At 41.2% G+C, this 144,179-nt stretch overlaps 4 protein-coding genes across 6 annotated transcripts; 2 read left to right on the forward strand and 2 right to left on the reverse strand.

Moving 5' to 3' along the window:
• Positions 1-4,269: 4,269 nt before the first annotated feature.
• Positions 4,270-36,728, forward strand: shroom1 (shroom family member 1). 3 transcript variants are annotated; one of them, XM_070843714.1, is made up of 9 exons: positions 4,270-4,339; positions 26,024-28,967; positions 29,079-29,265; positions 29,577-29,629; positions 30,079-30,732; positions 30,954-31,553; positions 32,290-32,398; positions 33,054-33,326; positions 35,087-36,728. In XM_070843714.1, exons 2-9 carry the CDS (start codon positions 26,245-26,247, stop codon positions 35,339-35,341), a joined length of 4,854 nt encoding a protein of 1,617 aa, XP_070699815.1. In that variant the 5' UTR covers positions 4,270-4,339; positions 26,024-26,244; the 3' UTR covers positions 35,342-36,728. The 3 variants fall into 3 exon arrangements, with proteins under 3 accessions (XP_070699815.1, XP_070699818.1, XP_070699816.1); XM_070843717.1 differs by having other exon boundaries at positions 30,957-31,553; XM_070843715.1 differs by lacking the exon at positions 4,270-4,339 and adding an exon at positions 16,528-16,569.
• Positions 36,729-42,633: 5,905 nt separating this feature from the next.
• On the reverse strand, positions 42,634-44,089 carry LOC139213272 (ankyrin repeat domain-containing protein SOWAHA). Its single transcript, XM_070843931.1, has one exon. It carries the CDS (start codon positions 44,077-44,079, stop codon positions 42,646-42,648), a length of 1,434 nt encoding a protein of 477 aa, XP_070700032.1. The 5' UTR covers positions 44,080-44,089; the 3' UTR covers positions 42,634-42,645.
• Positions 44,090-45,780: 1,691 nt separating this feature from the next.
• septin8a (septin 8a) lies at positions 45,781-78,449 on the forward strand. The gene is made up of 10 exons (XM_070843089.1): positions 45,781-45,942; positions 56,615-56,729; positions 57,048-57,243; positions 60,879-61,065; positions 66,416-66,577; positions 68,080-68,176; positions 74,371-74,539; positions 74,713-74,845; positions 75,176-75,345; positions 77,215-78,449. Exons 1-10 carry the CDS (start codon positions 45,913-45,915, stop codon positions 77,216-77,218), a joined length of 1,263 nt encoding a protein of 420 aa, XP_070699190.1. The 5' UTR covers positions 45,781-45,912; the 3' UTR covers positions 77,219-78,449.
• Positions 78,450-81,924: 3,475 nt separating this feature from the next.
• ccni2 (cyclin I family, member 2) lies at positions 81,925-89,270 on the reverse strand. Its single transcript, XM_070843090.1, has 7 exons — positions 89,054-89,270; positions 88,151-88,307; positions 87,500-87,634; positions 87,046-87,120; positions 86,761-86,901; positions 83,292-83,591; positions 81,925-82,761 (listed from the first exon to the last, which is right to left on the reverse strand). The coding sequence occupies exons 2-7, from the start codon at positions 88,262-88,264 to the stop codon at positions 82,429-82,431; spliced, it is 1,098 nt and encodes a 365-aa protein (XP_070699191.1). The 5' UTR covers positions 88,265-88,307; positions 89,054-89,270; the 3' UTR covers positions 81,925-82,428.
• Positions 89,271-144,179: the final 54,909 nt, after the last annotated feature.

The raw sequence follows: 144,179 nt of genomic DNA on the forward strand, positions 1-144,179 counted from the left end.
AATTTTGAAATCTTAATCATACCTGTATTACAAGACAGTAGGCAAGAACTGTGTCAGCTAGTTGTTGTTAAGCAGGCGGGGTAAAGACGGCTGCGTATGCCAGACAACGTTTCTGTTATTTAAAATTAGTGGTTGTCATCAAGGTAAATGTGGATGGCTTTAACATCACACCCAATGGTTTCAGTTGACATTTGGGTGTTTGGTAATGGTCAATGACATGAAGGACTGTCCTTTTTTTTTTTTTTGAGTTTTTTCTTTCTTTTTTTTCCCTTTTTTATTTTTTTTAAGCCCACTTCCTACTAAAACATGCTGGAAACATAAAAGCCTGGGCCAAATAGCACTCATGGAAACTAGTGTTGGTTGGTTTTTGTTTTAACCAAGTTCGGAGGAGAGGAAAGTGCCAGAAAGTTTCCGACTTGTGATGCTGTCTGTAACTTTATGGAACTTTCTCCGGTTCAGAAATCTGTTGTGTGTTTTCTCAGCTGACATACCATCTTACACCTTCTTCATCACAAGATAAAGCAAATCTTAGGAACTGGCCCAGGTTTGACCTCTTTTATTGTTCGTATTTTCGTTCGTTCACTGGCTCCCTGGCCTTTACTGTAGGAGGGTATACTGTTATTTCCTCTTGCACTTGAAAAAGAGAAAGTCAGAGGAGGTATTATTTTAATCTATGCAGGGTTTTTACAATAAAGGATCTGTTTCTGTGGGAAAAAAAATGTTTATTTTTAGGCTTGGGATTTTTTTCCCCACTTCTTTTTTTCCGCCTCAGTGAGAAACCTGTTTAACTCAAGTGTCCAATGCCTTTAGCTTTTGCAATTTTGTGTACTGGTTTAGTATATATGTGTATAGAGATCTGTTTTTATAACCAAATACAGATGGCTTGAGCCATTTTGTACTTAAAGCTGGAGGCCACTTTTCTCATAGGAGTTCCTCTGTGGGTTTTGCCAGCCCAGTCAATGTCTTCATACACTGGTACACTTTGTAAGTACAGGTCCGCGCCTTGTGTTCCCTACACTATCTTGTAGTCAAATGTACAAAATTTAGCATTAGAATAATTTTTAACAGTTTGCTACTCACTATTATTTATTTTTCTGCCCCTTTGCTTAATGTTTTTTTCTATTTTGCCATTTTAAGGAGTACCGTTTTATGAAATAGGAAGATGTAAATGTATTGGGGTTGTTCATGATGAGATTTCATTGTAAGTAGTAATTAATATTAATTCTAACTTGAAAGAATCCAGGTTAAGATGAGTTTTTTTTTTTTTGACATTCAGTAGGAAGATGTTAACACTTGCATGTTTCTATTTAAATACAAAATGTATAAATTGTAAATATAACATTTCTTTAAGGGTGAATTTCTACTACAGGTTGACATTTTTATTGAAATTTAAAAATGCTGTAAATACATTTGTGAGATACTTTATGCACATTTTCTTTTTCCTGCTCTGTGGGCTTTTGTGTTCTCTTCCTCTTCCAAGCTGTTACAGATGACCTCCCAGTCTCTTTAACACTGTATATCAAATTTCTCAGTCCTTTTCTTACCGTGCTCGTATACTACTTTTGTCTTCTGCTTCACTGTCTCTCAGTATCATGGTCGCCACATAATCATTAATGTCTCTAGATCCAAGTGCGAATATTTTGTCTTCTCTGTATTTGATATGGAGGCGTGTACTTTTCATGAAATGTATATTGTTGATCTCATGGAATGGATGGATGGTGTGTACAGTCTGTCGTGTAAAACCACGTCTGTTTTGTCCTCATGAGAGAGATGTATTTACTATTTGTCCCTTTTGAACAATTGGTCCAACATGTCTTTTGAAACAGAGGTATTTCTCTACAGGTCAAAACAGTTGTAGCAGTTTATACAGTATGTTGTATAACACCTTTTTTCTAAAAGTCGTCTCTAAAGTGAGACCAGCAGCATACACTATGTACAATAGTCTAAATTGGATTAGTTTTAAGAGAACTGATGATAGAGATACTATATATGATGGATGCAATATGATTAAAGGTACTCATTGAGTTTGATCTTCAAACTTAGGTTATGTAATTTAAAAGCATTCTTGTGAAGTGAGTATTAATTGTGACTAATGAGAGTCTGTCCTGAATATTCTTTGTATTTTGCCGTATTGAGAATAAAATATATATGGATATGTTTAATGGAGTGTTACTCATTTTATTTGGGGAGGAAAAGATCAAAGTGAAAAATGTAAAGCGGCAAGTAAGTAAAAAGTTCACGACTGCCTAATGAAGACAATAAATCTGACTGCACTGAACAATAAAACTTAAAAATGCTTTTAAACAAGCAAATGTTTAAATTCAGTGTTTATGACCAACACACACAGTGTATATTGAAGTCTAACAGCATGTGTGTCCTCGTCTGCATGCACAGGACAAAACCGTGTCAAGAGGTCAAACCTTTCTCTTTTTTTCTCTCCCTGAAACTGATTTTGAGAGCTCAACTGGAAGTAAAGTAACTAATAAATGCTATGTGTAATACACATACATGGCATAGGCAACATCATTTTGAAGCAACAGCTACAAAGAGTCCAAATCTACAGGAACATTCATAAAAAAAACGCCAAATAATAATAAAGATTAACTTGAGCTATACGATTCATATCATTTACTTGTGAAAAAGTAGCAACATCACAATGTATAAATACTCAATATTGTCTATAAAACATACTCAGAAGTACCAATAGTAAAAGTGGTTGTGCAGAAAAAATGGCGCCTATATTGGATATTGGATTATATCATAAACAGTACATTATGCTGGGTAGATTAACCTACTGAAAAGCACTGTACAATATCATAAACTCACTATGTTTTGTTTGTAATAACTCCACCTGCAAAGTAACTAGTCACTACTGTTGTTCAATAAAAGGACAATTTGGACGTAGAAGTTCTACCAAGTAGAAAATGAAAATACTTCAGTACAAGTACCTCAAAACTGTATTTAAGTAAATGTACTTAGTTACATTCCATCGCTGAAAGCTGCTGACTGAAGTGACCCACCTTCCCTTTTCACGGAGTGTTTAAATGATTTCCCATGTAGTGACTGTGCACAACACAGACATCTGCTGACAATAAACCTCCCCTGTGCTTCAGTTCAAAGTGGGATAAATTGCCACCAAGTGGTCGGGAGTGGATATGGTCACTGCTGTCATCCCATCACTTTTGGCCTTGTCACCACTGGATTTCCATTACGTCCACTATGATTGTTGTTGTTGATTGCAATGGTGTCACTTAGTACATTGAAATGATAACAATATGAACAGGGAGCACTTGAAAGATAAAATAAGTGCTTCACAGTCCTCATTGTGGTGTTTGAAAGGGTTCCTGGAGGAAGGAAGGAAGCAAAAGAGCTGTTTTGTTCAGGAGCAATAAGATATAATAACTTATATAAATGACCAATATTTATATATGTTAATTTGTAAGCGACATGTATGCAAATAGACATATTGTGACCCTGTCCTAAATATAATATTTGCACATGATTTGTACATTAAAAGCACCTGTTTTAATCTGTCTGACTCTGAATAATGATGGAATGAATTATTTGAGTAACAAACATTAATCAAATTAAAAAATATTGGTGGTGGTCTAGAAGAAGATTTTTTTATTTTATTTTTTTTTTTTTTTATGCTGAAATGTCCAGGCAGTGTAGCCTGTAGCTGTTTGTGTGTGTCATTAAGAAATAGATGGTGCCTGGGTAATCTTTTTTGTCCATGAAACAAAAGTATTCAAAGTAGTTTATATAGATTTGCATTGCAGAGCCTCTTAGAAATGATTAGCTCCTTTCAATCCACATTGCTTTGCCCAGAGAATATTAACTCTTATGTAGACTGATTTTAGAGATTTTCAGGGTTTTTTTTTTTTTCTTTGACAGTGTGAATATTTTATTTGTTTAGCTTTAACCCAGCACGTCTGTCAGTGAAAATACGACCGCTCAGTTTCTGCTTCTGCCTCTTTTCAGTGAACTTAAGAGCATCAAAACAAGAAAAAGACAAATTCCCGTTTTCACTGTTCCGCCATTAACTCGGACTGACCAATCGGATGTCGTGTATTCCCAAAGTGCCCGCCCCCCGCGGCTCCTGATTGGTCAGCTCCCTCCTCTATTACCTTTCATCCGCTTCTCTCTCTCCGGGGAGTAAGGTAAGCTAACTGCGAGCGTAGGAAAAGGAAAAGCTCATTACCGGCTGCTGCGAGCCAGTGAATTTTTTTTCCCCCCGGTCAGTTCATGTCTTTTTGACTGTTATCTTAGCGCAGGAAGCACAGCCGAGAGAAACAAGGACTACAGGTTGAAAACCAGCGAAGTGTCCGGGAATCAGCAGGTACGTGAAGGGGACTTTGGTAGCAGCAGGTGCATTCAGTATCGCTGCGTCTGCTCAGTTTCGGTTGTCAACTGTCAACCTGTTGGTCTCTTTTTCTTGTCAAAATGGGTTTTGTGACTACAAAATGTTTTTGTTTTGCACCTCTTCTTATAGATTTAGTTTTTAAAAGTTAGAATATGCGTCAGGAGTAAAATAAACGCCGCACTTTCCAAAACAGGCAGAAAATAAATGGTCCTTGCTGGTGGCCATGGTGACTGTTTTATCAATGCAACGTTTTGTAATATATTCAAATTTAGTAGCTATATTTTGTAATTGTTTTATATCCTGAAATGTTTAGGGCTCGCCTTTGTCGTCTGTGTGAGTTTTTAATATTTTAATCATCAAGTACACATTTTCAGTTCTTCCTATTGGTTTATAATGGATTAGAGCTTAAATGTTTTGTGTATTCATTGATTGGGAAATCCACAGGAAATGAATAATCAACAGTTTGGATAATCAATTAATTGTTTTATCTTTGAGTTTTTTGGTCTATTACAAGCAGTTCAAAATCACTTTGAAAACAATCCACAGATACTTGATGATGATGATGATGATGATGAAAATGATTGTTAGTTGCAGCTCTGTAATGGAAAGTTTGGGCTGGAGACAAACAACAACCCAAACTACTGTTATCACCACATTTATTTTCCATTACCATACTTGTGTGTGTTGTAGACTGCTTATGCAGTGTCCGTTGTTTGACGATATTGTGAGAACAACATAGCATTGTCCTTCTTTAACCATATCACCTCGCCCCAAATTGATACCTGGCCCTGAATTATGCACAGGAGGGCCTTTCTGCCTAATGACTGGCCTATGTTTTATTTAAAGTGGGAACAAAAGGCCCCACGGCTGTGGCAGGGTTGCTTAGGCGGAAACCAGACACTGGTGTTTTGTGCTGCGGCTGAAGCTGAGGCGCTCATGCAGAGCGTTGGTCAGATGGTGGGAGCAGGAAGAGCACACTGGCCTCTCTGTGCGCTGCCGCTGGATGCCCTGCTCAGGCCGCTGACCCGGCTCGACTCCACTGCACCCACGGAGTCTGACCTGGAGGCTGCAGAGAGACCCTCACAGAGACGTTAGTGCAGAGCAGACGTGCATGTAGGTGTAATGCACTCACAGACAAAAGGCAACACATGCACACAGGAACTATGCGCACAGAGGGATGCAGAGGCAAGAGAACCAAAAAGAAACACCTGTTGATCCTCAGCTCATCTAATGTTGCACTGCGTGGATACTCGTGCACCCATGGATGCTTGACACACACACACACACACACACACACACACACACACACACACACACACACACACACACATTGCGTCATAACTTGCAGCAATGCCAAAACATGCAAACATGTGGCGATACACTCGTTTGGTAATTGCGCATACTGGTGATTGAACGTGTGATACTGTAGCTTGAGTAGGTGGTGTGTGTGTTTGCAGGAAGATTAAAGAAGAAAGGAAGCCAGGAACAAAAGACGGAAGCAAATAGAGGGGCAAGCCTATAAAATAAGAGTAGGGTCACAAAGCCGTTGGCCGTGCACGTAAACTTAGACTGGGTATTGAAACATGATCCCTCTCTCTGGCTCTCTCTTCTCCTCTCCCTCTAACGTTAAAAAAAAACTGCACAGTATTGATTAGTGCTATTAAATTAATCGCTGTCTGTTTTGGGAAGCTGGTTTGGTTTTGAGTGATGTAAAAAAAAAACAAAAAAACATTTAGCTTCTTAAATGTGAATATTTTCTTTACGCCTCTATAACATCAAACTGAATGTCTTTGGCTTATGGAGAAATCATCTTGGGCTCTGGGAAACCAAACAATTAATCGATTAATCAAGAAAATAAATGCCAGATTAACCAACAGTGAAGATAGTCAGTAGTTTTAGCCCAAATATCGATGCTGTGGAGTCACGCTTCTGCAACGATACCCACAGTATGTAGACATGGGATCACATTGATTCTGCAGCAACAAGGAACCTTATGGAGGCATTTGCCAAAAATAATTACATGCTGAAATAGTAGTTTGTGGAAATGAAAGTTATCCAAATAAAGTGGCAAAAGTACATGGAACTGATACTTTATTTCAGATAAAGAAATGTAATGAACTAGCTAAACGGTAGAGAAACCTTAATCATTACCTAACACTGCTGTAATTAAATCATTATCTGCGTGTATGGTGTCAGTGTGAACTCCAGTGAAGGTGTCGGAGAAGGACAAGGATGTAGCAGGAAGGCGTCGGGGTTAGAAATCCGTTGACAGTTTGTTGGTTTCTGTTATTCTTACCTGTATTGTTTTCCCATAATGGAAGTGTGATCCTGTTATTCCACCTCTTCCTTTGTGCCCGCACAATGCGACACTTTCACTGGCATTGTTAGTTTCAGGAAAATGCGTTCTTCAAGGAAATATCTGATGTGGTGGATGGCTCATTTTAAGGGACAAGGGATTCAGTGGTGTTCAGAGGTGATTGACTCGGATTGGCTGTAATCAGATAGGAGAGAGGATTAATAAGATACCTGTTGACCACAAACATGGGAGTTAGCATGATGTAACTACAAATCATCCCTTTGTGTTTGTGTTTGTGAGGTACTGCTACAAACTTTTGTGACCAAAGTCCTTCAGACCTGTTATCATCAAGGGTTAGATGGGAAATAAAGTCAGACTATTCAGGGTATTATGTCATGCAAGTGCCTGCATATTTTAGAAATGGTATCATAGTGATGCTATAAAATAATTAACTGCAGTTTGCTTGGAGGCTAGTTAGCATAAGGTGAAAGCTTAAGATAACTTTGCCAACGCTGATAAGATGATGGTCGGGTCAGGGTAAATGATTTGATTATGTAGAGTACGAGCATCGAAGAGGAAGAAAGAACGCTGCCAAAGATGCCATATTCAAGTTAAAAATTCCCCACTGGATTAATAAGTAATACATAAACTGCGGTTGTTGTAACTAGCAGGCATGTTGTGAATGGAAACATTAATAGGGAAGTTTTACTGTAACATTACATCATTATGGTAGAACTTGAGCTAATCGATGAGTGTTCATGTGTGTGTAGATTTTTCTTTTTTTGAGGTAGCTGCATATGTGAAGGTGATGGAGTTCAGTACAAGGAGAACTGTTGGCATCGCCATCATGTCCATCATCACAGTAAAGACTTTCCTCTTGCATATAATGGCTCTTGTATAGAGATTACAAGCATTGCATTTGCGTTTTCAGCGTATTGTTTTAGAAAAAGCAACCCACTGTATGGCCAGTGAATTATTGTAGTGAAGCATTCAGGAGCCAAAGAGTCAGATATTTCCCCCCAGGTTTTTGTGAAGAGCGAAACAGAACTGTAAGGAGAGTGAATATTGGATTTATTTTCATTAGGCGGCCAGAAACACGACTTCATTTGAATGCTAATGTTGCTCTATGTCAGCTGGATGTGTAAACATGCCTCTGTTTGCTAAAAGGTTTGTCATATTAGCTTACAAGGGGATAATTTGTCAGTGTTGTATCTACAGGTTATTTCATTCCAAGCGGCCCCAAACATCCGTTTCTGCAACTTTTTGCAACTGATTGAAGTTTTGTACTGATTTATTGTTAAAGCACGACAGAGGGCTCCAGTGAATTATTTCCAGGATGTGGACATATTCCCCCTCTTGTTCTTCATTTTCGCCACCGCCAGGACTCCTTTCCTCCTCCCCTGACTGACATTCCAAACATTGCGGGTGTCCCCCTCAGAGCGAACGCCAAGCCAGGAAGCACATGGGTTCATTTCAGAACGCTTCATGTTTGTGTAACATTGGCAAAACTATTCCCACCACAATCCGGTCCCTTTCCCAGCCTTCTGTCTCAGTTGTTGCTAGACCCTGGGGCCTTTTTTTTTTACCTGGGTTTGACCACTCACTGGTCTGCAGCGATGACTTATTGTCAGATCCTTTGTCTTTTGTCAGAGGGACAGAGAGGCCTCCTCAGGTCCGATGGATGAGAAGGAGACAAATGGCAGACAGAGGTTATCACTGGCTAATACGAGACCCCCTGAGGGCAGGCTGGAAAGTGTGTACGGTTATGTGTGTCTGTCTGCCTATTCAGGTTATCTGACAGGACCACACCTACACTATTGTATCGCCCTATAGGACCCTCACTGGGATTCGGCAGTGTCAAATGTCATGTGGGTATGTGTGTGTCACGTATTTGTATTGACGGCTTTTTTAAATATAGCTACCTTTCCCTACTTTTTTGGGAAATATAGATGGATAGGAAGTACTATTGTAGCAGCAACACACTGCAAAGACAATAAACAAGACTCTTAAATGTCGGCAGTATTTTTAAAAAATCTGAGTACATTCATAGATTAGTTAACGTTGCGCTGTGGAGTTAATCAAAGTTATGTGTAAATTCAGTGTTACCTTCCCTAACCATGTATCATTGAGGTCTACTAAACATTGATTGTATTTCTTAGCAACCATTTGCAAACCCGTACCTGAACCCTGCATTGTCTACATCCATGTCTAACAGTCTTTTCTGGCCTTTTCTGCTGCATATTTTGGCGTGTTACGACGACTGGAGGTCTAAAACTCCACAGGGTGCCTTTTTCAGTGATTGTAAGAGACACACACACTTTTTATTTCAGGATTATAAAAAATAATAGTAAATACAGTTTTACTTAGTCAGCCATTATTCAGTCATCATTAAATTTGAACAAATGATGTTCTAAAGTCATTGGTTTGTCACAATGGCAGAATGACAGTAATGCCAACTGCAGAAACTCCATCAGGAAAAAACAATTCAAATCCAAATCAAAGCCACACTGCTTGGCTTAAGTGCAAAAACATCTCTGCACTGATCACAGATTATGGCTTTAAAGATTTAATATGCTGTTGAAAAAGGGGGTCTATAAAGAGCGTCAGAGAGGAAGAATAAGAGTTTTTTCTTTTTTACAGAGCAGCCCTGCGTCCTTTTGTTTGTGTGGTTTGAGAGAGTAAAGAAAGGCAAACAGACTACGGTGTGGTTGTACTGTACCTCCATAATACACCGTGGTAACAGGCCTGCTGGAGGGCCTTCTCATATTTCATAGCCCCTGATGAAAAGGTGTGGGTGAGGGGCTGTCACTGAGACTTGAGCCGCCCACAGACGCAGTAATACGGCTGTGATATTGACTAATAAAAGAGGTATTTACAGCTGTCTGACATGGCTGGAAGTAGAGGCTTGATGTCTTTGTGCGTGTGTGTCCAGTCAGGTCTGGGATGGCCTCGACACCTGGGCTGTGACTTGGTTATAGGGGGATATTTTTTCCAGTTTCTGAAGTAAAACAACTTAATAAATAAATATTAGTTGAAAAGCAGCAGTTATTTAGATAAAATGACACAGTTTTAAGTCATTTAGGGTTGCAATGATCAATAGATTTGTTGATCATCTGCAATTGATTTGATAATTGATATAAAGATTTTTTAGAAAGTCTTACCACCTCTAGTTCCAGCCTTTCAAATGAGAAGGTTTGTTGCTTTTCTTTGTTTTATATGATTTTGAACTGAATATCTGTAACATCTTAACCCTTTAACGTTCTGCTCAACCATATGGTAGAGCACATTTTGACTCACTATATCTTATTGAAAACATGTTTTACTTACGACATCTCAACCGTTTGGTAGAGGCCAATATTTAAAAAAATGTGGGATCTGCTCATAAAAAAACATTGATTTTTGTAATTAGTGCCCCAAGGAAATAAAATATATAAAGAATACATTTTTTCATTGCTTTTTTTCTTGGTGAGGACGTTAAAGGGTTAAAATGTCACTGCAGTCTCTGAGGAGTTCTTATGGACATTTTCTCACTATTTTCTGATATTTAATAGACGATTAATTGAAAAAATAATCAGCTAATCCCAAATGAAAATACAGTTATTTTCAACACAGTTGTTTTAAATATTGTCTGCCAATTCTGATGCTATTTAGCATCCAGCCTGACTGACTCCCTTTGGACCTTTTGAGGCTGATAATCTACCAACTGCATAGAACGAGCCACAAAATCAGGAGAAAAATGTAAAACAAATGTAAAACTTGCATTCAGCAAAAACATACAGTTATATATGAAACGGCCAAATAGCAGTGGAAGTGAAAATACTGAATTGAGTGCAGGGATATGTTTTTCATGTTAAATGGCTTGGCGTCATAGGAAAGAGTAATGTTCCCCCCGGTAGTCACACCAATGCTTCCTCAGGCAGCACCACACCTGACCACAGCACTCCATTTTTCTCTGCCAGGTTACAAAGTCCAGAGTGTGTTGCACTGTTTTCTGCTGAAGTGTAATCTCTGTGTGATTTATTTTACAGCCTCCACCCCCTCTTACTCGCCCCCCCCCATCCTCCCCCCCTCCTCTGAGGTAGGAAACCTGCGCTGCCAGCAGTAAAAAGAGCCCATTGTGATCAGCTCCCCAAAATTAACCACGGTGGCAGCCTCGGTGCTGGGAAACACAATGGAGATTAGAGATCACTTGACTCCTGAGCGTGATGATCAGTACTATTAGGTTTCTGTATGTGTTTCAAAAGCAGGGCAATTAAATGTTAAATTGTTTCATCTCGGCATAGGATCTCGCCATACAATGGGAGATCCTCTACAGAGTACAGTCTATAGCTGGAGGTGGAGGTGGGACTCTGCAATTATCAGCACATTAGAAACACATTAGTTTTTTCAATGTGTTCTGTGGTCAAATGTACTGAGATGGAGGTGGGATGACCACAAAATCACGATTCACGTGGTAACAGTGCTGCGAGCTAACAAAGAACTTCTGTATTCTGGACTGAATAATAGTTTTCTTTTTCATTGTTTCATTATTTCTTTATTATATAGCTCTCTGCAGCATAAAGCAAACTTCCCAGAGGAAATGGGCTTACTCGGGATTACTCAGTTTGAGAGACTTATCAGCCTGTTCAGGGAGAAATTGTTGGCTGTGTTACATTGATCATCTGCTTTATAATGGCCTGAGGAATGACAAAACTAGCTAAATGCTAACTCAGCGTCCACATGGAGCAGATTAATTAAATCTCAAAAGCTGTACGTGCTTTAATGCAAGAAATATTTTTCCTGTCAATGATGAGGGTGAAGGAAGTACTTATTATTATAACTGCAGTGTGATTTTGAGAATGTAGGCTAGCTGCAGTTTATACGGGACGTGTGCATGGAAAACTCATTAAGACACATGTTGAAAGCTAAGATCCTTACACTTTAAAATTTAAACCTGCAGTTTTGCTCTCCGAGCACAAGCTGTCCACTAAATCAAATTTATTCTAGGCTCATTTTACAGAGAAATCCCCCTGTAGACTTGATATGGAGATTGAGAGACTGAGAAGCTGGAGGGAGAAAATACATTTCTTGTTAGTCAGAGGTTTGGCTCAAAGAGAGCCAACTCACTTATACTCTCCCTTTTGTGTTTATGGTGCCAAAATGAAGACTTTTTATAGTTATGATGGATACAAAGGCTCTGTTGAAATACATGTTCATTTAATGATATTGTCTGGTCAGGGGTCATCCTGAATAATTGATTTTCTAATCTTAATGCTGAGTGAGTTCTTATTCGCATTGGTTTTGGATAACATTTAGATCCTTCTAATACTTGTTGTTAGTTTATATATATATATATAGTATATATATATATATATATATTATAGTCCACTCCAGTGAGGATATTTCAGCAGTTCTGCACATAAATTTAAAAGCTCGGGCCATCAGAAAAAGCTGGTTTGGCTAAATCTGATACATGGAGAGATGTGAGCAAGCCATCTGTTATTTTGTTCTCCATGGGTTTTTTCTCCATATCAAATTGTGCCTCACAACGTAGGAGGCAAAATGTTTGCTGTGGTCTGCTCTGGACCAATCAGTTAAAATTTTGTAGGCGTCTAAATCAGCATCTGCCTTCAGGTTAAATTTCCCTGATGGCTGGATACCCAAAGTATGTTTTGACAAAAGCACTTATTAAGACAAATGGAGACCCAAAGTCTGGCGTGAAGTGATCTCTGAACAGTAACTGTGAAAGCAGCAGGTTGCTTTGACCCAGTTTGTTTTTTTTTAAATGTGTTTCACAGTGATGTTTCACAACTCAACCACATAAATAAAAGCAAAGTAAATATTTATCTTTCATTCAGACTGCCAATTAGCAAAGTAGATATGAAACTCCAATCGCAAATGCTGGAATTCGTCCTTCCCTGTTGGAAAGCTACTCCTCTCACGTGCTTTAACTCTTGTCCATGTCTGAGAAATGAGTGGGAAACAGAAGTGTAAATAGAGGAGAAAGAGACAGTGAGATTTGATCCCAGGCTGTAGAGGCCAAAGAGTTTAGAAGAACAGTAATAAGAGTGTCTCTGCATGTAAGCACACCTGTTGCCCACAAGACATCCTTATCTTGATCTGCGTTAATTATCGATCATCACTTCCACTTAGTTTAATCTGCTCGGTCTGTCAGGGTGGATGCTCCTCATAATTTGCACGCTCGCTGTGTGAAAGCAGAAATTTGGAGAATGTTGGCCACTGTTTGATTTCACCTGATATTTGGAGTCTGACCTGGCAGATCACAGTCGGTGAGCACACGCTCTTCAAGTAGATTAAAAATCTTCTTTCTTAAGAATATGCCTCGGTCAGATCTGTTGTTGACTTCGGCAGCAGCCATGTTTGGGCCATGTTGGTGGGGGGGGGGGGGGGGGGAGTGAATGTCAACCGTTCGCCCTCACACAGTTTCTCTGTCTGCCTGGCGGGCTCTTTTGCAATTCAAATCCCTGTTGCAACACTGAGCAAATGTTTCCTTGTCCTGCCGCCGCTGCTCTACAGGGCAGCGTATCGTGTATCTGGACTGTCCTTTTCATGCTCCTTAAAGCATCTTGGCTGGTATGAAAGGAGCGATCAGAGGCATGTCTGTTCACTTTCATCATGCCATATTAGATGGGCGGACAGTGTCCCAGTTTCTCACACCTCATCCTATTTATCCTCACATTTCTTTGGTTTCTCCTTCCTCACCGCACATGATGTCATATCAGACTTTGTGTTTATGCTGCTCCTCGTTGAGCAAGAGGCATGTTATTCAACTGGTCACCCATTGAAATGACCCCAAGGATTCATGACTGAAATTTGCTCTGCCTATTGTGTTTTTTTCTGTGTGAATAGAAGAAGAATTAACATAAAATGGGTTCTGCTGTTTGTTAGTGTATGTTAGGGTTAGTATACTAAGGCGGTTTGTATACTGTTTTTTTTATGGTGGTTTTTTTAGTCATTTTGGTTGATTAGAGCACTTTAGGTCCGAGATCAACAAACTTGATGTATCAGCCATAATGAAATAGATGCAACAGAAAAGGATGTGTAAACTTTGGACAAAGACAATGCACCTCCAACAGCCTTTTTCACAGAGTTCGCCTGATTAGGACTCTTTACTAAGGGTAATTATAATTGTAACATGTTAATTATAACGCGTCGTAATAGCGGTATATACGGAGCAGTAGCTTCGTATTAGCATACAGACACGAGATTGGTATCAACTCTTACTTAACTCTCAGCAAGAGGGCAAATAACTGTTTGTTCCAAAATGTCTAACTGTCTAACTATTCCTTTAAAGGCCCTGCACACCCTTGGTATATACGCCCCCCACAGGTGGTTTTACGTGGACTGATTTTATCGCTTCTCAGAACTGTGTCAGTGTGTACAGGGTGTGTTTGACTGACGTCTCCCTGACTCATGCGATTGTTTTTTTTTTTGCACCACTTAGGCTCGGAAACATCACACCTTCATCATTTTTCTGTTGCAGTCAGACCACATTTCACCTTTCAGGCAGACGCTTTGACGTGTCAAAGCAGGAAAAGCACAGGCGTAAATAGTAGCATTAACGATGGCTCCATTCCAGTTTGACCTTTTCAGGGAATGGATAACATTTGTTGTATTTCCCATCCTGGTTGGCTCCAATTGACGGCATATTTTGTAGACCGTCTTAATCTGAACTTTATCGCTTTTGAGATATCACTTTGTTGTTGTTATTTAAAATTGTTATTAACATACATTTAATCACAATCCTTTGTTATGATGGTTTATCGCCCTACCCTAGTATGAACAATCTTTTTTTTTTTTTTGGATTTGAACCATCCCACTCCTTCCCAACCTCAAGAGCCTTTTGATTTTGCATGTCAAAGACAAATCAGTTTCCATCATTGACCCATAGACCTTGTCCTGGAATGCAGGGCCCTTAACAAATGCAATGTATGGTAGCTGGCCAGCTGGACTGCCACTTTGCTTAATGCCTTAGTCTTGCTGTGTATGTTTGGTAGCAGTGGGAGAATGTATTAACTGGAATGTTTTTTTTTTTCCTTCAAAACTAGTCCCTGTATAGCTTCCATTACATTCTGTGGTCAAAAAAATGTCAATTCATTGGCTGTAATTGCCTCACATTAGATGGATCTAGGGGAGCAATAAGGCCAGACGAGGAATGCTGTTGTCTTGGAGCTCAGCAGGTCATTTAGTACTGTAACCTGACTTTGGCCACTCCAGGAGGTTGAACGATTACAGGCGGGGGAAACACCCAGTTCTAATTATGTAGTCTCACTGTCTCAAAGTGAACAGGATAGTGTGTTGATGTATAGTCTTAGGATTTGTGTGGCTGCAGAAGGATAGGGATAAAGTGTAGCCTGTTTTCCCATGAAAGACGTTGGTGTGCAATATCTGAATAACCCGAGGCTATCGTTGAGTGCTTCCATCTGTACCAGCTATAAATTGATGAAATGATGTCTGAAGAAGGCCCTAGTGGAGTTAGATGAATTGAACTACTAAATCTAAGGTCTACTCTGTCACTTTGCTATTGCTAAACACTTATTGACAATTCATGCGTTCATGATTGGTGCTTAGGCGTCTGCAGAAATCGCCCTTGGCACGCTGTTAATTTGGCACTTCTTCCCTTGTATATCCCTGAGGATTAAATATCTAATGTCGTTATGTAATGGGTATTGAGACTAAAACTTGTGTTATAATAAAGCCTCATGATCAGGATGTCTTAATGAAAAGGACATCCAGGACAGTTTTTTTTTTTCTCCCCAGGTTAATGGATAATGAAAATTATATTAGTGGATGATGTTATTTGCAGCTCTACTTCTAGGAAATCTTAACTTTCTTTTTACACTAATACCCCCCTGCAACAAGGCACCACGTTGCTCTTTTGAATGTAGCCCCACAGGTTTTTATTCCTGTGATCTTCCTGAGTCCTACCAGGAAGTGTCCTGCTGACTATCCTCTTATCAGGTATACGCACCTGCTGTCTGCGCAGGGTAATAGGAGGCTGGTGAGATCATTGCACAGATCTATATCAGTTATATAAGTGATATTTGAATACAGCAGTGTGCTCATTAACCTTTTTAGCACAAATGACACTATTTAGAAGACATACCATAGAATTTAAAAGCGTTATGCATTTCGTGAACAAACCTTGCTATATGTCCAACTTGGAACCAGAGGACAAATGATGCCAGTGGAAGTAACGACTGATTTAACTGATAATTTAATGCTGTACCTGTACCTGCCCTACCTCCTTATCACACACATTCCTTGTCATGTGCCTTTATCAAACAACCAAACCAGCCAGCCAGTGATAGGCATCAAGGGTCAGATTGCCATGCTGCCATAAAGTGTCAGGGGTTTGGTCTTCTAGATATGGTCTCCATACTTACCCAGTGCAGATAGTAGATTGTTTTATTGTTTGATTTTTATATTGTGTGAAATTGCCTGGCTCACTGTCACTTTCTCTTTTTTTCATGGGAACCAGAGATTGCATAACAAAAGCATAAACACTGTCACTGTCTGCTGTTTTTCACCACACTTTTTAACTAGACTTAAGAGCCAGCAATAATGCAGTAAACCATTCTGTAAAGCTGTACTTAGGCACAGTGGTGCTTTGAGCTAAATGCTAAGGTTAGCATGCTAGCATGCTCACAGTGACACTGCTAATGTGCTGATGTTTAGCAAGTCACATGTTTCCTTTGTTTACTATATTAGTTTAGCATGTTAACCTGCTAATATCTACTAATTAGTGCTAAACACAAAGCATGTCAGCTAAGACTGATTTTTATGTGTCATTAGTCTTACAGGTGTCAGAGGAAAAGTCAGGGCACCACCAAAGTCTTTAGGATCTATCGCCTGGGAACCATGAATGTCTGTCCTGTATTTTGCCCCAATACATCTCATCTATGTTGCGGTATTTCACTGCATAAGTACAAACTTTGACCTGCTGTTGGCATGATCAAAATAAATAATTAAAAATTCACCTATGCATCATTTCCTCTGCGTAGCTGTAGACAGTAAAGACAAAATGAATTTTGTGACGGTTCCCATCATCTCAGTATCAGTATAGAAATAGAAGAGTTGCTCAGGCTGAAGTAAAATGAATATACCATAGAATTAACTGACAACTCTTCATTACTAAGTTACAACTAGCACAAGTTGAAAATCAAAGGTTGATACAGCGATAGATCCAATGAGATCCTCAGAGGGAGCAGACCAGCTCTTTGCATGGTCACTTTATGCAAATTGTGAGAAACACAAGAAAGAACCAGGTCATCGTATGGCCTTTATGCCACACCGCTCTGTATGAGGTGTGATAAGTCCATTAACAGCTTTTGCTACGGATTTTAGCAGCATTACTGCGTTCCATGAGTACCAATAAATACTTGGAAGGGGCAAATGTATACCGGCTTGCACAAAGATTTCATTGTTCTCTGCTCTGTTTGCAGTAAGACTTTGCTGCTCTCATTGGTGCTAAATCACTTTGTTTATTAATGGCATTTGCCCACTTGTGGTGGACAACCTGTCATATTTGCGGTACGTGATCCGATATGAGCATCTGCGGGAAAGTTTTGTTTATATACAGGCTCTTGACATAGAAGTCACTGTGAGATGAATGAATGATTGGTTACATTACAAGAACAATGCATGTACTGTAAAGGCAGTGTCTCCCTGGGAAGTCTCGTTCTCTGTGCTGAATCTCATGTGCTCCTGGTGAAGTCATGCAGTGTCATGGGTGACGCATTTCTAGCTCAGGGGCCACCGTGGATGAGTTCCTGTGTCTGTGGTCAGCTGGTTGGACTGCAGCTCATTATGTAACAGGACAGAGATGGTTACTGCAGCCTGGCAGGGCAGAAACAGCTATAGGCAAGAAGTGACATGGGCTGAGTGCAAACTGGTTGATGCACGTTTGCATCATTTCTAGTTTATTAGACACTACTGTAGGTATTTCATACTCTATCTAAAGCCTAAACCAGATTTACTCATACACCATGCTTAATTCCAATTGGAAAAAAGCTGTTTCATCTCAGCAGGTCTACCTTTCTCTCGCTTAACCAAACACATTTTATTTAACCTGATGCACCAGATGGTTTGTTATACAGAACCATGAACGAACAGTCGCTTCTTGCTGTCATCACACCTAAACCATCTCTGTCGCCAAACCACTGTAGTTCAGGCACAAACACATAACTTGGAGCCTGGCAAGATGGATATTCGTATGATCTTGTGAATGTAGCTGCCTCACAAGGTTACATTTTGGCTACTCTATGTGCATAATAATGCTAACTCTGGCTCAGCCGATCTGGAATGTTTTGTACTGTTGGTCAGACCAAACAATTAATAAGTTGCAAATACCATATGCAACTACTACTGATGACCGATGCCGTCCCAAAGAAAAATCAGGGATGAATTTTGGGTGAAAGCCATATTATCTGTCCCGCTTAGACTGCTGACAGTGTGTCCTAAGAGACTGCTCAGAGATGAGGGCTGAGCTATAGGAGACTCCAGGGACTGAAGAACAATAGAAGTGTTTTTTTTAAGGATAACATTTTTCCATGATGATGGAGTCATTGAGACTTTTCCCACCTTTGAACAGGAAGTGGGTCATTTGTTATTGTGTGTTTTTTTCGTGTGGTGTTTGTCCTGAGCTTCCTGCCGGTCTATCTCCTTTCTCACTTTCTGTGTTTTTTCTCCTTTCATACATTCTTCGCCCTGGCCCTCTTTTGTCACTGTGGCTCCCTTGTTGTCAGTGGTATCACACATTTGCTCTGAATAAGGTAATCTCCTGCTTTGTTGAGATGTTGTAAGATGCTGTTGAGCCAGTGAAACATGTGATCCTCGAGCCTAGAGGTAGCGCGCGCCTTGAGCCTGGGTCATCTCTCCACGGACTTCAGAAGTTGCCACCTATTTCCTCCGAAAGGCGCCAACAAAGTGCAAGACACATTGCTGCATAACTATTTGATGTTTAAAAAAAGTGTGTCAGGCACTCTGACAGCATTCAGTGTGCGAATGTGTGTGTGTGTTCCCAGCAGTCCAATTGCTTCCATAATTCTCCTTTTATAATCTTTTCATATCTGACTTTGACCCAGATCGGTATGTTCCCAGATTTTAATACACATACCAGAGACTGAAAACGATATGCTGCAATAGTGATGAATTTGCACGGCCCATTTTTAGCCCAAAAGCTCACATGCAAACACATACATACATACATACATACACACCAACAAATCTCCCGTCGCCCGCAGCCTTGTACTATTCTAGTGCGGAGGAATTCCTACAGTATCCAGTTAAACTCACCATGACTAGATCATATTGCAGCACCCTGGGGGGTCCTTAATACAAAAGTAATTGTCTTCTCAGAAGCCACTTGAGAGTAAGAAGAAGTTTATCATTCACTGAGGCCTGTGTTCACTTCGTAAGCCAGATGCTGCCAGGCACGATGCAGCTCCTGGTTAATGGTTGATCAGGGAGAATACAGAGTGCTTTACTCTGTGCTTTTTTAATAATGTAAAATGCTACTAATGTATTCTTACTGCATTTTGTGTGTGTGTATGTGCCATTATCAAAGCATTCATTGTTTAACTTAAAGCCATCTACAGAAGAAGCGGTGTTGTAGTCAGACATGTACATGCACACGTTTGGTATCCATGTCAGTTTCTTTAGGTGTACACAGCTTTGTGAAAACATCAGCATTAAATCAAGCAGACTTAATGTTAATATTGTCAAGAAAGTATTTAGGCCACATCAGGGCAGGAATGCAGATCTTATTAGTGTGTCAGCTATAGATTTTGGACACTGGTTTGAGCACTGCCCAGCAACACACAGGCATGGTTACTCTTCCCTGCACACATAAACACACAGAATCTCTGCCTGTTTCTGCATTTGACGCCCACACAGGAGGAATAGCACCACAGGTGGTGGTGATAACACCACGCCGCTTTCCCTTTTCCGCAACTGGATGCTTTGCCCTGTCAATGCCAGCACCACTTCCACCTTTTCAAAAACGGCTTCCTCATTGTTTCTGTTTGATCGGAGACAATAGGAATGATGTCTTTCAGGTCTTGTGGGAGTTTTGAGTCCAGAGGTAGAAGCACATTTTGATGGCCATCTTCATCATTTTATGCTCACAGATTTATAATCTGAAGATGACAAGTAAAGATTGGGGGTACGTTTCTATTAAATCTCTTCATCCTAAATCAGACTGAAAGGCACCACAGTGGCATTTAATGAAGGTTCAAGCGCTGCGTTTACTGTACATTGTGAATAAGTAAAGACTATAATGGTTCACGTTTTGATGAAGGCTTTCATGGGCTGAAAGGTCAGTGGAACGATTCTAATCCTATACAGCAAGTAGCTTAAATCAATACGTAAGCAAGAGCAGGGCCTCTTGACCAAGACCTGTGTGCAAACCTTTGTTTTTTGGTTGCCCTTTGAGTCAATGTCTGGTCTATATGCTGTGGATGTGACAGTTCAATAGGAAGCGCCCCTGATGTGGAACGATGTAACATCCTAAGAAACACAGTAAGAGTGGTGGACAATGGCAGCAGCCTACAACCACACTATAACAGTCTTTACAGACTTCAAGCTCGTTCATTTTCTTTGTCATTTTGCCTCCATGGTGCATTTGCCTGGCTTCAACGATGCCACCCTGTTGTATATTTTTTTATTAAAAGTGACCAAGATGCTTTTAGTCAGAATAATTTGGTAATTGTCAGTACTCAAAGTATTCAAATCGGAATGATCTTGAGTTGTTCTTAAGTTAAAGGGACAGACATACAGTCATTGTAGGTCTGACTCACTGTTTGTGTTAAAAGTTTAAGACATTTTAACGAGATAGCAGAAAATGGAATCACATCGTGGATCTTTGTCATAGCAGACATTTTAGACTTGGCGGGAAACTCAGAGGTGTTAACGGTAGCTCCATTTCAGTACCTCAGGGTAAGAGATCAAATAGACTAAATCTAAATTCAAGCTGCGTCCTTCTTGGCTATCTTAGATGGGACTTATTGGGCATGAATTCTGGGTAAATTAAGACAGTTGACAGAGCAACCATGTTAAACCACTCTGTCTTCAATGCATCAGAAAATGTTTGTCTTTTGGAGGAACTCAACGGTTACAAGAAAGTTTAATTCAGCGAAGAGCGCAGCGATACTGGTGCTATCTCATCTGTAAGGCTGATGACGGGGCCCGGGGTCCGGCAGTCCATCAACTCATCACTTCATCTTTATCAACAGACTTGCCAGAGCCAGCTGAGCTAACTAGTTTATTGGTTTTGGCAGTGGCTGACTGGCTACCATGGCATCAGCCACTGCAGTCCCCAAAATTTCCTGTTTGTCTCTTTCTCCTGCGTGTCTCTCTCATCTGTGTCTTCTCTGTTTCTCGTTTCACCTTTCGTTCTTCTGGATCTTTTTTTATCATCCTCTCCTCCCTGTCTCTGTTTCTTCTTTTCTGTCCCTGTATCTGTTTCTGCCTTTTGCTTCTCAGACGCCTGGTGGTCCAGTCTCGTGGCTGCATGGTGAAGGTCACGCTGCAACACATAATCACCAATGAAAGACAAAAAAAAAAAATCTAAAAGAATTTAACACCCCCTTCTTATCCTTTTCTCATTTCTCTTTGTGCTCTCTCTGTCAATCATTGGTTTTATAAATCCAATCTTCTTTAAGAAAATGTGTCCTTGCCTGACACCTTCCCCGACCATTTTTTTTCAACATATGGTCTTTAAATTCTTGAGGTTCTTACGGCTCACTCTCTCCTCCCTCCACCGTGATATAGTGCTTAGCTCAGTTGCCGGGCAGAAAGTGGTCATGAGCTTATCCTTGTTTACGCGTCTCTATTTAATGTTGATCCCTGTTGTGGAGTTCTCTTGTGGAAAGTGAATTATTAAATCTTGTATTGTATTTTAAAGCTAAAATCTAATTGACTGTTTAGCTGCACCACAGCAATCGGCCATCGTCGTTCATAAAAAAAAAAAAATGAACGCTTCCTCACTGGCCATGTAGTGCTGAGGTTGCATTCAATTTAAATTGTGCTCACATTTTATGTTATAAAATGGCCTAAAGAATTCTCCAAAGGCTAAATGCAACAGGTAACTTTCAGAAATGTCTGGCTGTAATTGGTGTCAGTGTATCAGTCAGTTTGCACCTTGAAAAATAATATCCAAGCTACAGTTGCACATATGATCTGGTTAAAATGCAGTCTCTTCCCTGTCTCAGTTTCATGTCCATCACAAACAAAAGGTATGTTGCTACAGCAGGAATAAAGCTAACAGCATTACAGTGATATTGCTCTTTGCACCACTTCTTCACAGTCTGACACTGTGCTAACAGTAACAAAAAAAACCCACATAGCTGAGCACTAGTCCTACCAGCCACAATGGAAAACAATAGAGAAGGCAACTTGGGGTCTTTGTCCAACACTAGACAATCACACAGGAGTTCTCAGAGATGATGGTGTCATTGAGAGCAAGTTTGGCTCGTAACACACAGATCAGTGTGAAAGAGTGTATTTTAGTGCTCACTGTCTTTTATATCATGCTTAAATCTCAGCAATTTGTGAAATAAGGAATATTTGCTGTACTTTTCATTAAATCTTCATGATATAATAAACCCCACCACCTATTAAAAGTCCCATTCAATACACAAATAAACACTTTGTAAAATGAATTACAGTACTAATGACCTTCATATCAGTCAGTGATTTGTAGCGATCTCTGTAGTTGGTCAGTAGTTAGTTAACTTCTTTTTAATTGTTATTAACAGGAGATAGTAGTAGGTGTAAGAGAGAAACAGGAAAATGAGAGTGACGGTGGGGGCTAGTTATTCTTTGTGACTGTTTTTTTTTTGTGTGTGTGTGTGTGTGGAGGCTGGGAGGTCACCCATCCACCCACCGGCCCAACCACCACTACCCCCTCCCCTCCTCCATCCTCCCTCCTGCCTTGGCTAGTCTCCATGTGCAGGGCTCAGGGCCTTGGGAATGAATGGCGCCCGGGCTGTGCTCCGTCTTTGAAGCCAGCCAGGAATGCGAGGCCTCTTTTTTTTTTTTTTTTTTTCTCCCCTCTCTCTCTGTTGTTCAGCCGGCCGGCAGCACTAGCGGCTATCTGCAGCAGTGAAATATTCCCTCCGCTGCGCTCATTGTGCACCGGAGAGCCGGACGTCATCTGCTGGCCAATCAGTGGCGCCCGCGAGGCAGCCTCGGGTCTCAGTGGGGGGAGAAGGGACTCGCTAAAAGTCTTCCCTCTAATATCTTGCTCTCCTGGTTACTTGGTCTGGTCCCTCTTTAGAGGAAGAAAGATGTTCTGAATGAAAAACAAGGACGAAAATCAACCACCAAATCCTAATTCACGTTGAAACTTAGGAAACGTATTTCTTTTTCAGATGGAAATCAGGAAAGTCAGTGACTTAGACTCAAAGTTGGGGTGAGTTTTGCCATTCTTTTCTCGCTAACGGTGCTCTCTTAGGTTTATAAACTTTCAAACCAGTCTGAAAGTAGTTGATCTCTGAGTAGTTCCCCGTCTGCTTTGCTGTAGTGACTGTTGATCCAGCCTTACATCTTATGTTCAGCTTTCCAGCTGTCATTGTTCACTTCTCTTGTCTCTTGTTGTTGTGGTTTGCGTGTGAGGGTATTTGTCTGGGCCAGTCACCCTCTGCCTCACCCTCCTCCCTCACTCTCTCCCCTCTGTACATTTTGTCACTGCCTGTCCCCTCCATCACTTCCACTTGAGCGCTCCCCTGTTTGGGAGCCTCTCTCTGTTTGCAGAGGGAAGAGGAGGGCTGGAAACCACACACACACACACACACACACACACACACACACAGAAACACACCACAGATCAGAAGGCCCTTCATAAACACATGGAATCCCCCTTAATACTGTAGTTTGAAAGGCTCTTGGGAGGTGGGTTTTGTGTGTATGCAAAACGACCACCTAGGATCATCTTTGATTCAGGTTTTTTTCAGCTCGGCCAACAAACTTGGCAATACTGGGAAAATTTTGCTCATTGAAATTGATTCTAAGGGAGTTTTAAGTTGTCTGTCTAAGTTACTAGTGGTCATTTACCGCAAGATTTTTCTCTCTCTTGCTTAGAGTAACAAAACACAATCAACTGATTCACATATGGATTTCCATCAATGTTGAGCGCCAACTTTCATAGTGCAGTACCAGAGTTGATTAACTGGTTGGTTTGTCTTTGTTTTGTTGGCAACACTGACCTTTGTGTATGCGTGGCAGGTATGTAGTATCGACTTGATGACAAAACCTTGGAAAGGCAGACAGGTCATCAGGGAGAGAAGCCTATATTCACTCTGTCATTAGAGTCCACCGTAAAACCTAAACCTATCATTATCTTGCAGGGGCTGGTTTCTGCCCTGAAGATGATTTTCTGGATAGCTGATGATAACAGCAGGTTATTGTAGGGATTTTATCCCTACAAGTTATTCAGTTCTGTGTACTTTTACAGTGAATGAGGAAACCTATGAAAAATGTATGAGGTATTTGAAGAAACCAACCATGAACTGAAGTCAGGATTTAAGATAATTGCTTTCTCGTCATCAAAAGATTTATCCCAGTCAAAACAAACGGTATGAGTCCAGCATTTAATTTATCAGGTGGTATTTGTAAGTATTTTTTTTGGGTTGATTTTGCTTTACTGTGTCACAGTTGGAAATTAATTGGTTTCATAGTAAAGGGCAATCAGCTTTATCTGCGGAATGCTACTGTTTAATGGCCTGTAAAGACTTCCTGATAATGGTCTTAATCGTAGTGCTTGTGCAGTTAAGTGAAAGTTTAATCTTGCACAAGCTGTAAATTTTAGACAGCTATTGACAAGAAATAGAAAAAGCAAATGCGTTAATGTCCCAACAGGAATAAGGAGACGTCTTTACGGGTCGCCGTGCTGTATAACAAGGCATTATACACCTGTCACATGACTAATCCTTTCAGATTTCTATAGTTCCACATGGAATTCCTGACATTGTTTCATGTGTGTGCTGCAACGTGCACCGCCAACCTCAAGGCCCTTAATTAGAGACCTCGTTGATGCAAAATGCCAGACAGACTCCTTCAGCAGGTGGTTAACTGCTCTGACCTACAAAACCAAGCTACTGATTTATGTGAGCTGTAAAACATTAAAATGAGTTAAAACTGAATGTCTTGTTCACAAAATTGACTTACAGAATTGACTTTATAGTGAAAGAGGAGGTGACAAGATGTCATTAGTGCCATTAACTCAGCCAGAAGAAGTTATATACCTACATACCTACATTGCTATCAGGGTTTAAACTACAGCTGCATTAGTTGCAGTTTATTAGTTGACAGAAAGTTAGGGTGCAACTATTTTGATAATTGTTTGAGTGCAAAACATTTTCTGGTTTCAGCTTCGTCTTCTTCTGTGAGCATTTGCTGCTTTTCTCTGTTATATATCACAGAAAATTAGATGTTTTGGGGTTTTGGACTGTTGGACAAACAAAACAAGAAATGTTATGATTTTACTATTTTCTGACATTTTGCAAACCAAACAATTAATCAAGAAAATAATCATCAGATGACAATAATGACATTAATTGTTAGTTGCAGCCCTAATTTTGAATTGATCAATACCAAGAAGAAGAAGAGGAATATAAACATTGTACACTCCCTTTCAGAATAGAGCCACAAAGCGCTTTACAAGGGAATTCATACAGAGGAAAAATCCATTTGGAGTCATATGTAGGCCAGTTAAAGGATTTCCTCCCTGTGCTGCAATGTGCCGGCACCCCTACTCCACTGTGTAGGCATAAACAGTTCTCTACTAGAAAAAAGAGAGACGAACATTTTTTTTCAGTCAAGAGGTATATGAGCAAAAATTCTTACTACAGGAATTTGACCTAGAAGTGCCCGTCAAAGATTTATGAGTGGTGACTTACTGTTTTCTGGCATCTTGATAGTGTTTTCAGTAAAAAGCACTCTGCAAAAACAACATTTTTCTTTTCCACAGACATTTTCTTGAACACATAGTTGATGGAGATTTTTCTTCCATACACTTAGCCTCAATGGAGAATGACGGTGTTTCTCTTTGAGGTGGGGGCGTGAGCTGTGTGTGTTATTAACCTAATGGACATGCCAAGTTGACAGTATGACACAAATATGTGTGTTTGTGTTCAGCAGTCGAAACAGGATGTTTGTGAAGACTTCACAAAGCCTCTTAAGACAATATATTAACAATCGTTTAGTCACTGTACGTTTTTTGACTGCTGTTTGAACGTACATTTTATCTAACCATTTCACTCTTAAGCAGTTATTTGCCACAGATGTTTGACTGGAGCATGAGTCTTAAGTCAAGATTTTAGGCTGATAACCAGTCTGTGCTGTGTTTATGTTTTCTCCCACAGGATCCACCGGGCAGTCTGAATCAAAAGGCTCTGAATAAACAAAAAGGAGGCAGGAAAATGACCTAATTAGCAACAAGTGTGACGGACAACATGGCGTAAATGTGTTGGCGGTAATTTCCCCCAGTTTCACCCACAAAAAAGACACATGCATCAGCGCAAATACACGTACGACAGATTTACAAACCCTGCCCTTCCCTTCCTGCCATCCGCCCCAGTCCTCCATGGATTCCTACAACTTCCACTTTGAGAGAATGAGCAACGTGGACCTGCATCCTCTGAGCCTGCCTGTCAGCCGGCTCTCCCCAGCCAAGTCCAACAGCAGCATCGCCGACCAACTTGCCCATCACCAACACGGCAAAGGAGACTCTGCCTACAGCTCCTTCTCTGGTGGGTCCACTGCCCCAGACTACCCCTCTCCGTTTCTCCCAGACGACCTACAGTCCAGCTCCTTCAGCCACTATGCTGATCTTAAGTATGTAAAGTCCATTTACCACCCGACCCAGGTTCTGCAATCTGACTCAAAGACAATGGACCAGCTGTATCGCTCTGTGGAAGCTATCTCACAGCAGTTTCGCAACAATACAAGCACTAATGTAAACCACCACAGCCACAATGGCAATGACAGTTACCATACAAACAATAAAGCACTCTCTAAACAAGAGGTGCCCCTTGGGGCTCCATCCGGTGCTCATCCTCTTGTCCGTCCTCCTCCAGTCCCAGCTCGTCTGGATAGTTTCATAGCCACAAAAAACTTGGAGAATAGCAGGGTTCAAAACCACGGTACTGAGTTCCAACCCCAGCAGCCACCGCCTCAACAGCAGCCCAGACCACAAAGTCGACTCCATTCACGGCCCCACGGTTTGAGAGACCATGAGACGGCTAACTCCGATACAACCAGGTCAAGCTTCAATTCTGACCCAGTGTACTCCGTCTGGAGGGGCTCTCAACAGCAACAGCCACAGGCCCAGCAGCCCCCAAGCTACCGTCCCCACCTCCAGCCCCATGAGCAGACCAGAGTGCCGTTGAATCCAGAATACCTTTTCATAACTGATAACAAAGCTGCCTCTGAGCAGCAGAAGTCAACAAACATTCTAAGCCAGTCACCTCCCCGAGGCACAAGCCAGCCTGATCACCTGAAACCCAGACAGTCCTCGAATGCTGCATGCAATGGAGACTGTCACAACAAGCCCAGTGTTACCAGTAGCCATTTTGAGAGTCATCGCAAAAGGGCACACTCGGCTCATGATTGGCTTGGTTCAGAGCCAACCCGAGCTGCCAGCCCCTGGAACCCTGGTCAGAGTTTTATCAACAGCAGCATCCAGCATAAGGGTCAATTCTACTTTGTAACAGGAGTGTGTCAGCTGTCTGAATCTGGTGTGAGGACACACTCTGCATCTGTGTGCGGATCTGAGGCTGGGAGTGAGACCTCCACTGTGATAGAGACGCACCGGCTGAGAGAAAAAGAAAGATGCCACAGCACAATGGATAATTTGTTTAGCCCTCTACAAGAGACCTCCCGCACTTCCAGTGGTATGATTTCAGATGAGAGAGAGGCCTTCACCTCTGTGTCCCATGACAAGGATCTGTCCCCCAGGAATCAGGACCAGGAGAATCGCAGACTGTCCCTCATCTCAATGCAGTCCTCTCGAAGCTTTGACGCCTTAGAAGGAATCGACATGATGCAGAGTCGAGAGATTGGCCGCCACACTGCTGACAACCCCATATTCTACTGTGGACCTGACAGAAACTGCCCACCACATTCAACCACGCAAACGAAGGAGGTCACTTCACTGATAAGCAATGACCTGCCCAATCACCACAAGCGAGAGGAGCAGACAAAGAGAGGGAAACGGCAGCCCTTGGGGGATGTAGCCAGCGAGAGGATAAACAAAGAAACGACCCCACTTCTGTACCACCTCACTGGAGCCAGCAGGGCAGCGTTGCAGCCAAAAAAGGATGCTGATCTCGGTATAAAAGGCAAGGAAACAGTCCTAAACAAAACAGATTACAGAGACTTGGGTATAAACGATAATGAGAGACCTCCAAAAAGCGTCACAAGCAAGAGTGATAGAGGTGAAGTTATCTCTGCCTGTAACACCTTGGATGACTCGTTTAAAAAGTACTATAAAGAGAAGCTGAAAGATGCCCAGTCTAAAGTCTTAAGGGAGACTTCATTTAAAAGGAAGGACCTGCAGTTGTCATGGCCACACCGTATTAGGCAAAAGCCTGAGATGAGGCCCACAGTGATTCACACCTTCTCTTCATCGCAGGACTCTGAGACTTCCACAGACACACTCACTCCCTCTGTGACCTCTGAGGAGACAGAGAAGGGAAGCATAAAAGAAGAAGTCAGGGAGAATCAGAAGGAGATGGACAAAGAGACCGAAAAGGAAAACGGGAGACCAGCAAATGTGGCCCAGCCCCAGGTAGCACGCATCGGAGGCAGGAAGCGGTTGACTTCAGTGCAGAAGAAGATGTGCTACTCAGAGCCAGAGAAACTCAACCAGATAGGTGGTGCCCCCGTCCACTCTGCGTGCCGCTCCTTTGGCAACGAAAATGACAGCCTGTTTGCAGTTGAATGCGAAGGAGAGGAACGTGTGCAGCAAGGGGAGCAGGGACTGGTGGCAGCACGGAGGAAGATGTTTGAGACAAGAGGTCGAGCCCTTTCAGCCACCAGTGCTTCAAAGACGAACTTAAAACATCTGCAACACAAGGCCCTGGTGGAGTATATGGAACGTAAGACGGGCCAGAAAGTGGCCGAGCCACAGCAACCAGCGCCTCAGTTACCACCTCCATCCAGACAGAGGCATTCTCTGGGGGAAAAACCATTTGACTGGGGTCCCAGGCCCCTATCAGCAAATAATGAAGGCAAAAATACCAAGAAGAAAATCCACAGACCCCACTCTGCTGGCCGCATCCTTGATTCCTCCACCAGCTCCATCAGGTACAGAAGGGAAGCAGAGCCAGAGAGAAAGAAAATGCCTTTGATGCTTTTTTTGGTTGTATGAATCCAGTCAAACATTTCAACTGTTCTATTTTGATCTTCACAAAACAGGTATGCCCAGTTCTTCTCAGCTCAGTCTTGTTCAGGCCAATATGGTGGCCAGGCCAATCAGCCCAGATGGAGGGAGAGCCAAGGTCCATCTCAGGGGAAGTCTGCCTCAGTGGAGAGTCTCTTGGACCAGCCAGAACCACGTAGTTTCTTCAGGAACAGATCCACATCCACGCCACATGCATTACAGGTAAGTCTGATCAAATTGGGATACTTAAAAATGTAACGCATATGTCTGACAGTATGGCATTGTTTGACGATCTAGTTGTCATCTATTAATGAGAGGATGTATTGGTAGATGTATTAATTAATGTATTAATGCTGCAGTTCTGGGGTTTATACTGTTGTCTGTTAAGTTGTCTATCACATGCATATGAAATTAACTTTCTTGTAGAAGAAGAAAATAGAAAATCAGTCAAAGAAAACAAGATATTAATTACCCCACATCGTCTGTTACTGTCGTATTTTACTCATTTGATGTACTTTGCTATTGGTGTGCAGGCTCTTGACTATGAGAAGGATCCATCACCAGTGAATGCAATGGAAACCTGGAGGTATGTACCAGCAACGCAGGCAAATTGGGACAGTTTTATTGTTTTTAGGTCAGGAGAGTATTAGGTCAGTGATGTGTGCACTGTGGCGCAGACTATAAATCTCCACTTGATTCATTTGTGGCGCTGGAAAGTCAACACCCACCTGCTCCAGCAAACCAACATTTCCCTTAAAAGATTCATACATGGGCTATTAAAGAGGAATCATTGACTGGACCATTTTCGAGGAGTTGGCCTATTTCTCTATTGTGATTTGTAGGAATATGAAATTTTTGTTGCATTTCTTGAAATAAGATTTTCCTGAGCCTTTGTATGATGCATTTATGTTTGAATTTTAAAGAAATTGCTTTTGAAAAGTTTTGATTTAATAGTTTTTTCTATTCTAAAGTATTCATAGTTTGTATGAATCGGTGGCTTGTTTTACACATTTAAACACTGAATGTCATTATCAGTCCCCAGGAGAATGCCACTGAGGACCCCATAATAAAACCAGTCCCAGAAGTCCAGCAGCGTGTCCGCGTGGTTGCTCAGAGGGGGAAGTCCATGGAAGAGCTCGGGGCGTCAAAGTTAACTAGACTGTCTGCCCTGAGTAAAAGTTCTGAGCAGCTGGATCAAATGTGGAGGCGTTCGAGTGGATCAGGAGGACTGGACAGAGACAAGAGGAGTGTTTCATTCTTTGCTGAAGTCAGAGAAGCCCAGGGACAGGAGAGCAGGAGGAAGAAACAATATGTAACAGGGCAAGTGGGACAAGAAGCAGAGATTGCTGGTCAGAAGAACACTCAGGGACAGACACAAAACCAAACCCAGAAAAAGTCTTTGTTGAAGCAGAACTCAGAACCAGGAGAGGATGCTGCATTAGGAACAAGGAACCCAAGCAGATCCACCTCCCCTGCCCCCTCTTCCTCCTCCCGGGTTAGGGTTCACTCCGGATCTCCTGGGTCTCACGACCCTGTCACAGTTGAGTTCAGGTCCAGTAGACCGCCCAGTGAGACTTCATCTAACCCACCTTCCCCCAGAGGTCTGGAGACCAGTGAGAGGGAGATCAGTTCCACCTCGTCCACCCCCACTCAGACAAAGCTTCCTTGTGAAAACCGGCCCAGCTCCAGGTAAGATCAGCCTCGATAGCAATTCTGCATTTGTTTCCTCTGTGAAATGATTTGACTAAGTGAATGTGCCACACTCCGTCCTTCCACACTACTGTAACCATTAAATATGTCACCCCTTAAACACCTAGCTAGACTAAAACACACGCCGAAAGTGTGTGTAATTCTGCAAGTATGGTTTTTTGGCTGGTGTGATTCTTAACCATAATTCTTTAAACTTCTAGTAGAGTCAGGACTTCTCCTTCTGTGACTGGATCAGAGAGAGAGCAATCGGTGGACGAGCCAAGCAATGACGTCCCACCACCTGATTCAACCCACGAAGTGTCTCTCAGCTGCGGCGTCACCACAGATCCATCGCTGTGGATTCTCCCCCCAGAGGTAGAGATCAAAGAGGAAGTCCAGACTTCACCGCTGACAGACAACGTCTTTGAGGAGGAGTCCACCAGCTCGGCCCCTCCAACGCTGACAAGTGAAACCTCCATGTCTCCCTGCACCTCCGTCTCCGACACAGACGTCAGTCAGCAGGTGGAAGAGGAGGAGAATCCAGAAATGGACGATGAGAAATCGGGAGAAAACCAGGACATGGAGGAGAGGGGAACACCAGAGGGAGAGACGGAGAGCCTGGAGAGGCCCGCGGAGAGACCTCAGTGGGAGGAGCTTGTGGAACCAGTGGTCGAAGCTGACCAATCACTGGCCAGAGTGTTGTACCCGCTGACCAATCGTAAGACGGCACTGATGCTGATGGAGCAGCTGCTGTCAGAGGACACGCTGCTGATGGAGGAGCACTACAAGAAGAAGCAGGAGCAGAAAGGAGCTGCAGAAAGGTAAATGTTAATGTCCTGGAACAAAACGCTTAAACCCAACTCCGGTAGTCATAAATAAACGCTCGCTACTTTCCGTGTACCAAAAATGGAAATTTTACTGGCCCCATTAAGAGCATTTTACTGGCTGAGTTAGAGAACACACCCTCCTGAAAAAACTTGCATTTAAATAATAAATACGTCCTCTTCACAGTACAACTGTAGAATATTAGAAATTGGCAAAGAAATAGAAGATAACTTTCCATCTATTGAGGACTGACTGCACGTCCCTGTACCTTGTATGTAAGCAGCTGTGGAAATGGAAAGAATAATCCATCTCACTCACATCTTGAAAACTATTTGAGAGTTGGCTTGCTGTTTCGAGGGCAGACAAAACCAAGTTAATTAGTATTCCTGGTTTAATGTTTCTCCAGGGAACTCGATACTGGTTTTTAGTGGCCAAAGGACTGAGCTCCACCAGTGCTGTGTTACCTGTTGTTGCATCACATGCACAGACACACCTGGCTATCTGCTTACTGCTGTACATGCACTCACATTTCTGCTAGTGTAAGCACACTTCAGATACATAGAGAATGTGCAGTTGCATTTCACTGTTTCTCTGTAACACATTAATACCAGCGGGCCTTGCTTGGAGTATATATATAATATATTACATTTGAGCAAGACTGACAGGAATCATAGGTTGCATCAACAGGGTACAAGAAAGCTAGCTTGACCTCAAACACGTTTCTTTTTCCAGTGCTGAAACAGTGGAAGGGGCTGAACCATCTCCCGGTGCCTCTGGCCCTGAGAGCCTTAAACCTCAGCATACAGACCTGCAGAGCAAAGCTGACATCACCGAGAAGAAGGTAATTATTAATTTATGCAAAAGCGTGGATAGTTTTTGTCATAAGCACAAGTAATGTGCAATGTTGTTTTAAACAGTGGAATCTTTTAGTAAATCCTCACAACAGAGGTGACCTTTCACAGTGAAAACAAGTCATTGTAAAGATGCCACGACACAACACAGTGAGGCCAGTGTGAGGCCAAAATGATAACTGATAACAACAAGAACAAACAGGACTTTTAACGACACAATTTGAACTGTCCCATTCTGTTTTTTTCTTTTTAACACAGAAATTCTGTGGTCATTTCATATTAATTCCATCTTGTTGCTATTTGGCCTGAAGTGCACTCAGTTCAGCCTGAGATAGCACTCTCTTACCACATAATGGGCTGTCTTATCAGCGTCTCCAACTTTCCTAATGTTTGGCTTAGCAAATAGCCTCCCCTTCTTCCTGACTGCCCTCCACATTCACTCTTGATACAGTATGCCTTTGTCCGTGATCCTGTTGCAACAATTGTTAAATAAATATTTGAATTGGTTCACCTGTAATCTGAAATTATGTGGTCAGGTTAACAGTCACATTTTTTCCTTTTGGCTCTGTTTCACCAAGATTGTCTTTTCTATGGCATCATTGCCTAAAATCTCTCACACATTACCGCATCTGCTTGAATGAACAGCGTCTGTTAGTGTCCTACATTGAGGCGCGTCTGCGCTCGCTGGAAGAGACGCGCGGTGCCCTCCAGACAGAGATTCAGGAGAACGTGGCCCACGGGGAGGCCCTGGAGATGCTGATCCGTGAGCGATGTCTGCCCGTGGAGCTGGAGAGGTACAACCTGTTCATAGGAGACCTGGAGAGGGTGGTCAGCCTGCTGCTGTGCCTCTCTGCCCGCCTGGCCAGGGTACAGAACGCCCTGAGCACCGTGGACCAACACACAGATGCTGAGGAGAAGGTGAGAAACCAAAACCTTTGTTTTTCAGTCTTTGGAGATCAGTGGGCTCATAAATTGATTTGAGGGCATGTCCTTTCAGGAGTCCTTTTATCTTCACACTCTTATTTTTTGTTATATCTCTCTGACATAAAACAGCTTGCAAAAACTTGAAAGTTGCTCCTGATGCGTAATTCATTACAGTTAAGGATGCTGCTGTATGTTTGTTGCGTAATTGTCTGATGGTAATGCACCTAATCTTTTTCACAACATCAATGTTTGCCTTTGGATTTTCTCTCATTATGGTTTCTGAGATAATTCACATCTCACTTCGCACAAGTAATTAAAAGCCTGCAGCCAAATCACCAAACTATGAATTTCTGTACAAAATTTGTATGAATCTAATCTAAATGCTCTGCGTTTGTTTTTCTCAGTAGAGAGCACTAATATTGTGAATGAATCTAAAGCATGACTGACTTCTGGGTTCAAAGGTCAACTGAATCAGTCAAAGAAGATGCGATAAAAATCTACTGACGTCCTATAATGCCCCATCACATGCTCCGTGTGTTGCCGTCCCCTTTACGCCTCTGCCTTTTTCCCCCCCTGAACGCGTTTACAGACATACATGCGAGTAAACTGTCAGCGAGGGCCCCCGGAGGAATATTATGTCATAAAACCTTACGGGCGTCATGATTCACTGCAGCTCATTTAGAGCTTCTGGCGAAAAAGACGACCAAGAGTGTTGGAAGTGTGTGGCTGCTCCCATGCCCTCAGCTACACTCTCGTCCTGTTTACTTTAGAACAGCAAACATGCCACTTGGGAAAAGTTGAAGGGCGACTTTAATGGAGTCAAGGTTTCTCACTGTGCGGAATTCAAAAAATGTCGTTGGGCTTATCTGTGTTTAATGGCCAATTTTTTTTAGCTTATCTGTGTTTGAGCTGAATGATTTATCAGACATTTGAAGATTATTTTTGATATACTGCAGTTTGATACGGCAGCACTTTTTGGTGTGATATATCGAGAAGTAATTACTTGAATGTCATGATGCTGCCTCAGAGGTGGCTGCCGTGCGGACAACCACTCCTTTAGGTCTTTATAATTTAATTACCTTCATTCTGAATTATCGTCTTAAATGTTCTCACGAGTGGTGTCACAGGATCTGACTTGAGCTCTGTGCTTTGTGTTTTATTCCCTCCGCTCTGTATATCCTGTTTCATTATGCGGCCCAGTGTTTCCAGCATCAATTTATGTTTGCATGGATGCATTCGATTTCTAGATTTATTCCTGAAAGGCCTCCTTGTTGGTCTGTCCATCTGCAAAAGCCTGGCTGAATGTGCTGCATACTGAGGGCTTGTTAGAGGCTCATTTGTTTTCTTGCTGTTATCAGCAACACTGGTATTTACACTGACTCACCGAAACTCCAGCCCGGTTTCGGTGACATTTGTATCTACCCTGCCCTCTGTTGACATAAGGAAACACTGCACCTCCTGTCCTGTGGCTGTTCGAAACATGATCGCAGCTCTCGATTACATCAAGCTGTATTACCTTTCAATTAAAACATTTTGGTGAGGAAATAAAGCTTTTTGATGTAATTCATTTGCAGTCCTCTGAAATGAGTCTAACGCTCTCCAGGGCATGAATTCAGATCTAGAATATTGTTAAAATTTCGATAACTATCATATTTCCCAGCAATATCACGTTAGACGGAGAGGATATGCAGCTTTTTAACTCTATCGTGGTACAATTAATCCTCTTAACCCTCTCTGTCTCTGTCTGAACGCAGCAATCTCTGGACAGTCGCCACCGTCTGCTGTGCAAACAGAGGGAGGACGCCAAAGATCTGAAGGATAACCTGGACCGCAGAGAGAACCTGGTCTCCACCTTCCTGTCGCGTCAGCTGTCTGCCGAGCAGCTGCAGGACTACCGGCGATTCGTCCAGACCAAGGCCTCGTTGCTCATCCGGCAGAAGGACCTGGAGGAGAAGCAGAGGCTGGGAGAGGAGCAGCTGGAGGCCCTTTCCAACAGTCTGAAAGTGTGAAGGGAGGAGCAACCACAGCACCCATTCCTCTCTTCTTCCTCGACTCGCCTCGAAGGAGGATGTTCGAAAAAGACACGCAGAGAATTTTGGCTGTACTCTTCTGGCTCAGTTCGCCACAAAGACACACAAGGAGTTGATTATAAGTGGTCCAGCTGGTATTTTCAACCCTTTGCACACTGTCATGACTTTCTTTTGTCCGTTAAAAGAGTTTGGCAGGGCTACAGGGGGAACCCATCACGCCATCTGCTCTCCTCTCATAACCTAAGGCCGCACATGAGATGAGCAATAAGAGACTGAAGCCCCCATCGCCCTTCTGTCACTACTGAGCACTCTCTGCCCATCGTCCCTCACAGTCTGCAGCGTGCATCTGAAGACTTTCCCCGTTATGTTGTACATGTTTCCGTCGAATCTAAACAGAGGACTGAGCTGTTTTTCTGTGTGCCTTGACGTTGGTGTTGCCGTGGAACGTTTTCCATTACAGCTGCCGGGTGGAAACTTTGCGTCCCCTTTTTTTTTTTTTTTTAGAAATTCAGCAACTGTCCTTGACTTTTCATTGAGATGTTAGTGCTCCAGCCCCGTATCTGCACCTGTGGAAACCTATTATAAGCTTTAAGATTGTATTTTGAGCAGTGAGGCTTCGGTGAAAGAGAGTAGCCTGAGAGGGGGCGCTGTACTGTATCATGTGAGTAAAATGTACAATAGATGTAGTAGATTTAATCTTTTTTTTTTTTTAATGCTCTTATTTTTAAATGTTTCAAATTAAGGCACTAAAAACCAAAAAGGGTGAATGAAAAAAAAAAAAGCACTTTGTAATGATACATAAATGCACATTTCTTCAAATCAGATATACTTTCAAAATAATTTCAGGTGAAAGCCTTACTCCATCCACTTAAACAGTATCTCTATTTTACTCTCTTTTCTTTGTTGTGTCATTAATTTTGAATAGGAATGTTGAAATAATGTTTTTAAAAGGTACACGAGCACAACCAGGAACATTAAGGATTGTGTACAAATACTTTTCCAGCTAATTTAATACTTAACGTTATTAAGTCTTGATTGATTTCATGCTGGAACGGGTCCTCATGCGGAGGTGCTAAATCTCTTTAAAGCAGATTAGAAGTAAGCAACAATTATATCACCGAGCATTTTCTCCCAATGTCCCTTTTGTCACAGAAGTGACACGTGATACTTGAAACATTTTTTTGAAGAGTAAAGTCCACAATCTTCACTTCAGGTGTCTTAAACTAACTTTCTCTTCTCTACCTCCACAGCGTAGCACCTTTTTAGACACATGCAACCTTTCAGTCCGTTTAGATTCACACAGCTTTAGTTCTTAAAGTTTAAAAAGCTCTACTGGATAGCCCTGAATAATAATAATAAAAAAAAAAAACACAACACACACACACTTGAATCAAAATTTTAAAGAACCTGACATTTACAGAACAGCACCTGTGTTTCTACATTAATATGTGTCATTAGTTTTTATAGCTGTATTCATTTCTTGTTACTGAATCTTCAACCAGACGTGGGAGAGCCGTTTTAAGAGCTCAAATTTAGAACATGTGCAGCATGTGTGTGTGTGTGTGTGTGTGTGTGTGTGTGTGTGAATGTATGCTTGAAATCATGAATGTCTTAATTCTGTATGTGTGGAGGTTAGCTGTTGAGCAGAAAGACAGAACTCCTCTCGGTGTTTGCTTTGTACGCTTTCAACAAAACTCCTACGAAGTCATGAAGTGATCAAAACGTCATCGCCCCTCAGGAAACGATCCCCGTTGGCCGCACTGAAGAGGCCGATCCAGTGTATGGGCTGACTGTCGTGTATGTTATATTTATGTAATAATGACCACAAAGAGGCAGAGGATCAGTAGCAGCCTCCACACAAACACACAAACATGTATTTACTAACTCAAAATGTCAGACAAAGTAGACTATAAACAGGCATTTCCCACACTGTAAGATATTTTCATGTTTTTCGCTAAACAGTTTCACCACCTCCGCCACCACCCCCTGAAACATTTCTCTGGAGATTTCCGACTCTGCCCGTTTCAGTTTGCTAAACAAATGTATGTTTGTTTTGGCCTTTGTGCTGACGCGGGGCTGAAGGGTTAGAAAGACTCTCATGTTGTTTCCTGCTGCCCGCTGGAATTCCTAAAGTATGCAAAAGACCGGCGTTTAGGAGAAAGAAACACCGGGGCAGAGTGAGGAAAACGCACATGGTTAAATCCTCATTTTAATTCTCGCTGCGAGTGCACACTAACAAACATTTGACAGCTTCCTGAGTCATTTCTCGGTTGTTGTCATTCAAAGCAGTGTTTTGTGGAGGTCACAGGAGAGAGAGGTCTGTTTCTGGAGTAGGATTATATTTCTTTGTCGGGGACCTTGTTTTGAAATGCCGAAGGTGTGAGACATCTGTACGAACAGAATCGGTGTGAAAGCCAAGTAGGAAAGACATATTTCAGTGAGTCCCAGCTTGTGGTATGAGAGCAGAGACATTTCTAAATTCACTCTTTCTTCTATATTTCACACCTACTTTCTTCAGAGAGTTTAGGTTGTTGTTTTTTTTGTGCCTGTTTGGAGTTGTAAATTCCACGATGTTTGTAATATTGTGAATAAATTAAACTCTCCCTCTCCCTCTGGTGTACCGCATTTCTCCTTTTTTTTATTCCCCACAATGAGCACTAACTGCAACTATTGATAGAGCAGCATCACATCAAGTTCAGGACACAACATACATAATACTACAAGTATGAGCCGCATGAAGCACATCTGGAAAGAGTGATTTATGATTTGCAGTTTTTCAAACTGTAACGGTGGATATTTTCTCACAAACTTATTTAATCTTTTCTTTTCTTTTTCTTTACTAATGGTGCAGTTTCTTCAGTAGTTGAGGTTTTCCAGGATTGTTTGTTCCTCTCAGAGCTCAACCCTGCCCTCTGCAGGCACATCGACACACTGCTTTGCTTCTCAGAGTCCAGTCATTTACCTCCACTGAGCTGGGAACAAAAATGCAAAAAATCCACATTTTTTCTGTAGGGAGAGGAGAATTGTTCAGAAGTATATTTTACAGAAAGCGGCTGATGGAGACAATCTGCCTGCAAATTTAAGAAAAACACATTTTGTGGAACTTTCTGATGCTTTTTTTTTTTGCTCTCTAGCTGGTTTGAGCTTCACACATGAATGTCACCAATGCTGCCTCTACAGCAGTCCAATAAAGTGTGTGTGTGGGGGGGTTCTGTCTTAATTGAATGCAGAACTGCATCATGTCAGTGTTCTCTCCAATACCGACGTGTTTCATCACAGAAGAGATGCTGGGTGCAAAGTCGACTTGCCTCTCATGTGTAAGCGGACCGTTGGTGTCTTGAAGCACGACAAGATAATTAAAGAAAATCCCACCACGTGGCTCGTATGTGTCAGTGGTTTTAAAGGAAAGGGGGGAAAAAAAACACTTCTTTGATTTCTTTCCCAGAGTTACATGAGAAGATAGCTGCTATTGTCTTATTGTACTGTGAAAATAAAGCTACAGCCAGCAGGGCTTATTCACTGTCTTTGCAGAGATCATAGCAGTTAGCTTAGCATAGCATGAAGAGTGGAAACAGAGGGAAACCGCTAGCCTGGATCTGTCTAAAGGTAACGAGGTCTGTCATATCGAAATCTGTCTAACACTTCACAGCTTGTTCTTCGATCTGTGCAAACAGTGAAAGCTACAGTTGTGGTTTTATGATGGATTATTAAGAGTATTTTTTGGAGGCTTAGTCGGTCGCCTAGCAACGTGACCTTAACGACGGGACTCCGGGAAGTCAAGTCACTGCTCCCCGCCAAGAAATAGCTTGGCACATAACACCGCAACTTTTTATGCTTTGTTTTTTTACAAATCAATCAAACGTGATATAAAATGTTAATTAGAGGTGCTGGACTTTGTTACCTTTGGACCAACTTTGGCTAATTGTCCCCCCCGCTTCCATTCTTTATGCTAAGCTAACCTGCTGCTGCCTGTCGCTTCATGTTTAACATACAGGCCTGCGAGTGGGAGCGACCTGCTCGTTTAACTTAACAAGCAAATAAGTGCATTTCCCAAAATGTGCATCTATTCGTTTAAGAAAAACATCACATTTTGGGGCTCAGAACGGGACTGAATTATGTATGGAGGGTGGTGGGGGGAGTGTATATTTCCCAGCAGCCTGTTCTTTCTCCTCTCTTGTCTCTTTCATGCCTCTCTACCCTCATTTGTTCAGCCTCTCAGTGGAATGCCGTCCAGTTTGTTTGTCAGCAAAAACAAATGCTTATTAAAAAAGACAGAACGGACCGAGAAAAGAAAAAAAAGACATGTTTTCACGTTGGCAAGTGGCAGAGGAAACCCCGGGAGGACAGTGAGCGACACCAGAGAGCACTTAGTTGTACTTCACAAAGTAAAAACACTTTTAATCAGATTCTCACTTGAAGGCAGCGCAGACATAAAACACAACTCAGGAAATTCTAAACAAGTGAGATCTCTGTCAGACGCTAATTGCACGGTAATTAGGTTTGGTGTCATTGCAAAGACGGAGCAAGTGATGGAGCATTTGGTGGCCTGAAACACCGCGGCAGCACTTCTGTCACAGTGCTGCCTAATGAGGAGCTTTGCTGCTGATCATCACCGACTGTGACAACAGTCACAAAGAAACAAACCTAGACCACATACAGGCACACAGTGTGACTGCTTCTGCTTAATACCTGTTCAATTAAAAGTGATATACAGCGTCTGCCGGCTCAGCCAGGTGCTCAGATTAGTGGCTTGGAAGCTCACTTTTCAACCTGAACTTTGAACTCTCCGCCCGCAGGAATGCCAGCACACCTTCGGCCTCCTCCTCTAACCTCAGCCGGTCATTACACAACTCAGCTACGAAGACTAACAAAGCCTCGCTGTCAAGTCACGTCCGCGATCGTAAAGCTGTGCTGGTTTTTACGGTTTCATACGGTGATTTATCACCTCCTGGTTTCAGTCAGTGTTGCTGTTGGCGCTCCGCTGTAATTTAGTTTTAACTTGAGGCCTGTTCATAACGCCGTGTGACACACACACACACACACATGTGGGATAGTAGCTTACAGTGAAAATGCTCGCCAGACACCGCTCATTATATTTCTCTGCCGCCTCCAGTTTCATGACAGGTGGGACCTCATCCCGAGGAGTCATAAAAGTAATAATTAAATTCAAATTTGTGTAAAGCCGCGTTCATGTGAACCAAAATATGGCCTAATTTATATTGTGAGACATGACTGGTTTACACTGGATTGTGTCCAGCGCTGGAGTACGAGGAAAAGACAAGTTAAATCAAATCCTGCTCGAGATCAGCAGATGTTTTTACAGAAATATCGAATCGCTGGCAAACACTTTTATTGGGTTTCTTTTCTGTAGAGTTAGATGACAAGATCAGTACCGCTCTCATGTTTGTAGGATAAATCTGAAGCAGGTTAGCTTAGCATAAAGACTGACAAAACAGAGACCTATCTACATAGATGCAGCATGTGTGCTGTGGCCCATGGTACTTTTTTTTTTTTTTAAATACTTCTTGTATTGCTATACAAAAATAAATCGAATTGAAATACATCCTAACCTTGAAAATAGAAATGACTCATTGAAATTGATCGACAATTATTAACTCTAAAGTGCTTTTTAATCACAGCTCCCCGTTTACTTGCATGCATTTATAGGCCGGTCCACTTTACACATTATTGCACATACAGTTTTCTTTAATAACGTAATTCAACATTAAGGCATTGCTGCATATTTTCTCTGAAGGATTTTCCACCACTCTTGATCCCGTCTCTGGCCTTGTGCTGGCATTTCTCCTCACAGCAGCAGCAGCAGCAGCAGAAAAGAACATTTGCCCGAGGCTCGGAGATGAAACATCATTGTGACATAAAGACAATGCACGCTGCTGGGAAGTGACATCACGAGACGCAAAAGAAACAGGCGGACGACTCCAGGCGGGGACGAGATGAGCAGTCGGAAAATGACCACAGGAAGGGCATCATTTCCAAACGCTGCTTCGTCGTCACCCGTGATTGTGTTTGCTCTCTAAAAAGCTGCAACTCACCACCCTGAAACATTCAAAAGCTTCACTTTTCTCATTCTTTTATCGACAGCAACCTGAAGACACAAGCATCTGTGGAAGAAAACCAGCCGGAACAGACGAGGCAGCGAAGTCGGTTCTTCTGCTGCTGCTCGTCTTCATGTAGCTGCTGCGGCCTGTGATGCCATTAGCACACACACACACACACACACACACACACACACGCCTTCAGCCACACACACTCATCCCCAGTCAGCTGCTCATCTGGCTGAATCACAGCTGTCTCAACAAGCCAGGAGAGGAATCAGAGCCACGTTTCAGAGAGGTTTTTGGCACGTAGACAGAGAAGACAGAGCACCTGCACAACCCTTTACGAATGACACGCCCTTCACAGTAAAATACATTCAAATGGAACAGTAAAATATATTGAAATTCAGTCAAATCCAGTGTTTGTTTTCTTCCAGGGCGTTTCAGTGGGATGTTTGCTTCTCCTAAATACTTCAGTGTTTAATAATTAATATGTTGCAAAGTGAAGGAATAAAGAGGCAAGTACTCTAAATTCTCCACAGAGGCACAAAACGCTTCTCAAATTTTTATTTTCCATTTCATTCATTTATTTTGTTACTTCTACAGGTTTGTCTTCCCGTAAGTCGGCACATCCTCAGTTTCTAGCTGGGGCACGTCTGCCTGTGAAAATCGAGCGGATGACCAACTTCATGTCTTCGTCAGAGTTGATAACGGAGAGGGAAACAAGTCCAGTCTCGATCCGTCTGTTAAATCAGTCAGGGCGTTGCTTTATCATGGATTGATTTCCTGCCGGCACGGAGTCATTTTCATGAAAAGCAGATTAAGAGAGGACATTTCTGAAAAGAGCAGACAATTAAACTTCAGTCGTGACGACCACAGACCACTGAATCACTGAAATCTCTGCTGAATCATGTTTAACTCACACCTGTAAATGTGACCTTGAGACACAACTCATGCAGGCGACGCCTCAAACTAAGACTCTGCGTCTCAGAATCGATCAGCCGGCAGCAGGCGTCCCCTGAGGCCATAATCAGTTTAAGTATTGATTGATTATCGATTTTACCACACAACCAAACTCTGCGTGTCACATAAGAAATGATCGGCGTCAGAAAATGCAATTAAAACATAAAAAAAAACAGGAAGGAGGACAGAAGGTCTGGAAATCAGAGGGATGTCAGTCAAATTCTCATATGGTTGTATGGTCCTCAATGTAAATGAGCTCAGAGTTCACATGAAAACATCCGACAGGACTCTGTGCCTGAAGCTGCCGTCCACTCGCTCCTCGCTGGGGTCGTCGCTCAGGGAGAGAAGCCCCGGCCTCTGCTTGTGCTTCTTCTTGTGGCCCATCACGTGCGGCTGGAAGAGACGGCTTATCGAGTGCAGCCCCTTGGGCAGATCCGGGAACAGATCCGGGTCTTCTTTCTCGTACGAGGCCCTTTCCTGAGCCTGCTGGACTTTGGGTTCGCCCAGCATCTCTCTCACCGTGGCAGAGACGCCTTTGTGGAGATAGTGGTAGGCCCTCTTCCCGCAGTTGTCCCGGACGCTTGGGTCGGCGCTGTACTCTCCCACCAGCATGGCGATGATGTACTCCTGGTCGTGCAAGGCGGCGATGTGCAAGGGAGTGTATCCGCCGTGCGTTTTTGCATTAATGTCAATGTCAGCTCCTCCTTGCTTGGATAGGTCGATGATCTTCACAAGCATTTCACTGTTCCCACATTTGGCGGCCCAGTGCAGGGCGGTGAACCCCGACATGAAGTCCCTCTTCTCTGCCAGCTGGCTGTCTCTCAGCAGCAGGCCGTACACTTGGCTCCAGTGGCCGGCGGCGCACTTGACCAGCCATTCGTGCTCGGACTGCTCCAGGGGAACCAGAGTGGGCACCCTGGTGTCTCTGGGCTCCTCCGTCGCCTTGGTGCTCTTCAGCGGCCTCCTCAGCTGGGGTGAGCCGACGCTGCTGCCCGTCTCCACCGACGGGGGCCTTCTCTTGCTCCTGGAGGCGTCTAGCTTTGGGCTTTTGGGGGCTTTGTCCGCGTCCGATTTCAGCTTGCGGATCTCCACTCTGGTGGCGCCTGGTGGCACCCTGAGGGGCAAAGCGAAGGGTTTGCTCTGGACGCCGGCGGGCTCATTTGCTGCGCCTCCTCTCGAGCGGTTATCTCCGTTGACATCCTGCCTCTGGATCTCAAAATTCAACATCCTTTTCACCCTAATGTCTGTACATTTGCTTCTTTGCAAAGCCAGCTGAATGGGAGAAAGTGATTCTGTAGGATGTTCACCGCTTTCACTTCCCTGTTCCGGCTCAGGTTCAGTCACTGCTGATCTCTCCCCTCCTGCCTCACCACTGCAGTCAGTCTTCTCACCCCGCACAGGTGGGCGCTGCTGCTCACCTGTCAGCCGGATCTCTTTATCTTCAGTCTTCTCCGCTGCCTGGACCCCGTTCAACAAATGCTGGTACATTTTCTTGACCACAACGTACCGGACGCCGTCGATTTCTCTGACGACGGCGACGTTGTTGACAAAAGTCTTGAAAAGCTCCCTGTTCCGCTCTTTCTCCGCAGGATCGTCGCAGTCTATGGAGCCTGTGAACTTCCCCACCAAGTCGGATTTCTTCACCTTGCCCCCCTCCGCTATGAGCAGAAACAGGACGGATTCTTGCGTCAAAACCATGATGATGAAAACTGCAGCTTACTTTACGGATTAAAGCTCCAAGTGTGTGGCTCCACCACCAGCCGCCGGGTCCTGGAGCACCTTTGTGTCAGTACAGTAGCCCTCACCTGCCTGCTCACCGCCTCTCCTCCCCACCTGGGGGAGTCTCTTTCCGGGGGAGAGAGCAGACGTGGATGTCATTTGAATAATATATGTACATGTTAAGCTCCAGGCGGTTCAGTAAGACTGATGAAGCATCATCCTGTGGAGGACTACGGTTGATCTCCTGCCACAATAAAAGTGGAGACTTTGGTGAATCAGTAGTTTCTCTCTCTTTTTACCTTTAAAAGACATAATTAGAATTAGACAGGAAAAGTATATTCTAGCTGCCTCAATGCTCCAAAAGGCCTCATAGAAACTGTTGTTCTCATTTAAAGGCCACCCACCAAGCACATGGACATCTGAAATAACTTGAAAGAATGTGTATATTGTGCTCATTTACATATAAATGGTTATAGTTGTTTTTTTTAAATTTAGGTTCATAGAAAGAGTCATGGCCATAACTTAATATTTATAATATAAAATATATGGTCAAATACTAATACACAATATTAATAGGCCACACACACATAGATGAGAGGTGGATTTAGCCAAATTTATATTAATATGTGTGGACTAAATCTGTTTAATAAATATCCACATTTAAGGGTTATCAATCGTCTCTTGGGCAAATCATTACCAGGTTTTTTTTTTCAAACTTATAAATTTCATGTAAATCCAGTATTGGTTTGGACCTAGAAACACACATACACAAAGTTTATAAATGTTTAATGTTGGATTCATGCCAGCATAAAAATGCAAAAAGTACACATCCCCAGGGCAACAGTACAATACATGCAACAAGGGAACACTTGTTCTCTAATTGGAGTAATTCACACACAGCATTGCAATAATCAAATGGCTTGCTCTAATTGGCTGAGTCACATTCTAGTAAAAATCAATCAGTGACCTCATTAACGCATTTAAATATCAATGTCCCCATCAGGACCACAAAACACGTCCACAGCCAAAGTGATGATCAGGTATTTTATGATCTCCACCGCTGACACACATATTTGTGCTTCTCCCCCTGTCGCTCCGCGGTGCTGCTCGCTCCTGTCCTGGCTTGCAGCGTGAGCAGCGTGACATTCCTGCACTGAATGGGAGTGCCTGAGAGGCCGCCATATTGGAAGGTATCTGTCCCGCTCAAAGATGTAACCTTAACGTCAAGATAGTTCACTCCCTACTTTAGCGTAAGTCTAAACGTTGACCGTTAAACCGCCTGGAAACACTTAAATGTGACTTTAAACAGCTCTAGATTAAGCATATATTAAGTTTTATTTGACGAGCACTCTTCATAGCGAATGAAAACAGAAGCTAATGTAAACAATTGCGAGTATTTATTAAGTGTATGGCATCCGCATTAGTGCGCATGCGTAATAGAGGAGTGTCTCCCAAACTGCAATCCATCTCTGTCCGCCGACTTCTTCTTCTACTACCTCGAGCTATACACGGTTTAACTAAACAAAGCACGCCTGTTTGCACTTGAATCGACTCCCAGCCGAAGTCGAAACGAAGAAAAGACACCTTTAACCCCGACTGAGCGAAACAGGAGCGAAGTGAGGGTGAATGCTCTTGCCCGGTAGTGGGCAGCCTCCCCGCCTGGTTGCTAGCTCCTCTCCGTCTGGTGTCCCTCTCTTCGCCTCTCTGTCAGCTCGCCTCACTTCTTTAGCAGGCTAGCACGGAGAGACGAGGGCTGCTCCCTTTCGCCTCTGCTCAGTCTGCCCAGCACACCAACACCATACATTCCTCACCATGGCTGCCACGGACGTTGACGTATTTTCGGTAAGTAAAAAAAAAAAGAAAAAACACAGACACACGCCGTTTCTCGTTTCTTTCCCCCTCCTCTTGTCTCCTCTTTTGGGAAACGGTGCAAGTGCAGCCACGGGGGTTCCTGGTTGGTGGTTTGAAGTGTTAGCCGTTGTTTGTGGACATGTAGCTAAGCCTCCCCCGCTCCTGGAGCCTGTGATGAGACGGTGGAAGTGATTTCTGTGGTCGTGACTGGGGTTCTTTCACTTAAGACAAATTAGAAATGACGCTGCTGTATTTGGCTTGTTACGTTTATTTTTCTTAAAACGCGTCTCTACGCGTCTGTGGGTGTAACGCATGCAACCATTTAACCACTGCACACTGTTGACGTTATTAGATGAACAAACGCAATGGCTAGCTTGCAGATAAAATACTATAAAGTATGACTCCCTGTTGTGCACCACAGACACACTTGAAGTCCCTGTAATGTGTTTTACTTCCAGTTTTCGGTGTGTAGAGCTGCTGCTACACCCGTGGTGAACTGAGTGCTACTAATGCGTTGACACTTTAACTTCCTGAGCAGGGGTCCAAAATTAAACTTGGGCTTCACTTTCTTGACTCATGATGTGACATTTCACAGGAAAGGCCATACCAGATGGTAACTCGCTCTGGCTACAATGCTGATGGCCTGTGTGTTGCATGGTTAGGGCTCACTATGAAGTGAGATGGAAGAGTATCCTGTAGTATTTTTTTGTAGTGACAAGCCCTGTCAGGTGTGACCCTGCAGGTACAGTATGCTGATGCAATACTGGTTTAAGAAAGGAGCAGGTACACACAGTAAGATATTCAGCTCTGTTCAGGCTCACAACAAAGCATGTGTGCTATGCACAACCAATATTATAGTGACAAGGCGAATGCACAGCAGGGGATTTGAAAAGGGTGATTAACTTTTTGGCAGATGCTTAAAGAGATCCTTGCAGTGGTGAATTGGACAGTAAGCAGCACTGAGTTGCAGGGATAAAGAGATTAAGAACACACTCTGGGCCACTCCTACCACTTATTGGTGCAACGCATGTCCTCGAAGAAGGGGAAAAGATCCAAAAAGAGGGTGCGGAGGATACCGCACACTTTGCATTTCTCAAATTAGGAAAGTGTCCAAGAAGTCTCTCTTGGAATACAAAAGCAGGGGATTGATTAATGAGAAAAATGCTGGGATTGCAGTGAAACAGGCTCGTGGAATGACGTGTTAGCAGCAGCACAGTGGCCTGACTGCCTGACTTCCTGTCTAACTTTCTGAACTAAGTGAGACCATATTGAGCAAACTGTCACGCTCGCCTGGCAGTTTGTGTAAAGGGCACGCTGTTAATTATGTGCCGCTATTGATAGGGATGTGTGGTTGGTTGCGTTGCTGGCTCACGTCAATCCCATCCAGTGGACGTTGTAGCTTTGGAATAACTTTCTAGGCCAGAGCCACATGCGGCGATCAATGGAAGCCAACTACTCATCTATTGTTTTCACTCATTGATTGCGTTAGAGTGTGTAGCATATGTAAAAGGATGCTGTTCATTTAAATGCTTATGTAATGAAATGCCCAGTAACATATTTAGCATGTTCTGTGCTTACTGACCCTCAAGATGATTGTCTCTCCCGTGAGGCCTGCATGCATAAAATGAAATTAGCTTCATAAAGTGCTTAAAGGCAGAGACGAGGAATGAGGAATTACAGGGCCAAGTTGCCTGCACTTTAAAATTGAAGCTTTGCTTGTGCAGAGGGTGATGTTAACTGGTGAATTCATAATCTACATGCATGCTCTTTTTACAGAGTTATTTAGTGAAATCAGCCCACAATTCTTTATTTTAAACACATCCTAGGACTTAAAACGCCTTTCTTCAAACCTTTTTTCCACATTGGTCTTCTGTACGTTGCTCAGGTCAGACTGCAGTCAGTATACAGACAGTTGTGTGTCATCAGTGATTTTTAGCCATATATAGAACATACAGGCCAGAGCTGCCTCCAGGCGAGCTTGTCAAATCCAGTGTTGTAGATGATTAATGACAGCCAAGCAGCAGCTCCTGTGTTGATGAGTCAATATCCATCTATAGAATAGGTCAGATTTTCTCAAAGACCAGTTCGTAGCCCTAATTGTGGTGCTCAAAGATGAAAATAGCTCGTCTACGTAATGTTGGCAAAGGCTGAATGAACATTTTGAAGCAGTTGTGTTTGTTTGATCTCGTCATAACATCTGCGTTCTTTCTGTTTGAATGTAAGAAGGAAAGTTCAACTTAAAGTGTAGTCGACATTGAACAGGATGGCGTGAACTTAAGAGACCGTTCCATATCCTCCACAAGTTTGGTCCTTATGGCACCCAGTGAATCCGTCAGATGTCATGTGTCTTGTTAAGAGTTTTGTGCTCTAGTTTGCTTTACTTCTTTTTTTATTTTTTTTTATTTTGCATGGAGTGAATTTTTTTCTTTTTTTTTTTATTTTGCATGGAGTGAATTTTTTTCATTTCTGATTTGGAGTCCGTGCCATGCAACCTGCTCGAGGCATGTAATGTGAATGCTCAAATTAAGGCTCATTCACCCAAAGCTGACTTTGCTGAGACGGCTCTGGCAACAGAGGGACAGTTTATACTTTATACTAATTCAGTCGCATTGTGATGCCCGTAAAAGAAAGCCAGGAAATAAGAGAGGTCCATTAATTTACTGTTTTCTCATGTGAAAACCACTAGTCTCTCCTGTTATCTTCTCAGATTCATCAATCCTATCACTACAAAATGGAAACAGGGTTTACTGCATCCAAAAAAGCCACAAAATGATAAGTTTAATAAAAAGATTGTACAGATCAGAGGTCGGTTAATATCCGTCAAACCATAGGTGCCTCATATCAACATTTTTTATGACTTAACTTAAAGTGCCGTCTCCCGGGATCACATTTTTAAGAGTGTACAGTCTGTGATTAAATCAAGTTTGCTTCCTTGATGTCGTCTTCACCAACAGCACTCAGTAGCAAGTATAACTCGTCCAGATCTTGAAACAAGAATGCCTTTTTTATCTTACTTAGCATGTGTTAATGCTTCTACATGCGTGTGTGTTAGAGAGAGAGAGAGAGGCTCACCACATCCAGACAAGTTTTACCTCTAATTCATAAAGAAAACATGAAGAGTTTGGTTTGTGGTACCTATGATAACTGACATAACAATAAAACTATTTCTTTTCATCAGCGATAGTAAGGAAACTATGCATTTTTGAAAAGCCCAGTAAAGATGACTGAGCTGTACATCTGTCTCGTAAAATGGTTCCTGTCTCCTCTCTCGTCCGTCTCACTCATTTTTCGTCTTTCCTGCTGGGCATAGATGAGCGATGAGGCCGAGCAGTAATGTGGTCACACAGTTGTTGTGCAGAAGTGTGATACTAGAGCAGAGAGGGGGGGGAGGGGGGGGGGGGGGGGAGAAAGCATTTGATATTATAATAACACAAGTCTCTATAATCGTGCTTGTTGATTCTTGATAACACACACATCATCCAAATCTCAACCGTCAACATTTTTGCTGTTACAACACCACCGCTAGCACAAGTAGCGGCAGGAGGACGGCTCTAGCGATAGACACGGACGAAATCGGAGGGTTGGGAGGAGCTGACAACATTGCGAAAACATCTTCTCCAACTATAGTAACTGCTTGATGGCAGAGGATGGAATGTGACCCTTTCAGATCTTGATGTAACACATGTCAGCACATGATTACAATTTAAAAGACATCAGCCACTCGTAAATAGTCGTGATAGTCATTGGACAGGAAGCACCAGCCACCTCATCTGAGTACTAAATATGTGTGATGGTTTGTCTGAGGTGATCATGTGGTCTCCTCCCCTCACACATGCTAAGCTGAATTAAGCCCCATAGTGTCTCCGGAAGCCCCCAAACATCCGTCCTCAACACCAAATAAAGATGGTGTTGCTTGCAGAGAGTCCACTTCAACAGCTAAACATAAGGCGCTTTCACAACCACAGCTCGGTCGCTCTGGTCCCGATCAGTTGAGGAGTTTGTAAACTTGGAGCGTGTTCCCCTTGGCTCCTGTTCTTTTCACGCAGAGAAAAATCCAAGAGAACCAAAGTGCGTCACTGCAAACCATGTGAGAACGTTCACTCATCATATTGGTCATTCGTCACATCACTTTGCAAAGGAGACGTGCTGCCTTCAGATGACTGAGGTAATGCCGAGCATGTTCAGTGACATGCTAATGATCAACATGTTAATCTGGCTACAGGGGGCTGTTTAGCTCAAATTTGTGGGGTACACCTGTTAGTTGGGTCGGGTTTAAATTGGATCTCATTCCCACCACAAACTAACCGTTCCGAGGTTTGCTGTGGACTGGACTGAGGCCGTGTCCTCTAAAGGGTCTTCGTGTGATTGTTTTGGTTCACACCCGAGTGTGATTATTACTGAGTTCACACCTGCCCAAGGGGGAAAATAAAACCAGAGTCCATTTTTAAGCGGACAAAAAAGCACAGGTGTGAAAACTCCCTCGAGCTTTTGTTAACCAACCACAACAAGATGAGTCACTCTCGGAAACCGTAGTATTTTCTTCACACAAGTAATTTTTAGTCTAAAAATAGATGCCAGTAGGCTCATATGATGTTTTGGTGGGGTAGATTATTCATATTTTGGACTCCAGCAAAGATACTCACAGTTGCATACACACATGCACATGTTTGATTAAACTATGACTATAAGAAAGATTTATGATAAAAGCTCCGGCCCTTTTAGTTCCCAGCCTTGCTTTGAGAAGCTGGACAGTCTCAAATCCAGGCCATCTTATTGAAGCCCCCACTCTCCTCTAGCCTGTAAAATTTTCACACAAAGCGATCACAATATGTCTACATTTTTTTATTTTGAATTATTTAGGTTCCCAGCTCAATAAGTTTAGTGTATATAATGTATGTCCCAAGAATAAAGAATATAAATAATACATATAGGAAGTGGAAAAGTGGAAAGGAAAAGAAAATACCATTGTGAAAATAAGGAATACCAACCAGACTGACCGCTTCAAAATTTAATGTGAAAACACAACATTTAAGGGAAACCAGTTTTATACAAAGAGCACCTTAAGTTATTGTAAATATTTGAAGCCTTTTCGGAGGCCTTCCCTTGGCGTGTTTCTCCACACACAAGCATCATGCTGCAGCAGTGTGTGTCTTAGCCTGTCAGGTTGCTGCTGTCTGTCAGGCGGCGGCTCACCGAAGCAGACACAGAACTGAGAACACAAGTCAGACACAAGTCAGGTGGGAATGGAGGCCAGAGGGCGAGAGAAACTGAAGAGGGGATAGAGAGACAGCAGGAGGGGAGAGGAGAGAATGACTGACTGAAACACTGAGAGTCTGTGGTCGTATCAGGACTGCTGCTCGCTGAAAACGTGTCTGTAGAGTGACGGGCGCTTAAAGATCTTGGGTCTGCCTCCAGTTTGTGTCAGGTTAGATCTGCATCACAAATTTATGTAACCTTTCAAAAAGTTTGTCACCGCTAGTGATGTGACGATGACTGCCTTACCACAATACCACAGTCATGTGATGCCCACCGTCCATACAGTGTGTTTCTCTGGTTTATGATGACCCGCCAAACCGCAAGGACATGTTGCTTTACTCTTAGTGAAAATCCATACTGTTACATCTGCTACATCAAGTGCTTTGTGAGTTTACTTACGTGCTGCCAGGGTCTTCACTCGTTTCTGTGATGCGAGGCAAAGATACTACACGAGACGAAAGTGACAGGTACATGCTGGTGTTCTGAAAACAACAGGAACTTAGTTGTTGCTGTTCAGCTTGCCGATGTGGTCCGCTCATCAACACGGTCAGCATTTGGAGCTGCAGCAGTACTGCGGCATGGCACGCTGCTCAATCAAGGCACCTAAGCTACTTTTTCTTGGAGCTAGAACTCAGTCGATTGTGGACACACAAACATGGTGCATATGTTTCTAGATTTAATGTGACATATATATAGATCTATATATATATCATGTCTTTGATGTCCAGCATGAATAAACATCCATACATTTTCTCAAGAATCAAAGTCATGAAAGATTATATCCATGGGTAAACTGCAGACATTGCTTTTAATGGTGCTGGTTTACCAAAGTGTCAACAAATATAGGCCGAAAAAGGGGCTCAAGATGTAGCTCACAGCCGAACTCCCTCAACCATGGCAACATTATGCTTCCTGGCTTTTGGAGTGTGCATTTGTCTCACTTGTGTCTGAGGGGTAATTAAGTAAAAAACGTGGGAATTTGCTCTGGGAAATTGTAGTAGCCATTTTTCATCATTTTATTGTCATTTCATAGACTAAACAATAATTTAATCAGAAACATAATGGATATAATTGAGTTATACAACAGTGAAAATATTTATTAAAATGTCTACAGTGATGACTGACACTGTCACAGTTGTTTAGTGGGTAGGAGTGGATATTCACTCTGTAGCTTAGCAGAAAGACCCACTGTGACCACATGGTGTGCTGGTTTGATTAATTCGTATCAGGTCATAGTGTTTGCTCTGAATAACTGGGTATGAGTTAGTAGCCCCAGTTGTTTTCATTGCTTCTGCGATAAGTCAAAAGGTCTTCTGTGAAAAGGGCCTATTGCTGACAGAAAAAAAGCGGTTCACATCAGCCGGCTACAAACGCACAGCACTGTGAACTAGCTTATGCAGTTCATGCCTCATTTCACTGTGAGCCACCTGGGGCCCCTATGTGCAGCCATTTCCTGTTGGCCTGGTGATACGGTGGCCTGGGAACAGTGTTGTTTCCTCACCGTAGGACAGTTAACCAGAAGATTTTCATTCCTGTCATACTTTACACTGCTGCTCTTATCTTCTCCGAATAAGCTTGGATGGGTAGACGCACAGATGCCTCACTGTTTCCCTAATAACTCTGGTGTACTTCTTTAGCTGATGGGCGTTGTTGTGCTTTGCTTATTAAATGTTTGAGGAACGTACACAATCTGGTTTATTTTTAGCTCTCTGATTTATTGTTCATGTAATAGATTTGGTCTGAGGAGAGCTTCATAAAATGGGAAATCAATTTTTATAGTGAACTACATCATTCAACTACACTAAAAATGTTTTCACATGATAATAGTGATCGGCTGTAGCTCTCACTGTGCATACATGAGTGAGGACTGGCATGCTAGCAAAGTCTTCTCAGTGTGTCACTTTCCTCCTATTCTATTCTGTACGCCTGCTGTATAACATTTCAAATCATGTGCCTTTTACTATACCATATATTTGATAACTTTTTGACAGTTTCTAGCTATTGCAGATTTTTCATACAAAACACATGATCTGCTTATTTAACTCAATGCATTGTTCAGTGCACAAAATCGGTTTCTTATCAAATCATGTAATTTAATTCTTTAATTGAGTCCTTAAGTCTTACTTTTGTTAAAAAAAGGTGAAAGTTTCTGCTTGTGCTGCCAAAATATTTCAACCTTTGTCAGTGCAAATCAACTTGTTTCAAGTAGGGATGTGCATTTCAAGCAAAGATGCTCTAAATAAATATTCTAAAATCCTGACCCATTTTTTCAAGTGTTTTCTCAAAACATTGAATTTTTCATGAGCATAAATGCAGCAATTTGATTACTGATTACATTGTTGTGTTACTACTTTTACTTCAGTAAAGGATCTTAGTACTTCTTTTTACCACTGAATCCAGTGCACGCTCATACATTCAGTCAGTGAAATCACAGCTTTGTGAGTTTATGTCCACGTCTGCAGTTCTATTCTTTCTGATCCTTAAAGATAACACTGTTGGTCAGGTCTGCATGCTCTTTTTGTAGCCCTCAGTCACAGACCCATCTGCCTCTTATGATTCACTCACTCTCGCACAAAGATTATGTACCACTGACAGCTCGGTCTGGTTCAGTGTAGGAGGTCAACCTAGAATTATCTCATGAGTCAGGATCTTTGTTATTTTTCTGAATCGCAGAGTTTCACCATTGTGGTTTGGTAAGTTTGGAGCAATTTCCACTGAAACAAGGTTTACAACATTAAAGAACTCCTTAAGAGTGAGAGTGACATAAACTTGTTGATAATGCTTCTCTGAATTCCCAGATATGTGTGCATGTAGGTGTACGGTGCGTTTCCAGAAGTCAGCCTGTGACCTGAAGGGTTAAATTTCCAGACATGCAGCATAAGACCAAAAAAATTCCCCACTTGCACAAAAATGTTGTCAAGGTGCCCTCGAGCAGGACGCCTAATCACCAACTGTGTGCAGTGAGGCAGCTGCCACACATGAAACTGGATCACTGGGGTGTTGAAGGAAGGGGCCCGTATTTATGCTACTTTGCATAAATAAAGTCTAATATGAATTGTCGACTTCTCCCATTTTAAACACAACTCAGGAATCCAGAGAATCATTGCGCTGGGTTCCCTCCAGGTCCAGTACTGGAGATCACACCCTCCCCCTCCAGCAGTCTATCCAAGTATCTCCACAAGCTTCTTTCGCCAAGATGAATACCACAGGGAAGCATTAAGTGTTGTTTGTTAATCACTGTATACCCAAAGCTTGTCAAACAAAAAAATAGCCACTGCATCTTCCTCTTTCCTGTGAGCCTGCTACTGAGTATGACTAACAAGACTTTCCTGTTATTGGCAGATGCTTTTGCTCAAAGTGACTTACAATTATCACAATAATCAAAAGGCACACAAGCTTTGCCATCAAAAATCAGACGAGCAACCAAATAAATGGCTAAAAGTGTGTGTGTGTGTGTGTGTGAGACCTACTATGCACGGCACTGAAACCCTTTGAAATGCTTTTGTCCCTCATTTTAGCATCTTCATTAATGTTGTCTGTCATGCACTCAACCTCAAGTTCAATAGTCAGGTGCCCATTTAAACACTGATAGAGATTTTTCTGGCTGTCGTTGTCCCTCCTGCTCATATTGGCCATCCCCTCCTAACATACTTCCAGTGTAAGTGAATCCACAGGCCTCCACAGTAAGAATACATTCCACAGTTAATACGAGGCTTTAGCAGTTTGACTTTGTCAAATCAAAAAAGTGGATATCTTCAAAAGTTACAGCCTTTTTAGTACGAAATTCCCCCTTTGTGTTTCTGTGGACTGTTTTCTCTTTCTGGGCTGCAAGGAGGGATAGTGACGGAGTGATTTTTATACAGTACCAGTCATTCATATGGGCACATGACTATTGTTTTATGTCCAGACTTAATCAATGTAGTATTGCCCCTCCTTATATCTATGAACACGTTGCACAAAGAAACCACAGCAGTTAAGAATGTGAGTTTGTAACTGTGGCTATGCTTCTACCTAACTTGCCATGAAACCCATTTTCTTGGCTTGGCTGGATGTTTCACAACCAGCATCGCTTTTAAATCATATTTACAGCTTATATAGATTTTTTATTTTTTTTCTTCCATTGAACACGGGTTTTAATGTAGTAAACTCACAGGACGCTGCTGCTTGACTCAGTATTGCCGAGCTCAGCTCACGTCGGATTACTCCAGTGGTGTTACCTGACACATTAAGCCCTGTTTCTCTCTATTCCTTCATACACACATACACACACACACACACACACACACACACACACACACACACACACACACACACACACACACACACAAGCAACTCACTGCTCATCCTTTTATTGTGCATTCAGTCAGGTTTATAAGTCATCTACTGTGTATGCAGAGCCTGCCTCCACCTCTCAGTTCAGTAGAGTGGAGTTGCGTTCAGCTGAGCTCTGCTCTGCTCTCAGGCTGCCTGTGTTTGGTGACATCAGCCCTCAAGTATGCAGTCCTTCGTGGCTGAGCCAGACGAGCTCGGGTGGCCTCATTCATCTCAAGGTGCTGTCTATTCCCCTCCTCTACAGCTTTAACACGCTCTCTCCCTTGACTGCCTGTCTCTCCTTCAGACGAGATGGGTCAGATAAGGGAGATCAAAGGTGAAAATGCTTACAACCCAATAGTTTTGTCTGTCTGTCTTTTGGTTTGTTGTACATCGGTAATCGTTGCGGTTTTAGTTCCGGGATGCTCTCTCCTAAAAGCAGATTGATTACAGAGTGGTTATGCATCCGCAACAATTTACTGTAGCAGTGGTGATCAGAGTTCATTTTTGGTTTTGTATGCAGGTTGGGTGATGCTGCTTGTTGCACTTTATTTGAAGATAAGCATTTTAAAATCATATATTCACATTGCTTGTACAATGTGGCCATGATGACCCATCAGTAATAAAGTAATAGAAAGGAGTAGCTTCAAAATGGTTGTGTTGTTGTAATTATTCAAAAGAACTGCTAAAGTTACACCCTGCTACTTTGAAAGCGAGTTTTATTCCCAAAGGAGGATATTCTCATTTAGAGATTTAATACAGAGTATTAAATCGAGAAATGAGTTCATTTCTCTGGCTGCTTCCTATAAAGTGCATGTTTTCTCTGTGTGGAAATGTCTTTAGTTCCTCGTGCTTGTGAAGGATTACGCTTGAAGCTCATCCTCACTGCAGGCCCTGATTACCTAATTCATAATGTTAGGCGATGGATTTTGCATCTGCAGAGCGCACAGAGAGTCTTTGATGTTCATTTGCATAGGAATGTGAAGGCTTCAGCGACCAGCTCTTCCTACCTCTGACTAATGTCTTCCCCATGTGTGTTTTCCTCACATTAAACAAGGCCTTTAATGCTTCGTTTTGCTCTGTTTGTGCCCCGCAGAACGAAGAGAAGCGCAACCTGAGCTTGGGCGGACATGTTGGATTTGACAGCCTCCCTGACCAACTGGTCAGTAAATCGGTCACACAGGGATTTTGTTTTAACATTCTCTGCGTAGGTGAGTACTAAACGACAGCGTGTGTGTGATGTGCGTGACAGACTGTGTTACATATTGTATACAAGTAGCCACTCAAGGAAATGCCACGCCGTAACTGCTGGACATTTGTCTTTATCCTTACTTGATTTGTTTTTCTCCAGACAACATGCAACAAAACAGCGTTCAGATTTTTTTTCCTGACTTGAAAGAAATGCACAGGCCTCCCACTTGTGTTGCGGCAACAAAAACCTCATGTCTGAAAGCTGATGAATTGCTCCCCCGTTACTGAGTATTAACTCTCTCTCTCTTCCATTTCTCTCCACTTCCTGCCGTCTACAGGGGAGACTGGTATCGGCAAGTCAACGTTAATGAACACGCTCTTCAACACCATGTTTGAGAACGAAGAGGCGAGCCATTATCAGAATGGCGTGTATCTGCGGCCGCGAACGTACGACCTGCAAGAAAGCAATGTCCACCTCAAACTGACAATTGTTGACACTGTTGGCTTCGGTGATCAGATCAACAAAGAGGACAGGTGAGGGTGGAAATGATAATCAATGACATTGATTATTGACACTGATGTGCAGGTCAAAGCATGCCGAGATCTTTAGGTTCACACTGGTCTCCACCAGACCATTACAAATATATAAAAAATACAAGTACAAGTCCTCTATTCAAAATTATGCTGAGTATAGACGTATTATCAGCAAATAATGCTCAAAGCAGCTACATGGAACTTTTATTTTGCATTGTTTTTGATGGTGCCTGTAGACAAAAGCAGAAGCATTTCCAGGAATAAAGACTACATTTGAGCACCTCCAAAATGAAGTGTTGTGGTTTGGATTAAGAGCATTGGACAGTGAGAAGATCACTGCCTGCGGCATCTCGCAGCCATTTAGCCAGACTAGCTGGACCAAGTGCCGCAGCGGGCGGTGCAATGGCCTGAGGAGGAGAGAAAAGAGTTTGGGATAAGAGCTAACCTAACCCAGCTTGGACCCAAGGCTCTTCCTGGCTAACGTCCAGCCAGACCATCTGGACTAAGCAGCGCAGCAGGTGGTACGACCACAAGAACAGGACAGGGAAGAGAGCGAGCATAAGTCTGAGTAAATTGTTCCACAGGGAATCGGACTTGGTGGCACGCATTTAGAAATACAAAACAGAAACATCCATTATAGCCAGTCTTCTCACTGATGGTCTTGTTTGCTTATGTGGATCACACAGGCATCAGTGTTAAATTGAGACTGTTTCATAACCAGTTAAAAACTCCTCATAGCAGGTTTGAAGTATCTGAAAGTACCTCTGTGGAAAAGAGGCCCCTCTGAACTATATATCATTTTGCTATATATGGCACTATTAGGTTGTTAAAACTAGTTCTGCTTAAACACTGATGAAACTGCTTTAAGTACAGTTAAATTATTCCATTTCTCTAAGTGGTCACAAAATGAATAAGAGGGATCATGACATGGTTAACGTTAGAGGGGAAGTCCTACTACACTAATTTGTACTCATGACATTTTTCTTTATCAGCTTAAAACAACAATCTAAATGAAACCATATAGGAAGTTAGGAGGGAAAATGTCTCTTTGGTGGACCTGCTAACAATTCGTAGACCTCTGAAACATGACAAGGGGGCTCAACTACACTGCTTTTCTTGTAAAGGCTGACAAGCCAAAAAGGTTGGGAACAACTGATTTGACGTTGTGATGCATTTTATATGCTTGTCATATTTCTTATGTACGACCCTTATTTGAACATTAAGAGGTAACTACAGTTGGCAGATAACTGTAGTGGAGTGAAAGTAAAGTAAAGTTTCACTTTAAATGAAGTAGAGCAGTATGAAGTAACATAAAATGGAAATACTCAAGTTAACTACATTTAAGTTGTTGTATGATGCTTAGTTATATTCTGTGATACTCAAATGTTTCTTGACCTACTTATCACCATACAGTACGTGGTTTAAATCAACCCTTAGCAGGATATAGATGACACGGTATAAAACAAACCATGGTAAATCTGACCAATAGTTCTATTCACTACATCAGGACCTTTTTGATATATTCTGATAAACTGTTCTCATTGAGTTGCATTGTATTCTCCTGTGAGTCAAATTCCATTCATCTGGTACCCGGAGCATATGCGTGAAGCACATGCTTCAGTGTGTTTTCCATCTGACTCCTGACTGTTTTCCTGTCAGTCCTTATCCAAACCCTCATTTCTGCTTGCAAGATGACGACGCCATAGTTTTGCCCAAATAAGGTCAATGTTGCCTAGGGATACAAATGCGAGAAACAGACACAAAGTAATATCAGTCCAGGTTTCTGTACATTTTGGTTTTCTCTGTTGGATGGAAATAAGACGAGGTGGGACAGCAAGAAAGAGGAAATGGTTTTAGATTTTTTTTTTTTTAACATTCAGCTGTGTAATGGAGTGTTCCTCTTGTGACCAAGCCAGCAAGCTGCACTCTCACGCCCTTTGATAGCAGCCTTCTCTGAAGGCCGTATAAACCAACATGCTGAAGGACAGACCCTGTATAGGCACACTGAGGGAGCTTCGAAAGGTCAGAGTTGGTGCATTCCACAGAGAAGATTGAAGATGCATGTGAAGGGAGCGGACAGATGACTGTAAACATGGTGCTAGCTGAGGATATAGAATAGATTTTATTCATGCGATGTATTGTTCCGAGCAGCTAAGCAGAATGTAGGATGACTTGCTGGGATTTGATTAGATTACCAGTAAAACCTGCTGTTAATTTAAAAGTAATTAGCAGGGATTATGATGGCAAACAATGGGACATTACTTAACATTTTACCAGTGAGTTTTGGTATCTGATTAAAGCCAACAACTTCAGTTAAATGTAATGAACTCTGGACTGTACACACTCACACAAAGAAACAGCTGGCCATCACATGTCTCCTTTATAACCCTGAATCTGTACATTTGTTTCTTATTGATGGGCCAGAGTATCTTCTCACTTCTAAAGGCAAAGTTCAGAAAAGGTGCTTCTACTGTAGTGGGCACTTTTTGTAGACCTGATCATGTGGGTTTAACTTCACTTACATTGAAGCATTCGGATGGGGCGGGGGGGTTTAAATGATGTAATGTTGATTCAGGATAGCCGAGCAGAGATATTTTGTCTGTCATGAGCTCTAACTAGGACTGTGAGACTTATTTCTATGGTGACCAATAAACCACAGCCTCAGATGGCTGCGATGGACGTCATTAAACGTGCGTCCGACTTCTGATGGCCAACCAAATGAATTAAAGCTGCAGACTCAAATAAAGTGCTCCATATGATGTTGCTTTTAATGTGGCATAATTGATCTTCAAGCTGTCTCGTGACTTAACGTTATCAGGCTGGTGACTGTTTTGGAGTTTAAATGCATTAAAAACGGCACATGGAGACAAGTCAACATAACAAACAAAAGGTAACATTTAAAGAAAAAAAGAACATTTAATATTCCTTGACATTTATTTTAATCATCACTGGAGTGAGAAAATAATGCAGAATCAGAAGCAATCGAGCACTTGACACATCTTTAGTTATATGTCCTGGTTTGACTCCTCTTTGCTACTTGAAGTATGTAAAAACTATATAAACATAAAAATATTCCCCATGAAAAACAATGTTTTGGCAATGTATTAATGTTATGTTTGGAAATTTTTCATTCATCTAATTTATACTGATGGATATTGTTTACCAATGCAGCATGTCCTTGCAAGGAGAATTGTGATGGACTTTTGAAATAGGTTCGGGAGAGGTAGACAAATCTGATTCACAAAAAGCAGCTCTATTGTCTAAAAAAAGTAACTCCTGTTTTCGTACTGCGTATTTATACTTTGTGATTTACTGGTGACACCATTAGCTACAATGGCCATCACATTACTGTGAGAGAGAAGAGGATGTTTTTCAGCCTCTTTGATTTGCTTCAATCAGACTCCCATAATCCGAGCACAAAATTCATGCAGCACCAAACTGTACAGCTCTAAGCTGAGATCTTGGCATAGAATCAGATCAGGCAGTTACTGAAAACATAACTATCTCGGGTCATTTCCCCAATGACAAATCCATATTTTCTTTTATATTCATTACCAATGCATAAGAAAGCAAATATTTATGGTTTTCACCCATAGACAGGTATCCTTACAGTTCCTCCTTTGCTGTCCCCACAGTTACAAGCCCATCGTCGACTACATCGACACTCAGTTTGAAAACTATCTCCAGGAAGAGCTGAAGATCAAACGCTCGCTGTTTAACTACCACGACACCAGGATCCACATCTGCCTTTATTTCATCGCCCCGACAGGACACTCCCTCAAGTCCCTGGACCTCGTCACTATGAAAAAACTGGACAGCAAGGTACACACAACGGACACACAAACACACATTCATATAGAGCATGCTGTGGTTTTTCCCCCTTGGCAAAAAGCACACACTCCGGGTCATTTCCCATTGTTTGTGAAGAACTATCAGTGTTGCTGAAATCCGACCTCCCTTTCACTGTGGCTGGTGTGTATTTCACTGGGACGTGGAGATCACAGATCTTTTTGTTGAGGTGTGGACTCCCTCTGTGTCCCAAAAGAATGAAGGTAAAAGAAGACTGTTGCAGTGAATGTGCACACTTCCATTTCATTGTATAGGATTTCACAAGAAGTTCACATGGCATTCATTGGAGTGGAGTTATTTGGCTGGTGGTGTGGAAAAGGTTTAATGTTTAGACTTCAACAGCCCAGATTTTTTTGGGATGACCTGCTCTATACAAGCAGTTTACTTAAAAGCAAGCACAGCATGTTTTTTTGCAAGTGAAGATGTTTGATTCGCTGTGTTACAGTCCATCCTTTTGAATTTCCAGCTACAATCTAAAAATGTATGAAGAAGAAACAAATTAATGATTTGGGCCTTGAGAGGCAGTAAAGTACATCCTGACTGTGTTTATCGTACTGATTCTGAGTTCTAGTGTGACACATTTTCAGTTTACAGCTCAGCCGTACCGGTCAATAGTCACATTCAGAACCTCATTGATTCGTGGCTTTTTCATTGCTCTTGTGTGAATATTACCATGACAGATTATTGGATCTGTGTTCACATCCGGTGACTGCGGCCCAGTGGAGACACAATCACTGGCTTGGCCTCAATTAGACAACTGGTGGAAAAAAAAATCTCATCGCAACAGCACTTGGAGCATGAAAGAAGGGGAGGGGCGACAGAGTGAGTTTTAGAGGGGAAGGACGGAGTCAGAAAGAGCAATTCAGTGAATCGTTTAGGTTTAAGTTGGATCTATATTGTGCTTGTTTTTGAATTTTTCCCTTGACAGTTGGCTTTATGTAGCTTGCTTTGTCGCTGTGGCTGTTGCTGCTTTAGCTATAGTTACTTCCTGATGTAGATGTTTTCTCTCTGCTTGAGAACACACTCGCATACTTTCAACCTGTTGACATTTTGATGAAATAAAAAAAAAACCAAAAAAACATTTAAGCCCACTCCGTGCTTTTTGCTCCTAAATCTTGGTTTCAAAGTGTGGGCAGTGGGAACGGACAACATCCTCAAAACATTTCAAAATGTCACAAAGCCCAGAGAAGAAGGAACAACAGAGAAAAAGGAAGTTAAAATGTAAAAAGCGAAGACTTGTTTGTCTTCAACTCTGAATGTAGTTGTTTGACCTAGTGGCAAGAAGGATTATATTGAGATCTTGGATATTCACAAGCACTTAAACTGAGAAAGCTGCATGTACGTAAGTGACAAAATGCCATTAATAATTTGAATGATTTTTAGGGATGTGCACATACTTGTATACATCCTTAACCTTAAGTTTCACAGCTGACATTTTGTTGTTTTGTATACATATAGCTGCTGATAGCACTACCATAGGATTGACAAAGTGGCAGGTTTGGCCCTGCTTGTGTCTGGTGATGCAATGATAATAAATCCACAACAAAGCAGATGGTCAAGTTTGTGACCGAAACCTGCTGGCTTACCTCTGCCAACTATCAGTCGTGCATCTCTGCCAAATGTCCCCTGATACTACGCAGAACAATGAGCGGATATTTAAGCCAACTGTCTCTCTCAAGGGGCCTTTAGTAGTTTTATGAAGACTTCAGAAAAAAAATCTATTTGTCATTGTAAGTCATTACACAGTGGATCTTAACAAGGATTTGTAAGACGTGTTGATGTTTAAGTATTTAAATGTTGATTTAATATTTCATTTTATTGAAAAAAGCATTGTAATTGTTTATGATTTTTTTATACTTTGTAATTTATTTCAATTTATCCCATCCTTTCTACTTATGACACTCAAGTTTTCTCTTGTTGACCAACTGTCTTTCTAAGGCCAAAGCCTTGGTCAAGAGGAATACCATTATTTCTATGAGAAAACCAGAATACTTTGTTCTGACCCCAGAGGAACCCCGCACAAATAACAGAGAGGACTTGACATAGAAAGGGCCAAGATCCAGATCCAGCACTCCTCTCGCTGTGAGGTGACAGCGCTGACTGCGGAGCCCCTGTCCTGCCTTTACCAGCCAACAGAGTGATCAAAACCTGGCACCCTGCGTGTGCCAACTGTCTCCTGATACCATCCAAACCACCGCAGCATACACAGCCAACTCTCTGTACCCCCTGCTTTGAAGCAAGGCTTTAGACCTGAGCCAAATATATTATCTTTGTCCCACTATATGAACCACAGCAAAGCAGTTAACATAAATGTGTTTGCTTTCATATAGCAACTTGCCTGGTGTGCTCTCCCCTAAAATTAGTGAAAACAAAGCAGCTTACGTCTCTTCACGAACTTGAGAACATCCAGTATGACTGTATGGGACATTTTGGTTCCATTTTTCAGTAGCAAAGTGTCACATATAGGAAAATAACAGTGCTTTTATTCAAAATAGTTCACAGCATTGTGAGTGCAGCAGTGGGGTCAGTTTTGGCTCAGAGTGGGTGGCCACGGTGAACACCACTGTGACCTCAGTGACTGCGTCCCAGAAATCTTTCCACTATATGAAATATGAAGGCTGTTTTATCTGAAAGCAAGCCAGCATTGTGTGACCACAGCATGCATGTAACACTGTTTTGTTTTAGAGGCTTGTTTGAGTTGTTTATGCAGTGGTATCTCTCTCTATTTATATGTAAGATATTTGCAGCAGCTACTCAGCACATAACTATCAGCCCTTGTACATTTTGCAGTTGTATTTTTATCATTTCGAAGCTCTAGATGGCTGTAAGTTGACCACCTAAAAATGTATCTGCTCTGCCTCCACAAGCCTAGACAAAAGCACGACCAGGTCACAAATAGATAAGGACTTCAACCAATGATTATTTTCATTGCTGATTTGTCATACTGATTCTTTTTTTAGTGAAGTGACTTACTTTGCCCTTCATATGTTTCCAGACCCCAAAGTGACAGCTTCAAGTCTGTGTTTTGTCCAACCAACAGTTCAAAACCTGACAGTATGTAATTATAAAATTGCAAATCGAATTGATCAGCAAATCTTCAAAAGCTGGAACAGGCGGTTGTTTGGCATTTGATGCTTATTCATTTCAATTAATTGACCAATTGTAACAGCACTAAAATAAATGATACTAGTGATGATTCAATTCCAAACACTGTTACATTCTGGTTACCATAAATACAATTCATTGCCATGAGAGGCGTTTCAAAAGTGCCTCCATCTTCATCAGACTAGAATTAGGTTCCACATTCATATTTTTATTTCTGTGCTGAGTTACATTCATGTCAAGGGGAGCATTGCTGTGTGAATATTAACGTTTATCTGGAAACTAAAGATAAAAGAGCTGAGCTAAGCTGTCTGTCAGATAGCCCTGTCACAGGAAAAACCATGGAAATGGAAGCAGACCAGAAACAACTTTTCCCTCAGTGAGTAGAGTGTGCTGTCAGGGTTAGACAATGGTGTTTTTCTTGTAAATGGGGTACGAATCACCCCTCCCTACAGAGGATGGTTGAAGGCCCACCAGAGTGAGGGTGGTTTGTGGTGGATGAAGGCAGGAAGAGAGATAAGAGCCCGAAAGAGGTGCCCTTTTGTTTTAAATGTTAGATTTTTTTTCTTGAATAGGAGGAAATCATAAGCAGTTAATTATCTCTAGGATGTAGACGATTCAGTTTGTAGAGGTCATTGATTGATATTTCCCACTAACCTTTTAAAATGTCTCATACTTTACTCTATAATCTGTCAAACGTATATGGTTTTTCATTTCCAGCATATCAGCACTACTTCTCTGAGTCATAAATCAGTCAAATCTGAACACACAGACATTATGCACATATTTTTAGATTCAGTGTGTTTTACACTTTCTGAGGATATCTTAATACCTAATGTCCATAATCTCACTTAGAAATAATGGACACTCCTTATAACACCAGAGGTAGCCTGAAAATCATCAGATTTATATATTATAATCCCCTCAAAGTTGTGAAGTTATCGGAACATTAATTTAAAAAAAGTAAAACCGAGCAATTGATTATCCCCCAAATTCAATTAAGGTAAAAAATAACAATAGGATCCATTTATATTAACTTATCAGTGGTTTTTTTTACATTACTAAGACTCAGAATGTATCATTATGGTTCTTATGTCCTTTGAACACTGCCACCCCTCTGTTGCTTCATATACAGACATTTGACCTCTATAAGATTGAAACAAAAATGCCAGAAATATCAGGCTATGTGAGAACATGTAAACATATGAGCTGCACCAGAGCCCTGTTTTAAAGTTTAACATGCAAACTGTTCTGATGTGGTCACAGCAATCCATCTGGTGCTCCCAACTGTTTAAAACAAACACTGACAACTATTTGGGAATACTCTTTGGCCAGCTGGGAAAACCCAGTTGTGGGAAGTGAACAAACATCACTGTCAGCTCCCTCCTCACTGACCATGACAAGGCCCTCCCATCTGCTTCAGTGGCCTCACAAGGCTGTCGACAGCACTGCACAGCGATTAGTGAGCTTGGTTTGTTAAATAAGAGTAAAAACACGATACTGGCCGCCCTACTGTAAATTAATGATCCAATAAAGTGTGATTAGCCTGTAATTTGACTCCTAACAAGCCCCGGCTCTTGCTCTGAGGCACACTATGGAACTGATGAGCGAATCTGTGGGGATCCTCCTCATCTTCCCGGTTAGTGATTTGGGTAATGCAGCCGTACAGAGGAATGCAGAAAAACTGTGTTTATTTCTGCACATCTGCTGCTGATTGGAGATGGAGCCTAGTTTGTTTTCATAATCACTGTTTGTTTTATGTATCTGTCGGGGTTCTGACTGAGTTCAGTCACTGTACAGTTTTGCTGCATATGGCCTTTTATGCTTTCCTTGCCATATTTAGCAACGTGCTTAGTTTGGTTTATGTTTTTAATTAGGTCTTCAATATGTTTAATTTAGCCGTGTACACAGAGTTTGTTCATGACCCGCTGACAGGGGGAAGTTAATTGCTCTAATCTGTAATTGACTGAAAATGTTGCGATGATTCTCTTTGCTTTTTCTTTCATCATATTGAGGTTGACAGATACACTTTGTCTAGTCATGGGGATACATGTCAGACCAGCCTCAATCGAACCATTAAATAATAAATCCCACTTACGCACAATAACACAGAGCAGCTTTCAATACATGCATATACATGGGCTGTGCAATGCTCTACATATTTAACAACTTGCTGCATACACGTTCAATCCTCCTTCTCTTTTTCTCATCCTTTCCTCAGGTCAACATAATTCCCATCATTGCCAAAGCAGACACAATCTCCAAGAGCGAGCTCCATAAATTCAAAATAAAGATTATGAGTGAGCTGGTGAGCAACGGGGTCCAGATATATCAGTTCCCAACAGACGATGAAGCCGTCAGTGAGATCAACGCCTCCATGAACGTAAGTCATGACGTGACACTGCAGTAATGACACTCTCATACACTCGGTCTGTGTTTTTACCCTCCCTTATTTTTTTAGCACCGTATGTGTGTAATGTAGATTGGAACAAATGCTCAAACCTCACCGATTGGGCTGAAGACAAGAAAATTCCAGATGTGTTTTTTATATACACGCTTGGATGTGTTGAATGAAAAACGATACCATTGCACTTGAGCCTTTCGGGGCTTCTCTCAACATTGTTGGATTAAAAAGGATTCTGTCTGTGTGCTTACTGACTTGTAACATCATGTCTTTAGCGCCTCATGTGTTAAACATCTGGCAAAGGCAGCATATGTTGACACCATTTTATTGCCTTAACACATGCTGAAAAGAAATGTTTCCTTTATCTAGCCACTTTGCAATCCCACAAATCTGCGTCTGTATACAGAGACAAGCTCTAAAAATATTTGCCAACACCAGCTGACCCCGGGGATGTGTTTGCACATAAGGTATATACAAACATTATACATAGTTTTGCACAAAATCGTATGGACTCCGTCCGGCCTCTGTTTGATTGAACAGTTTTCTGTTTTAAAAAGAATTCATGGCAGCACAAGTGTTCCTGCAACTGTCTTCATACCCATTTCTACATTCCCCATCATCATAATACACCAGTTATTTGGAAATACTGAAAAGAATATGCATCAAGTAGTATAATTGAACATAGTGACTTTTGTTCATGCAACACCAATACATTTTTCTCTGAAAAATGAGCCCTTTCTACTTCCAATTTTATGATGGGGATGATGTATAATCACACTGTGCTCAGACACCCACACATGTACAAATGCACAAACGCTAAATTCTCTCATGGATAAATAAGACTGCGTTTGGTAGTTCCAGGCACAGTCGTTGTACAGTATCCCCATCTATTCATAGTCGGTTTCGTCAGCGCCCACACTCACCAGCTTGTTCCTCTGAACAAGCTGGTTCAGAGGAACAAGCTAATTTTTGAGGTTGCGTATCAGGCATGTTTTCCCCCATGATGCCTCACTGTTGGTCCTAACGAGGCGTAGTAGCCCTGAGAGCAATAAGAAAGTGTATGTGTGTTTAATCACTTCAACAAAATGGGCCTCTCAACCCCAACTGAGCCACATGTTAAACTTTAAAACAGGGCTCTGGTGCAGCTCATATGTTAACATGTTTACACTTCTCTCTGGTGTGGTCTGGTTGTGAAGGATAAGAGAGGCGACAGCCACACTGAAACACGTTTTATTTGAAATTAAGCACTGAAGTTTCATTTATCCTTTTTATAGTGTCATTCGCACATAACACGTCTGCGTCAAGTGAAATTGAACTTGGAAATGATGGCTGTACTGATAAGAATATTAGCATTGATGAAGTAGTAAAAAAGAAAGTGTAATCTAGAGAAAAGAGAGAGCTGGGACTCGGCCCCTGGTCATGGCTTCAGTTACACCTGTGACCTCTTGACCTTTTTGACACTAACCTTTTTTCCTGTGCAGGCCCATCTGCCGTTTGCTGTGGTTGGGAGCGTGGAAGAGGTCAAGGTGGGGAACAAAACAGTGAGGGCCAGACAGTACCCCTGGGGTGTCGTGCAAGGTGAGAACCATTCACAAGCAAGTTAATCAGGGTGTGTGTGTGTGTGTGTGTGTGTGGGTATTTGTGTTTCTCAAGCAAACACAACAGTGAGTGCATGAAGGGGTCAGTGGATGTCCTTTCTGCCACAGAATGAAGTTTTGACCAATAAGACAAAGGAAGTGCCGAAGGCACAAGTAACAAGGCTGAGGTGTATCATTGGTATCATTTCACAACTACATTAACATTTATCTTAAGTCAACAGGACGACTATGACGAAAAAACTTCTGTCTTTATTCCATAAAGTGCTGGTTATTGATGACGAAATCACTTCCTGCTTGTTACTGCTGAGAATTTTACTTGTGATGAAATAGGGCTATATGATATGACAATATGCACTGTGCAACAATAGAAAAACTTTTGTACTTTGTGTACTTCTGCACTTCTTGTACCAATAAGAGGGGGACTTCTGTTGGATGGACTTGGTTTGGGTAAGAAAAGTCTGACATGGACCAGAAAACCGTACTTTGCAAGTTATGATGCAGACTGATTTTGTTACGATCAAATTAACTTTACAGAAAATGTGCTTTATCATTGGCGACCCTGACGGATAAACGGTATAGATAATGGATCTGTTTTAGTGTTTATGTGGAGGCTTCGCTGTGTTAATGGCCACCCCAAAGCACTAGGTGAAAAAATGGAAGTAGACAATACAACTAGAGCTGCAACAATTAGTTAATTGATTGATTGAAAGAAAATGTATCTGCAACTATTTTGATAATTCAATAATTTTTTTAACTTTTTTTTTTTAAGCAAAAATATCAGCGTCTTTCTTACATTGCCCTTGCATTGTATTTTCACAGAGTAAAATTTAATCATATGATTCACCATCAAAAAGAGAAAAAACAAAACAGTGCTGGATCTATTTTACACCACCTGCTGGTTGTGTTGAGGGTGTTTTGCTCTCATGAATAAAAGGCACATAGCATACATCAGCAGTGAAGCGAGCATTGGTGTTGATCAGTATCCATGGTGAAAGATGTTTCCTGCTCGTGGCAGAGAGGCGAGCGCCTCCCACAGTTTGCCTGTTTATTTATACCCTCCCTCTTAATGCGGAGTGCCCTCCGCAGATGCTTGTGTGACTTCATGCAGAGTGACACTGCGAAATGAAGGGCGAGTGGTTAGAGATTGTTTTGGGAAGTTGTCAGTGTGTGTCTGTGTGTGCTTATGATGTGTATGATGTCACATTTATTTCTTTGCATGCATGTAGCGTATGTTTCTCTGGCTTTGCATGCGTGCATGGCGTGCATATATGCCAGTATGCCTGCCTGCATGCGTCACCCATAGAGACACCACCTAGTATGTCAGGGCTCCTGGAATCTTTGTTTCCCACAGCTTATTGCCCTGTGAGAAATTAGAGTAAACATTTTAATTTAATAAGTCCTCTCAGAGTTGCGCTGTGAGAATATTACGGCTCAGATGGGAGTTAGATTGTCAGAGAAGCCCTCTCTCACTCCCCCATTTCCTCCAGCGCTCTCTCCCTCCCCTCTCCTCGGTTTAGTGCTCTTGTGTCCTCACCCTCTCTTCCCTTCCTCTCTGCATTATCCACTGACCACTCTCATTCCCCAACCCTCAGAGGACATGCTATGGTTATTTATAAAGCCTGCTGCTCGTCTCCTGGGGACGGATTCCTTTGGATCCCATCAGTCACCATGAAGCTATAGTCCAGTCCAGAAACAGGCAGCATAATGCTGTCTGCAAAAAAGTTCTCTCAACTTTACTGCCAGCTCATTTCTTTGGGATTTGTCTGCATCACAAAAGATTTATTCCTTATTTTGTCATTCTTCAGCAGCAATTAACAGGCAGTAGATATTAATTGAAAACAGGCCTTTAGACTTTAGACTGTAGAGTACATGGGTGTTAAGATTCATAGAGGCTCAATATTGGATCCGTATGTAAACAAAGGCGTAGTTAAGCTTTGCAAAATGAATCACATCACACATTTTCTGTTTGTGATGATGTACAACATTTGTTTACTGCAGTAAATCGGCCTAAATCTAAAATTCTGATAAGTTCATGAAATGCAAAATGTTGCGTTAAACGACCCTTATTGGGCCTTTAATTCATGATCCGATGACTCTGGACAGAGAGGATTGTTGTCATATCCCATCATTGAGACTGTAAGAATTAATATCCTGTTGGATGACGCTGCTGTGTTTTCATGAGCTTCTTCAGGTTTAACTTTTATTTCTAGAGGTTTTAGACAACTGCAGGAAAAGCAATTCTATTTACATGTTCATTATTCTTGTTATTGTCTGCTCTCCGTTATCTAATCAGCCTTGTCCATCTCTGCCGAACAACACAAATCTGGACTGATTGGATGCAATACAAGTCAGGCCAGCTTGCAAACGGATGGCTCACCATTCATTCAACACAATTTGTCACAGTATCTGAGGACAGGGGCAGGAGAGGACAGAAGTCTCAGTGTCTTACTACTCTCAGTCAACTGAAAGGAGGGCCTGTGTCAATGGAAACAGTTTGTAGATGCCAGATGTCATATCGTTAGGTTATGGTAACCTCTCGAAGAGCCATGGGAAATTTCCATCGACTTGAGGGAAGACAGAGGAAGGACTGTCTACTGATGAGGGTAATTGAAGGGGGCTTGGTGTGTGTGTGTGCGTGTGCATGCTTTGGTGTTTATCTTTCCTCAGGATCTTGATGCTGTGTTATCTCTGAGCTCCAGACATCTGTGACATATAGCAGATCCCTGGTATTTCTTCTCCGCAAGCTACTGTGTGTTTGCTGCACACATATTGTGGTGGGTGTTTGTATGTGAACATGGGCTGGGCGACATGCTTAAAAGACTGGCACAAGATTAAAAACTTTTATCTAACAAATTATCTTCAAGTTGTATATTTGTTTGAAATTATTAATTTAGACAATCGAAATAACTTCTTGATACGATTTTACTGAAATCTGCTAAATGATGATTTTGAATTATCACTCAGTCTCAGTCAATTAGGTTGTTGATCAAGTAGGTTGTTACTTTGATAAGAATCCAAAATCATCTGTGTGTCCTCAGTGGCTTTTATGCATAAGTCAAAATTGGCCTTAGACTTTTGCCAGAGCCCACCCAGCACCCACACAGCCACACATTGATAGTACAATAGATAGTAGATAGATAGTAATACTTGACAATTGCCACTTGACATAAGGTATCGAAAGTCTTTGCTGTTGCTGTTTAAAAAAAGCATTCAGTTTTTAGCCATGGCTCTGTGGATTGCTGTGTTGGTTTGCCAGTTGGTTCAACACTTTGGAAGGAACTGAACTTTGTCAACAACTATTTGATTCATTACTATGAAAGTAGAGATATAAGGGTCTCCAGAGGATGAATGGCAACTTTGGTGATCCCATGACTTTTGCTGTAGTTGACTTTTTTTGGTCTTGGTGACATGTTTTTACAACGATTGGCTGATTCCCATGCAATTTGCTGTTGATATCCATGGTGCCTGTCAAATGAATCCCAATGACTTTGATGGTCCCCAGACTTTTCCTTTAGGGCCACCAGTGGGTCAAGTTTTTCACTTAAATGCTTCGGTTTACGACCAAATACCTGCAAAACTAATGATATTCTCATCAGCCTCAGCTGATGCTACTAAATCACCAGGCATGGAAACATAATTCATCATATAAGTTTGTGTAAAATATGCAAAAGCCTTGCCAAAAACACAGGAGCTGACTATCAGCCTGGGACACATGGATCATATTTATCTTCAGTGAGATGTCTAAGGGTTCAGGCAGTCTGCAGCATGGTGTTTGCATTTCTTTTCATTTTACACATTTGTCTATTTCCATTAATTTTTGATCACTGTAGATTTATTTCCAGCCATTCCTCTTTTCTCTCCACCGTTCTCTTACATTTTTATGGTCCTAGTGTGTGTCTACAGAGCCGTGCACTCTCATATCTTGAGGGCTCAGTGCTGCAGTCAGTCAGAAGACTGGCCCTCATTCAGCCCTCAGCGGGGGGCCAGTATAGAGAGACTATTAGATGCCAAATGAACATGCAATTTCAGTAGCCTGGATGCAGCCCCAGAGAACAGCTCGTTTCTGTTTTTAACTTGTATAATCCCACTAATGATTTATGGTCAGCTAGCAAATTTGAAGTAAAGATAGAGGGAGTGATTCATGCAGCTGCATCACCGCTATATCACATCTTTTAGAAATTTATTCTGGGTCCAAAAGTGTGAAAGTAAATGAGGGTTAGTTTGTGTTTTATTCTTGCTTTTTTGGCCTAGACTAATTAAGAAAAGTCTTATTTCTTTGGGTGAGGTGTTTCGGTTGTTCAGACACTATATTCGGTGCTCCTTTGTGGTTCACTATCATGCACTACTGGCTGCTTTTCCAGTATTTTCCTTTAGAGAAGCTACATTCCATGCTAATCAGGCTTTTTGATATCATTATTGTCCTTTTTACATCCTGGGAACTTGTATCTTAAACACAACATACATGCCACTCTCCACCACTGCCACCCCAGGGTTTATGACATTCTCCGGCCCCTGACAGACCACGTGCCTTCGCTCACGTGTCTTCAGCCACCACACACACACACACCAGATATGAGACAACTGAAAAGCTCATTATAGCATCGTTATAGCATCTGTGGAATGCTAACAGGTTGATCACATTAGCTTCCTAGAACCTTATTTTTCCTCCGACAACACATGTCTGTTTTAAAGAGCCACTCTGGTTTTTCCAAGATTAGCCAGCTGATGTATCAGGTTATACACTGGAGTCTGGAGCACAGCTTCTCTAGGTTTTGCTCCAGGTTCACAGTCATTTGCAGAAATTTGGCAAGATTGGAGGAGATTGAGCATATCAAATAATCAGAGGTTTTCCAAGTTTCCACAAAGACTATGAAGGTATTATCACATCTGTAAATGGAGGGGAAAAAAATAACGTCAAGGAGGGAAAACTCAATTTCCAGAGGGAGGAGGGATTTTCCTTGATGAGAACACTCTGCTCTTGAAGTCTTAAAAAGCATTGGATTCAGTTTTCCTAAAAAGGCCTTAGAAGGTATTAAAATAGATTTAATTTACAAAAGTAATATGAATATATTATTAAATATTGTGTCTTGCCTGCAGTAGGCAGTAATGTTGGTTTTTGTATTGGATTTTGGGCTGTTGGGAGGAGTTCCAATCTAATTTGATCCAACTTTATTCATAAAGCACACATAGTTACACGTGTAAAGTGTGTGGAAGAGCCTTTCAATACTTTTTGTGGAGTTTCAGACCTGCAGTAAGCACCATCACTACTGCAAAAACTTAGCAAAAAAACTTCAAGCAATCAATAATTTCTCAGTAGGGAGTCTATCCAACACTAGGTTCATTTAATTATTTATATCATGTTTTATACTTCCTGGAAGTACTGAAAAAATGTGATTTAACAATGAAAAATTCTTCTCATTTGTTAACTTATCGTCTTTTCAATCATACTTTTATACTTTGAGCAGTATGAAACGGGTATTAAATTGCACTCTATGTGGTATTACCAAGGTCTTACAGTCTCAAATTTAACTAACTATAAGCAGCATATGTATTGCCATGTTATTACCCACTTGTTTTGTCTAGACTACATTCTGAAAGCCCAGAGACTGATTCACAGTACAGGTGGATTTGGACCACATTCAGGCAGCCATGCCCACTTGGTCTTCCCACATTGACTTCTGTTCTGGCCTCCAACAGAATTAAAAAAAATCAACGTTTTAATTTCCTGAACAGCCCATTGTAATGGAGTAAATGAGGTAAAGGCTCCCCCCATCCCATCCCATCCCGTTTCTGCTGTCAGGCAGGAAGTGCCTCCTGCCCTTTCCTCACCATGAATTCATTTAACTCACTTGTTTAATTCAATGGATGCCAAGTGTGATTTATCCAGTGTAGTTTGTGCAGACTGCTTCACATTCCTGTAGAGATGTGGTATGATTTCCTGCTTTTGAAAGAGAAATGGAGAGGAAGGGAGGGTGACAGTTGTGGTGTTGAAATGAGTTGGAAGCAGTGAAAATGACTGTCAGGCTCAGAATGAAAGACTCACAACTTGAAAAAAGACAAGACTTTACATTTGTAGCTGTGACACTCACTCAGTAACAACTAAAAAAAAACAAAAACAAATGCTCACCTGAACTCCAACCACTGTCCTAATTCTGGTGTGTGCTTTTCCTTTAGTCGAGAACGAGAGTCACTGCGACTTTGTGAAACTCCGAGAGATGCTGATCAGGGTCAACATGGAGGATCTGAGGGAGCAGACCCACGCCCGCCACTATGAGCTGTACCGACGCTGTAAGCTGGAGGAGATGGGCTTCAAAGATACAGATCCTGACAGTCAGCCATTCAGGTAGAGCAGCAGCGTGTGAAAACACACACCCACTCGCCAGCACACAGAATCCAAAACCGCAGACATGCTTGAGTGTCAACAGCAGGGAGAGTCTCTGTTGTTTGGAGACAACACCTAATCTTTTTCCTGTCTATTTTCACCCTCTCCTCGGTCCTGTCTTTTCATCTCTCCAGTCTTCAAGAGACATATGAGGCCAAGAGGAAAGAGTTCTTGGGGGACCTGCAGCGTAAAGAGGAAGAAATGCGACAGATGTTTGTCAACAAAGTAAAAGAGACGGAAGCGGAGCTGAAAGAAAAGGAGAGAGAGGTCAGTCTCTAGTGAAGTTATGGTTATAGATACAGTATATTGGATTTGAAATGGTTACTGATGTGTCCAATTATGAAACACTGCAACTTCAGGGACACCTTTTGTGATAATTCGGCATAATAGCAGAACAATAAACTGCAATAAATAAACTTGTGCTATTTTGTGCATGCAGATACACAACCCATGTTAATGTAAAAAATATTGATCAGTGCAGCCATGAATGAAGGTCAGTAAGTTTCAGTTCTTCACTAAGTTCTCGTCTCTCCTCTGTCCTCCCCCCTGTCGCCTCATCCCATCCGTCCATCACCACCCTCGTCTCCTCCCGCTCAGCTGCACGATAAGTTCGAGCAGCTGAAGCGGATGCACCAGGAGGAGAAGAGGAAGGTGGAGGAGAAGCGGAGAGACCTGGAGGAGGAGATGAACGCCTTCAACAGGAAGAAGGTGGCAGCCGAGACGCTCTCCTTATCTCAGCCCCTCAAGAAAGACAAGGACAAGAAAAAGTAAGCCGGTCCTTCCTTTCTATCACTCACTCGCCTCATTCCTCTTTGCTGCTTTTTCCAGCCTCGCTCCTTTCTTAAACTAATCCTGTTGTCTTTTCATCCTGTGCCTTTAAGTCTGAAATGATTTCCTTTTTTTTTTTTTGTGGACTAGCTCCTCCTGCCTCTCACCCCCTCCCTTTTTGCTCTCTAACCCCTGTTACAAGTCTTTAGGCAGGAGGCTGTCATTCTCAAGTCCTGTGGCAAAGTGTCACATCAATGAGCCTTTAACTGAATGTGCTGCACAATTGTCGACCCATCTCCAACACACAAGCGTTTCAGCTTGTGTAAAGCCCTGGCATGTGTTAAGGAAACTTCCTCTCCTTTTTGTCCTGCCCAGGCTTAACATTTCCTGTCCTTTCACTCCTTCCCTTTGCCTCGCTCTAATTATTCAGGATATTCAGGGAGGAGCTAGTGAACTCACTCGCTGAGGCAATTCAACGTTTGGCTTATAAATAGGTGATGCAGCTCACACAGGGCTAAGCAAATTTTTCAAAAGGGCTGTGTTGATACAGGCTTTTCACACACAGCCATTTCCAAGGAATAAGTTTCTCATATTTATTTTACCTTTCAGTTTGTTTCACTACAGTCGGACAGTCCACATGCACACATGTAGACATGTTTTTATTGTGCTGTGATTCAGTTTACAGCAGGCATGGTTGAATCCTTCCTTATAGGTACTTTTATGGGAACCTTCAGCTTCCTCTGGTTTTGATTTAGCAGCAGTGCATACTATGTGGCCATAAGTGTGTGGACAGACCTGTCTTTTGTGATACAGAGCTGCTGTTTCTGGTTTTGGCCTCGGCACCTTAGTTCCAATTAAGGGAAATCTTAATACTAGAGTACATAGTGATATTTTAAACAATATTGTTCCTCCAACTTGTGGCAGCAAATTGTTTTCTTGTTCCCACACATGGCAATGCCCTCTGCACAAAGTGAACCCCATAAATAATCCTATCCAACACTTTTTAGTTAAATTAGAAAGCTGCTGGCCAAGCCTTGTCACCCAGTTGTCAACACTAATGTTGTTGTGGCTGAATGAGAGCAAATCCCTGCAGCCAGACTGTAGACAGTCATTTAAGTGTCTGATGTTCAGGTGACTGCTGTGAGGCTGATATGAGCAGAATTTTTCTGCAGCCATCTCTTATATCTTGGATGTTGGGGGTCCCTTCATGTCACCAGCAAGGAGGACTCTACCAAACTCCTAGAAAAGAGGAGATGACTGTAAATGTATAAATATACACCAAAAGCACATATTCACTAGTCTCCCCTTTTCAAAGCAGGACAGTTAATGTAGTCCCAGTCAAACTCCCTGAGGCCTGGAATCTGAGAATTAATGTGAAGACATGTGGCTCCATCTTGTGGCGGCTCACACACTCTGCTGTCAGCGCCGCTGCAGCAGACTGATCTTCCATTTTGAGGTTTTGCGAAGGTGATTCCACAGAATCTCGGTCTGCTTTTTATGCGTTTAATTTACTCTCCCGTCTAAAGTTCTCTTACACTTGAGGAAACTTGTTGATGTAAAAACTTATTTCAGATACAATGTCAGAGGCTACATTCAAGTGCGATGCTTGTAAAGGAAAACGTAGCGCCCCTTCCCCCCCTGCTGACAGATTAACTACATCATTTTGAATGCGTTTGTAATGCTTCACACTTTTCTATTGTACTCTATTCACTAACACAACCTCAGGTATTTAGTTTGACTGCAGCAACTCTTTGCTTTAACGCTACTTTATTAGTCAAAATCTTTATTCATCATTTATTAGTTCCATGAAGCGGTTGTTCATTTATTCAATTTATTTTATTTATTGTTTGTCTTCCATTGTTTTCCAGTTAATTTATGGGCGCTGTATACCCTCGCACACACGACCATGGATCTGTCCTCCATCACCATAGCAACGACAACACCTGTTCATTTTGTTTGTTTGTTTGTTTTCTTTTTGTTTTGACATTCCATCTTGACATTGTGCACATGGACCAAAGACACTGAGGATGATGATGATGATGATCATGATGAAGCCACAGGGGAGAAAAGAGTGAAAGATGGTGAGAGATAATGAGGAAACGTGTTCACTTGCCAACAGTGGCCATCTCATTTATTCAGGATCTTTCATTCTATGTTTTCTTTTGGACACTTTTATATATACATATATATATGTATATATTATATATATATATTATATATATATCTATATGTATGCATTTTGTTTTTCTATGTTGTGATTTAAAAAAAAAAAAAATTCTGTTTTTTTGTTTTTTTTGTGTTATACCATCAACTATTCACACAAAAACGAGAGGTTTCGAGCCCTTCAAACCTTTTGGTACTACAGTGTAACACAGTGGGCAAGCCATTTGAAACAGTTCAATTAGAATACAAAAAAAAAACATTAGGATATGGTTGATTGACATTTAAATTACTAACTGAAGATATCAGTGAAATCAAACATTTCCTAAAGGTTTTTAAATACCTGAACTGTTTTGAAATGTTGTCCAGGTGCAGTGTGTCTGTTAACCTTTTTGTAACCACGGGAATTTATATTAATTTCACAGTAGAATAAACCCCTGTATCAAATAAGCCCAGATAATACATTTACATAGCATTATGTCGAGCAATAAAACTGAGTACCTGTATACTGTTTATATCGCTGCATATACATAGGTACTGACAACCTAAAACTTATTCTTAAGTCTGAATAAAAACGTATGCAATATTTTGGTGCTGTTTCATATTAACTGTATGTGAATATTTTTTAGAGCTTACCCAGCTTAATATGCAAAATGTACTAGTTTTTGAATATGATATTATTGTAAGAAGCACATACGACGGTGTACATTGTCCATAAGTGATGTAACTTTATTGTAAACTATGAGTGATCGCCTCGATGTGAGTGTTGTGACAGTGGACACAAACATGAAGCCAGTATATATACACACTCACACACTCACACAGGGTTCAGGAAAACATGCAAGCCTCAGCTCGCTGTAGAAGAGTTTACACTCAGAGATGGCGAAAAGAGCAGCTGTAATCACCGTCTGTCGTTGGAAATAAATGCAACCCCCCCCCCTCATCCGACTTTGATGTGTGTCTCTGCCGTGGTTTGTTTGACGGTGTTCACTCAGATGAAAGTGAAACACATGCAGGTGAAGACGCCTAATTCCTACCACACACACACACACACACACACAGGCAACAGACAGAGGCTGTCTGCTTCAAATGTAACCCAAACAGCTGTGAGCTTTAGACGCAGCGTTTCCTGTTTAGTGATCTCTGACAGAAAAGCTGAGTGATGTTTGCACAGTCTGCACACAATCCTCCCTGCTTTCAACCCTGTGCTGCTGACCTCAGCTGGGTGTGTGTGTGTGTGTTCAAGAAAGCACGTTTACAGTGTGTTTGCCAATGGTGGAAAGGAAGGTGTGGGTGTGATGATGCGTGTGAGTGGCTTGTGCATGTACAGTGTGCGTGTTTGACACAAACTGGCAGCTGGCAGTGTGATGGCTGGATTTCAACACTCAATAACTGCTTCCTTGCGCCATCTCCCTCTCAGCTTCTCCTCATCCAAATGTGAAAACACAGATGTAATAGTTAGCAGTATTGATTGGATAATATAGGTAATGTAGAGATGGACGGGATAATGCATGTACATTTGATTCATTTATACATTAGGAATTAGTGGAGATCAATAAATAATAGCAAGATTTAGATAGTTGTGTATTTTTACATTCATATGTAATATGCTAAATTGACCCGTCCCCTCCCCCAAAAAAACAAACTATAATAAGGTGAAAATATGCAGGAAATGTCTTCAGTTTTGGTCTTTGTCAATTTTGTCCACATAACATGCATGTGTTTATTGAAACTGGGATGTATGCATGACAGAGAGCCAACTTCCTTCACCAAGTGTTTTGTTTGTATTATAATACCAAGTCTGAACTTATTGAATCCTGTCTTTGACAATTACCCTCCATAATGCTGAAACTAATAAAAACTAAACTAAAACTAAACTGAAACAAATTAAAAAAATCAAACCGAAACACTCTGGAAACTAACTGAAACTAAACTAAACTGAAAAGGAAAATTAAAAATGCAATGAGGATAAATCTAATGAGAAATGCAAAGCTATTAGAACACTGACTGGGTCAGTATTATTGACTTAGTCAATAACCAACCAACCAACAGTTGTTTTTATTATATCAATTAATCTGTCAGTTATTTTCTCAATTAACTGATTAATTGCTTGGCTGGTAAAACGTTAGAAAACAGTGAAAAACACCCATCAGTTTCGTAGGGCTCTAGGCGTCTGAAAAAATCCCCAAAACATTCCAAAACAACTGAACAACCATGATAACGTTTCTTTATTTCTTATCATTTCCTGTATTGTTGAACGACAGACTGCGTGTACGATTCACTGAAAACAGACAGGAAGTCAGGACTCAGTATTGAGATCTCTCCATAGTAAATGGTTTTCTGTTTACTGTGAGGGCTCTGCCAGCACTATTATTATTCTGTCCACCACCTGCAGGGCTCACTGGATCTCATCCAGCGGCACAATCTGTTCAGGGCTCTCTGTTCTCTCCATCCTTTAGTGCAGCAACACACTCCGCTAACAAAGCTCCATGATAATGACTCCCTGACAGTCTGTTCTACATACAGGACAGCATGGTGGCTCACAGAGACTGTTGTCCACATCTTATGGGCTTGACTTGTAATGCTGTAGTCAGACCGGGTTTTCATGAGGAATTAGGAAATTACATGAGTAAGGCTGAGATGTTGTTGAAAGTTTAAGTCGTTAACCATGTACAAGTGTACTGAAGTCATATGGGTCAAACCTAACTCTGCTGACTAGATAGACATGAAATACTGGGATTTATGGAAGCCCAAGCAAAAGAAGTGGGATAAAATGTTAATAATGAAAACAAACTCACAGCAAGTCAAAACTATAAATCCTAAATTAGAAAATTGTACTGTATAATAATTTCAAATTAGCATATTACATTAATTTATAAACTTCCATTTAGGACAACAAACTGATCGACATGGCACAGAAATAGTAAATCAAACTAATTTAATTTACCAATTCTGCATTGTACTTCTTTAACAAGTGGGATTCCTGATGGACAGTTAGAGGATCGTTATCAATGCAACAGAAACAGATCACTTTGGCTGATTAGACCTGTGTCTGAAATCACTCCATGTACTATAAGGCTCATTATATATACTGTCCAACATTTTATTTTAGGATCCAAATTCTATAGGGTGTAAATTTATCCACGACATACAGCCCTTAAAAACACAAAGGGATAGAAAAGTAGTGTGCATGGCATGTATTTAAATCATTAAGGTATAACTACCTTTTTATAGGAACAACACACAAAGCAAAATATGGACATCAGTATGTTGCTCAAGTTTGGACGTGTGTTTGAATTTTTTCGTGTGTTTTTTTTCTCCATCTGATGGAGGACTAAACGTGACAACTCTCCAAATGACTCCTGTTGAAACGGACAAACCAGAAAATTACACTTGAGACTTTCAAAGTCATAGCTTTATTTCTGTGGTTGACCAGACAATAAGCTATAGCTGCCTCAGTAAATGAAGGAATATGAAAAAAAAAAATAAAACCTTTACACTGGTGTAGCATCCAGCTTGACTTCTCGAATCGAAGCCGACTTTACAGTTGAGAAAACGGACAGTAACCATTTCACATTAAAGAGAACATTGCTGGCTCCGCTCAGAACAAAGTCAACAGTTTGAGCAGCTGTGAGTTAAAGAAAGTATGAAGATCAAAGTCTGTTCAGTGTCTATAAGCTTCAGCTGTTTGGCAGTCAAGTCCCTCTGGACACACTGTGTGCTCAAGTATCAGCAAACATTAAATACTAATATTTGTCACCATTTCATTTTACACGCCAGTATTGTGATGAAACTGACATGACTGAGGTATTTACAAAATAAAAAACAGGATACTTTTACCCCAGTACTTCAATTTGGGATTTGATTATTTGTGCTTTCATACCTTATGTAATAAGAAAATATGTAAAATACAACAAGTGATGCTGGATCATAATCAGGTAACCTCATGATCTCAAAAACAACAATTTATAATCATTCCTGCTCTAATGTAGAATCGATGTCCCGAAGTTGCTCTTGTTTGATATGTAACAGTTGCATGAAGCAAAACTCAACACAGGCGGAAGCAATAATGAAATAAAAGTATTTGCAGCATTTAGTCGTGAAATTAAAGCTGATTTGTAAAATGTAGCTTCTGCAAATAACTGTTAAACACTTAGCACAAAAGTTTAGTACATGTAAGTAAGATTAAAATAAAAAAAAGGTGAAAAAATATAGTTATTTGCATTTTTTTTTTTTTTTTTTTTAAAAAAAGCTTAATCTCAAAAGTGCTATGTGGCTCGGCAGGGGAACCTGAGCACCAAAATACCTCACAACAAACAAAATCAGGATAGACTCTCAAACATTAAAAAGAAAAAGATCTTGGCCTGAACCACACTCATTAAAAAAAAAAAAAAAAAAAAAAAAAAAACACACCACTGCCTACGTCTTATCCTTTACCTCCGACTTGTCAAATATAAATAAAGGTCAGGAAGGTTAAAAAGTAGAAACAAACATGGCGTTAATAAGTCTGGAACTTAAATGGACCTCTTTTCTCTTCAAGGAGAAACATTAAAATCTTAATTCAGTCACGCTCCACGATTCGCCACATTTTCTCCTAAACTGCCCGGCTGTCGACACAGAGAGAACAAGTTATGGCATCAGAATCAGAGGTCAACTCGAACACTGATCCATACACACATTTGGCCGTGGACAAGTGCACAGCAGAGAACGAGTCTGTGCCTTCTCTTAAACCCTGTAAATCATCTCCGTAATGTTATGTCAGGTGAGGACCATCTGGACTTCAGTCAGTTACTCCAGTTGCACGGTCACACTTTCTAATTTAGGTGCTAAAATGTGCTGAATTACAGCATGTTGGACTTTCTCGCTGTGGAATGGAAGCACTGTGCACTTGTAAGAGGTGGGCGTTGTCAATAAATGTCAGACTAGTTGACAGCGGGGTGCAGTGGCGGGCAGGGCGAGACACGTTTCTGCTGGGAGTCAAATAAACCTCCGGCATCCTTCCCCTCCGCCGCGGGAGTCTCCTCGTTATACAAACACCTAAAACCGTCGTAATACTCGTCAGTGTCCTTCTCCTCCCTGCCGCCCCTCCCCCTTCCGGCCTGCCTGAGGCTCTGCGTGGGGCTCCAGGCTCGCTCCTCGTCCTGGATCTGAGTGCCGTCGAAGATGTAGACGGCGTTGGCCGGCAGGGAGAACTCCAGGCTGTGTAGGTACTCGTCCACCATCTCTTTGCAGTGGATAAACTCGGCACTGTCGACCTGGGAGAGCAACAGACATCGTAACGTTTGTTAGCGTGTCAAATGGGAGCAAGCTGGAAGCAGATTCGACCAGTTTAAAGAACGATCTGAGATGATCAACTGATCAGCTCAGGGGATTTTCAGTTTCAGCGTAGTGGCCTGATGCTGTTAAACTATATTTGAGTGACCACAGCCCTCACCGATGTTAAGACAAAAGATCACTAAAAGATCCTTTTCTCAGTGTGACAGTGGTGGATGTGTAGAAGCAGCTGATGTTTTAACCAAAGATGTGCTGGTTTTTGGCAGTACAGAACATCACATATCACTTAATATAGGCCTTTAATGTGGTGCCTTCATTCAAAGTAAGTCAATTCTAAACTGCAAAAGGTGCGACGTACAATGAAATGAAAAATACTTGCGAGACATCTAAAAAAGATAAATACAAGGTATGCTAGCTTACAAAACGAAAAGGCAATCAACCAACATATGGATTCCAATATGTCTAATCACAGAGAAAGAGCCTTCCTAGTGGGCCTGTGCATTTCTCTTACTTGTGCTTTCTTCAGCAGATTGGTGAAGACGGAGAACCAGTCAGGCGTGAGCGCCTCCAGCTCCAAAGTGATGATGGCCAAGGCCAACGTGGAGCCCTTGAACTGCCAAAGCTGGTGGCAGGCCATACAGTGCTGCACCTGCCTGGTCCACAACGCCGCCTGGAGGCCCGCAGGCCTCTTCTGATGCCGCGGCTCGGCCGGAAACAAACCGGGGTCTGTTGCCGGGTCCCAGCCGACGCCGCAGCCGAGCCCGATGGACGGAACGAGGTGAGGGTGGCCGGAGACGAGCAGGGCGTGGAACTAGACCGGAGGGGAGCAGGGGAAAGAAGAGGAACGAGACCAAAACATTAAACATAATGATGTCATTGTTGTCCCATAGTCCATCCATCCCTTACCCCTACTACTTCGTAATTCATACACATCAAAATATATCAGTGCAATTAACATCCAACCAAGTCACCACATCATTCATCCCAGGACACCGTCACTTTGCAGTCCGTGATTCTCTACCCTTCTCAAATGTTCACTGCTGCATTAAAAGCCACAGTAAAACGCTCTGTGCAGGACACTTTGAGCAACAGGTAGAGAATCCCGTCATCAGGTTTTACTAATGAGGATCCTCCCCGTTTGCCTGAGGAATCATAGTAATCTTGTTCGTATTGTATCGTACGTGCAGTGCTTTTCTGTGTTCCCATTTGTAGGCAGGAACTGTAAAACGACAACCAGAGTGGGGTCTCAAGAGGAAAAACCAGACTAGATTCTGAAATATCCGTCGCATTCTTTCATGTTTGTTACATTCAAATGTCTTTGTGTTTCATTCATGTTGTGTTGAGCTCATTTTCTTCAGTTTGTCTCTCAGTAGCAGAAATAAGCCATGGGAATTTACAGGGAGGTAGTCTGAAACTAATCCCTGGAACAGTTGCTCTGGACCTCTTCAAATTTAAAAGTCTTTTCCTCCTTAAATCCGTTTTTGGAAATGTCAGGGTGACGAAGCCAAAAAAAAAAAAAATTAATTTGTGTGTTCTGGAGGTGAAAGACTTGAGCATCACACAGCTGATTCTGCCTTTCAAAATAGTTGTATTTGGATGTTGAAGCATACTGAGAGGTAATGACAAGGCATCTCTGTAAATCCTCTTATTTATTCATATCAAAGTGTCATGGTGGAGAGTCTGTGACAAATTATTGATAGATTTTATTGCTGTTTTATAGACAACAGAGAAAAACACACTATGTAAGAGGTAATTCTTCTGGGCAGGGGTGATGTAAATGGGGGATACAGTATAGGTACAAAAAAGTATTTATTTGAATAGTATAAAGAGAAAATGTCTTTATTTTATTATAGTTTTTATTAATACGTTATGTCTTTTTATTTTAAAAAAGGGATTTTTGTAATACCTAAAGTGAAGTGCTAGGACAATAATAGATTCACTACAATTACTCCACACACTGTAAACCTATAAGCCACCAATAATCAGTCAGATCCACAAACCGTAATAGTAGGGGGGAAAAGTGCCATTTTCAGTTTTGCAGAAGACACTGAATCAGTCCAAATGTGCCAAATTGCTTTTTGGTGACGGCTTGTGATTAATGAAATTGATGGAGGACAAACACGTTCTTCGTAAATCCATGAACAAATCTAATGCTGTTATTTGTTGAGGGAATGTAGGCTGGCCGTTGGTTGGGGATAACTACTGACTCAGAGTGCATGACAAGACTTGACAAGTAATTAAATATCTTCTACTAAAAAAAAGAACAAATAATATTCCTGTCAGATTTATTTAGAACAGCTGTGCGCATCAGGACTGGTGGTATCCCTAAAACTGAATCGTCTCAATGGAAATCCTTTGGATAGTGTGGATCAAGTCAATGTATTAACTATTTCTGTTAAAAAAAAAAACATTACGGGCCGTGTTCATAAAAGCATCCAGCTGCTGGCCTACAGATCGTTTATCCTCATAGTTTTCTATGGCTTACAGCATAGCAGCATATAGCATTAATCCACGATTAAATCATATCTAGCTGCAATCTGGATGAGATGCATTTTCAATACAAGGTGTAAAGGGAGTTTAAACATGCCGTTACAGCCAATTATATGAAAACGTACTGTAAAGTTACTGATCTTTAAGGATTACATCCTGGATGATCACCTTATGAATACAGTCCTGGGCCCGACAGCATGACGAGACCTGAATGGTGTTTGTGTGCGTCTGTCAGCGGTTAAGGCTTTAGGGGATGATTTGCGATGGTTTAACAATTAAATACTTCTGTGAACAGGTCCAAACTATGAGACGATGATGTGCCATAAAGTAAAGCTTTGGATTTTTAAAACAACAAAACCTCACTTTGACATTAGAAACAGTCTCAACAATTCACAGCATATTATAGATCAGCCAATGACCCAGATCGTGTCTGTTTCTGGAGGGTTTGGGTCTCTGCTGTAGGGCTGTAGGTAAGAGTAAGTCAGAAGTGCCTTGGCCTGACATGCAACACGCCTGTTACTTTGCTGGCAGCTTGCAAATGCAGTCTTGTGTGGTCCGAGGAATCTCATACAGCGCTGTTTAGACCTCATGCCAAAATGCGACTTTGTTGCTTTGTGTCCACACACACACTCAACTCTGGTGAGTGGCCTGGGTTACACTGTAACTTAGGTTTGTCCAAAACATGGTTTTCAAGTCCGGTATTGTCACTTTTGCACTGAAGCTGCAGACAGCTGACGATGAAGTTCTTTAGAGTGGAAACCTTCACTCAGCATTTAAATGATGTGGCACTAAAGCAGTCATTTGTTGGGTTTGCAGTTATTTAAAAAGGTGACTTATTCCATGGGTTAGGTTACAACTGAGTGACTTGTGCAAGGATAATAAAATGTCTTCAGGTTCAGGGGACTATTATCATAGCTGAGGTCTGGTAACATTATATCATTCTATTAGTATACAAATCAATATTTAACCATATTCTAGTCAGTTTGTCCTGATGTAATGGAAAAGCAAATGTTAATCATATAACATGTCCTATAATTATTTTGATTTTATTACTTGCATCAGGGAGAGGTATGATTTCATTTTCCCTTCTTGGCCGCAGTGATTATTAAAAAAAAAGGGGGAAGGACAAACAGAACTGAATGGAGTTTATAATAATGGGCACAATGAGTCAAATCAAATGAATGCACAATCTCTACCAGGACCAATTCTTTACTATGGGGGCAGAGGGTTGCGAGGTGGTTTGGGAGCACCATCTTGAGGTGAGCATGATGGTTTAATGTTTGCTTTTGTACCGCTGTGTTTTTAAGGCAAGACCAGGACCTCAATTCACAAAGCATTTCCAAGTGCAGCCAGCTCACTGCGAGATGCTCCGACTGCTTGGGTCTGGTCCAAGAAAAGAAAACAAAACAAAAAAAAAGAAAAAAAGAAAAAGAAAAACCAACAAAAAAAACGTAATTGTTCGCCTGTCTATCTGCTAAATTCTGACTTACTATGTGAATGAAGTCGACTGGTGTTGCCGTGTACAAGTCCCAGTGCAGCTTGTCTAGAATGATCCTCTCCATGCGAAGAATCTCCGCTGTTGAAAAGTTGCATCCGCTCTGCACAACCAGGTCTCTAACAGAGCCTATTACCTGTTTAAACAGACACCAACAAAGGGAAGTGAATAAACGTATTGTTTTCAAGTAGCCTTGATGTGGGCGTCTTTTTTTCAACAGCTGATATTTTGGTTGACATTGTTTTTTTGTATTATTACATTTAAAAAAGGAGGATCTTACCTCATCTTCCTCGTTGATTTTGGCAGCCAGGACCAATGAGGTAAAAGCAATGCATTTCAGGTATTTTGAATGGGCCTGGAAAAGAAAAAGAGTTCATTTAGTTAGAAAGATCTATGAATGTGAAAAAACAAACATCAGACAGCAGCTGCTTTTCCACAGCTTTAACTTAAGCAGTGAGTGAACTTGGGGAAGGAGCACATTTAGGGTGACATCTCTCAGCAGTGATCAGTTCTAATGATGATGAGGTGTACAAGTTCCTTAATATGACAATTACACTCAAGAGTTCATCAAGTCACGCTGGACAGATCTGAGTCACTTTCATCCCTTTCTCCCTGCAGCTTAGCGGACAAACCGGTCCATTCAATTCTCCATTATTTCCATTTATTCGGAAAGAGCACATTTTAGATCGTGGACCAACGGTGGACACGCGTCATCATATGTTGTAGCCGTCTACCTTGACGGTGGACAGCAGCCGGTTGAGGACACAGACGCCCAGTGCAAAGGTCTCTGGACAGAACTGGAACAGCCTGCTCATCTCTCCGAGCCACACGATCATTTCCTGGTGTTGGGATGAAGAGATGTCAGCACCCTGCGTGGTAAAAAAGGAGACAGCCATCGGTTAATGGATTATAGAAGTCAGGCGTTTTTAGGCAAATATTGTTAACTGTGTTTTGGAGGAGTCAAACAGGCCGTTAATATGATGGGGTGTTAACAACCCATAACATGGAGCTTCCCATTACTTGAACATTTCATAACCTGTGAGGCTGCCGTGTGTTTCTACCCAACATTTCAAACTGGAAATATACAAAATGAAAAATTCTCAAACTAAAAATGTTAAAATCTTGTTGCTTCCTGTCACATAAAAGAATCATTGAGGAAACTCCAGCAGCTTTGTCCAGAATTTCCACGAGGATCAATAAAGTATTTTTATCTAGCCCACTCTTCCATTTTAGCTGTCCAGCTAATTTTATGGCCAATACGCCCCCTGTGACTTAGTAGGTTATGTCCACATCCGAAGCTGCAAAATGATCATTTATACATGTATACAAACTCACACACACACACACACACACACACACACGTGTGCGTAAACCACTTGTCTCACCTGGATGCATCCATTCTTGAAGACGGGTACCTTCCAGAGGCGAGCCTCCCTCACCAGAGCAGCCTCCAGCAGGCCGTCCAGCCGGCGGCTCTCCGCAGCTCCTGGGTTCTTCATCGCCACCACAGCACAGGCCAGGCTGCACCCAGGGCACACACACCTGATGGAGGAGGAGGAGGAGGAGGAGGCAACAGATAAACACAAACTTCCCTTGAAATGTCTTTATTAAGTTGTGCACACACACACTTCAAATAAACTAAGGATGCTTTGAATTCACTCAGGAGGTCAAACAGTAACTACCATCCTTTCATTCAGTTGTTTTATCCTTAAAGTCTCTTCTTTAATGCACTTTTCACCTTCATCTTCTATGAAACATTTGGGGACAGTGGGCTCTAGGTAGACTTTTGAGATGCAAATAAAAATCAGAGGTTATAAACAAAAAAAGATTTAATAAAGACAAAAGTTCAGAACTCTGAAAAACTAATATCCCCCCCCCCACAAAAAAAACGCATCTCCTTTTACATTTCGCAAGTGTTTTGTCAGTTTTGGGCGCCAGTCGGGAGAATCTGGTAAACACTTCATCAGAGCAGCGGCTCTCTGCGTTAAGAGCCAAGTATGCAGCAGGAAATGGTCCCGTTTGCAGAAACAACATCGCCATTTTTACAGACTTTGCAGGCAGGTAGAGCAGGACTGAGCGACTACACTTGAATGCAAAATGTTTAACTGATTGTGTGCGACTTTATTTTAGTCTGCTGTGAGTGAACACACACACACACACACACACACACACTGAGGATCCAGGCGGGATAATGGGCTGCAGCTGCTGCAGCCTCTTGCACAGTTGCTGCTGCAGTCACAAACATTTGTCTTCCTCTTTTTGATTCCTCCTTGCTAAAGCGCTCTTACCTCTTCGATTTCAAAAGCTGGATTTCCCCTCGACGGCAGGTGCATTTATACGGCTTTTTCTATTGGTCCATATTCACCAGCGGAGCAACAAACAAACAAACAACAGTCTGATGCTGCGAGACAATCCGGACTCGGAAAGAAACGGCTTTTGAAGTGAATATACGAAAGGGAGCCGCATTATATAAAAGGAAGAAATGAAACAAAGGGCAAAAAAAATAAAAAATAGCGCGAATTATTCCAAATAACTAAGGCAGTGGTGCAAATAAGCGCAAAAAGAAAAGAGGCAGGAAGCAGAAAATCAGGGAGGATTGAGGGCAGGCTGTGTTTTGAACGCGCCTGGCTCCGCCCCCCGGTGACGTCACCCCGCCTATTAAATCAGAAATGTGTTAGTGGGTCAGACATACGGGACCCATCACACAAAATGGTCGAGCTTTCACTGGAAATGGAAGATTGTGCAACGAAAATGTTTGTTCAGGTGCTGAGACATGACGGGCCTCCCGCAGAGTGAATGAATGAGACTTCATGGTCAGCTGTCTGTCTGCCTGCCTGTCTGCCTGTCTGTCTGTCTGTCTGTCTGTGCTGCAGGCTGATTATCTCCCTGATGTTTGTTAGAAATGAATAACTTCTGGAAGGAGTTTCATTCATCTGTTTTATTCATCATTGCAAAAGAAATCTGATCTTGAAAGTGGTCGTCTCATCCTGTGCTCGTTTGGAGCTTGTTTGTGTCTGATTTCATTGCAGCGAAACAGCTTTAAAAAGTCTTTAAAAGTCATTTTTTCCTTCAGCTGTATGATGAGTTGGCAGTTTTTTTTTTTTGCCATGGCACTTCCCACTAATCCTCACTGTGAGGGCAGGTACATACGGTCCTGCAGCTTCATCTCTGTGGTAATAGGATGGAGAGCACTGGTGTTATTCATAACCCGAATGATGGCTTTGTTACATGTATGTGTGCCAGGACCACAATGCTGATGTTGTGCATGGTGGCTCCCTGACACGACCAATGGGACGCTTTAAATCGAGTGTAAGACTAAATGGATGCGCCTTGAAACAGATTAGTGTTTGGCGTCGCTGGCGGAATCGAGCCTGTGTGAGGCTGACCTGAGGCGATTAACCAAACTTGTAAACTGAGGATTACCTTGGAGCACCAGGTTCATGTGGCAATTTGTTTGTTGTCTGATAAACTGTTTGGTTCCACTGAATGTGCCAGCAAAAAACTATAAACTTAAATGAGAAGGGCCTTTCAGGCAAATCTGGGGCCAAACTGTCTAGTCTTTATAGACGGTGTGCGTAACAGGATGCAGTGAGACAGATACTTCGGGGTCAGGGGGGGGTCAGTCAAAAGGGGTTCACAGTTTGATTTTGCCCCTCAGAGCCTCAGTGGGTTAATCAGTCCCTGCTGAGTGAAAGCTGAGTGCGACCATGGAGAGCTGGGCTTGACAAAATGAGCTGAGAAAATAGAAAATATTGGAATTGAGCAATTTATTGAGCAATTTTTGGCTTTTTTTTTTTTTACATTAAGAGAAAAATACTCGCACAATTAATTGATAATCAGAATCGTTGATGATTACGTTTCTGACAATCAACTAATCGATGAACAAACTAACTGTTTCAGATCTGCCTGAGCAAGAGAGAGAGAGAGAGAGAGAGAGAAACTGACCAACCAACACTGCTGTCAAAGAACCACAACCAGATCCCCCTACAGGTACGTCTCACGCTAATGCTGCCTAATAATAATGGCTGATGTATTCATTTTAGAACATTCAAATTTACTTTTAAGGTGTCCAGTTGTTTGCTATCGGAAAGCTGAAATGCTGATATGAAATGAACTTGTCACACTCTCATAACATACGGACAAATGGACCAAATGAGTATATCATACAAATGTACTTGTTTTATCTTGCTTTCATTCTCCTTTTTCCTGCCGTAACTGATTTAAAAAAAAAAAAAAGAGTATTTGACATGGATATTCTCAGGGTCACCACAGCTCTGACCTAAACTGGCTGTTTGTACTGTAATGAGGTGACCTGCTGCACCCACTTTTTCTGAATCTGGGCGTCAAGGTGTCACAAATCGTATTCAGTGCCACATTAACTGTGATGACTCTAAACCTAAAACTTTCACCACTCTCAAAATAACAAAACAAATGCCTGCTCTGACATTACGACACCAGAGAATGTTGCAATCAGTGTTGCTCAATGGTACTTTTTTTTTTTTTTAAATACAGTAACTTATTTTCCCTTTTTTGCTTTTGTAGCAAACTCACTTCTAACAATCCATGAACAAAATCACACCTGTGATTCTGCTTCTTTTACTGAATTGTTAGTTTTATCCAGCTTTCATGTATCACACCACAAATTACACGGGACCAATAGAATTCAGATAACCTTCTTTCTTTAATTTAAATACCTCTGTCGATTCTATTTAATGTATAAATACATTATTCCAGGGTTCTTTAGTGCTGTAATTAAAGAAGTTCTTTTAGTAGCCACAGAAAACCTGAGAGCATTCATCATCATGGCTTGGAAGTAGGATTTGGTTCCCCTTCGCTTTAGAAAGCTGGTCCTTCAACCAAAGAAGGAAAGCACATGTCTCTCAGTCACTTACTGCTGTGGTGTATCTGCGCCCTGTTGAAACGCCCTTGAGCTAAACTAAGGGTCTCTCTAAGTGGGCGTCTTTGTGTAGCTGACCCTGACCTCTTTACTCTCTGTAGAAAGGAGCGAGTGAACAAATAATTTCCCAAAAGAAAACAAGTAAAAGCTCACAAATGGCAGTGATATGATCAAACTGCTTTAATTAGCTGAAAGCCTTTTATTGGACCAGGAAATGTAGTTTAAGGTGCAACAAATACTGTTCAGTACCACCAACCAATAGAGGATTAGCAACATGAAGAACATTTACGGACGGCGTGTCCTATAAAAAAGTTACATTATGATAAATGTATAGTTATGATAGATTAGACTCTTGTGTTTTTGGTTATTGTGGTTATGGAAAAATGCAGGCTTGTGAAAATACTCAAAGAACAACCGACACCTTTAAAAATATGGCGTCTCCCTACCATCAGAGCGCCCCGGCTGTCAAACAGCTTGATATTTCAAAGTCATTTGAAACACCCATCGATCAAAAAAATAGTGAGTTTGCCTCCTATAAATGTGATCCAAAAGGAGATACTGTCAGGAGAATGCAATGTTGCGTAACACATGATTTACAAAGTGATATATTTGGGCAAGTTAGCGCACCCCTAAAAAAAGAGAAGGTTAACTCCTAGCCAGCAAGGTGCCTGTACCCTGTTAGCCTGGTGGTATAATCATTTCTTAAGTAATTAGTAATGTTGGATCTTTGCTCTAATTCACTAGGTTACTCATTGTTGAAATCTGAAAGTATTATTTACGTCCATTACAGGACATTCAGCAGTGCCAGAAAGCTGTCGGTGTTGTTCTAGTTCCTCCGTCCCCGATGGAGGTCAGCAGAGGGTAATAGATTGCTTCATGCCACTTTATACTGACTGACCTCTGGGGATTGGGGACAGCTTGGTGCACAGACTGTGCCACGGTGCATAAATCATATTAGAAAGTTTAATTCCTGACTGGCGCTCATAACGGCTGAAGGAGAAAACGCACATTTGCGCTTTGGAGTCTCACCTCAGAACAACTCCGGGACCGTGTCTGTCCACAAGCAAACTTCACATAACACCAGACAACAGGCATCAGCTGCGGGCGGAAAAGTGTTTGCCTTCCACTCTCAGTGCCCTAACACAGCTGAGTGATAAAAAACAAAGTTGACCGGTGTGTCTGAGCCGAGGTCACCACTGGAATGTTGATAAGGAACGACGGTGGTGGCGAGCGGCAGATCTGCGTGTTGACTGAGTGTAACAGGCAGTGGTTGTGTACTGTACTAAATCAGGTTGTGTTTGACTTGCACATCTTGTTTGTTCTGAATGCTTGAGACAGCAAAGATGATTTTTTTTTTTTTTTTTACATCAAAAGGTTATTCTCCTATATTCCGGGGCTTTGACACGTAACTCTGTCCTTCTCTTTATCTTCCTGTTTCCCTGTTGAGTCTCTCCCCTCACGTGTCTCCCTGCCCTGCAGTCTGAACTGTATCATGCGGAGCGTCATGCCTCTGCTGATCGGACGTTTTGCGTGTTTGCACAGTAGCGTGTATGTTTACATTCCATCACTCTCCAATCGCCCGTGGGAATATGACTGGGCGGAAAACTGTTGATGTTCATGGTTTTGAGTGTGTAGCTGCTCCCTGTTGGGACACAGTAGCAACGCAAACATCTGTGTCACACGGGTCAGGTTGTTTTTTAAGGTGGTTTTGTGTAACTCAGACACAAGGCATTGTGCACTAACACTGCTGATTCCCATAGCCAGACGGAAACTGAACACACTAATGGCATTATACAGTTCAGACTGCGGGGAAGGGAGAGGAAAAAACAAAAATGTCAACCAACATGTTTTATTTTTAGTTTGGCCAATTTTTTCAAGCATTTTTTATTTTTTTTTTAAACTTTAAACACCTGCCAATTAAAGGATGATGTTGGCAATATTCTATATTTTTCCTTAATGCCAACAAATCCCTAATCTTGAGAGGCAGCTGGATTCAGGCTAGAAGTTACGTGTTCATGCCTGAAGTTATGAGTTTGTGCCAGTGTTTTGGATGCATCGGTGTAAGCTACAGGCAGGGCTTAGGTGTGACGGCAGTGAAAAGCAACATAACCAACAATGGTGGCTCCTAACGTGGTTAGCACATCATTTATATCTTCTCTGAAAGAAGAGCAAAGAACTGCACTTCTCCCGCCTGGCTTCAGCAAGAGTTTTAACCAAGTTACATTGTTTTGTTCGTGTGATGGAATTTGCGTGTGTTAGACTGTGACAGACAGCCGGTTCATCCAATCACCTGTCCTTTTATAAACACCTTCTATGGGCGACTTCCCAGATGGTCCTGTGTAAACATCTGGTGCGTCAGGTTTACCAGATCCTGTAAAAAGTCCAAATCCAATCATATGTTAGTCTGTCTCTCAATACTTTCTGACTTCCCTACTCAACTGTGGCATTCTGCCTCAAACTCATTCATCCTCTCTGAAGAAAACTTTAAAAACATTTTAAAACAAGTCACATGTACTGCATGTATAGATTGATTTATAAGAGCTCATTTCCTGAAACAGCTTGGCACTGTAAGTGTTCAGCACAGTACTTTAACAGGAGTAAATATTTGTTGGGTGCTATTTAGAGCCGCAAATTTGGTGCATTAGTCAGTATCTTACTCACAGCAGTACGGTGTCTCAACTCAAAACAAAAAAAAAGAAAAACTATGCCTATGTACTAGTGCCTGTGTCTGTGTTTCAGGTTAATTAAAGAGCACGTCATTCAGAGCAACAGTGTGGCTCACTGGTGTGTTTCTGGACAACAATGGAAGTCTGTGGCACAGAGAAATAAGATACATCAGACTCTGAACACACAAAAAACATCTTAGTAGATCAGTTCATTGTTGCTTGTGGTCTTTTAATGGGAAGTTTTGACAATAAATAAATGGGGAAAAAAACAAAAACATATATATCCTTTAAGGGACATACAGTTCATTTGCTGAGGAAGACTTTGAGACGCAGTTGAAAACGCAGACTAGAAATCATGAGCAGACTTTGCGATAAGCTTTTATTTTATTTTGGTCAAATTGTACGTTTGTTAACTAATCTTGTTTGGAGTTTATCAAGTAAAGATATCAAACACCTGCTGGACAGCTTAAAATTGCTTTATTGCTTGCATCTCTCTCTTATTGTAAAAATGAATACTTTCGGGGCTCTTCTTGGCTTCTTGGCAGACAAAGTGAGACATTTTCAAACATCATTTAGGCCCCTGGTTAGAAGATGTAAAATCTGACTTTTATTTTTTTAATGTTGACATTTAACTCTCTAAATGGTTGATTAACTTAATATTTAGATAAATGAAATTGATTCCAACATTTATCAATTATGAAATATCGTCAGTTGAAGCCATAATTATAATAGTATGCGACTATTTTATGAAGAGCTGCATAAATGTTTCCTTACGCCGATCAGTGAGAAATCCAGTCAGACAATCTACACATGCTAAGTTTTAAAAGATGAGACATTTAGCATGAATTTCCCGAAAGGCATACATATACATGTATATATAATCATATACAGTGCTTCAGTATAGTCACAAGGGAGCCAAGCTGGACCGCTTGTACAAGAGATGAAAAAAAACTCACAGAGCCTCGGGGGAGCACTGGCTTCAACGTCTTGGATCCTGAGTATGAAACAGAAGACTCTACATGTTCAGCTTGATATCTCAGTGGTGGTTTGAGCACAGTCTGCTCTGATCAGTTTAACAAGAATTTACAATGTGTCTGCACACCCCCTGTGTCTCCCCTCTACCCCCGTAGCCAAAGAATGCTCAGCACCACACCGTAAATCAATGTCAACCCTGAACCAACTTTGTCCTGTCAGGAAAGCTTCGTGCACTCGGCTGAGCACATTATGTTCTTAGAGTCACATCTCCGACTTTGATCGCTGCCTGTTGGGACAAACTGAAATGGTTTTTCTTTTCTTTTTATCTTTTGAGGCCCCTCTCAAACATTGCCGCCTCTGCATTGGCTTAACTAAACCTTCGTCCATACGGCCCACAGAGGGCTGGTCAGGAATTCACTGTTTGAACATAATGTACAGACGACACTGTTCATGGTACAGATCCCTGTAGATGGACACAGAGACGAGGGAAAAGTTCTGAGGTCACATCCAACAGTATGTTTACTGTAGGACTCTAGTGTGCTAAATCATTATTACCTTGAAATGTGTACAGATATTCATGGCCCCCAGATGATGCACCCTACTGACGTTGGAGATCCTTTGACTTCAATTCTTCCTTTTCAGTGAAATGTTGTGACAAATCTTAAATGGGTTCCCGTGAAATTTGACGGACACATTCGTTCCTGGGTCAGAATTTTTATTTGCTCCAAACTTTGGTTTATGACCAAATTTCTGCAAAACTAAGGGCGTTCCCATCATCTTCTGCTCTAGTTTGTGTTAAGTGTTAACCAGCAGATATTAACAAGCTAACTGTGTCTGTGTGTTCTAAATGTTCTACCTGTTAAACACAGGTAATGTTAGCATTGCCATTGTGAGCATGTTACCATGCTTTCTTTAGCATTTAGCTCAAAGCACTGCTCTAACTATTAGGGTGTAGAGTCTTGTTTTAGGAACACAGGCGGAATTTAATTTAATTTAATTTAATTTAATTTAACAACACGTTTGCAGCTCTTAAAAATGATCTTAGGACACACATCCCAGGAAGGTCTTTGGGATGAAACATGTTTTTTTTTCTTGTCTACACAGTGTGGGAGTTGTCTCTTCTGTAACCTCATGATGAAACAATAGAATAGAAAAAAAAATGTGTATTTGTGTTTTGCAACTGCTTGTACATTTGCACATTAGATTCCTGGGTAACTTTCATTAGGTTTTTCATGAGTATTTCATGAGTATGAGTATTCCATCCTACAAAATCAATGAGTGCTGCAACTTATTATTATTATTTTCATGTCACACAGGGTGGTAGCCCCATGTGTTTATATATTTATCAAGTTTGTCATTTTGTCCAAATTGTTATTAAGACATAAATGTGTCAAATTCCTCATATGAGAATTATGAACTTGAACATATTTGGTGTTTTTAATTACTTGATTATCAGAGTTGTTGACAATTGAATTTATGTTCACTGACTCATCAGTTAATTGTTTCATAATCCTTAACACTGTGAAACCTTAACACAAGCCTTACACTTTTGAGGTATGCTTGCATATTTTGACATTACGGATTGCTCATAAATGGGGGGGGGAGTCTCAGTTCTCAGTTGAAACCAGGCAAAAACTGGTTGGAAAATTGTCAACTTTTGTCAAATCTTTTAGGAGAAATTCCATGATGTCTTTAACCACAATGTGAGTCTGTAAAAGCTTTTAGTTTGTGTCTATGTAATGTTTTAAATATTTAGTCATCCTGCTCAGATGTAAGCATCCGCTGTACAAATACAATAAAACCATTTAAGCCGATTAGCAGATGGCTCCTGGCCAACAGACTTATGGCTTACCCATCGACCCCTCATAGTGCAGATACAGGAAGAGTGACTTGACGCTGCCTAACAAACTAAATGCTGCTGGAGTCATTAGAGGCAGACAGTCGTACTTCCTGCCAGCTAACATCATCATTGACATCAAACTCTTTTGAAGGTTGTTGGATCTCTGACCCGCCACTGGAGGGAGACAGAGGCCAGATCATAGATGTTAAGACAGGTGCTGACCGCTCAACAGCTTCCCTCGGCCACAGTCGTATCATGCTCCTCATTTCCTTCATCCACCCTGTGATATGAAGCCGAAATGCTGAACTGCACACTGCAGCTCCTCATTTTTAAAAAATGAATCCTCTTCTTTCTTTGTTCCTCCTTTGAAGCACCCCACTGTGATTGGCTCTCAGATGTCAGATTTCACCCCTGCCAGTCTTGAAAAGCGTTAGTGGAGAATTTCCTGAGGGGGAGACTTCACATCGTTAGGGTTAGAGAAGAGAGGAGGGAGGATGGAGGAGTGAGAGCCGCTCATAACTTGACCACCAACACAAAGTGGGTCTGAATAATACAAAAACACTGCATTTATTATTTCTCCCAGCCTTCATGTCATTATTAAAGGTTGCACGCTGCAGGTGGAAAACATCGAGATAATAACATTGAGGCCGGCTCAATCAATTTCATGGTCTGTTTAATGGAAAAGTGGCAGGTTGTCCTATTACTTTGTACAGTCAGTGTGTCTGATGTGGCATAATGGATGGAGATAAAACATTGGAAGGTTACATCACCAATCCACACGTCTTATTAAATCCCGAGGACTTACAATAAATTCAAATCTAAGCATAAAATCGGCAAGTCATCAGAGGGGTTTTCTTCTCTTTCCTTTGGTCATTCTTAATTTGATCAAGAAAAGTACATCAAAGAGCATAAAAGGAGGCGAGAAACTGAGTCTGTACAGTCACATTTTGCGCAATTTTCACTTTTAACTTTTCAATTAAATCAGAACTAGTGCAGGTCCTTCCATGCTCCAATCATACATGGCTTGGCTTGGTTATTGTTGGCAGTGTCCTGTATGATATGGTTTTGGAGAGTTGTTCCGTTGGTGGCTGTGAAAGCAAACATTTTCATGCTCTCTTGTATCAAATCATCAGAACATGACACAAAAATCAGTGGGTTGCAGTTTGATGTTATCCTACTTATAACGTGCAGCGTGGGCTCCGTGCATGACCTTGCATATATTTTTCCAGCCTTCACTCCTCATCCCCTGTAATGAACGCTCTCCTTCTCCTTCTCACAGAGCTGAGCAAGTGTCGTGTTTTCTTCTCTTTATGAAGGGAAAACGTTGGATAGGACACACTTTATGAAACATGCTGTGGCAGAGAGCGCTTTGCTCTGGTCACTCTTTGGCAACAGGCAGAGAAGCACCAAGCGGGCTGCTGTGGGTGTCTTTTGTTTTAATCAATAGGTGGCAGTGTGGTTACACACCAGCTGTGCTGCTTTTAATATCCTCTGCACAAAAGCTCTCTTGAGGACAAAGAGAGCAAAATATTATACAATAAAACCATCTTGGAAGCAGAGCAGCAGTCACCTAGGAATTTCTGGAAACTCAATATCTTTCAGTGTCTGAGTTGGGGTTTCTGTCTCTAATTCCTGTGTTACCATTTGCCGTTCAAGCTCATATTAAAACTATCTTGATGCTGCAAAAACCTTTTCATTTTAGTTTGAATATTGCGTTTAGTTTGTATTGACTGTCACTCTCGGTATTTTATTCTGTAATTGGCGAACAGGCCATGGATTCCTACCTTTTAGAGTCTGACTATAACCTTGTCCATGTGCGCTCCAAGCACATCAGACATACCTTTTCCTTGCTGTTAGATTTAAGAACAAAGGGTAGCTAATTTATTCTTCAATGGCAGCTTATTTTAGTTCACTTTACTGTCTAATATCCACCAAAACATGCACTCATTTGTATAATTCCACCAACAAATATTTGGGTCGAGTTTCATTGCTGACCGGCTGAGCCGCACGCTTTTGTAAGATACTGTGTCTAACTTTGAAATTACATTCTAATCACCAGTCCCATGTAAGTGCTTAAAATGGAATAAGCAAATTTCCATTTAAATCACTTGTCTGTTGCATAGCACCTTGGGTGAAGAATTAAATTTAGGTCTAATCAGTATTGAGTGTGGGTTTACTTCAGGCATTAAAGAAATTAAGATTTATAGCATCAGATTGCTTGGCTGAAAACACCCACTGTATAATAATCATTATTGCACAGCTAATTGTCCACCATTGTACATATCATTATGGAAGTAATACCTGCAAGGGCATTCTTTACTGTTATCCGGAGCTCACTGGATATTAGCGAGGAATTTCTGATCATTATAGGAATTATTAGCAGTTTTATAATCCGCACTGAACAATAAAATCGTACGGCCAAATGACCTGCTAACGTATGAAATCTACATTGTTGAACCCCCAAAGCAAACGGCTAAAATATGCATTTTCCCCTTATGAAGCCAGCAGTACATCCACATATGAGATATTAAAGCACCTTCTGATCTAATTTTGCCAAGGTAAGGAGGAGTTGCAGCTGCTGGTTCTTCGAGCCGCACTGCAACTTGCTCCAGCTGCTCCTCATCTGCTTGCTTTACCTCATCGTCTTATATAAGGAGTCGACTGCCCTCATTTAGAGCCCTGGAAGTGAGGCTTCTTCCTTGGCTACAGAGTTTTAGGGGCTGTTTGTAGAAGCACAATCTCATGACCTTTGAGCCATGCTAGCAGCAGAGCTCTCGGAACGTGCAACGTCTTTCTGTCGGTCAGTGCAAACTGAAATATCTCAACATTTATCGGATGACTTGAGTGATCCACTGACTTTTCCTCGAGCACCACTATGAGGTCCATATGTGTAGCTTGAAAATTCTCGAGAACTATGTAATGGATTGCCATGAAATTTGGTGCGCACGTTCACGTACCCCACTGGATGAATTATAATAACTCTGGTGGTTGCTTTGCTTCCCATTAGTGAGATCATCAGATCAAAATTTAAACTGTCCTGTGCGCTATTTTATAAACTGTATATAAAGATGGATGACCTGTCTCCACTTCCCCCCCCACTGTTCAGAAATGTAGCTAAAATATTCCAGATATAGGCGATGCCATCTTGTGCTGGCAGCATCATTTATAGCCAGAGTCTGTGCAGTCGTGACTGGGGATGGAGCCACGGTATCAGTGTCCTGGCCATACACCCGCCCAACTCAATCACTGGTTAGGAATAGCTGTCAATCGTGATGTCACACCCTCTTTGTACAGCATCAAGTAACTAAATGAAAACGTAAAAGAAAATGAGCACGTTAACATACATCGGCGTGATAATTACTACCTAAAATGACAGAACCCATCTTTTGGAAAAATGTATTTGAATGTTGAGTGCTTTGAATTATTAGTTTGGCCCACGTCCCATCTGCTAACATGGAGGGGGCGGGTGTCATGACCTGGACCGCAGCCAGCCCCCTGAGGGCGTCTGAGATGTTTTGGCTTCACTTTTGGGGAGCTGTCATGTCGTCCATCTTTAAATACTAAATTCTGTCCCAAACACCTACATAGCTGACGACATTCCCATCAGCCTCGGCTGCACTTTGCATTTACTGCTATATAGCACATGTTAGCACGTTAACATGCTAAAGTAAGATGGTAAAACTGTAAATGCCTGCATGTTAGCTTTGTTACTATGATCACTGTGAGCTCAAAGCACCACTGTGTATAAGTAGGCTGCAGGGTCACGGCTGTTAACATGTTTGTAGATTTGTAAGCTGTGCCTTAAATCCATACTACACACCAATTATAAGCAGGCTTTGAGTTCTATGTATTGAGTTCATGCTGGAGACATGCCAATAATAAGGAAAGTGTATTCAAACAGTCCGTTTGCATACAAAAAAAAAAAAAACCTTAATTTTCAAGTGTGCTGTTGATGGACACTATTCTCCCACAATGCATCGCACGAAGGATAAGGGCGAGCTAATCACAGCAGGAATGTGTGGGTTGTGATTAAACAGTTTCAGGAGCATCTCAGAAGACAAAAAATAACTATTGAATTTTTGTAAAAACATTTTGCGGTCTCTTTGTTAGGTTTAATTGGCAGTAGGATTCTAAACACGTTGTTTAATTGCCCTCACACAACACACAAATCACACAGTTTCCTGTTCATATACAACAGTTTAGAATGACGACTGCTTGTATACTACTTGCAAAAGCAGGACAGCATAAAGAGTATATAGTATGTTCTGTGTATAAGGTATGTATGGATTTGGGATATCATTGTAGTCTTTTGTTTTGTGTCTTCTTAAAGTCTATCAGAACTGTGGGACCTGTCTACTTGTAACTCCTCCTTACATGTTATGGCCTTTGTTGGACCGAAGGGTGATTTCTTTCCTCCTCAGATTGTTTTATTAGAAGGGCTTTTAGAGGCCTGAAGATGTGAAAGTATTCAGAACATCACCAGGAAAGAGCAAGACACTCTCTCATCACTTTGTTCATGCTGTGACCCCTCCAATTCATCTTTTCACCACTTGGAGAGTCCTGATCTCCAGGTCTAGAGGGTAGAGATGAACTTGTTCCCGGGGCCACATACATTCATTTCATTGTAAAGTGCTCCCATCAAAGTACACAATATGCTATCCTGGGAGGATTTTACTGTAGATGGGTGTCTGAATGAACATTCAGCACTCTAACTATGCAATGCACTAACATCCTCCCACATGCATTTTAAAGAACAGATCGAACAGCATCTCAAAGTCTTGTTGCTACCGTTTAATAACCATGACAACCCCGTTGGTCATGTCATTACCTCTTGGACAAAAAAAAAGTCACTGGGGGAGTTTCATCGGAGAGAGCGGCCCTTGTGTAGGTGGTGAAGGAGGAGGAGGAGGAGGAGGCGGCACAAGACAAACCAACCATCACCTTTGTGAGAAAGCACAAGACATGAAAGACAAAGAGAAAAAATTACAGGAAAAACCAGGCTTTCCCCCTCAGAGGCATTATGCTGTGTGAGACGTATGAACGGCTGGTTTGTTAGGCTCACTTTATAATTAGACTTTGGACTGCCACCTTCATTTCTCATCTCTGTGGAAAGGAGAGCACCAGTCCTCATCACAGCAACCTGCCTGGAAGGTGCTCATTAATGAAGTGACGGACACACACACACCCACACACACACCCACACACACACCCACACAAAAACACACGCACAGAAAAACATACTCACACCAAAACTCGGGAGCCCCTTCTACTTTATTTACTCCAACAGCTCAAATAATTGTTTTTCATCCCATTTTAAAATGAGGACAGGTTTTTAACAGCTGTGAGGCAACACCTGAGCACGATGAGACACACACACACACACACACACACACACGCAACACACACTGTAAAGAGGAGAGCTTGACATCTTAATTATCATGTCGAAGTCAGTTTCAAGGATGCTATCATCCATTTAATTTAGCCCCCTTCATCAACTTCAATTTCTCTGAAAACAGAGCACAGTCAGTATAAATGATGATCTAGACTAGACCAATGTGTTTTATTATTATCTTACAGCTTCTTTTTAGACATAGAAACACATCATTGTTTGTTCAGAGAGGAGGATTATCTCCGGGCTGGTTGGTGCTGACTTACAAGACCAGCTTCCTCCATCCTTTCTCCTGTTTTTCGACTTTACGTAAGATATTTGCATTTCTGGTTTATTCTTGTTGTTTGATTAAGTAATTATAGGTTAGTTTGATTTAGATTCATTTTTTGCCAGAGCCCTGAAGCCAAAATGTCCCAAAAGTTCTGGGTACTCCAATACTAATCTAAAACACTGTCTAAACCTCTGTGACTCCAGAGAACCTCAAACTATGATTATACACAATCCTCTGTCTTTTTTTCCTGCTCCATCTTTCAGCAAATGTGTGTGAAAACATGCAGTTTAGGTTTGGCTCCTTTTATGATGTCATAATTGGATCTGTTGATCATGTGACCTCCTCCAGCCCTTCAGCAGGCCGACTGTTTCCATCCAATGAAAACCTCCTGAATCCACCTTGCTGTCATAGTTTTTTTTCCTCCCTAACACCAGCTCTCGGTAAGAGGAAGATGTCGAAGGCAAGAGCGAAGCAGCAGATTGTTCTGCTCTTCTGAAATAGAATCTGAATAAAGAGGCTGAAAACAGCTGCAGCAGCCACGTTTGAGAACAGTAATGTGTTGTTTCAACATTGAACGATATAAATGTGTTCCAGTAGGACCACCAAGTACAAGTATGAACTTGAAAAGGAACGGCATATGGGACCTTTAAAGTTACAGCATATTAAAAGCATTCATCATGTGGATGGACTGGCACATTTTGTTACAGCTATCATTAGAACCACTAAAAGAATATTGTACCTTGACATTTTCAATATCGCCTGGCTGTTTTTATGACAGAACACCTCATGTTAGGAATAAAAGTATTAATAGTGGTCCTCACTGAAACCAAGGGGCGTGGTGAGCTTCAGTCTCGGTTTGGACTGGTACACTAACAAGGACTTGCATGCTTATATGCCCTTTGCCAAACACACACACACACACACACACACACACACAAATTGTGACACGATGCACTAACTCATCCATGCTGATGTGATTCAGTCCTCTTTGTTTCAGCTGTGCCGATGCCAGCCTCTTCTCAAGTGACCGCTGCAGGGTGTTTATGTTTGATTTTTTTATTTATTTATTTCAAACCCCATTTTATGCATCTGTTATCGTTCCTTTGCTCCTCCCACTTACAGCATATAAGAGGATGGAAGAATCAACGCAACGTGAATGAGACAAGTGGGACATCCTTGAGCGTTGTTTTGTAGCAGTGTCGGTTACCTGTTGGACAGCTGTGCCACCCGCCACTGGCTACATCACAGATTGCTCTGTTTGCTTCTGCTCATGTACTTCCACTGTATTTTACAGGAGAATATTGTACTTTTTACTCCACTACATTCATTTGACAGCCAGAGTTACTGGTTACTTTGCAGGTCCAGGTTAAAAATACATAAAGTATCCCAACTTCAGTAAAATTAGCTCTGCCTCAACTTCGTCCCGCATTAAATGCTCCTTACATATTAATGCATCAATAATAACATCCCAAAAATATAATATATATAACAATAAAACTCTTTAAAAAGGGCCATTCTGCAAAATTAGCATTTACTTTTGATAATTTAAGTATATTTTGTCAATGAAAAATAAGAGTAATACCTCTTAGAGGGAAATGTCGTGTTTGATATGGATGTCAGTGTTGATGGTTGAGCAATTTTCCTTTAAGTTAAGGATACAAGTATTTCCTCCACCACTGGTAATTAGTGTGTTGATGACCTTTTTTTTGTGCTTTGTGCAGTACACTTAAAAACATAATCCTTGTTTAGTAATTTCCTCCTTTGTAGTAGGATGTGAAATACTCTGAACACTGCTTTCTTCAAATCTAACGATTTGACATGCAGTATGCCATAAATCTGCACGTGAACAGCACACAGCTACTGAAGGATTATAAACTATAAATCTCACGCCCAAATAATTATATTATGAGCTATCCCACCAGCTTCTAGCATTTCATTAATAAGATTTTAAAATAGATATGTTATTAAAATTCAAGCACACTGAAAATATTATTGATTTTGCTGAATCTATATCATCGTTTAACTGTCCCATTAAATCAGCTCCCATATCCAATTACTGATTTCCAGCCCATTATAGACCAGCTGATGCCTTTGAACTAGATCATAAAATACACATGGTCCCATGGTTCTAACATAACCTAACTTATCTAACCCACCCTTAACATTAAAACAGTATTTGACTATAGATTTTATTATATATGTGTGTTAGTGTTAATTAGATATTCATTGCAGTTTTTTTTGCCCACTCTCTAAAAAGCTACACCAGAGACCCAACCTGACCTGATCTTTCAAACTCCACACCCAGAGTTTATTACACAGCCTCTCTGTTCAAAGTTCTCCAAGCTCAAGTTAAAATCATTGAAATGACGTCACTTGAGTGATTTCCTCAGACATTTGCAAGCTCCTACAAAGCCACATGAGACATTATACACCTGTCTCCATCTCTGGTAAATTGACTTGACGTGTAAAATAAGTTTCCCTTTCGGGCGATGTGCTCGTGTATCCTCGCTGCAGCCCCCTCTGAATCGTGTCTTGATCTTCTCTCCTCTGAGCAGCATTTTGCCATTTGTAATGTCTTCAAAGATGGAGCAGCCCAATCGATGTCTGTGTCATGTGATGGGCTAGCAGGGAGCAAGGCTGGGAAGAGCACTTGTTACCGGAGAGAGACATGGGACTGAGTGTGAGCAGGGCTAACAGGGAGGTAATGGGACATGTGTTTGATGTGGTCACATGGGTTGGGGAATTACCTGTGGTAATTGTGGAACAAGGAAAGGCATCAGACAGATTGTATTACCTGAAGGACTTGCAGGAATACTGGATACACACAGCCACATGCGCACAGATATAAACGACAACTCAGAATAAGTAAGTAGCTCAGGCAGCTTTGTCTATGTATTTGATCCATTTAGGTTAAACTCATAAAGAAAGCTAATTATATTTCTTAGGTCTTTAGGGTAAATGTGAGGTGCAGCTCCTATGGTACCTGGGAATTGTTTGATGTCTTCTCTTACTCGCAGTCCTCACTAACATTTCTATTCTTTCCCTGGTTTTGATTAGAACCATTTAAAGAAATGTCTCTGGTGAGTCCCCCAATTTCATGGAAGTGTAATACTAAATTGCTGGAGTACTACCCTAAGCAGTGTCTACTCAAAACCCCTAATCACAGGCCACAGACTTATGAGCAAGTCAACCAAAAAGTGATTTTTCTTTCACACATTGTTTGATTTGTGGGCTGTTCAGATGCCCGAAGGGATGAATGTACTGCGGTTTTTCAAAAGAAAAGACATAAGAAAAAGAAAATAAAGAAATAAGAGAAAAACATTCTTGCTCATAAGACACCATTTAGCTGCAATATGGGAATTCAAGGTCCCATAGGATCCCATGCAAATCTTCCAGGAGTGGAAGTGTGCAGTCCAAAAACAACATGCAAGGATTGCAGAAATGCATTTATCTATGTGTAAGTCAATCATCAACACCCCTGTTTTATTCAGAATAAACACCATGTGATCAGATTGGACATAAATAAAGTCCTGTGAACTGTGACTATGAATGAGATGGATTGAATCAATGTAGACCGGATACACATTCAAGGTATGGTGGCTCATAATGACCAAACAGGATAGTGATTTATCTAGCTAAATGATTCTAATCAAAATGTATTGATTAAAAAATGGAGAGGAGATTTTTTGTCGCTATGAAAGGTAGCCGATGTATTAGAGGACTGCTCTGGGGTCCTGTGGGTCCTATGAGACAAAATGTAAATCTTGTGGGAGCAAGATTTAAATTTTGCTGACAGCCCATTCCTGGGGGCGATGTCTAAATCGATGTCAATATCTAAATGCCATGGCAGTTCTGATGAGGTAAATCTGGGTAAACACAGCTATCCCTTACTGATCTTGGTTATAACATCTGTAGCACTTACAAAACAGGAGATGAAGTAAAAGATGTACAGCTTTTAGTGAAAAAAAAAAAAATGCTATGAAGCTCGGAATGAAGGACTTTATGCTTTGAGACAGGCAAGGAAACATTTATTAGTGTTGTACCTTTTTAACTACAAGGCAATTCAAAATACTTTGCATAAGACAGCAAGAAGAAATCTAGAAAACAGGAAACAAGGCCACCATGGTGAGGAGTATACAGGTCATCCCCACACAGCCTACGCACAGGCTGTGCCATAATGTGTACATTAGAATTAAGACTCTGGCATTACTGTTTAATGGCTCTGAACCAAATTAAACATTTAAAGGCTCCACCATCAAAGTGATGTAAAGGGAAATAAATATTAATGAATGAACCAACACTTGGTTCAAAGGGTTTGAAGCTGGGAAAATTAAATGGGAGCAAGGGTCTGCATATGGAAGGATGCTCAATGGGGAGAATGCAGCACTGAAGATGTTTGTTTCCTCTGGGACCACACACATAACCAAATGCATGAATTCATTCTACTATGAGACATGTTAGTTAAAGCACATCTGTTCACCAAACTGCATAAGCTGTATGTATTCACAATCTGTTGCAGTCACGTGAGGCCTGAAGTCATTGATACACAACAGTATCTGGTCTCTTGCACAAATACTCAACATGAGCAAATCATACATTGATATGTAAGGTTTGCTGAAGGCAGGTGCAGTCATATGGATTTGGTCTCAACTGTAGAGCACAGCTATTATATTTATATTTATATTTATTAATATATATGATATTTTCCTATTTTTAGAAAGGCTCATTTTGAATCCTCTGTTGGCCACAATAAATAATAATCTGGTACTTTGATCACACAAATGTAATTTTCATGATCAGGATTGGCTACAACTGAGCAAACAACCAGTTTGCCTCACAGGAATTAAAGTCTGCTTATCTGAAAACCTTCACATTTAAACTCAGGTTGAACTCATTCATTCAGTGTAGCCTGAGATGTTCTATCAATAAATAGATATATATTGACTTAGGAAAAACATTGGAGGATTGTTAGCACAAGAGATAGCTTGAAAAAGTTATTATACATGTGATACTTGACTTTTACCAACTAGATATTATAGATGTAATGTGAGAAAGGAATTTGACTCCACAGCTCTCCTTTACTTACACAGAAATAGACATGCAAAGTCAATACAGACAAAGCTGAAAAAAGTAAACATAAACATTTAACTTAACGGTTTACGGCTACGTATGTACACACACACACACACACACACACACACACACACACACACACACACACACACACACACACACACACACACACACACACACACACACACACACACACACACGTATGCATGTATGTGTATACATATGTTTGAGGTAGGTGGGTATGACAGTATATATACATGTATTTTTGCCAACTATGATATGTTAAAACACTGTTTGTAGTACATATATATATATATATATATATATAGTATATACACCATAATATACTATCAGTGTGTATTTGGCTTGAAGTACTCAGGGCACTGACCATGGGAAAAATAGCGAGGTCAAGAACAAGGTGCAACACCAGTGTTAATTTCCGGCTTCAAGATTCCCTTCTCCAATAGTTGTGGCAGCTTTAAGGATGCCGTAGGCAAGGTAGACAGCTCATCACAATGAATGACAAGTGTGGGGGCATGAACTTGACCAAATGAGGGGAAGAGGTGATGACTAATGATTCATTTTCCTGACTCGAGGCAAAAAGTTACATTTTTCTGTGCAACAGGCTTCAATGCTCCATGCTGGCAAAAATAGTGCTATTCTCCTATGAGTCAGAAAAGAGTTAAAAGTTTTCAGCGACAGGATGTCAAGGATTCTCGATCTGATCTGAACATTATTGTCATTGTTTTAAGCTGTCTGGGTTAGACAATCTAAACCCCCATTACTTCCTATCTGTCATTTCAATCTACTCCACTCAGTGCAAAAGATTAGTTTAATGCAGAAAAATGAATTTCTCAAAATGCACGTGTGAACAGCTTTTACTATTTATCCTCTTCATCAGGAGGCTCGCATTTCTTTATTTCAGAAAACCAGATCTGTAATTGTTGATTCCCCATCTCACTCAGAGCACACCACCACACACACACACACACACACACCAATAGGTGTAAAGTGAGCAAGTGTTGGAAGTAGAACTCATTGTGATGCATTAGGACAAACCGAGACATTAATTATCAAACAGCACTCGTGTTGTCAGTGGACATTTGGCTATGCTCCACATCAAAACAGCCTCCCGTACATATCTTAAGTATTTCATCTAGTTTAAACTTGCAAATCTCTTTTGGTGAATGTTTAATTCATCCTTTGCCTCAAAGTTTCAGGCTCATATGAGTTAAAGATATGCAAATGAACTCAAAGTGACTCACAATGCCCTCCTGCTGGATTTGTCCTCATGCTAACCCCATGTGAGGTTAGCGGGATTAAAATCGTTCCAGGTTGTGCTCTCCAGTGACCCGCTATTTTGTTTTCATCTCCGCTTGAACAGTTTCTCTTTTAGATTTGTGAGAAAAGTCAATCTCCTCAGGCATAGATACAACATCCATGAAATAATTTATGCTTTTGGGGGTTGATTATGTAAAACACTACAAAGATTTTTGGAATAAATTTAAGGATTTGTGTTCTTAGGCGTTAACATGTCTTTCTTACACTTTGATACGTAGGTTTGTCACAATAAGGAGACTGGGAAGCGCAGAAGGGTTTGAGCTTTTGCTGATTAATTCATTTCAATGAATTTCTTTCTTCTTTTTTTTTTTAAATATCTCAACACACAGCCACCTGCACACTGAATAGATGCTCCCAACAACACATGACTTCCTTAGTACAGTTGCTATGTTTTGACATCACCTGATGGAGTCAAAACATGCCTTTTTCCTGCAGCTTGTTTTTGCCTTTATACCTAAGCACCTGATATCATGTTCGGGTGTACACTACCTTGAAGCACAGATCTATTCAGTAAAATAAGCACAATTTATACAAGACTGCCAGATTTGAGCTTTATATTGGATAATCCAACATGAGGTGTAAAATAGGGAAGATTATGCAACACTGTCTCCTATGAATTACATTTTTAGACTACATTTTGCATAGTTTTGGTGGAAATATAATTACTGCCCTGAGTATATTCATACTGTATCCATTGTTGTTCCAGTTAAGGAAGTGCTATGTTATAGTACCAGAGGGATGTTGCAGGGAAGGGGTGAGTGGATGGTGGGTGTACAAGGAGCAGGACTTTGACATTGGAGACCAGAGTCCCAAGCGTGGTTAGGTTCAGGCCACAGAGGCAATTTAGTTAAGGTTAGAGAAAGTTTGAGGTTTTGATTAAAGTGGCTTTTTTTTTTTTTTTTTTTAATTAATGATGCATCAGGCCTCAGCAGGCAGCTGTTTTTAGCAAAAGAGCTCTAAAAAAATGGCTGTACACTACCTAACAAGCCTACACCAAACAGCAGACAAAGTTAGCAGGTAATTGGTGAACATAGTGGAGGATTTAGCTGCTGAAGCACTACATATTTCCCCCAGGAGTGATGGAGACCAAAATAGAGCTAAAAGGAGTGTTACTATTTGTCGGTGGATGGAAGCACAACTTCAAATGAATGCTAATGTTGCTATGTGCCTGCTGGATGTGTAAATATGCAACTATTTGCTAACGAGTTTCAAATTAAGAGGTGATAATATATCAGTGTTGTGTTCAAAGCTTGGTTTTGCTGCCCTCAAGAGGCGAACTAATCAGTTATTACTGGTTTAAAGTTAATAAAGTAAACATCCTGTCTTGTGCTACAAGGCACGGTTAACGTAGTCTTTTAACCATGCATATATAACCAAAACTATGACCTTTCCCAACCTTCACCAAGTGCTTTCAGCCTTAATGTAAACATAAAAAACGCAATCATGCCTTAGTTGCTGGCATTGTGTAGCAAAAGTAGTGAAAGCAAATGAAACGCATCGTCTGTGAACATTTTTCTGATAATTTTGTCATAAACATTTTGTAATATATGATATGTTCATTAAAAGTGTTTCCACATCATGTTAATGGGTGATTCGGGCGGCTTTGAAAGCTATTTGCTGTTGCAAATTAGCATTTTATGAACATAATTTCAATAAGAGAGGATTGAAATTGTGTTGTTTGGAAATTGTTGCTTTTCACCTTAAAACAACACGTGGCATGCATTCTGTTGTGGGAAAACACATGCAAGGTCAAAGTTCACTCTGCAATAGTAATAGTAAAAGCAAGAAGTAGGACAAAGCACAAGCCCAATGAAGCGTGATCTCCAGAGGAACAAAAAAAAGCATGACCAGTGAACATAATTCTATCTTCATGAAGCAGAATGCATTATTCAACAACACTGGCTAAACTGCATTTCATGTCGGTGGAACCTCATCTGTTCTGTGTACACTTGTTTGATGATTTATTCACTCGCTGCTGACCTGTTAGCTGTCAACACATCTGCAATTGTCTGTCCACGGCTTGTGTGGAGTTTGTCGAGAAAAAAACCAATGGTGGTGAAGTGTGTGGGTTCCACCATGACCTTGTGAACAGGCCTTTGCTTTTGCTTTTAGAGCCACAAGGCTTGTCAGTGGACTTCAGGTTGAGCTTAAAAGCCGTTTCATTTGCCAAAACTAAATATTTAATGATCTCTGGAACATGATTAATACCCTGGTTGCTTCTTTGCCGGCTTCTTGCGATCAAATAGGTCTGTTGATGAAGTAAAAGCTGCTTTCTATGATTCTAATTTGAGAATTTGGGCAAGATGTTGCACAAGATACAAGTTGTGGCTTGCGATAATGAGATGACTTGGGATATGGGGTTTTAAAACAAGTTATTACAGCGTAGATTACCAATATTACATTTGGCGTAATAGAATAAATTAGGTTGCTTAATTATGGGCACGTTCCCCATGTTTGACTGGTTGGCATAATCATCCTACAGATCAGTGTTCTCTCTACATCTCATTTTTATTCTCTCTCTGTCCGTCTGTCTTCTTCCCAAATCTCACTATTTTCATTGCTTAGGATTTGGAAAATATCTGCCAACCATCCAGCAAGCAAGCTCTAGCCGGTATCCGATGTGCCCATGCTTTAAATAGTCCATGATTTAAATTACTCCCTCCCTCTGTCTCCATGGCCCCTGAGAAGTAGCCTTAGAGATGCTGTGTTATTCTAAAAAGCAACTGGGGTGTACTTGTGTTGAAGGAATTCTTTGCTGCCATTTAATGAAGCCTTATATCATGACAGAGTTTCAAAAAGAAATGCGCTCGTCCTAATATGAGAATCTAAAGCAGAGGTTGTTTAATTTTGCTTTTAGTAGATAAACATTTATATACAACTAATTTGCCACATACATATAAATACATGTTGAGGGGAAACCTAATGCTGACCAAATTACGCTTTCTACAAACATAACGAGAAACTGTCGTTAATTAATGTACCGGGCAAGTCGGAAAAATGTCGATACTGAATTTGTTGGTAAAATGTTCACTGACAACATATTCTGTTTGTTCTCTGTATCTCATTTCATACATGTTTCATTTGTTTCCATTTGTTTTCCACCAAAATAACTGAAATGACTACCTTTCCCTAATCGTAAAGGATAACTTGTTAGTCCTAAACACATTCTTTGCCCAAACATAACCATATGACCATAGTATCGACGCAACCCTGGACTCTGTTGTGACAATCCTGCAATTTGTAAGCTGTCATCCATCCACCTCCTCCCTCCACAGAGGGACATGAATGCAACGTTGCGTTTTTGAACAAATTCCAGGTCACAATTACAATAGTCTGAAAAAACGTGATGTTAAAAGCAATCATTTGCATATAAACATAATTCTGAGGAGTCAGAGTTGTTTTGCATGATCTGAATTGGAATTTAATACCATTATAAACTTTCAATCAGCATCTGACTGGCGTTTTTCTGTTGGTTGTTGGAGAGGCCATTGTTATTGTAGTCATGTGTCTGCCATCACTGCGATTTTTCCAATTATGTGAACAAATGGGGAATCGGAAAAAATCTGAAGAAATTACTCATCTGGGATGCATGCTCAAAGGGGGGAAAAAAATGTTGTTTGTTTGTTTACCTCTCACCACCAGCGCCATCATTATTGCCAATGAAAGAAGAGGATGTAAGAGCATGGGGAAGCCTGCCACTTCCAAGAATATTACAGAGCAGATGAGCACATTTGAATGAATAATGTTAAAAGGATGTGTGAAGCATGAACAGACTGCTCATGTAGGTTTGAAACTGTTACCGCTGTGACAGTGGATGGGATGATGCAGAGGTCAGAACGAAACTGTTGCTCTCCCCTTGCACCTTGTGAAGATGTGAATGCTCTTCTCACTGTCTAGGGTCTCACTCAAGTAACCTTGAAAGCGATCAAAGACCTGCCTAATAGAGGAAAAAAATGGCTGACGGTCCAAAATTAGGGAGGCATGGGGGAAAATATGTCTTTGGAACATTACAAAAATGTCCCAAATTTTTTTAAAGGTGGCTTTTAGTATTGTACCCTGATTTTTGGAAGTTGTCAGTCGAGCACTGCTGCTTTATTTTCACTTCGAAATATTCAGTGTCATGTCAAAGTGGACTTTTGATAGCATCCCAGCTTTGATGAAGCAAGATTCATTACTTGAAGTGCACGTTTATAAAGACCTCTTTGCCTGTTTGTTCTTATTTTCTCACCCTTTTCTCTTTTTCCTCTCATAGCCTCTTGTTTCCCGCAGATATAGTCCATGGTGTAAACACGAAAGCTGTATTAAGGTATACAACCGTAAGTAACAGATATGACCAAAAGAGAAATAATTGGAGTCCATGGAGGTTTAAAGGGGGTGAGGTTTTCCAGATGGATGTCCAGGTGTTTGTAATTCTTGCCCACCTCTACATCCGTACCTGAAGGTCCACTACTTTCTCCTTTAGTCTGCCACCTCTACATCTTTTTTCTCTGTGGTGTTGAGCTGCGACTGTTTCAGGCCGCTCCGCTCGACAAACCTGCCCACACCGTCTCTATGAGTGAGTCCCTGCTGGGACACAGCTTAATAGCAGTCATCCGAGAACGGAGCGTTTGGTCTGACGTCCGAGGTGTAGAGGGTGAATGTACAGGGAGACAGGACTGTCCCCTGAGGAGCTGCCCACTACAGCATCTGACATACATGTCTGCAGCCTGACACAGTGTGGCTGACCAGTCGGGTCATCTGTGAAGAATCCACCACTATGTCAGAAAGACAAAAAAAAACCCAAACTCTCTGCTTCACATAATTATTTCTACGCTTCTGTCTTTTTTGTCTAGTGAAATGCTGGTAATTTCCCTCTAACGTTACAAAAATGAATCTGAGAATCTGAGAAGGGAACATTACTTTTTAGTTAAGCAACTCACAGCTCATAGATATATATGTACAACCTGTGATGAGAGGTTTTACACATCTAAACCAGTGGGTTAGATGACAAATCAGTGGCTTACCTATAATACTTTTATATATGTTTAGCATTACATAATATGAAAACTGATATTTATACTTATATTTTGGCTTTTATAGTCTGATAATATTCGACATGATCACATCTTCAATTCATCAGCTAACATTCATGGACCCTGCATGTTGGTTGGTCCCATTTTAACACAGTGTGGATTTTCCACCCAGTCCTTTTTCTTCCTCAACATCAGAGCTTTCTAAATCTCAGTCTGAATGTTCTCCTAAACAAAAATCTTTGCCTGTGGGGTACTTTCTGTGTTTTATTTTCGTATTTACACCCTCATTGTTTAAAATAACACTAAAAATAGATCATATTGCATCACTGACACAGTTAAGGCTCCCACATCCCACCTGCGTCATCGCTGTTACATCACGGCTCACTTGAGCTTTGTAGCGTCTAAAACTGAACCTATTCCCTGAATCAATGCAATATGGTCCCACATGTGAAATAAATGTGATCTTGATGTAATTGCAGAGTTGCCACAGTTCCTTCATAAATTAAAAATATACTAATTCCTACACACACTGCGTATAAATAATTTCTTTCTAAATGAAAATGACTGGCAGTCACAAACATGTGCACAACCACATGCACGCTAAGCCTCCTCCAGAAGTTAGAAGATATACATGCACATGCATACAGAGCAGAATTACTCATTTCCCTCTGCCCCTTTTCACCTTCAGCATTCTATTGATCACAGAGATATTGTGCTTTAGTTGCACAGAGTGTAAGCAGTGCCTTGCAGGAAGGTCTGCTCTCTTTGTCCTTTGGAAAAGTTATGCAAAGCTTTATCAGCATCTTTTTGAGTTTACATGTAGGAAGTTTCCTTGTATCTAATATCTACAATTCAAATAAACCATTCTGTAGGGGTGGCATTCCCGCAGCCCTAGAGCTGCATACACAAACTACTGACTGGGGAGTCTGTCCTTCAACAGCGGGCCTGGGATCAAGCTTTGTTACAACAGCAACTACCCTGCTGGTATACTTTTGGGGAATGAATCACAGCCTGTATACAAATTAATCCTTATCAGCTGCAAGGGGCAGCATTTTGTAACTGAACCTACAGTTGTAACCTTGTTATGGAAGCAACAAAAGGCAGGGGAAAAAGATAGGTAATCAATATGGTATCACACAGGCACGCACCCTCCCTTAAATGATTGAAGAGTGTCCCTGTGAAGTTCCTCTGGATTTTATTTTACTGAGCTATAAAAAAAAAAAAAAAAAGAAGGTTTCACCTGTTGAATCCCTACTAGGGCTGCAACAGAGACAGCAGTGGTAACAGTGGTATTTATGTGTGTCATGTTTGTTTGAGTACATCAGTTGATATGGCAGAGAACAGACTTTCTAGCAAAAGTAAAATAGACCATTATGTCGTGCTTTGTGAATAGAGGAAAAGCCTCCATTCATTTTTATCTCACAATTTTATTTCTTGATATTTGTTATCAAATTTTATCCTCATAAAGCAGTCATGTAAAAAAAAAAAGGTCTCATAACATCTCTATGGCCCACATTTAACAAATTACCGCCATCTAACACCAATCTTTTAGGACCTTCAAATGTATTGCTGAAAAACAATCATACTGAATGTCTATAAAATTCAATATGTTTTTAAAAATAACACCTTTAAACAATAAAGTTCCTGTCACGCTGAAGTGATATTGAAAAAAGTCCTATTTGAACATGTTGGATGAGGTATTAGCTTGTGTATCCAACCTACTGAGATGCAAGTAGGATTAAACAACAAAATGTTGATTGCTTTTCTGTTTAGTGTTTATTTGGGCATTTCATAGTGCTGACTTTGTTAGTGATGAAATGCAACTACCCATGTTTCATTGTTTTTAGTGTTTTGGGCTGAACTGGTTTTAAGAGCTTATTGCCTTCTTGGTTGTTGCCACTGATTTCACTGGACGGTTTGCTGTTGGCAAAAGGTAAAGTTGTATGTTGGGTTGAGGGACGTAAACATGTTATCTTACACACAGACCACCATTATTCGACTGTAATATTGGCTTCGGTGGAATTTCAGCCTTGCTTTTGTTATTTGTATTTTTCATATTTTCATCATGCACATCATATTTAACTGAGCATTATCGAAATGTCATCTCACAAGCAGCTAGTTCATGTGACACAGAGTCTGCCCAGCTTTAGCCTGCTGGTGCATATCAGGTGGATTACTGGCTTTAGATTTCAACAGATATTTCCCACAATGATTGAATGTGCTTCGATTGGGAATGGCAACTTGGTGGTTGGTGCTCGGCCCACAGTGTAGATTCAGTATATTTGTTATTATAACTATGCTGTGCTAAACTTGGCTCAGACCATGTGGTGAGTGATGAGGTCGGAGTCTTGATGCCCAATATCAACTCTTAACATGTTTTGTATTGATCTTATCCCAGTCAGTTGTCTGGCTAACGAAAATTTGTGATGACTCGCATCTTCATGATTTACCATACTGGTGGTCATATCGATTTAAACAAACTTCTTTGATGTAAAAGCCCCTATAAGACAAATTATCACAGCTGTTTCATGTCTTCCATGAAAACTCAAAGTCTCTCTGTTTTCTGGCCAATAAACGAAAAGGTTTCCATCCCGAAGTTCAGAGCTCATTTAACCAAATTAGAGAACAAATTACATTAGTAATGAAAAGTAATTGAGCATCCTGTAATTAAAACCAAGACAAATGGGCTTGTCAGCTCCTCTTTTACTCAGCATTTGCCCATATCTAAGTTTTAATTCATCCATTTATCAAATCAAAGTCAAGTTTGGACTATTAAATTGATGTCTTGATGGCTGAATTAAGAAATGACTGGCAGTTTGATTGACATGATGACTCCTGTGTGTTTTGATGTAGTTTTTTTTTTTTGTTTGTTTTGTGGCACTTTGCTCTCTTGGTAACGAATTATAGACTTGCTGGCTTGGCACTTCACTGACCTGATTTCAGACCGACTTCATGGCAATTTGTCTGTGTAAATGACTGACTGACTGCCTGCTGGATTTATTGGCATGATCAAATCAATTTAAGTGTCTGTGTGGCAGATGTGGCGGCGAGCGCGGAAAAAAATTACAGCCTAGTTTTGATATGCCTGCTCACATATGCAAATTTGTCCCTCTATGACCTGCGAATCATAACGCTTTTCAAAAGCAATTGCTTATATTACTATAATAGCTTAAATGCGATTGATAACCAGTATTGGGGGTGTCGCAGTTGTATTGCTTGAATTTAATGACCTGAAAGTCAACAATATACCGTTGTATCTCTGTCTCGGTGGAGCTATGTAGTTGAGCTGTGTGTCTTTTTGCCTCTTGAGCAGCATGAGAGAAAAACAAATGGCATCAACAGCTCTCTCCCCTTAAGATTGTGATGAATTCCCTGCACTCTCATTAGACCGTACTGGTTTGACTGGCCATTGCTCTCAGAAGACAATGGGCCCTAATAGGCTTTGCTAAATGGCCAGAACCCAGTCAATAGGGGAGAAAGACGAGGTGGGTGAAAAAACAGTCATAAAACAAACAAGAGTGGTAGAGCAGGAGAGTGAACGAGTCAGTGATAGAGTGAGGTACAGGAGGGATGGGGAGAGCGAGCGAGGGAGTTGTTTCCTGTGCTAAGTGGCTTTAAATGGTTGTGGAAAGCAGTTAGCCTAACGAGCCTGACCTGGCGGGGAACCAGAGGGCAGGCTGCTGTCAGGACAGGCCTGGCAGTCTGGGCATCTGTGGCGATGTGTGTGTGCATACTTGCCTGTGTGTATTTATTTGTTTGACTCTGGTACCCAGCAGTCTAAATAATAAAAAGTTCACCTGTCGATTATGTCTCCAAACAGGAGCTCCACTGTGCCAGTCACAACTGGGCCATAACAACCTTAATAATTGCTGCAGGCAACCCTGTCGATGGCAAACTCCCTTCACATCTGTGTGTGTGTGTGTGTGCATTAATGGGAGAAGGACACTCGCTCAGATTTCACCCAATTTTACTTACAATTGGACATTAATTGTGATGCTGATTTAGTGTGACAGCCATACGCACCCACAAACACACTAAATACCTGCAAGTACACGCCGTTACAAAGCCACTTGTGTCTTTCCCGGATTGCAATTAACCTTCAGCAGAACGAATGTGATTTGGAAGTGTAATATTGAACATGGAGTACAGAGCTGATTTCACACTTTACACTCTTCCTTCCTCTCTGTTCAGCACATTCTGGTTTTTATCACATTTTGTCTCCTTCTGGGGAGATCCAGGCTCCCTGATAGAATAAATATCACTACACATTATGTATATCACAGTTTAATCTGGTAGCACCATACGCTTTTTCATTTCCTCTTGAAAATGTAACACCAAAAGGATAGTAACTAAATAATAGGGGAATCAACAGTTTATATAATTTATCGCTGAAATATGCATTTTCTCACATGTAAGGCACTTGGCTGTCAGCAATTTTGATTATTAAGCATGATTTTCCTCGTGTACCATACAGTCCCCGCAGGCTGTACAGCACCTACATATATGGGCCATTTTTATTCCTGTGATATACAAGGCTTTTCATTTCTGTATATTAGAGTGCTTGTTAACATGTCTCTAGGCAATGCAGTGACACAAAGGTGGTTGATTAAAAGATGAGTGCTGGATAGAAGGTGAAATCGAATCAAAACCTAAATGAAAGCTTTACCATAGCACTGATAGATCATAAAATGGATGCAGAGCGGGTTGTCCACCAATCAGAAGATCTGCAATCCGATCTCTGGCTCTTCCAGTCCACATTTTGAAATGTCCTTGAAATGCCCTGAAGTGGTCCTGAAGCTCCCACAGCTCTGTTGGTTGTGTTAGTGTGTGAATAATAAGTTTCTTGATGGAAGTTGGCAACCTGCCATCAGTGTGTGAATTAGTGAATGTAGTGTTAAAGCGCTTGAGTGGTGGAAAAGACAAGAAAGGCGGTGTACAAGTACAGTCCATTTACCATTTATTCATTTTGGAAAACACTAACAAACAATATCCTGCAGTCAATAGTGGAGTTAAGCCAGAAAATGCTTTTGTGTGTGAATTCTAGGGGCATTTGTTAGAACCCGCTACTAATATGTCATGACCTTCAAATGGCCTCGGTTATGTAGTTGCATTACCATTAGTCGTTTAATAGCAAACAGTGAGGGTTCCAAAGTTGTTTTAATTAAGGAAATGTCCTTGAAAAAGCATATTCCAGGAAGATCATATTCATCTTTTAGGTGGTGAAAGGACATTAGAGGACCTTCGACATATTGGCCCTCGATAATACTAAGTCCTTGGTCCATTTAGTGTTTGAATTCCATACCAAATGTGGTTGTCTTACTTCTGAACAAAAAAATTGTTATGAATGAAACGAGACACTACAATACATTTAAACATTAGCAAACTTTGGGTAGTTGATACGGAGCTTGGTAGCTCTATGTAAAGTTCATTTAATGAGCCAGTTAGGCAGTAACCGGGCCAGTGTGGCAGAGTATTAATGCAAACGGATGAACTGCCTCCTCAAAACTCAGTCCCTAATCTGGAGATTCTCACCACTGGTTTTTCACTGGTCTATTCATTGCTGATAGCAATGTGCACATATGTTTTTTTTTCCTGTTTGTGCGCATTTGGCCACGTTTGAGTGATTGACGTGGACTGATTGTTTATTCATGCGAAAACCCAGCTGACTGTTTACTTACGGAATGCATTTGTGTTTGTGTTTGTCACCGTGTATATATTCACCAGAGGTGGGTAAACATACGCATGTCTATTTTATTTACGATTTGACATTAATTGTGATGCTGATTGTGTCTGACAGCATCACATGCTACAAACTCACACTTACACACACACACACACACACACACACACACACACACACACACACACACACACAAACATGCAGACACTCATAAACATGTACCAACAGCTGCATGTACATGCTACTTACAAGCCATTTGTGTCTGCCCTAGAAAACAATTAACCTTGAGCAGAACGAATGGAATTTGAAAGCTGACTAGTGAACGATGCATGCAGAGTAGGGAGTTCCTGCTGTTGCTCATTAGTGACGTGCAATACATGATGTACAGATATGGAACTGTGCCACATGTTTGCATAAACATGAAGGCGTGTACTGTTCAAGAAAACTGGCTGTGCTCCTGTATTTATCCAATGTTTATGTATGAGTCATATGCTGATGGATGGCCTCAGTTTGTTTTGTTACGCATTGATATATATTGCACAATGGCTTTACTTTGCATTTTAAAATTATTCTAGTACAGTGCTGGTCTGATGGTGATTCAATAGATTTCAAAATAATTTCTACTGGAAAGTGGGGTGTAATGGTGTGATCAGATTAATGAAAGTTGGGTGGTCTGGATGGGGGATGAATGGATGGGGTACTCAGGGAGAGGAGACAGAGGGTGGGGCCTTGAAGAAAAGGACACATTGACTGAAAGACAAAGGAGAGACAGAGGAGAAATGTGGGGATCGGAAGATAAAGGGGAGGAAGAAGTGTGTGACTGAGGAAAGCAGGGTTCAGCTGGTCACAACATTAGGTGGCTAATACATGATCTTCTAGGTGGAGGGAAGTTGCTCCCCTTGGCCACCTTACTTTTTGGGTAAAAAAAGATCAGAACAGAGCAGACAAGTTAGCTCACGCCACCATCTGTCTGTAAAAATGCATTTGGTGCAACAAAGATATGATAGAGCTTTTCTAAAGCAGAGATATTGACTTATCATAGCAGGAAAAGAATTTCATTAATAACGGTTTCATCAAGTGTCCCAGTGAGCCATGACGGTGAAGGGACACGCACAATAACAGGACCCTAGAAATAGCTCACCGAAACCGCATGCAGCCGTTTTTTAAAATGATCATTTACATCTGTGCCTTCCTGCTATGACAAGACACACCAAACCAGCCCTGATCCATGATTCGGGGCTCAGTAATGAGTGAATTGGCATGTAGCTCACACCAAACCTTTTTGTTTGAGAGTCTCACAGCTTGGCTAATCAACTTCAGACACACACATTTTAAACCTCTGCCTGAAAATCACCAAAAATCAGAACAATAAAACAACAAGCAACTGAAAAACAGATAGATGTAACACTGCCTCTTTTGTGGAGAGTTAGGGTGTGATGTTGCTGAGAAATTAGTATATTAATAGTATAGTTTAGTAATATTTTAGTATTAGTACTAATAATGATAATGATGATAATAATAGATAATGACTTTTGCTCATTGCTCCTTGGTTGAAATGAGCTGTATGATTAATCAATATGATTATTATATTGTGGATAAAGTATGTTATACCTTACATCCCTATGAGGTTTTATGCAAGTAGGTCACTGCATTGGCTTTTTCTTTTGTTCTTTAACTGATTTGGTAGGATTTCTGATTTACTTTGAGCAGCTATTAAACTATGTGGTGGTTATTAGTTGCTACTTCTGCACTGTATCCATGTGACCGTATATTCTCGGGTGAGTGTGTGTGTTTTTTTCTGTGCAACTGCGGCTCAGACGGCCATTAAATTTTCTCTATCATCGTAACTTAACAGCTGACACCATGTGGTTTAGACTGTGCATTCGCAGGGGGAACAACATGAGTTTAATTGCAGTTTTGACTCTTAACCTTGACGCCGTGGTGTTTTCATTTCCCCTCCATGATCCTTCCACAAACTTAATTGACCACAGGTGTGAATGAGGTTTCTAATTGTGTTGACCCTGCTGTCCTCTGTGGTCTTGCTGGGATATATCTGCCCTTGAACCTGATTAAGGATTAAATGAATATAAAAAATACAGAAATGGAGGTGAATTTAATCCTTAGATCTCATATTTCAATTGAGTCAAGCAAATGCATTCAGCAGAGAATAAGCTGGCCTCTGCTGTCCACTTCAATATACTCAAATCACAGCAATTCTTAGAGTTCCAGCATTAATTGTGAATCTATTTTTTAGAGGGAGTTAAAGCAGTGTTTTCCCAGCCCTCCATAACAAGCTTAGTCACTTTCAAAGAGCAGATAAAAGCTGCATGTGGTTGACTGCCTACTCTTGTTCTTTTTGGATTACGCGTCAGTGAATGCGTAGGTGAAGTTAAGCACCTGGATCAGATTAACATTCAGCAGCAGTTGCGACTTGATTTTTCTGAACTCATTACCATTTGGTCACTGTTTATGTAATTATTTCTCAATGCAAAGAAAAAAAAATGCATTCCTAACAATTGAGTGGGACAAGACAGCATATAATTATCTCGACATAATAGACATTAACACCATACTAAATCACTAGAATTGCTGCATTTGTGTGAAATTGATTTTCTTTTGTCGGTTGGCTTAAGTCAATCATGTGAGCATGTGTTAAGCTTAACCTTGACCATGAAAATAACATTAATTGATTGCTTTCAGTTTTCAGTAATCAGCAGCAATTATGAAGTTATGGTAAATGATTATGTTTCTCAGAAAGGCAATCAGTTCATGCAAATTGCTACCTTGCTTGCCAGCAGGGAGAATAACTGTGCTGTGTTTCTGACAAATAAGGTTTTGTTTTGTTGTTCTGGCTTTTTACAGGAGTCCAGGTCTTGTAAACCCACATTTGTTTAAGACTGTGTGTGTGTGTATGATGGCTGGCTAAGTCATGCTTGGTGAGAGCAACACTGTTACTGCTATGTATGTCTTCATATTTACAGTCTGTTCACTTGTTTATCTTGACAGATAAGCTGCTAAAGACCAGACTGCAATTTTGCAACTTCATATTCAATCAACGGTGTCCATCCATGGCCAATGTTTAAACTTTAAAGTTATAATCCTTAAGATTTTGATCAAGTTATTGCAATTAATGTATGTAATCCAGCATTACTGTTTTACTATTGCATTATTGTCAGACCTACTGTATATTTTTCACTTTCCTAGTGATGGTAGCTGATGGTCATAAGAGGCATTCAATTGTCGAAAACACGGGGTGGCTTTTATTATGAAGCATTCACAAGAAACGCACGGTATCTGTCAGAGATAAGCGCTGCCTACAATACAAGACGACAGGCATTTTTCAGCAGTTTTTGACAGCAGATCAGTTTTAATTGCAGGGAGTAATGGAAAAAGAAGGAGCAGCCACGGTGAGCGTTTAGGTGCTGAGCTGCACGTGACATGCACACACCACCAACTCCTATTACTGTGCTATGCTACAACTACAAGAAATCATTCTTTATGCTGTTGCAATTACCATTAACTGACTGATTATTTACTTTCATTAAAACAACATGGGTTTGTTTGGCTGCACTGTTAACAGGTACACTGGTTGCTCTTCCCTATTTCTGACAAAGTAGCTGACCAAGGAGTGCTTGCTGTAGTATTGAACTGCACTTGCTGTTACCATGGTAACCGCGTGTGTCACAAAATCAACCAGGACTGAAATCGTAAGTATTATAACATGAACAGATGATTAAAACATTACTTAGGCTTGAGTTTTGGCTGAAAAGTTTGTAAGTATTCAGGTCCTAGCTGCCCAGCTGAGCTGAGGCCTGAATGAATCGGGCCGAGTTGGACTGTTTCAGGCCTGTGCAGTATTCTAAAGCAAGAAAGTTGAGGCACAAAAAAGTGTAATATAGTGCATTCCCTGGAAATTAATCTGAGAAACCATTTATAGACAAAATAATGAGCTGGCAATGTCTTTTTGGGTAATGCAATAGATGAATAAATATTTAACAAATCAAGATACTTCATCACACTGACACAGTAATTCTATAAATCCAATTTTTCATTCCCTCTGTTCTGCAATGGCCTTAAACAACTGGAGACTTTGTCCTAATGCTCAAGCTGCACAGGTAGCATAAGTGCTTCTCTCAGCAGAGGGAGGCTTTTTCAGCGTGTAAAACTTGGACCCAGGGAGGGGCTAAAGTGTCTCACAATGTATGCCAAACCCAGCCTGCCAGCATACAACGTCTAACCTGCCAGCACCCTGGTGCAACAGCTGTGCCAGGCGATACAGCAAATACCACATAGCCAGAGAGGTTTGAATAGCTGAAAGGATCAAATATGAATCTCAAGGCTTTCCTCTTGTTGACCCATCACCTGCGCAGAACTGCAGCAGAAATGTACTAATTAAGTGTCTAGATGGTCATTCATTGAATTGTATAAATGACATAATTTTAAAGGACAGGGGATGTAACGCGTCAGTCTGGGGAAAACTGTGCGGTTCTACACCACAACCATCAGTCAAGATTCGAATAATTGACCCCTCCATCCATCTGGCATTCCATAACATCCACACCAACCCTATACTCATTTTCAAATGAAATGCCCCGGGGCCAAACCGCAAGAGCTGGCTCCTGCTTGTAGGTCTAAAGAGTCGATTTTAATGTTTTTTTTCACAGCACATTCGCGGTTCTAAACATGTCCCAAACTGTTCAGTGGTGCCAGGTTAGCAGACAGACATCTGGTTATGCACTGCGTGAATATGCTCCGACTTTGTGGGGAGACAAACTTGGCTTCGGTATTGCAGCTCCACAACTGTTTCTGGGAAAGTGAAGTCCAGAAGTGAATTAAAAAGACCACTCTGACTGTGTGTGTGTGTGTATTTGGAATGGATAATGACAATTTAAGGAGTGTGGTCTCAACTGGTACTCCCTCAGTGCTGCTGTTGAATCCGAAAGAGGCTGAAAATGTTGAAATTCACTTTGACTGTACTGTACCTCCTTTTTTTTGGGTCCCTGTCTTTTCTACATAGAGGCTTCACTGTGATGTGGCTAAAGGAACAGTCTACTAAAAACCTATGTGTGTATCTAGCGTATCAACCAACTCACCCAATCCATATTTGAAAAGCAGCTTTGAAAAGTTTGTAGCTCCTGCATGGTTGGTGACAGCTGAAGTCAGATTAGATTCAAGGGTTGCCACTTTTGCTTGTTTCTAATGTGGTTAGAGGTTTATGTCCCGCATTCTACATTCCCCATCTCCAATTTTTGTTTTTCAGCCTCAGCTTTGAACAGCACCTGCTGCTGAGAAGTAGTGTCAGTGAAAAATGGATGACATGCTGTTTGCAAGTGGCCAGTAGAACAACAGTAGCATACCAATATTAACTCTCCGGCCGTCACTCACATTTTGTCCATGAGGCCCCCTTTACCTACATGTTCTATTGCTGACAACTGTACCTGACTTCATCTTTAATCTCTTCTCTTGTAGTCTGAGCCTGAAAAGTGAGCTTCCTCTTTCGTCTCTCTCTTCCCACCACTCTCCTCTGCATCAGAGGCGAGCCGTGCTCCCTGTTATATGCCGTGCCTGTGGGGAGTCTCGTCAGTCACCCAGACCTAGGACACCTCCTGACAAGGTCACAGAGGTCTGCCACTCTGAGATTAAAACAGCTCCATCCATCCAGAGAGTTCCCCCTCTGGGCAGCCATTATCATAGCAGATCGCCATGCCAAAAAGCTCAAATGGATATGTAGTGCACAGGCTGTGACCTTCCAACAGACTGCTGTCATTTTCAGGTCTCTCTGTCTTGTGAGATTGCAGTGGTTGGTGGCGATAGTGCTTCTTTTAGGCGGAATGATGGTGTTTTTTAATAGAAGAAAAGTTCATCATTCGATGTTTGTCCACAATTTTAGTGTGTGGGTGAAAACAAGGGGTCACCTGAAAAACGTATTCCATATCTTCCAATTCCCTCATTGCTTTGTGCTGTTTTTAGTATTTGTGTGTGATTATTATTTATGGACGTGTGTGTGCCATCAGCTTGAGCCAGGCCAACAGCAGGGATGGGCAGGCAGCCTGTTTAAGGTCTCAGCGCCCAAAGGCTTCACACAAACACAGCTGTCAATACTGGCACGCAACCCTTATAAGCGCTTATAAATGCACACACGTTTGCTCGCGCAAGTTTAGTTTGAGTCATGGTTCACCGTTGGATTAAGGGAGCAGTCTGGCTGGGGGACTCGGGATTACTCGAGCTTTAATCCATCCTTCCATTATTTTCTTCTTGAGGTTAAAAGCAAAGTCTGTTTGGGATATTTTTCTCCCTCTTGTCTACACAGAAAAAAATATGTGATGCCAGACACTCCAGTACCACTTAAGTGCAATTCGTCATCTCGTCATAAACAGTGACGGGCAGTAAATGTTGCCACTTATCACCATCCCTTCGCTGCTGTTTTACCTTGTGATTTTTAACATACAATAACAACAGCAAAAATGCAGCTGATCTGTCAGGTTAGAAAACATGAAGTTGAGACTTTCTTGTTAGAATGGTGGCAGCACAATTAAGTTGTACATTACTTCCAGTTCGCTGTCCTGTTTTCAATTGTAACAAGCTCCCTTGCAGCCATACAGCAATCCAGCAGAGGATTCCTGTGAAGTCTGACCTGGTGTCATCCACTGTAAAATGCAGTGTAGAGGCCTACTGAGGTACAGAAACAAACAGAACCCTTCGGTTTGCTTTTAGTAAGCACACTAATTACTGTGATTATACTAATGTCTCTTAATGGGGTTATGATTTATTGATATTCAAATTTGACACAAAGCACATTTGATGAGATACACCATTTACTAGGATAAATTAATTCTTTAATTAGCTTGTTATTGTGTGGGGGGGGGAAACTTCTCATAGTTGTTGCTATTGTCTTTGCACAATGGCCCTTTTTCATGACATAGAGGATTGGCTCATCATGAAAGGTTGGAGATAAAAATACTCCAAAGATTTGGGATTTTTATCTTTTACAATTCTGAACTGATTTCAAAAATTTGTTTTTGCACACTTTTTTATTAACATTGTGGTTTCTCTTTGCAAGGGCTCAGTGAAATTCATGCAAAAATCCATCTTTGATGAATGCTTGTGTGATTTTTGGAATTAATTACTCAACTAGTTTTGCAAGATGAATGTGGAGCATTTTGTGAATACAGTGCACAGCATCATCCAGGGACTAATGTTAACCAAGTGAAGAACTAAACCACAAATTATTGCAGTTCAATTTTTCCAATTAAAATGCCATTTTCTCCCACAGTCATGCTTTTTTTGTTTGGTCGGAGAAGGACCTTCATCTAGAGCAGTGTGCTTAACTGCCAGTTGTGTTAAGTGGACTAAAAACAGGAGTGAATGATTTGACACATGGTGCATGGGATAAGAGCGTGTAAATAGCTCTCAGCACTTTACTGACCACAAATTTGAAACTAATTATCTCATCGCTCAAAAGAGAGTTCGTGTTTGACAAAAGCTGGTGAAACACCATCACAGCCAAATAAAATTCTAAAAAATGCTCTTGGACTTTCTTTTGAGTGTGTTTTGAGAGACTGAGACCAGGCAATATTGGGCACTGTTATAACTTTAACAAGCACCTTTATAAGTAAAACCAAAACATCAGTCTTTGCACGTCTTCTTCAATGAACTAGAACAGCTTTTCCATGTTTTTTCATCACATGTAAGCTGTTGCACTGACATGAAATATCAATCTTTTGCCACTTTGTTTTCACTAACCTCTTAGCTTCTCTGCCTACCGCACCTTCTCCCTTTCTTCCTCACCACAGCTTGTTCCACATTTAGACAGCATTAGATCTGAATTGATGATGGAGGGAGTTTGTGCGTGTTTGTCTACCCTAGAGCAACTCAGGGCCTAGTGTGGGCAGGGACATGGGAATGGGGAGACTGGGGGATCTAATATGAGAGTGAGCATAGTCTGTGTTTGTGTATGAACACTGTCAGAGGAGTGTTGCCAAAGCTCAGGCAGCATGTGCCCGAGGGGTAAAGATGGCTGGGATGTATGTGTTTGGAGATGGATGCGTGCACAAGTACACACACACACACACACACACACACACACACTGCGTCTAATTGGCAGAAGACAGCTGCTGCCAACCAGAAAACCCATGTGAAAGTACTCATCGTGCTTTGGCCCACAGGCAGCCACGCCACACTTAACAATTTACCCTCATCGTAATGAGCGCAAATGTGCAGCGAATTCATTTCCCGTCTAAAGCGCTTTATTTACAAGCCATATAGCAGCACAAGGGCTAACAACCTTTGACTGTCATAATCTCCTCATCATAGTTATGGAATATTGCCTTTGCTATAACTCAAAGATTCATTAGACTAGTATCAACACAGACTTGTTTTTGGAGCAGAGAGATTTGCTGTTATGAGTCATTTATTTCCACTCAATTGTCAAGTTGTTTCTCAAGTGTGCGTAATGTAGCAGTTTCTAACGTACCTTGTCAGTGAAAGCGCTTAGCCAGAAAATTAAAAATATTGGCAAACTGCGTTGACGTCATCATCTGAACAATTACGACTGCAAGTACACTTAACACACGCAGGTTTGTGTGTGTGTGTGTTTGTGTGCACATTAATCGTGCAATGATTAATTCCAACAGGAAATAAGATTAAATATCTTATTATTCATGCAAACATTCAGTTGGGTATAACCTCTAACAATCTATTAGTTTTTAGCGAAATGTATGTGATTACTTTTGATACGCTCAAATAATGTGAAGGCACAATTATTTTTCATTCATCAACAGCAAACAAATAGGCCAATGGTCCAAATAATTTGTTGTTAAAAAAAGTATGATAAGTAGAAAAAAACTATTTTCACTCGTAGGAGAAAATCTTTGGGGATTCTGCTTTGCTTCAAATTGCCACCAAGTTTCTTCTGGTATTGTGCAGTATTACCATGTGTCTAAAGGTTGGATTGTTCATATTGTTACAGACGACGATGTATATATATTTCTTACTGCATATTAATTCTCCTTTTTCTGGGAGATTATTTAATTGGCAGTGCCGTATGTGAATTTGTTGTGTTTATTTTACTGACAAAAATGATTCTTTTTCCAATTTTTAACCAAATTCTAATGCATTCTTTACATGCATGCACAGAAAATGTTTAAAATATCTTTGAGAGTATTCAGTCTTGCTTTGGTAGAGCTGTGTTGGGTTTGTATTAAAGGATCCCCAGGCAGAGACATGTGAGTGAGGAGACAGATGGCTTGGTTGTTTACAGAACTCAGCAATAAGTGTCATAAGTTGGTAACTCATTACAACGATCCTTTCACTGATTTGGAATAAATACTCACTGATGCAAGACACATAACTTGTCTTAGACACTGTAGTACCCCTCCCCCCACCCCTGCCACGTCTCCTGGCAGTTTCCCCTCTGTCCAATAGATGGAAGCAAAGCCACACAGACCACGAGACAAAAAAAAAAAAAAAAAAAAAGTTGGGTGTGAGTTTCTCCAGATGGTGAGTGGCACGCAGGAGTTTCTCTGCCCTTCTTTCCCCAAGCAGGCGGACAGGCCCTTTCAACTCCCTTCAATCAAGTTTCCATAAAGGCAGAAAGAGACCTTGTGCTCCTTACAGCGGGGGCTTTGCGAGTGCTCTACTCAAAAGTGACAGATACAGCGGTTTCAGATCTAAGCGACCTGCTCCCTGACAGAGAGAGCAGAGGTGGAGAGAGAACTAGTGATGGAGAGTGAGGAAAGTGAGAAAGAGAGCGTTGGCATCGAGGAACTACAGATTTGATTACCAAATACAGTTTACAGGAGACCCAGAGGTCTGGAGAACACAAATGAAATAAAAGCAGATGGTTGACTCTGGGATTCTGTACATCTCTGTCTCTCTACCCGCCCTTGATCCAACTTTGAACCTGCAGTTTCAAAGCCTTGGGTGTATGTAATACTGGCTCTCTCTTATTCTCTTTCCTGATGCATCTCCCCCTCTAATTAATGCACAGCTATGTGAACCCAGGATTAGATCAGGCCACGGGAATCAATGGCTGACAGCACAGAAAAAAAGGAGGAGAGCAATAAGCAAGCTGTCACATTTTAATCAGGGTGGGTGAGGATCCAAAGTAATAGCAACGATTCCCCTTTGAGGTTGAGTGTGTCTGTGTCAGGTGCACGCATGTATAAGAAGTGTGTGTCCACATGTGTAAACAAGTGTCAAGGGTATCTTGGAAAGGAAGACTGTGTGATGTCTGTGGGAGAGGTTGGACTCTGAAGTTCCCACAGAAGGACCAAGTGATCCTTGGAAGTCTTGGAGGCACGAACGGCTATGCAAGACTGCAACCTCAGCGGCAGCAGTCGTGGGAATGGGAGCCCCCCTGCAGCGTGTTTTCACAAACTACCCTCAAATGGAAAACACTACCTTCGACTTCCCTTACTTGATTTCACCAGGGTGCTGAATCCTGCAAACGAGAATGCGTGAAAAGAGAATCCCAGACAGCAGTTTGCTTAAAAAAATCCTTTTTTTTTTTGAAGAAATCTTGCCCTCAACAAAAAAACCTACACTTGAACTTTAATGAGAAAAACATTGAGGCAGCTCGGGACTCATATTAGTGTTCATCTTGGGGGCACGAGTTAGTGTTCCAGTGATCTCGCATTGATGGTTCTAGTATACAGCAGAACTGAGCTATATTAAAGTGCTGTGGTTATGCCTCAACAATAGCTGTAATAGACTGAACAGTGGGATTAAGTTGAACTACATTCTTTTTTTTTATGAGTTGCAGTTATACTGTGATGTATTGCTTAAATCTCTGATAGTTGGATTTTCAGTCAGCCAGCATACCACCTCCCCAGGTGTTTATGCACATGCCCCCTTGTTAAAACTAAATACTCAGGCAATAAGAACATTTTCACTGTAAATAATAACACAAGTCCCAATGTGTTTTAAACACAATAGCATGTGCTGTGTTGCCAATTTATTAGGTTCATCTGGCTTTACAATACAACGACTCTGTAATGTGTCAGTCCACACCTGATGACTGCTGTGTCTTCACCACTGGAGCCCTCTGTAGACCAGGTGCCGCACCAGTTGACCAGGAGCATTATCACATAATTCTATTTTCATTTTAATATTAGTCTCTTGCCTGCAAATGACATTAACATACATGTGGATGGGCCATGAAACACATTTACCTCAGGTAGGATAGATGTACCTAATACACTGACAACTCGTTGTATATTACATCGCCCTGTTCATTAACCAACCAGTGCAGTTGCTGCTTGAATTTCATCCAAGAAATGCTCCAAAATATATGGCTAAAATTAACTTACAAAAAATGAAAAGAATGTTCCAATTAATTTTTTGGTATTGTTTGTCCCTGTGTGAGGCTGAATGCCCTCTGCCTCTCTTTGCTGGGTGTTCTTTGCTGCCAGCTCCATTCCTATGGGGAGGCTCCAGAGAGGAGCCATTGCTTTTACAATTAGCTTGCTAAGCGGTGTCCTTCCAATTTACCGTGTGGTTTAATGCAAACCAATACACGTAGAAAAGCCCCTCAGGACTTAGCCCCCAAAGGCAGAACACTCTGCTGGAAAGACAACGGTGCACTTTCACATCAAAGATTTACATTGATTTTGTAAGGGTTTGCAAAGCAAATGTGTATAGTGTATTTAAATCCAAGCAAGTTGCTTAGTGAGATGGAAAGTTGAGGTCAAGTTGCTGGAAGTGAAAGAAAATGCCCTCATCATAGTGTTTACTGGAAAAGCATAAGCCCCAGGAGCTTTTTCCCCCCAAAATGTAGAAGAGCTTAATGTGAAAATTAGAACACAAAAATACTAATCTTACACGTCAGCATTTGGCAGACTATTGCTTATACCTTCTAATGTAGGAAACAAGCAACAACATTTGTTTTAGGTTAATGTATTTGTACTAACTGAGTAAAGTATATATGGGTCATGTCTGAGCTAGTGACAGTTTGATGTCCGTGGCTGCAGTGACTCATTTAAGGAGACTCTTACAGCAGAGTGCGATGCAACTGCAAATGTGCATTAACAGACTCCTCTAGCTGCAAGCTCCAGGACTACTGCAGATAATTTGTGAGTGAATGCACACATTTGTGTGGACTTGTGTGTTGCGCACAAACTGTCCCAGTCGTCTCACACTGTTTGCAAGATGAAAGAGTATGCACATGGTACAGGTTTTTGGAGTGGATAAGTTACTGCGTGAACTGTCAGTCCACTGCAGGTGCTGCTGTGCCACATACACCTCAGGGGGAGGACAGGGAGGGAAAGAATAGTGAAGAGCGAATGAAAAAAAACTAAACAAAATGATAATAAGGATAAAAATACTGAAAGAAGGATAGGATGGAGTATAGGATGGAATAAATATAAAAATTCATCAGTCCACATGGGTATTATTTTTCTGCCAAGGCAGAACTTAGCAAAAATAGCAGACAACAGAATGGAAATTCGCAATAAAAGTTTGTGCACCAGTGAGACCGAACCATGTGTGTCTTAGAGCCATGATTCTGCTGGCTCTCATTTAAATAAACAATGCAGCAGCTGAATTCACTATCTGGGACAATGGCACTGATCAGTAAAATCAAAACATTTTGAATCCACACTGTCGGCCCCAAGTTCAACTGTCTAGACTAGACAGATGTTGGACTCAGGCAGGGACAGAACAAGAGTGCACGAACAGAGGTTTCAAAATGTATGAAGATTGGGGGAGAAGATGAAATGGAATTCACTACTCTTGTTATACTTGGCTGGACTCACTGATTGACAAGTGTAGCTGCATGCAGAACGGATTAAACTCATATTGTTGAGGATGAGGATGTAGAGGTATGAAAAATGACTGAATATATTAAAACAATAAACATATAAAATAACAATGAACATCATAACCAGTTTATACAAATGTCAATTTAAAAGTAATTTGTACTTCCCAGTAGACTAATAGGCACTGCAGCATAGTAGGAAGCTGTCTCATACACATATAAACATATTAAATAAGAAGCACTGGACAGGAACAAGTGTTTACAGTGGTCTGTTGGTGGTTTGGCTGACATCACAATTTTCAAGACATAACCCAGGAGCAAATTAAGGGAATTATGAGGAAGAGCAAAAGAAATTGATTTAAATAAATCTGATTTGAATAAACACAGCCACGGGAGGTGTTTAACAGACATTTTCATGCCAAATTTGAATAAATGGCAATGGGGTTATCTCAGTTTTTTTTAAGATCAGCACTTAAATGAATCACATTAAAGTGAAAAATAAAATACTAACAGCATTAGCACGGAAATCCACAGCAAGATGTTTGCATATTGAAGTTATGAAAAGTGTGGGAAGAAGTTTGGTGGGAGTTAAAAGGCACGGAGGAAAAGGAGCAGCAGGGAAATGAAAAAAGTTAGAGGAAAGATGGATCGCAGCACATTAAAGAGGAGCGGGAAGTCGGATCCAGGAAAGGAGTACCAGAGGTACATGGGATGAAGAGTGAGAAAACGTGACTGAGGGGATGAGGATAACAAAATGAAGAGAATGAAGTTGGGTGAGGAAATAATTGAGCATGAAGCAGGGCGCCCCTTAAAAATGGTGTGCATGCTCAGCCGACTGACAAATTGGAATAAAACAAACATAACGACTTACACAGAGAGTCATTTTGGAGTGGCAGATGCATTCTCTATGAATGATCAAATTAAAACGTTTCAGCAGTGCCATGGTGGAGGCTAACAACTCAATATTTTTCCTTGAGTTATTTATTCAAGGTGTGTTGTGATGCGTTAGGCATCTTGGGAGTATGTGAGGAATGCTGCATTCAAATGAAAGGAATGGTCCATAAAGATCATGTCGGTATTGTATTCTATATTGTATTGCTGTCAATTCTGCCTGCTGCTTAGAGCAGAGAGACAATATTAATATTGTCTCTCTGCTTTCCTCCTAGTGCCCCTTGTCTTTATCTATCGTACTTCACAAGGGCCCGTTTCTTCTTTTCCTTTCTTACGGCCTCACCTTGCCTTCACACAGTGGCTCCTCAGTCTCAGACTCTGCTGGATCGCTGTCTATTCTTTCTCCTCACTTACAACACTGACTCACTTTAATTGTTACACTCATCAGATGGATTGTCAAAGATGGAACAGGCAGACAGAAAGACTTAAGCTCCACTTTCTGAAGGAAACAGTGTCACTGGCAGCTTTCAATCTCTTTCTTGGGACGGATCAATAAACTTCACACCTAGCACTCAAGTTGACCCAGCCAAGAAAGAGAAACAATTCAAGACAGAGGAGATGGATCCCTCAGGAGGCTGAGAGATATCAGCATTTTTACTTTGTGATATTGACAACGCACACACATCTTTGGAACCTAAGTTCCGAAAAGCGTCTCAAACAAATGTATCAGCCAATTTAAACAAAGTTTGAGGGTTTCTAGTGCCAGGCTTATGTAAAAGGGTCAACATCTTATGAGAGTTTTAGCGCATCCAGTGAGTGAGCTCACTAATTTCACAATAGTATTATGGGTCAAATACAGTTGCCTCAAAGACAGGTCCCTCTGGGGTGCACAAAGTTGGTGCAATGATTAGATATTCAACCAGCCACAGTAGTTTTATAATCAAGAGGAAAAACCAGACAGTTCTTGAGGTTAAATAGTTGACAATTTGTCGTTGTTACATGGGTAAATAAAGTTTTTGGCCTGCTGTGTAACTGAGCAAAACCCTCTGAAATCCATGTACTGTAGTGCAATTTCCTGCATCCAGTAATTTTATGGTCTATGAAACCAAACTAATAAAACACTCATTAGGAGTATTGGAAATGAGTCACCTTACCCTTCCAAATCCATGCTGAGTCAGCGCACCCTTCATCAAATCAAGACACACCTCTTTTTACATCTCCTGCCAACCTGTAATCAATTCTGTGGTCAGCTGGAGTAAACAATGATGGTGTCCACAACCAACATCGAGCAACTTACAGAACACACAACCTTGAAAACAATCAATCAAATAAGCAAATAACAAAACCGACCAATCAATCACTAAAATAACCAATGCTGTTACAGATTTCCTTTTTGAGGAAAGGCATCAGTAGGATTCTTTTAATGATTCACTCTTTTCATTATGCTGGAGGTTATGAATGGACCAGATAGATTTTGCATGGAATCATGGGACTCTTCATTGATTTCTGTGAAAGTCTTCTCTTGCCCCTTTCGATGTTGAGGTCAGATCAGTATCGGCTACTAAACGCTACTACTGGAGCTACTGAGGGTCTTCAGGGTCTTGCAGAAGGACACTCCAGGCGAGAGGATATTGGACATCACAGGAGTGTTTAAAAGATTCTCTCAGATTCATTGCTCCACCATGGTAGCTCCTATTACTAATAGCAAGAGCTTTAAATTTGATAAAGATTGTGGTGGAGTTTAGTCAGGTCCAAAAAAAATGCTGGCAGATAAAATGTTTATGGCGTAAAGAAGTGCCAAACATGAGGTGATTAGTTAACGTTTGCGAGAGACTGCTTAGTGCCAAATTACTTGGAGAGAGTGGATGTCCCTGTGGTACGGCCAAGAAAAAGTCACCTCGCAATTCTGCCGAGTCAGCGTTACCACCGCAGTCTGAGATGTCCTCACACCTTTGGCCAACCATCAATCAATACAAGCTGCTCCTCCATCATTGTTTGAACAGCGCTACAGTTTAATCACTCAGCTCAGATGTCTCTAAAGATCCTCCTTTTGTGGTGCATTGATCAACTCTTTGGACTCACACTTGCTTGATTCAGTTCAACAGCCAATTTCAACCTCCGCCCCACCCCCGGCCTGGTGTTATGAGACAAGGACAACGAAAAATGAGGAATTCATATCCCAGCAGGGACTCTCTTCTGACAAATACTCTTATAAACTGTTTACTGCTGTGAAAGTAGAACTTGAGTCTTTTGGCTTGTCTAAGTGTTTCTAGGTGCTACTTTCTGCACTATAAAAAATGATGTGATAAAATATTCAATCAGGAATGGATTCTTCAAGTGAAATTGGAATATAAGTGGACATTTTTCTTCACACTTCAGTATAATGGCTCCAAGTATTAAACCCAAAGGAAAGCAATATCAAACGTAAGATCTCCTCCCCTTCTAATTTACTTGTATGCTAACATTTCCTTATACAGTAATTCTTAAGTTCTGCCCCAAAGAAACAACCCAGGGATCTATTTTCATGTTTTCATCTCTTAATATACATTCAGTCTATTGTAGTTCTCAAATGTGTCTTTAAAAAAGTAAAGTCTTAAATATATCATTCCTAAGGTGTAGTCTTGTTCAAATGAGATACTGAGCCACAGGAACTACTTCTTAATGCAGGTCGATCTCTTTATACTGAAGGGGAAGTAATTGAAATATCAATAATCCTGATAGAATTTCAGCGCATGATGTCTTTCTCCAGAGATTAAGCATGTGTTATTTTTGACATAGTGATTTCTAATTGTTTTTGAAGGCAATGACGAACAATGACGTTGATCAGATCAGAGAAAGCTTTTATGTATTGTTCTGGAGAACAATGACAAACCAGCATGTTATGGTTGCATATTGTTTAGCAATTTGAGTGCATCCTGCATAGTCTAATCACAAAGTACTTTACAACAGGCCATGTAGTAGATAAATGTATCAATGCATTTTATGAATGCCGCCCACTGGAGCACAAGGCATGGTCTGCTGAACTTACAGACTGTGAATGTTGAGCGTGAACAGATCATTGCAGGTTGGAGATTTGTAACTTTTTCAGATTGGCAGTTAAATTTTCAAATATACACTGACAGCCCTTGTATGGACAACATGTTACGTAGAGATGCTGTTCATCCTCTTAAGCACACACACACACACACACATTTAGATGTAGATCCAAAAACCTAGTGATAACGTAGAATAACAATATTTCCCCAAATCACCCAGATGGTGAATAAACTTTTTATCCAACAGTTATCATTTTTAGCATTTCCCTCTCAGTCTAAATATGCCTCACACCCAAAGTCAGATGGTCCACTTAATTAATTGGACTCATAAACTCTGTAACTGGTGAGATGTCACTGCCATGTGAGGCTGGCCGACCCTAACGATGTTCCCAGTAGTGACAATGAAATCTCCATTAAGGGTACATCAGTACAGCTCACTTTACAACCCTCACTTACTGCTGAGTCTAATGGCCATTAGACTCCAGTGCAGGACTGACTCGGACAACTGCTGCCTGCCGGTGACAGTTTAATCAAATGCTGCATGCAGCTTGGGGGTTTCTATGCTTTTCTCCGCATGTCCTCAATGTGTTCATCTCATAATGGAGTGTTGTATTCGTGTATGTCTATTGGTGGTCTGTGTTTGTTATGTTGAATGTGTGTGGACTGAGTGTTTGTGCATTTGCTAAGCGCTACACATGGAGGGTATTACGGGGATCTTGCTGACATCGAGTTGCAGTTACTGTATAAGGTTTTTTTTTTTTTTTTTTTTCCCCCATTAGAAAACTGTGTCTTTATCCTCTCCAGGCCCATTATTCAAAGATAGAGAGTTGCGCGGTTCCATTTAAAGTTAGTTGAGCTTACTGATAACTCATGGCTGAATCAAACCTTTAGAGGGCACAGAGCAAGAAGTAGCCAGCGCAGGACTACTTGGATAAGTAGGACAGTGATCATACAGTGCTACAACTATGGCTTGATGATAGTATTTAATAATTTGTCCTCTCTTCATCTTATTGCCTCCATGCTAACGACTGCTGTTAAGTACGTATGGCAAGTTTTCCTTGTGTAGGTCAGGGAGGACATGTGTGTGTGTGTGTGTGTGTGTGTGTGTGTGTGTGTGTGTTTGCGTGCATTGTGTTAAGAATCACAAATTATCAGTCACCAGCAGCGTTGACATGTTGTGATATGGTTGATTTATTGGCTGCAGCTTTGATGAATGCTTAAAGGCACAAAGTCGTTAAGATGGTGCAACTGTGATAGGAAGAGAGGATGGAAAACAGTGACAAAGTTATTATAGATAGATAGCCCGTTTTCCAACCTTGGTGTGACTTCCAATGACTTACATGGAATTTTCACAGCTTTGGATCCCCGGCGACATGAATACTGAATCAAAATGAGGCAGAGAGCTTCGCATTAGTGCATGCCACAGGGGTTTTAAAATGTATTCTCCGATTTCAAAATAAATGGAAATTTGAAAATATATTGAAATAAAGTGTCTCTTTTTGAGGATATTTTCCCCCAGATAATATTCTTGTATTTATCACTGCCCAAGCGATGTAATACATGACATTGTGTTGATTGATGTGATTGACACTTGCCACCGTGGATATTGGACTGTGGATATGACTTCATTCCTTACTATATTTTCCAAAGCAGAGGTGTACATATACTTATGCTCTTTGACTATTAATTGGAGACTCTTGTCAAAGCATTCAGGAGAGCTCCAGCTTTTATCTGCCTCTGTCGCTCAAATGCATTTGACATGGACATGTTTTTCGAAAGGAGAGGCAGTAAAGTAAACTTAGAATATACGGTGTGAAATGAAGTGTGGGTTGATGTATTCTGCATTTGTCTGCAGGTGCTTTGACCTAGATATTGCCCGACTTACTGGTGGTCGCTTGTAATGTTGATGATACAGAAAAGTTCCTGTTTGCTCTCCTCTGGACGAGCATGTCTGCCACTGTAATTGCCTAAAATGGAATTGTTGAGATAAGTTAATATAAACACGTCAGGTGTCTCACCAGAGTACCCTATTAAAGTGCTATGTTCTACCATCATATTGCTTGTTGGGGCTGAAGTTTCCCCTCCTTATCTTGCAAGCAGTGATGGATAGAATTAACAAAAAATGTCCTCAGTGAAAGTATTATTACTTCATTATTAAACTGACTCAAGTAGAAGTCAAAGTACCCAAAGTAACTACTTAAGTTACAATATATACATTAAAAACTACTCAAAAAGGTCCTCAACAGGTGGGCTAATAACAAATATGAAGTGCATGTTAATTGCCATTAAAGTGTCCTGTCCAAAACCAGACAAATATGTGCTATTAAGTGCTATTTAATCCCTTAAAACACAACAAAAAAACATATATTTGTCACTTACTGAATCCTCAAAGGCGAGGCTTGGACGCAGCCTGCATCATATATGTGTGTGTGTGTGTGTGTGTGTGTGTGTGTGCAGGCCCTGTGTGCTACCCGTTGTCAGAAAGCACAAGAGAGATGTTTGTTTTCCTCCAGGCCTGGGGTCGATTCCTACGTCGGGGCCAACCCCGTCACTTGTCCAGCAGTTAACAGCAAAATAACACACAGAGGCTTTACGTCGTTCTTGTTGTCACTCTCTCTCCTCGCTCCACCACACACTCGCCGTGCACGCCTTAAATCTATCAGTCAAAGTAGTGAGAAATGTGTACCTCACTGCAACAGGGTAGAAGTACATGTATTTTATAGTAGAACGTGTTCTGCAAAATAACTACTCTTAGAAGTACAGTTTATTTAAAAAAAAAAAAAAAAAAGAAAAAAGTGCATGTTAATAGAATAACTGTACAAATGGGTGTGCTCTTTCTTAATGTCCCTGCATGTACGGTATCAATCAACCCATCATCAGTGAGTTTGCTTTACTTGACAATATGAAATCCATGCATCCTAACCCACCCATCCATTCCTGGGAAAAAGGAAGACTGGAGTAGACGTTACTGGAGAATGAAGTATAATCATACAGAACATTGTGAAAAGGCCCATCAGAGAGGCACAGAATTAAAATTAAAATTGATGGCAGCTTTCATCTCACCCTCCCATTTCTGGCCTCAGCCTCCCATTCCCCTTCTCCCTCCTGCCCCAACACTGGCACCTCTGCCCGCCTGGTCCCTCCCTGCTCCTGCTTACCCTCGTCCTCCCCCCGAGGATAATGAGTTTAATTAAAACACTTGAACTCCACAGGTCAGGACAGAGGGGCGAATAAGAGGTGGGTGAGATAAAAATGCTTCGGCGAATTCTTCCCCTCTATCTTGTAATTTCTTTCCCTTCACGCACTTCTTTATATATCTGTTGGTTTAAACTACTCAGCCTTTTCTGTGACTCATAGCCACAAGGTTAATCACAGTAACAGCCAAAGTGTCCATTTCTGCCAGTCTGTCATGGAGTCACTGAAACCCCTGGAGCTCTGCAACTGGCTGACTTTGGTTTCCTTTGGTTCCCCTCAAAGTATTTAAGCTGACGGCACTGAAGAATTTTAACATTATTGCTCTGTCCTGTCATGGTGGTACTTTTGAATTTTGTCATTTTGCATGATTCCTGACATTCAGTGTTTGATTTTGTACATTCCTGTTGTCCTCTTTCTGATTCTTTTCCGATTTTTATTCTAATTTGTCACTAATTTGTTGTCCTGGAAAGCAAGGACACACCCGTATGTTGTAGTTTAATATAGAGGTCTTGCTATTTATTGTTTATCAATTTGAATGCAATCCACAGAGTATAATCCTAAACTACACTGTAGAATTAATGCTGTTTCAGCACCTCTGCCGCCTCACTTAAGTGACAAGCTAATAGGCTTGCCTGGTGCTAGACTCCTGAATCACAGCCCAGTCCTCATAGTTCAGCGATTTGCAGTGAAACAAAACAGTCTGATTAACAGGTGACTAAAGATTTGTTGTCATAATAATGTTGCTGCCTGGCAGCTATTGGTAGTTAGCAAACAGACTTAACTTAATCCAAAATGCCTTCATACACACAGCGCATGTTGTATATCAGATCCAAAATACTTCCACAATCTCACACAGTTTGGTGTTATGGTTTCTGTTCAGCATGGTTTGGTGGTTTTCTTTATTTTGCATTAGTGAAGAGAACAGCAAAGTTTACTAAGAGGGCAACAGGGCATGTAGCAGATTAGAGTATCAATGCATTTTATGAATGCCGCCCACTGGAGCACAAGGCACGGCCTGCTGCACTTCGAGACTCAGACTTAGAGAATTAGAGAATTTTAAATGTGAACCGATCGTTGCAGGTTGGATAATGTAACTTTTTCAAATCGCTGTTCACATCTGACCTAATCTGACTTTTTCTGAGAAGTGTTTTGTTCATGTTTTGGGAAAGCATTAATGTAAATGTGCCTCAGGTTACGGACACGATGATTAAAAGCTGTGCCATCGTGGGAGTTATTTAATTAGGAGATTGATGATTTTGACATTACCAGTCCAAGCTGTAATTTCAGTTAATTACTATCTCTATGCAAGTACGCCACACCGGTGTTTTCCTGTAATATGTCCTGTAATATGTCCATGCAAGGACAGCAAAAGAATTGCTTTTGTATTGTGTGATTTTTTTTCTGTGACTGTTTCTGTTTTCTCTTGTGTAAACTTAGGATTCAATCTAAGGTTTTAAGTTAGTTCCATTACAGCTTATTACAGTTTATTTGATGTATGTATATTTAAACAGAGTATATTTATTTCTGCACTCTGCTTTTGGTTTTGAAAGTTATTTTAGCTCCTTTCATGGACCATGGCAAGATATGACAGGATTCTAGGAGATAATATAATATTTATGTTTGCTTCTATCAAACTTTGCTTCAGGCTGCTTTTTAAAGGCACTTTTGATTCTTTTAACTTTAACCTTTCCTTTAAGTGTGCAATTGGTAAAGAAAATTCAGCGCGAGAAAATAGTTGACATTTGGAGAAAATGATTTCACTTATTCATGGTTGTAGCTAACATGCTTTTGCAAGGTCTTGTACTTTTTTCTAGGTACCATTATGTCCATCTCACATCATTAGGCCATATACTGTCCCATACACCAAACATGTGACATTTCACAGTCACCACATTCTCAGTTTAACAGCTGTGGGAGATGTTGGAGCTCAAGGCACTTTTCACCTCCATCATCAAAGGACCAAGTGAGGCAATATCTTTTGGAAGAGTTCATACATTTGGAGAATCTATGTTGAGGGGAATTGAAGTTATTCTGCATTCTCCTTACTTGGACACTTAATGTGGGTTTACCTTTAAATCTGTCACTCATTTTTATGTGTATGTACATTGTAACATGCATTCACTAATGTTATATCCAGACTCCAAACGTATCTATTTTATCTTAAGACCTTAAAGATAATAATGAGCTCCAAATCATTAAACTAAACCAAAATAGAACACAGAAGCTCACGCTGAAAGTTTCTCACTCACTTCACCCTTTCAGATTTTATCAGCCTCTCTGCAAAGATTCAAAGTGGCAACTGCAAACCTCTCAAACCTCTTGGCCGCTGTTACTTGAGATGCTTGTGTCAAATTGCGCATGGTGGAAAGATGTGTCAAACCTTGCTGATTTTCATATTTGCCATGTTTTCTTCTCTGCCTTGAGGCTCATTGCTGGAATACGTCCTTCTGGCAACATCCCCGCTCTGTTTCTGTCTGCTCTAAGCTCCATGTCTAACAGCGCAAAGAGGTTTGGCTGAAGAGAATCCCTTCTTGACGATATATATACAGTACAACACGTGTCAAAATACAAATACACGGGCACATGCACCCTGGCGTTCATAACAGAAGCGATGACAGACCCACCAGGCACGTGCAAATGTACAAACATGACATGCTTGTAAGCAGGTATGTGCGCTGTATCTCGATGCACTTTTCACACATTCACAAACACACAGGCTTGCTCAGACACACACACACACACACACACACACACACACACACAGACAGACAGACAGACAATGTCACGTGAATCAGCATGTGAGTTTGGAGACACAGGGGAAGAGAGATGCAAATGCTTCTCTCTTCAAGTCAGTGACATGGCATCCATGGGGAGATGAATGTGTGTGTGTGTGAGAGAAGGAGGGAGATAGCAAAAGAGAGAGATTCAGAGACTGAGATGGCGCTGATTCACTGTGTATTCTCTGTGTCTCCCCCTGCCCCGACGCACATCGCTGTGAAAGAACATGCTTGTCAGGCAGCGAAAATAGATGACACAGTCTCAGGAGGATGTGGCGTCGCCAACAAGCCCCTCTCTGTTTACTTGTGTTTCTCATTTCTCTTTCCCTCTACCTCTCTCTCTTCCAACGGTAACGTGCGTGCTCCTCGGTCGTCCTCGAAGAAGGCGAGCCATGCCGCGTGTTTTTCCTCTCTTCTCAATTGCCCCATACCTTCCTTAGTCTCTTCGAGTCCCATGCCGCTTTTCTTGCATAGTCAGGTTGCAAGTCGTGTGAGAGCAGGATTTGTGGGAGCACATGCGCACTGGCGAGACACCGTGACTGACCTGATTGCTGAGGGGGAGAAACAGGCAGAAAGAGATAAAGGCTGACACGATACAAGAATACTTTTTCAGAAATTTTAGAGTTGTATTTGGTTTCCCATATTCTTCTATTCAAAATAAATCAGATTTATATAAAAACGCACTATTCATATGTCATGAATTAGTCTGCTTGGCATTAAAAGAAAGAGGATATTAAATTACATACAACAATGAAGACGCCCAGGGTGCATTTCCATTGTCCTTGATGTAAAGATAGGGAAGCTACAGCAACCCAGCAGCCAGATGCATGAAACTTTGCATATTCCTGATTAAAACTGTATGTGCACAAGACGGTTATATGCATCTGCATTCCTTATGTCAGATTTATAATGCCGCATGTAAGCACGGCTCCGTTTTATAAATCTAAGTCATTGTGGAAGCGGGCGAACACCCTCATTATTTACCACCCCACCACTCATGACACCAATGAGCAGAACGGCAAAGAAGAAATGCAATTTCACAGATGTGTCGGCGAGGTTCTCCAACAGCACCAGAACAGCTGCCATTATGCACGGCCATTACACACGGCTGTGGCTATTTATAGTGCCCGCTAATTCATCACATGTACCCCTACAAAGTGTTTTACCATGAGGTTATGTCTCTCACCTTATTTTTCATCACGTCAATCGTCAACTATCTGTAGAAAACTGTGTGTCTACAAATTGTTTATACATCTGGCTCTAGGTGTCATCATACCAAGAATTATTATATATATCATCATCAATAAAATCACTCAAAGTCAAAAATGAAATAAAAAAATTAGTATGAAAACGATGATCGTAAGTTTCCACTTCCAAGTTTTAAGTAAAGTAGCTTTTCAAGACAAAAATCTAGATGTTATTCATTTTTCCCCAAGGTTTTTTAGAGCTATCCACACCCACCCACCATCTTAAAGAAGCTAAATATCCCGTGTTTGTCTTTACATATATCAAGAAGGCCTCTCTTTTAACTCAAGAGGCGGTGACTGTCATGACAAAATGAAGGAATGATTTTACTCATGTTAAATAAATACATAATTTCATTGTAAACGTTTATTTT

The sequence above is a fragment of the Pempheris klunzingeri genome, chromosome 14, assembly GCF_042242105.1.
Source record: "Pempheris klunzingeri isolate RE-2024b chromosome 14, fPemKlu1.hap1, whole genome shotgun sequence".
Taxonomy (NCBI): Eukaryota; Metazoa; Chordata; class Actinopteri; order Acropomatiformes; family Pempheridae; genus Pempheris; species Pempheris klunzingeri.

Coding starts and splice junctions, on each gene's coding strand:
- LOC139213272 (XM_070843931.1), bottom strand. CDS start 44,079: ATGGTTTTGACGCAAGAATCCGTCCTGTTTCTGCTCATAGCGGAGGGG.
- septin8a (XM_070843089.1), top strand. CDS start 45,913: ATGGCTGCCACGGACGTTGACGTATTTTCG. Junction 56,730..57,047: donor TTTTAACATTCTCTGCGTAG/GTGAGTACTAAA, acceptor TGCCGTCTACAG/GGGAGACTGGTATCGGCAAG. Junction 74,846..75,175: donor TGAAAGAAAAGGAGAGAGAG/GTCAGTCTCTAG, acceptor CCTCCCGCTCAG/CTGCACGATAAGTTCGAGCA.
- shroom1 (XM_070843714.1), top strand. CDS start 26,245: ATGGATTCCTACAACTTCCACTTTGAGAGAATGAGCAACGTGGACCTG. Junction 28,968..29,078: donor TCCTCCACCAGCTCCATCAG/GTACAGAAGGGA, acceptor TTCACAAAACAG/GTATGCCCAGTTCTTCTCAG. Junction 33,327..35,086: donor ACACAGATGCTGAGGAGAAG/GTGAGAAACCAA, acceptor GTCTGAACGCAG/CAATCTCTGGACAGTCGCCA.
- ccni2 (XM_070843090.1), bottom strand. CDS start 88,264: ATGAAGAACCCAGGAGCTGCGGAGAGCCGCCGGCTGGACGGCCTGCTG. Junction 87,121..87,499: donor GGCTGCTGTCCACCGTCAAG/GTAGACGGCTAC, acceptor TTTCTTTTCCAG/GCCCATTCAAAATACCTGAA. Junction 82,762..83,291: donor ATCTGCTGAAGAAAGCACAA/GTAAGAGAAATG, acceptor TTGCTCTCCCAG/GTCGACAGTGCCGAGTTTAT.